The following is a 144,179-nucleotide window of genomic DNA, read 5'->3' on the forward strand; positions in this document are numbered from 1 at the left end:
AATGTCCCTTTAATTAAAACAAAGTTTCCTTGATTTAGAGTAAATATTAATTATTTTTTCCTTCATTGATCCTTTCTCATACTTTGTGTTTAACTAAAGCTGGATATAAAATAAACATCCATAAATCAAATGCATTCCTGTACATCAGTGACGAATCCATTAAAGAGAAATTAGCAAAACTACCCCATTCACAATAGCCGCAAAAAATATTTGGGAAACAATCTAACAAAAGAGGTGAAGGGCCTCTACAATGAAAACTACAGAACACTATAGAAAGAAATTGAAGAAGACCTTAGAAGATGGAAAGATCTCCCATGCTCTTGGATAGGCAGAATTAACATTGTCAAAATGGCCATACTACCAAAAGTGTCATATAGATTCATTGCAATTCTAATCCCAATAACATTCTTCATAGAGATAGAAAAAGAAATCATGAAATTCATTTGGAAAAATAAGAGACCCAGAATATAGTCAAAGCAAATCTTAGCAAGAAAAGTGAAGCAGGAGCCATCATAATACCAGACCTTAAATTATACTACAGAGCAATAGTAACAAAATGGCATGGTATTGACACCAAAACAGATATGTAGACCAGTGGTACAGAATAGAAGACACAGAGACAAACCCACATAAATACAGTTATCTCAGACTAGACAAAAGTGCCAAAAACATACAAATGGTGATACATACAAAAGGGAAAACTGGAAATCCATATGGAGCAAAATGAAATTAAACCCCTATCTCTCACCCTGCACAAAAATCAACCCAGAGTTTCAAAATGATTTCTTATGTTAGATCTCTGCATTTTCCATATAGAATAATTTAAATGCATTTTGAATAGAATCAAACTCTTTTCAAAAATTGTTTGAGTGATTTCCTTACACCCCATGTGGAGTATTTGTTTTTCCTTTCACCCTCCCTGTTACCTTTACCTTGGAAGTTACTACTGATCCTTACAGATTCTGGGTAGGTTGTAAAGCGTAAAGGTTAGGAGGTCAGATCTGTCAGATTCCCACATTTACTAGCTAAGTGACTTTGGCAGTTTAGCTTTCCTAAGTTTTTGTTTACTAATAGGCGAAATGGGAAAACAACAGTACTTACCTAATGGGAGTTATTATGTGGGTTGAGTGAGGTAGTTCTAAACCTATAAATACCATTTATTCTTTTGGGACCATCTGCTATGGGTAGACTCTCTAGTGCTTCCTTCCTTCTAAAACTGAGCTCATCAGCTTCTCTTGGTTCCTTTCCTGTGCTTTCTTTTAATGTTCTGCCCAAGTATCCTCCTCTCCCAGTAGATTTTGGATTAATTCAGGGAAAACTTGTCTTTTCATCTTTGGCTCCACAGTATTTTATCACATACTCAATGAATATCTGCTGAGCTAAACTTAAATGAACTTTTTCTTAAATTTTTAGAGTGTTTTCATTTCCCATTGCAGGGCCTATAGGAATGCTTTTTAAAATACAGATTCCTTGGTCTTTACAGAATCAGAATTTAGGAGGGTTGCTGAGAATCAGCTTCTTTAACAAGGTTCTTAGGGATTCTTAACTCATTAAGCCACTAACTCACACTTTCTCAGCCTGTCCATGTTTGGCAACTTCAATATATCCTTCCCTGTGTCTCAGACTCTGCCTATAGGTTCTGTAGTCATATGTGTCCTATCAGCCATTATTTAATTTCCATTGCTTTTGCCCAAGCCTTATTATCTCTTGGCTACAATCTTGTGGTAGCATTATATGATAGTCTGTACTCTTAAGGTGGTCCCCATGATTCCTCCTTCTTGGTATCTAAAAGTTATGTATTATCTTCACCCTGTGGACAGGACCTATTTCTTACTTTTAACTAAAGGAACACAGCAAAGGTGATCGGATGTGAGTGATTCCATACATTACATGGAAGATTCTCTTCCCTCTGCTGGCTTAAGAAAGCAAGTGACTGAGTTGGAAAGACCATTGTGTCAAGGAACCTTGGGCAGCCTCAGAAAATGGGACAGATGTTAGGTATCAAGAAATGGAAGCCCTCAATTCTACCTCTGCAAGAACCTGAGTTCTGCCAACAACCTGGGTGAGCTTGAAAGCAGATTGTTTACAAGATGTGCCTCAGATAAGACCATATTCCTAGTTGACACTTTGATTACAGGCTAGTGAGACCCCAAGCAGAGAGCATGTCTAAACCTGAATTCCTGACCCACAGAAACTGAGATAATAAATGTGTGTTATTTTAAGCTGTAGTTTTGTGATCATTTATGCCACAGCAATAGAAATGAATGTACATTCTAATTAGTATTCTTGATTTCTTTCTCACTTGTTTTCCTTGCTCTTCCCATTCATTCCAAATACTTCCAGGTATTTGCTCTTCCCATTCATTCCAAATACTTCCTAAAACATTGAGAGATTGAGTAACCAACTTCACATTATTCCCTATCTGCCAAACCTCCATTAGCTCCTCACTCCCTACAGAAGAAACTTCATACTTATCAGAAATTAAATGACCTTTCTAATTTTAAAATTCTCCCAGTCCTATGTTCTATTCACAGATACAATTTTTATGTGCCTTCCTCTTTGACTTCCAGACCTTTAATTATATTCACATCTCACCCTAGAATGCCTTTTCCTTTGTTCTCACCCCTCAGGGCTCTGATTATGCAGTGGTCTTACACCTTTCTTAGCTCTTCCCATGCAGAATCAGTTCTCCTTATGCAAGGCTTCCATAGATATTCTTGGTACCTCAGGCTAACAGTGTTTCATTCTACAGTGTTTTTAGGTTAGTCCTTTGTGAGATTCTCCCAACAAAATTATGAACTTCTTGAGAACATGGACAATGCTTCATTCTTCTTCTCTAACACAAGCACCGTGTCTTGGTGGTATCTGGTTTTCGGTGTCTGGTGGAACGATTGGATGTGCATGACACAGGAGAGTGCAGGAGATACAGTCCAAGCAGAGCTTGTTGTTCCCTCCATCTTTGCTGCCTGGGTGTTTATTGCTGGTGGCTCAGTGGTGGGGACCTGGAAGTTTTTGGGAATATCAACAATCTAAACTTTTGAAATTTTTGATGAATAGCCTTGTCTTTCTCATGTTAGGTTCACAACAGAACTTGTTAGATCTATTTCTGATGCTTTTTAGTCCTCAGTTTTAGGAAACCTTGGGTTTTTCAAAATATTTGAAAAGGAGTTTGTAGTACTATATAAATGTAAGCCAAATAGCACAAAAGAATTCTACATTAAGGTCAGAGAAGGCATGGAGTGCTTTTCTTTATCCATATATTACTGTGGCATGAGTCCAAGATATTTTGTAAATGAGATCTAGGATCAATATTAGTCAGTAGGTGGACTGAGGGACCATGTACCAAGACCTTCTAAAGGAAGTTACAAAATGCAATGGTGACAGTTATAGGCAGACCTTTCCCTGATCCTATTATGGTACTTATGATATTAATACATTTTTAATTTGGTGGCATTTCCTCAGAGTTTATTATTTAGAATGAATGCATTCAAAAACTTCATATTAGTACTTTTGAAATATTTTTGCAGGTGTGGTATGAAGCTGAGACACTAAGTTTTTTTTTTTTCTTCAAACACTTTGATTTCTTTGTGTGAGTGTTGCTTTATCTACCATATTTTTCACTTTTATGTTTGTATTTATTTCATACTATGCTTTTTCTTTATAGAACTTGTCATGGAATTATAAGATTTTTTTTTAATATTTGTCATCTTCCTAGGCCATAATTTCCAAAAGGACAGTGTATGTTTTGTTCATCTGATAATCAATATATATTTATCAATTCAACAAATGAATATTTATATATTTTTTGTGTTCCCTGATTTTCATCATTTTTCCCATGGAATTTTGAGAAGAAGAAAACTGGCCACTTGTCTATGTAAATTTTGCATTACTACTGTTTTGCTTTGCCTCTATAAAACAAAAGTATTTCAGTCAACTTCAGTCTGAGCGTAGAGTTGTTGTGGTGGAGAGGAAACTGTTCCATCAGAGTGACCTAGCACAGGTGAAGGGTTAAATTGAAATTATGGGGGATAAGAGCACTCAGTTACATGTTTCAGAATTGGGTGAGGAAATGAAGAAACATGAGTTCACACTCAACCCTCTCTCCATGTAAACATCAACTTTCTATCACTCTGTAAATCAGTTTCCTTTTCTCTCTCTACAACAGTGGTATACATGATATATATATATATCTATATATATCTATATATATAGATATATATATATATATCTATATATAAATTCTACAAGCTTTTGGCATTCCAAGTCAAATTCAATCCTGGGTTTGTTACCCTTCTCTCTTGTGCTTGAGAATAAAGCATTAAGCAAATAGGGATTGTGAGGGAAGGGGACAACATTTAGCATCATGATAGACAGACAAAATATCTACCTAGGTCTTTATCTGCATCACAAGGGAGTGTGAGGGTTAATTTACATGTTAACCAACTAGGCCATGGAGTGTCCAGACATTTGATTATAACAGTATTCTGGATGTGTCTATGCAAGTGTTTCTAGATGAGATTGACATTTGAATTGATGGACTGAGTAAAGATTGCCCTCTACAGTTGGGTCTCATCCAATCCATTGAAGACCTCAACAGAAAAAAGTCTGAATGTAACAAAAGGCTCTTTTTGCCAGTCTTAGAGTTGGGGACTTGTGTCTGGTTCTAGTTTTGAACTTGAGCTGGGACAGAAACTTGTACTGTCAGCTCTCTGGGTTCTCAAGGCTTTGGCCTCAGGCTGGAATTGTACCTTTGGCTGTCATGCATCTTCAGTTTTTAACTCCAGATTTTGGGACCTCAGTCCTCATAATCATCTGACTCAATTACTTTTGGAAATTCTATATATTTCTGTGTCTGGATCTACATTGGTATCTATATCTGGCCTATCAGTTCTGTTTCTCTGAAGAGCCCCAATTAATAGAGGGTACATAGTTTAGAAAGTTACAGAAACTATTACTTTGAAAATCAGTCTATTTCATCAGCTATTGGTTAAGTATCTGTTAAATTCAAAACAATAAAATGTGCTAAGTGCTATGAAGACAATAAAGATAAAGAGGTGTCCAGGTTTACAGCAGGTTCTTAAACTCACTCTTAAATTATCATAAGGCAAGGGGTTTGAAGAGCCTTGAGACAAGTGCAATACAAATGCTTTGATATTTCAGTGTAAGGGAAGGTGACTTTGTTCATGTGCTTTGGGGATGGCTTTATAAAGAGGTATCACTAAGTCAGGCTCAGTTCTCTATTATTACTCCATTTCCCAACTATTGATGTTGTTTAGTTTATATGCAAACAATCTTGAACTCCTCTGGTGGCATTGTAGGGTGTTAAAACCACAAAGTCACTATTCTTAATGAAGTATTCATCCTCATTAAGTCAAATAAGGGCATCAAAATAAATAGGGGAAATGCTACCAATAAGAAATAGACTGAAACACATTGGTACAAGTAGACTACAACATTTTTTCTGTCTGTTGACCAACTAGTGAGTAAAGATATAGAAGATCTAGAAAACATAATTAACAAAGTAATTCTAATTTACATAGTTAAATCAATCTATGGTGCACCATAGATACCAAGATAACACCTACCAGAGAAAACATCTTAAAAAGTGGAACATTTACAAAAATGGAATAACTTTAGGTCCCCCCAAAAATTCCAAACACTTTCAAGATCATTGACAGCATTCTTAGAATTTAACACAATAGCATTGAAAATTAATTATCAAAGTGGAAATAAAAGATTCCTGCCATCTGTAAAGGAAAACTTCTTAATCCATTCTTGAGTTAAAAGGGCAATCAAACTGTAACTGAAGAATATCTAGAAAATGTGAGTAATAAAGATATTGCCAATTATAATATGAGGATGTAAATAAAACTAAGCTTACCAAATAAAAAAGTATACTAGTGTGATCTTAAATGTAATTAACAAAGAAGAAATAAAGAACACAAAGACTAGCAAATGCTATGAAAGTAGAAAAAGAATGAAAACACTAAAAACTCCTAAGTAAAATAAAAGAAGTTCATAGAAATAAATTCAGATTGATAAAATCATAAACAGGAAACTGATGGAACTAAGAAATTCAAGAACCATATTATAAATAAATACATTCAAATAAACCATCAGCTAACCTGGAAAGATAATAATAAAGAAAATAACATTTGCAAGCATTTCTTTAAAATATAAAAGAAGGTTCTACAAAGAGTGATGCTGCAGGCTCAGTCTTCAGGATCTATTGGTCAGGATGACTATATTCCTTTTTTGACTTGCAGCACTTGGAAGCGACTTTCTTTCTTTCCAGAAGTTGGCACCTCTTCCCTCGTGAATGAAAACACTAGCTGCCCATTCACCACAGGGATTGGATTGTGGGTCTCAGTTCCTGGGGCATCAGGAGCCATTGTTTCATTCTCCTCCTTGCCTTTGGCTTTTCTCTGAAGACCCTTGTTTGGGGGATCAGGCTGCCTGAATTCTGCTACCTAAAATTTCTGCTACTGACTGGTGTTTTCATGCTAGAGTCTCAGAACTGTACTCTCCTTTTCTTCAAAACAATGAGGTTGGATTTGATCAGTTCTTCTCTCTTATTGAATTGAAGTTTTGATTTTTGGAGTCCTGTTCTTTATAACTTCAGCAGTGACCCATCTCTCAGCTGAAGTCTGCTCTCCTCCACCTTAAACTAGTATCAGGTCATCCATCAGTCACAGAACATGATGACCTCAGATTTCTTTGGAGACTTGGCTAAAATTAGTGCAAAAGATGTCAGCAATTTCTTTTCCTTGATCATTTCTATGAAAATATTTTTTGTTTTGTTTTGTAGTTCTGATTGACATCGAATCCAACAGAAACATGGTCAAAATTTCTTTCTCCAACCAGGAAATGTATGATCATTTTCCTTTATTAAATTCTGCTTTATTCTACCCATTTTTTTTTCCAAGTACAGAGCTACTAGGATTGATCAGGATGGTCATCAATTCCAGATGTATTTCTGCCATATTTAAAGAAAAACATTAGATATTTTTATATTTGAAGTTTTTTCAGAGTTAGCCCACAGACAATAGATCAGCTATCAAAAAGATAAAAGAACAACAACAACAAATACCTTATCTTTAATACCCATAAAAAGTTTGAGTAATTCTTGGTGGCAGCAAATTTTGCAGACATTGATCTATAAAGGAAGTGGTTCTTTATGAGAACAGAGTATGAGGTAACCATAATAGCCCCTTCGACCCAGATCAGGTCTACTTACTCAGGATACTTATCAGTGTGTCCAGGGTAAGCAGCCTGCATGTGCCCTATTATTATTACTGATGCTAATCGCCTTCTTCTGAGCACAGGTCAGAACCAGAAGAGAATGCCAGTTCCAATCTGCAAGCCATCACCTTTTGTGAGGCCTTAATGAGTGCTCCTGAAAAGAAAGCCGAGCAAAGAAAGGGAAACTCAATTTGCATGAGGAGACTTAGATAGTGATAGAGGAGAGAAGAGAATTCACTTACATAAGAAAGGAAATTACAAAATTCATTCAAACTTACACAGGAAACATTTCTTTCCTGTTCTTTCTGACTGGAACGGGTGTCAAGGAGTGAGTGATGGACCAGGCTGTGGCGAGGGTGTGACTTTCTAGGTGGTGGGATTGCATTTTCCCTTTTCTTTTACACTTCGTAAGTGCAGTAACATAGCTCCTTAGCGTGGGCAGGAGGGCTAGGGAGGCTCTTCAAATCAGTGAAATCTGTGAGATTGTTGGTATTGATTTTTCCTCCTGAGTGACACAATTTAAGTGACTCTTGACAGGAATTTTCTTCTTGATGACAATCGACTTCTGATTGCCTGGACATCTCACAGCACTGGCAGGAGAGACAAGACACCTGCAAAGGGGAACTCTGAGTGTCCCTAGCTCTCTTGCAGGCTTTCCCCACTATGATGCCCTCTGCTGCCTCTTAAGGGGCCAACTTGCAGCAAGCATGAGAAAGGAGAAGGGCTTGTCTGCTGTGGACCCCTGTTCTAATCAGCTTAGCAATTCTGGTAATTCCTGATATATCTATACCAACTTATCATCATCATCATCATCATCATCATCATCATCATCATCTTCCTTTAGGTTGAACCAGCACAGACCCAAAGACGTGTAGAGATAAAATGAAACTATTTTCAGTCACTAAAGAGTTTGCTTGCAGGTCACTACGCCTGAGAAGAATTGATGAATCTTGCTTCATTCTGCCCATTTTCATCCAAGTTTAGAGCTACATGTTTAATAAATATACATGAGAATAACTGATTCCAATGTCTGGGTGTTATGCAAAGTGGAGATTATATACAGATTTCTGGGCTGGTAACTACTTAGAAGACTGATTTCATGACAGTTCTTGGTTAGAATCAAAAAGCAGGAATTGAACTATCAGGAACATTGAACTCTCTTTTGCTTTCCTCTTTCTGGACAAGACAATGAAGACATTTGCTTTTACTGTTTACTTCCAAAGAGAAACTGAGGCAGTCCAAGTAGAAACATTCAAAATAGAAGGGTTAAATGTAGATCAACAATGAGAACCCAGAAATCTAGATGGACAGAAGGAATATTGCTTAAAGCAGTTGAACATGAAACTTAGTTCTATTTGAAAGTCAATAATAATATGATAGTTACAAGGATAATTGTAATGGTTTCAATGGCTTTGTTCCAAGTGGTTTTCATGTTATTTCTAAATATTTGCAACAACTTTGCAAACAACAATAAACAATCCAGAAGTTCAGAAAAGACAAATGATTTGACAAGACCCACCAACACAGTTAAGTGATGGAGTCAAGATTCTGATTCAGAACTGAATTCAAAGCTCACAGCTGATGGTCTGAATATGTCCTGCAGGACATGTTCCTAGACCACAGGGAAGTGACTCAGATATAAGGTGCCTGACAGAGCCAGTAAAGACCCAGCATAGAAAAATTTGCCTGGTTCTACAGCTGTTCACCAGGGAGTTGCCTTAGAATATTGATTGTGCACAAGGGAGAGGAGAATTCCTGGAATCCATACTGCTTCAATTTCTGGAAGGGTCCTTGGAAAACTGCCTCCCAGGGTCCTTAAAACCTTTATTGGGATTTCTAAAGCAAAACAACCAAAAATATAGTCTTTATTTTTCCAACTATAAATAAGGCCTCAGTTGCTCTTTACTAAGATGGGAGGAAAGACTCCCAGCTTGACTCTGACACAAAAGTCAGAGCAAAAGGAAGCTGACCTGGCCTTGGCCACCTGATGCCACTATCCAGATGGCACCACAGACTCAAGCTCTCCATGCCAGAAGTCAGGATTATGGTTTACTAGGTGTCAGGAGCTCTTGGCGGCAACATTTTTTTTTTTGGACAAAAATATATATAAATAGTAAGTATATTTGTAGCTATAAGAGTCTCTGCTCTGTAATAACCATGTTAATGTTCTCATAAAAAGATATGGGGCAAGAGCAAAGTGACAGAAAGGCTGATTAGCATTTTATGACAGAATTAAGCTGCATGACAAATAACTCACGGGTTTTATAGCCCAGCAAATTCTTCTTTCAAATGCTAGAGAGGCTGAGATGTTTTTGTTCATTTATTTGTTTTTTATATTTAACCATGAAGGTGTCCAGAACAATTTGTAGAAAAAATGGAATATAATTGTAAGAGTAAATGTAATAGTTAGTATTAATATTTATTAATACTGTGACTCATTTACTCCAAAATTTCTGAAAAATTTATTTGTATTTTTTTCTTGCTACTGGATTTTCAGGTATATATTGGTTTATAAGTAGAAGGAAAAGTTCAACTCACTACTCATCAATGCTCCAATTGTGTAATGGATTTTACACAATTTGATACTGCCGCTGGTTTCCCCCAACTTTAGGGAAAGCTCTTTGAGGGTTTTAATTCTGGGTGTTAAAGGAGAAATGACTTCCACTTTGTTCGAGGTACTGGATTCTCCATTAAGAATATCCTCTACACTTGTAGTTTTGTTACAGTTAAAGAATGGGAACAGGTGGAAAGAGACAAGAAAGACACCTTGCTTAATTTCACAAAGGATTAGTTATTGTTGCTGAGAAACGATTCAACAGCTGGTTTTCTCATCTACAGACATAGGAATCACCCCAGGTTTCCTTAATTGCTGGTGGTAGATGAGGATATTAGTTCTCGTTTACTCCAATTAGAGTGTAATATTAATATGTCAAAAATTCCAGCATAAAAAAGAATGAACAAAACTGCTCATGATTCTACCCTCTTAACGAACACTGATAATATGCTATGCCATATATTTAAATAAAATGCAAACAGTACAAAAATTCACCTCTTCTTTTTAATCAACCAATGCACTAGGCAACTGCTGAGAGCACCCCCTGTGTCTATCACCCTATACCAGGCAGCTGGAGATGCAAGAAGACAATCTAGTTCCTGATCTCCAAAAATTTAATCTGCTTGGGAAGCTAAAATGATTGAATGAAATAATTAATGAACAATGCAGGATGATATAATGAAAGGCTATAGGATGTGGATAAAAATGATGTCATCACTGTGATCTTCATTGCATCTGTAATTTAGATTGATAACACTTCATACATTCTAACAGCTGATACACACTGGATTCAGAGTCAGGAGATGCCAGTCTGGTTGCCACTTGGAAAAGGCCATTTAGCATATGTTTTTCTAGATAAAACAAGGCAGATGTGATACATGACCTTCAAAGAAACTTCCTGTTGTGGAACTTTCAGAAGTTAGACTCTGGCTACGATCACTGGGAGGATTTCAGTTCTTTCCATAAAGTCTGGGAGGTGGAAACACTTGGAAAGACACTTCAAAAGCACTTCTCCTATGAGGTAACTGTATCTATTACTCTTCATTGATAAATAGGATTCTGAGGCGCCAGTCCGAAGGAGATCCAGAGCCTGGGCTGAACAAGGGTGTAACTAGAGTGACACTTGGCTGCAGAGTATGAAACAAAAATGGATCTGAAGTCATCTTCCAAGGGGAACACTGGAGTGAAGTCTAAGAGTCTGGTCAACAAAGTGTCCATTTGCAGGGCTGAGGCAAAATTAGAAAATAAACGAGGGGCACAGGAATCAGAGACAGTGAAATTGAGCAGAAGGTCAGAAGCAGAGTCTGAAGAGATGATCTGATCTCAGGAGTCTAACCATAGGGTAAGGAGGAACGTTTGATTTTAAGGACAAGTGGCCGAGACTACTCTTAGGCTGGCAGAATGGCAACCATCATCATATGCTGCTTTATATGTACTTGGTTTTTGGCTTTTACTGCAAGGGTTGGATTTGAGGATTCCGTTATGTTCTCTTGCCTTTCCATGGGCAAAGTCAGGTCTTTGAAATGATAGTTGTTTAGAGCTGAGGATTATGGTTCACAGTTTAGACGTGAAGATTTCTCGGCTCCCTGCTTCAGGTCTCTTTCATACCCAATTCTCCCTTCTTCCTATTATGAACAGTGATTTTTCTTCAGTATATGGTCTACAGTATATGGAACAGTATATGGTTTTCCTATAGTGTATGGTCTACAGTATGTGGTTGCAACAGTATATGGTTGCCACTCTGTGTGAGAACCTTAGTAGTTCTCTTTGTCAATATTTACTATTTTAAGATCTACAATATGGCTTAAACTTACTTTGTCAACTATTATCAATCATTTCTACCATACTGGCATCTTACTTTCTAGCCAGATTATGCCTTCTGAGGTTTCTCAACATACACTGTCCTTTCTCACTACTGTGCCTTTATTTGTGCTGATCCTCTTTCCTAGAATGCCATTTTTTCATTTTAAAATCCTACCCAGGATACAGTTCAATCTCAGTTTCCTGCTGGACACCTCTTCAGAGCCCTTCAGAGCCTGAAGATATTACCTTTCTTTCTTTTGAATTTTTTCAGCCCATCTCTTACTTTATTATTTCTACCGTCTCTTTTATTTATGTCTATTCTCCTCTTTTCTGTACTACCACATTGTCTCTGCATTTGGAGAAGGAATCACGTGCCCCCAACACCTCACATAGGGTCTGACAGGTGGAGAACTCTTAGTTGTCCATTGAGATCCTGATACGGGCTGGGGAAAGTATGTAGACATTCAGAAAATAATAATAATAATAATAATAATAATAATAATAATAATAATTGTATGAAATCAAGAATTGTTTCCATCCCTTTTTTGGCTTTATTCCATTTCTCAACATATATTGGCCCCAGCCCCAAACGTGCTCTTGCCTATAAACAAAGCAGTATAGGAAATGAATTTTATTTTTCACAATCACTATACATATACAAACAGGTATAAGCCTATCTTGACTGTTAATCCTTTAATTGGAGCAACTCATTCAGACAGTCAAGTAATTTGTTAAAATCCCTGAACCCCTTTTGTTATGGTTTGGATGTCGTGTTACCTCAAAAACTCATATTTGAGACAATGTAAGAAGATTCAGAGAAAAAAAAAATATTGGGTTATGAAAGCCTTAACCCAATCAGTGAATTAATCACCTTATGGGGCCGAGTGGTAACTGAAGGCTGGTGGGGTGTGGCTGGAGGAGGTGGAGCATCGGGGGCGTGGCTTTGGCATATATATTTGTATCTGGCAAGTGGAGCCCTCTTTCTCACTCTACTTCCTGATCAGCATGTGAGCGCTTCTCTCCTCCACACTCTTCTGCTGTGATGTTCAGCATCACCTGGAGCCCCTGAGGCATGGTGCCAGGACTTGTACAGACTGAGACCTCTGAAACCTTGAGGTCTCAAACTTTTCCTCCTCTCCAGTTGCGCTGGTCCGGTCTTTAAGTCACATGGAAGAAAAAGCTGACTAAAACACCTTTCACAAAAATTTCTGCAGTGTAAGTGTTTCAAATGTAAAACAACTACATCCCATTCTTTCTTCCTTCTCTTACTTCTCCAGGGAGTACTCCTTTTTTTTTTTTCAGCATTAACAAGTTGACATTAGAAGTAAATGTTGTAGCCCCTATTTTGAGCACTTCTTTCATTCATCTTTGGGACTCTTCTTTGTGGCCCCGGTATTGTACCTAATTCCCCAAGAACTGTGGTGTAATTGTTCAGACTTCCTCTGGTAGACTGCTTGGGTTCTAGTCTTCTACCACAGTCTGAGTAATAGCTAACTCTCCACTAGTGTGTCAATCTGTCTTTGCTGCTTTTATTCATCTCTAAAATGGGGATAACAATAATCATTCTGTGGATGAATCATTAAATGAGTTAATGTCTGTAAGGCACTTAGCATAGTGCCTGGTGTATAATAAGTACTAGCTATATGAACTCTTATTTATTGTTAAACTTAGAAGTGAATTAGTCTCTTGGAACTGTTAAACTCTAGTACCATGTGGCTATTTCTTGGTCAAATTGTGATCCATGCTGATCTCTAGACTTTTCCCCAGATGTTCCTATGGAGAACCACTTCTTTTCCATCTTGAATCTGTGCAAGGTTTTGTTTTGTTTTTTTCCTTCCCTTATGTACCACTATCCCCTTGTTCATACAGAGACTTCATTAGACTGACGGGTAGCTCCCTTCATTGTCTTAGATTGAGAATAGTAATGGGTAATACCCCATTTTGTACTTTGGGTAGAGGCTGAGAGGAACATTTCCACTATAAATGGTACTGTGCTATTGGTTACAGGCATATTGAAACTTTTTACCTTTCCCAGTAGCATTCAGGGAGAAGAGGCAGGGCCTGGTGGAGGAACAGTTTGATTTGAAAGAGCAAATTCTAACAACAGCAGAGAGACTGGGGGAAGAGCTGTTAGGCAGCCTTCCAAACATACCATACTGTTGATTCTAACAGTAAAGGGGCTCTCTTTCTAATCACTCACTTTATATTTCTGAAACCTCTCAACAAAGGCAGGAGAGATGAAGGCTGCTGCTGCAGATGTGGCTTGTGTGCTAGAGTTAGCCAACTGGGAAACTCCTGGGAATAAAATAAATTAGGAATACATGTATGATTTGTGCTTCATGGGAAGCTTTCCACTCCCGTCCAGAGGTAAAATTAGTAAAGTTAATGTCCTTTCCTTTGATTTGACCCAAGAGTGAAGCTTTATACTGTTGACCTAGCACAGAGCTGGGCCCACGGTAGATGCTGAATAAATGTTAACTACCTCTGAGATGCCTTCAGATTGTCCTATGCAGAACAATTTTCATTCTGTTATATATTAATAGTTCCCAAGTTGCTTCAAACTTACTGTGCATTCTAGGTACTATTTAATCAGTTTTTAAAAGATAAATGATCATTTGCTTTTTCTGGGACACACTCCCTTTTCTTATGTAATCAAACAAACAAAAAAAAGCAATTGCCTTTTTGTTGGAAGATCACATTGAGATTTCACATCATATTCATATTTTTCACCAACATTCATTCTTATCTATCACTCACTAGTCTTTTTCAGCATGTTTTTCATTCCCAATGAATATCTGTGCTTTGGAATAATTTTTTCTAAGATAGTATATCTTGGTTTATATATAGTTTTCCTTTTTTCAAGTTCAATCTCTTCTTCTCTTTATATTTTTAAAGACTTAGGACTTTGTTTTCCATTTCTAAGTTTTCATCATGTATAATGTCTTCCCATTTAGTATCATCAGCTCCACTGGCTTTCCTTTTGTCTCAGATCCTGCAACTGCACTTGGCAAATACTTATTAATTTATTGTGTAATTAGTTGGAGGTATTATTAAATTATTTTCACAGTGAGGACAGTGCAGATTTTCAGATTTAGACTATAGGAAGGGGACATTCTGAGCATTTTCCCATCTGCCTTTGTCCACTAAACATGATGGTTTTCATTCTTTTTACAAAAGCTCTAACACCTGATTCTGATTTCTGGGATTAGGAAGAAAGAAGAATGAGTGAAACTAGGAGGAAAGAAAGGTTAGGAATGAACCAAGGTTTGCTCACAGAGGTGAGGGGAGAGGACTGGGGTCAGCCTATCCTACACTAGACAAGGTAATCAAATGGATAAAATCTGTTCATTGAAAGTGACCATAACAGATTGCAGAAGGGAAAAGCAATGGGTTTTGGAGTCGTTATTAGCCACACATGCTGTTTTTCTCCTACCTTTCTCTTCCTTCTCTTTTTCTTGCTCCCTTCTCTTGTCATCTTATTATTTTTTTTTTCTTATTAGGAGTTGTTAGAACATAGTTCATTCATAAGTGAACTGTATCTGAATTGTGTATATTTTTAAATATGAAATATTTCAACCGTAAAGAAGGTACAAAGATTTATATAGCAAAACCCAGGGATGTGTCACCAAATTCAACATTTTGTACTTTTGCTTCATATGGTTTGTTTTTTTAAAGACTGTGTACCCCTGCCTGATCTTATTTCCTCCCTCCTTTCTGAACTTTGCTTTTGTCACTTCTATGCATTTTTATACTTTATATCTGTGAATCTATAAATGTGGTATTGTTGTGTAAGCATTTAAGTTTTTTATAATTGATAATTTATATAATTGATATAATGTACACATCTCCTAGAACTTGACTTGGTTGCTTAACATTATTTCTAAAATGTGTCCTGATGCATGTAGTTGTCATTCATTCACATTCCTGATTGCATATTATTCTGTTGCACCTTAATATGTCACTGTACGTTCTTTGTGGCATGTGTTTGCCTCTTGTAGCCTTTTTTAATCAGTACAAATTTGGGATATAATAAGTATATCTGAAAATGAATCCATGCCTACTTATTTAACATTTTTTCCAGGATATACTTCTAGGTATAGTTGTTAGGCTAAGGTATGTATATTTTTAACTTTGCTAAGATTTGTCAAGTTATCTTTTCGAAAGCGATTATACTGATTGATAGTTCTACCATCTATGTAAAAAGGTTGCCATTGTTTCATAGTAGTTGATAATAGAATTTTAAGGTTTTCCCACTCTGAGAGCAATGGAGTGGGACACCGTTGTTGTATTGACTTTCCTTTGCCTAGGTAGTAGTAAGGTTGAGCATTTATTCTTCTTTTAGATGTCTTTTGGTCTGGCTTCTTATGAGTTATCTGGTCATATAAACAGCATGGTATTGGATACTTTTATTATAATCTCTTGGTTTTTTAACTGGCATGTATAACTCATATAGGTTTATTGTGATTAATAAAACTGATTTTACTTCCCTAATTTTTGTGCTTTTTCTCAATCTTGCTTTTTCTGCTTTTCTCCTCTTTTTTACTGCCTTATGTTGATTGTTATTTTTATTCATTTTCCCTTTTATACTATTTGAAATTCATGCCTTCTGTTTTCATCTTTTAAAGGTTACCCTTAACATTTTAACATGCATGTTTGGCTTAACAAAATCTCAATTGCATTCTTCTAAAGTTTTCCTGTGTTCTCCTCAATAACATAAGAAGTTCAGAATCTATTTTTCCTTTCTCATTTTACATTTTACTGTTTAAAATTTATCTGATGCTATACTCACTGATAATCATTGTTACAGCTGATTTTACAATTAATACATATCTAGATAAACCACATTATTAAACAGTTTTATTTGGTCATCATTCTTTCATGTATTTAAGTCTCTTCTTGTAGGTTGAGAATCCTTCTTCCTAAAGTACATTCTTTATTGGTTCTTCAGCAAGTATCTATTGGTGTAAAACTCTCTGACTTAATTTACCTGAAATAGTCCTTATTTCATTCTGACTCATGAATGGTGGTCTAGATGGTGTTATGTTTTCCATGTGAGAAGTCTCCCAAAAGCTCACATGTGAGACAACACAAGACAGCTCAGAGGGAAAATGATTGGGTCGTGAGAGTCTTAACCTAATCAGTGAATTGATTCCCTGATTGGATTAGCTGTGGTAACTGGAGGCAGGTGGGATGTGACTGGAGGAAGTGGCTCTTTGCGGGCATGATAGTGGGGTATATATTTTATATCTGGAGAGTGGCGTCTCTGCTTACTGATCACCATGTGAGCTTCTTCCCTCTGCCACACTCTTTGACCATGATGTTCTGCCTCACCTTGAATGCCAAGGAATGGAACTGGCCTTCTCTGAACTAAGACCTCTGAAACTGTGAGCCCCTAAAGAAACCTTTCTTTCTTTACAGTTGTTTTTAATTGGGTCCTTTAATCACAACAGTGAAAAATCTGACTAAAACAACTGGTAAAAAATTCAGCAGCTTTTGTTCCCCCAAGTACTTCAAAGATAAAATTTCTTTGTTTTGTTTCTGTTGTTGCTGATGAGAACTGGGCTCTAGATAGAGAGTTATGTTTATTTATTCTGTCTATAAAAATTGTGCATCCTGAATTACAGCTTTCTTCAATATTTTGAAATCTTCTGCTCCTATTTTTTTTCAGCTAATGGATTTCCCACTCTATGTTTTTCCTCTCTTTCATTTCGAAATTTTTTTTGCATTGCTGGGGATCAAATCCAGGGCCTGTGTGCTGGGTAAGTGCTCTACTACTAAGCTACATACTCAACCCCATCTTCTCTTTCTGGAATTCCCATTGGACATATGTTGGTCCTTCTTCTTAGTCTGTCTTCTGTATTCTCCAACATTGTTTTATATTTTTCATCTCTTTAGTTTTCTATGCTTAATTATGAGTGATTCTCTGATACTTTCATGTTCATCAATTCTCTCTTCAATTATATCTAATATATTTACCTATTTCACTATGTTTGTTGATTTCCTTTTTAGGCACACATATATAGCAAATACTATAATGAATGTCTCAGAATTCACCATCAAACTTCAGAAATAAAAACCATTATATTTTTTATTGATTTTGTTTTATTTAATTCACTGAGTATGTATTCAGATGCCATAATCCATTCTTCTTCAAATTTTCCGTTATGCATTTGTAATGTTTCTTTTTAGTTTTCTATAAAACCATTTAAAATAACCATTTAAACCATTAAATAACCATTTTAAATACTGATTTTATGGTTTTCCTAATAGTTCTATCATTGTAAGATTTTAGAAGTTTAATTTTGCTATATAGTTTACATGCCTACTCTTATTCATGGACATTTTCCTTCTTTGTTTTATAATTGGCATATAGGCCAATTCAGTGGCACATTTTTTATTTGAATCCTGGGCAGCCTGAGTTGAATCTATGTCACACTAGAAAGTTTTGTTTATTATTTTTTCCAGATGTCTCAGGTACATTAATAGGCCAAAAACTATTTTTATGGTTTCTAGAGATTGATAGTGGTACATTTACACTCTACATATTAACAGGAACACATTCTTGATTATAAGTTCTTAGGGTAAATTTTGTTTCTACCAATGCCCATACTATGGCAAAAACAAACAAACAAACAAATCTTTTCTATTATTTCCCTGAACTAGTAGATAGTTTTTTTTTAGTTTACCTTGCCACTGAATTTATAGCCACTAAGCTTCCTGGTTTCATGTGAGGTGTCTTAATTCTCACTGTCCCTTAATTCATTCCTGATCTTGTCTGGGTGGCATAAAATCCAAGGAACCTAGGTTACTTAAAACAGGAATCCTCCCCATTTCCCTGGCAACCATATCTTTGGCTCATATGCTTCTCCAGATACTTAGTCCTGTGGACTCAGATCCCTCTTTGTTTTTGGTCCTTAGAGTTGTTCTTCAGTTTGTTATATGCTCAGCTCTTTAATAGATGTTTTTATTATTTTAGCCCATATTTAGGTGTGATTTTTGGTGGGGAGGTTTATTTGATTTTCTGGTTCCCCAAACAGAACTCCCACTTAACTTTTCCATTTTAAAATGTCAGTAATAATACATACTTTTGAAGCTTCTTTTAAGAAATGGAAATAATATATGCAAAGTATTTCTCTATGTCTGGCAATGTCTAGCACATAGATATTTGACAAAATAGTTGTAACTAATTTTATTTTTTGTTAACACATGAATAAAACATGAAAAGTAAACCATGAAAATATGTTTTGGATTATTTATTATCATTAAGAAAACCCTTTGAGAAATATTTCTGTGGAGTAATAGCTTGGATTGGGACCCAAGTCTTGATCAGATTTCATAAAAAAAAATGTTAAAAAATGTTGAAGTCCTACTGTGGGCTTGGGATTCTACTATATTGTATAGTTTCTTAGTTCTCAGTATAAGGGATAGTGCCACCTCTAAATTAGGTGCTGCATTTCTTGAAATAGATGTCCTGAAGTTTGCATTAAGTCTCAAAGCCAATACTAAGGAAACCAAAGGGCGTAACTTCATCATCTCTCTATTCTTTAATCATTTGGCCATCTGGCAGCTGTGCTACCCCCTCCCCCTTGCACTTCCTTTTAGCCAATTCAATAAAAAGCATCGAGTATTTATAATGTGTGCTCTGTACACATTGTTCAGGGCATTGTGAGGAATACGGATGTAATATAAGAACATGTTCACATCCTCAGATATCTTAGAATCTATTTGGGAAGATTAGGTATCCAAAATTATAAATAAGAACAACAACAGCAAAAGCCTATGTAATTATGTACCAGGATTAGTCAAATAAATAATAATACTATGGGAGTTAAGAGTGAAGTGTGAACTTAGGTTTGTCAGTAGAGCATGAGTGGATTTACACAGGTAGGGAAGGAGAGATTGTGGAAGCTGAGAAGTTACATGAACAGAGGCACAAAGGAAGGCACCTTGACATCAGAGAAAGGAGCACAGACTTGACCATGGGGTACTTGAATTGAAGTTCTGGCCATTTGGCCTTTTATGCTCTATTCACCTATTGAGAAAAATCATCCTTTTTGTCTTGAAGAATATTTTGGAACAGGATATATCCTAGGCATTGGGAGATAAATTAGTTAAGACAAGTGAGAAAAAAAATCAAATCTCTGTAAGGAAAAAAAAAGGAAAAGGAAGAAATGTCTTTTACTAGACTGAGAAACAGAGGGTCACCCTTCATATGTAGTTTGACACTGGGACTCATAAATTGCCATCTGCACCTGGCTGTCCTCCATCTCTCAGCCCTTCTCTCATTTATAGATGCTTTCAATATCAGGTCCATAGGAGAGCAGTTAGGAGCACTGGGCCTCCATCTTGTGTGGTTCAATTCTGGTTGAAAAGAGATCACTTCTTTCTTTCAGCAGAGCCCATCAAATGGTTAGTCTCGATTAGGTCATTCACACATCCCAAGAGAGTGCGTTACTCAGTAGGCAGTCCTGCAACCCAAGATGGAGTTAACCAAACTTGGAGCACACAGATTTAAGAGTAGTAGGATAAAATATTGCATGGATAAAATGTTGGGCTTGATTGCTTTAAAAGATGTTGATGAATTCTGGCAACTAAAATAACAGAGTCCATTATGGGACAGGGGTGAGGATGACTATGTATGCAGACCTTTCTCACATTTTGAGCAAAATTCTCTGTTTTCGTGAGATGTAGTGTTCCTATCTAGTGTCCTGGTAGGATTTCTTGGAGAATCAGGAGACCTAATGAGTGGGAAAGCACTTTATGAGTCATAAAGATTCTATAGAACTGTAAGATGTCTTTATGTTACATGAGTGTGAATAAACATGAAGGCAATGAGGGAAGATGATGAACTTTGGGCATGCTAAATAAATGTCTTCGACTGTGGATCCTAGGTAGTCACTAAAGATTTACTATATTAGGGACAGTGTTGTTTGTGTTACGTGGCTGATCTTTCTAAGCCTTGACCTATTCTCTTTTCCAGAATCTTGATGCATGCTCCCCCTTTTACTTGTGCAGAAATTTTTGGTTCATGTGAGACCCTGAAAGGAAACATTAGGGTCTAAACAATATTTACTAATTTCACCCAGTTTTTCACAGCATCCTGAAATGGGTGAAGGACAAGAAGGGAATGGAAAGAGATTTATAGGCCCTCTCTTTCCAAATTCCTTTATAGGCAGTCCCCAGGTACAGGTGTTTGGTTTAAGATTTTATTGACTTTACAATGGTGTGAAAAGCCTGTGAGCCAGGAAGTTCAGACTTTGAACTCTTTATGTTGATACACATTTGGTAAAAACTATAGTTCAAATTTTGAATTTTGATCTTTTACTGAGTTAGTAATGCCTGCTGGACAGCAGCAGCAAACTGTGGCTCCCAGTCCAGTCCTCTGATCAGAAGGGAAACAACCGGTACTCAAAAGCATGCTGTGTTGCTAAGCTATGAGGTGAAGCTGGATGGGTGTATTAGTTGCATTTACAGAATTTTCAGCTTATGATGGGTTTATCAGGAATGTAACCCTATCGTAAGTTGTATTCTCTTTCTGTTTCCTTTCTCTGAAAATGCTGACAATGTCTCCGACATTGTTTTACAAAACAATGTTTCTACTGCCCTGATTTCCCAACCCTATCTCCCCTTTATATGCTCTGGATAATAAAGTATTACTAAATATTCAGGGACTGAAACTGGTTATCTGGTTGGCAACCTTTAATAAAAATATGAAATCAAGTTATTTCCTTGAATGCTTTTCATAGGAAGCAAGCCTGTGAATCGGGTACTTCAGACATTGAAGTCTTTATGTTGGAGATATTTCTATATCTATATCTGTATCTACCTATGTAATCTCTATCTATATGGAGATCTGTCTACACTGGAGATATATCTCTATCTATCTATCTATCTATCTATCTCTTCAAATATAAGATAAAAGTTGGGATGATTCCACTGGAATGGTATCTTTTCAGACAGTTAATATTTTGCATGAACATTCAGCTCTGCCTATGACCCTTAGGATCCTTTTTCCTCAACCCACAGGGGTGCCGCTTTTATTTTAGATCCAGTGTCCTCTGCTCTTTCCAACCATCCCTCCTTCTCCAATCTAGACTGGCAGATTATGCCACTCGGGGAAGAATTCCATCTTTTCACTTAAGGTTAAGGGACGGTAAGATGGGTGGCTGTGGGTTGGCTCTGAGTGTTAACAGGTTTAAATTGCTTCATGAGTTTGTAGACTGATTCTGGGTCTTTGGCTTGGAAAACAAGCACAACACAGCAAAATAATTGAGTTCTTCATAATTAAAGCAACATGTGGATTTTTAAAATTGAAACTTTTTGTTTTAAATTTTCTTTATAATGCTAAATATTTGCTCATAACAATATTATAAAATATTGCTGGTGTCCCCAAAGACCGATAGTCCTTGTTTCCATCAAGGACTGGCTTCTCACTCATGGCTGACATAGGCAAATGAAATATTAAGCACTTATCAAATGGGTCTTAACATTAAGGTGAAGGTCAGATGCAATCAAACTTGCCTGACTGCTGAGTCATATGGACTAATATATAGCTCATATGTCATATGGCAGTGGCTGAAGTCATATGGACTAACAACTTGAAGTAGTGATTATTATTTTTATTTGCAAAATCTTTATCCTAAGACCTTCCACTGTCTACTACCTAGAAGGCTTCCCTGTTTGCTGATGCCCACCAAGATTTTCCTCTGGGATTCTTATATCCCTCATTGGGCTTGGGGTTCTTAAAGAGAAGGAGGAAACTACTTATCTACAACTTAGATGGTAGACTAGAAAGCTTCATTTTCTGAGTTCAAATCCTGACTCCTCTTATTCCTCACTGGGTGACACTGAACTAGTTAGTTAACCTCAATCTTAGTGTCTTTGTTTATAAAATGGGATAACAATGGCATTTATATTACAGAGTTATTAGGAATAAACGAATATATGCAAATAATGTGCTTAGAAGCCAGCACCTAGGAAGAACTCAGATGTTAGTTCAGTATTAATTGGCATTATTTCTGATGATTATGACTGGTTTAGGATCAGGAGATTGCCTGTGCCTCCAAATAGTAGATGCATTTTCTTTTCAACTTCTTAGTTATTTTAGGTCAAATCTTTTTTCATCTTATCTTCTTACTAGAACATTTTCACCTGATTTGCTTCAATTCAGCATGTAGAAATGAACATACACACATTCCCACAGGCATAATGCACATGTAAGGGTGTGTGCTGATTTATACAGGGAAACTTTTAAAAGCTACTTTTATCACCAATTTTTTTTTGTGTGTGTGGCAAAATATACAAAACATAAAATTGGCCATCTTAGTCTTTTATTTTTATTTTCAAGAACCAATACATAAAAATATAAAAGTTGTAGCTATCAATGGGGAGTCATGTACCATTTTAACAATTTTCAAGTGTGCAATTCAGTGGTATTAAATGTGCTTATAATGTGCAATGATCACCACCATCCATCTCCAGAACTCTTTTCATCTTATAAAACTGAAATGCCTTACTTAATACATATTAACCCCCTCCTTTGCCTTCCGTTTGCCCCTTGAAGCCACCATTCTACTTTCTTTCTCTATGACTTTGACTACTTCAGGTACCAGATATAAGTGGAATCATATGACATGTGTCCTTCGATCACTGGCTTACTTCACTTAGTGTAACAGCTCCAAGTTTCATTCATGTAGTATATGTCAGAATTTCTTTCATTTTCATGGATGAATAATACTTGTTTGTAATAGATGAATTTTGATTGCAAGAGGCAGAAACTCCCTTGAGCCAGACTAAGAGAAGGGAAATCTACTTTGAGTTTAACACAATAGTCCTTCAAAGATAGGAAGCAAAGGTCATGAAAACACTGACTCTAGGACTGTTTATGGTATATGATGGAAGCTAGCCCCTCTTTCTTTCATCAAACTGGACTCTTACTGTCTTGTGGTTTCAATACTCCAAAGACAGGCTAAAAAAAAAATCTGTGCATCAGAGCCCACTCGGGGTTGCTTCCTCTTGTGTTTGGTACCTGCTGGTTCAGAAGGAAGGGTAAACAGGCTGTAGACAGGAAGTGGGACAGGTTGCCATGAAGTAAGTTTCCAGAAGAGTAAGAAACTACTGATACTACTGGTGTAACTGGTAATCAGACAAGCCCTGTTGTTAAGTATCTACAGAGTTAAGATTATATGGGTACATAGAAGTATGAAGCACATATTAAGAGCTCAGAACTGTTCCTCACTTTCCTTTTGCCTTGGACAATTTACTTCCTTCTTCTGGTTCTCAGTTTTCCATTATCTGTCAATGAGGATCTTAGACTAGGTCCTTTGGGTTCTGTCATACAGCATGATCCCACCTAAAGATCAATGGGTGAACTAAGTGTCCATGGATTTCCATGTTTCTTTCTCATTCAACTTTCTAGAGTAGGCTAGGTTGTTCATTAAGTTTCTTCCTTTTATGGGTGTGAATAATTAATTGCCACTATCATTAAGACTCCTAGCAACGAAGTTCTGTCCCACATCTCCTGTGGTGCAGCATGTACTTCCTGGGCAGATGAAGAAATAACAGTGTGTGAAAAATCTGTTAGCAATTAGCATGGCCAACTGGACTTTCTCAGGAGGATACACAGCATCCCCCTCCAAGAACAAGAACTCTGCTCCTTCACACCAAAGAGAACCATCTGATGTGTTCAATATTTAATAAATGAACTGAAGCTCTAATGAGGTGGAGACGTTATACATGGACAATTTTCTCCTGAGGGATTAGTGGGGCAAGCCTCCTCCTGTGATTGCATCAACTGTGCCATTATGATTTAACCAGAGGCCTTGCCTTCTCCAGCAGGGGCAGGTTCACAGCTCATTTTTCACCTGTCTGGCATTGCCTGAGATTTGCTCACTCCTCTAGTTTCAGTTCTAGAGTCTGAGCATGAAAGATGTAGCAGGAACCATTAGCCTTTCCTGTGGTTGTTAACCTCTCTGTGTGAACTTGGTAATTCCCTCTCAGTGGGGAGTTCTCCCTACATGGTGATAAATTCCATGTGGGTCACTGAGTACAGGGAACAATTAGCACAGGGAATTTAGGTTATTTAAAAAATTCAAAACTCTAGGGGTGGTCTGAGGATGGGAACAGCATAGGATCATGGATAACTGATGAGGTTTCAGTAATTAGAATTTGAAGGGCAGTGACCATTCAGATGGTGTGGTTCAACCTTACTACACCTTCTTGGTCACTTGACTCTTTTCCTCTAGGAAATGCTGTGAACTCCCAGGACACTTTACCTGTTACTTTCTCTCTGTCTGTAAATCCACTGGAAGGCAGGTAGACATGATGACTCTGGACCATTACATTTTAGAGGAAACTAAGAAGAGATTGTGTAGCTCCTTCCAGTTCTTTCTCTTGGTCCTTTTGCATGTCCTTTTCTACTCTCCTGCCTTGTTCATTTCTTTCCACTGCCTGTCCTCTTTTCTTGTACTTTTAACCTATGACCTGATCACCAAAATCTCAGGACATGTTTCACTATTGTGGTAGAGATTACTTATACAAGAAACCAGGAACTATTTTATTGAGTATTATATTAAAACATGGATTCTCCTGACATCAGAAATGGTGGGTGTTAAAAAGAGAATATTTTCTAAGGAAGTTTGAGAATCACCTTCCTATGACTGACAGCTTCTTTCCAACTCTCAATGATTTTCTATGAAACATTTCATGCCGGAATGGGAGTTGTAATGAGAAATATTTATGTGTGTGTTATTGGGGGCAGGAGCAGAATAGTTCATGGAGAGAATAGAGGTACAGGGGGTAGTGGAAAGTAAAGGTTGCTTTTAAGCCTGGGAATGACTTAAGATAATAAGTCTCTGTTATTGAAAGTTTGGGATTGAAAAGAGAATAATAAAGGAGTAATAAAAAATGTGCTAAAATGAATCTAATGCAAATGAGATGCAGAAAGTGCCCCGGATGTGTTGGAAGAGGATGTCAGATAATTGGAAAGCATACTTTCTGGCCTACGCATGGCCAATGCCAGTCTCTTCAAGAATTCTCTGGAGCCTCTTACTGCAAAACCATTTTAAGCTGAACAGGGATTTTTTTCTTTTGCTGTCAGTTAGAGAGTTGTGAAATTCTATCTATTTTGGTGTTTGTTCTATTGGGAAATGGACAAGTTCTGGAGATGAATCAAGAAAAAACCTTGGCAGACACTCCATGCTCACCCTGAATTTGGCCAAGTCCCCTTATTCCAGCAACTGCTTGGTCTGAGAGAAGATGTGGTGGTTTATGTAGAGAGGAGAAGGCAGCTATGTCTAACAAAGACCAAACTCAGGGCATCCAGTTCACCCTGACCTCTGACCTTTGCTCTGTGAGTATGAAGATGAAATTCTTCAATACAAGAGAACAGTGGGTGTACAGAAGGCAAAATGCTCATCCTCCTTCTCTACCAGAACTCTCTTTGCTCAGTTCTTTTCAGGTGTTGCACAGTGCTTTTAAGGAAGAATAGCTAATCTGACTGGTCAGATTTTCAAGGTGCTGTTAGCAATAGGCAGGGCTCAAGCTAAGCAATCTTGCAGTTTTCTCTTCTACTCTTTCCTGCCATGAAGCTGGTTGGTAAGTTCGGTTTGAGACTTGACTGTTACACTTCCATTACTTCCTGTATCTGCACATATGACTTTGACACAAGATCAGTCATGTGTCTGGGTGGAAGTAAGTATTTAACTTTAGATATGGGGACAAAATAAGAAACTCAGTGGGTCCCAGTGTTAAGCCACAAGGTGCAACTCTGTTATTTTCCAGAGAATTTGGCATTGCAGCACCATGGTCCATCCATTATTATGTTTCTCATCTCTCTGCTGCTCCTGAGACTCCTTTCAACCCTCCCAAGGGCTTGGTGGGTACAGGTGCTTGGCAAAGCAAGATTTAACAGCCCTCTTATTCTTCCTGGAGGCCTGGCAAAATTACAATGCTGCTCTTATCACTAAAGGACAGAAATGTTGCCAAATATTCCCTCCAAAAGGATTACCCTAATCTGAGACCAGGAAATTTGAAGTATGATTGGGTTTTAGATATGATAATAGGTTATGCTAATGTTTATCTGGGCAGAGATAAGCCAGAATGGTGAAGCTGTGGGAACAGATTTGTGAAGCAAACATAAAAGGGATTTGAAACTCAAAGAAAGGTTTGCTGTGCTTACTGGGGTGGTTGTAGACCCAGGGAAAGGAAGCCAAGCTTAGGGAGATTATATAGGCAAAATCTAGGGCAGTTGTAGACTTATGATCTATTTGTGCAGATAAATGGGAGCAAAGTTTTACTTTTTAGGAGATAATGTTCTTTTCTGATGACTAAAGGATTTGAGTCTAGAAGAAAGAAGAAACAAAGAAGGAAAACTGAAAAAGGAGAGCCACTTGGGTGTCTCAATCTTTCATAAACCAAGACCCTCTCCTGTTGAAAGTAAAGTGCTTTGGGTGCTTCAGTCTTCAGGGTGCAGTTTGTTAACATACACAGGATGGAGGGTACATGTTATTTGGAGTAGTAGAGCACCCAAGAACATGGTGTTTGGGAGGGAACAATTAGGCTTTTGGTGAGACTTTAGAAAATGATCGCAACCACTGCAAACACTGAATGGTAGAAAGAATATTTTAGTGGTTTACAGGTTCCAATATTGACTATGCCAATAATTAACAATACAACCTTAGGGAAGTTTCATCCCCTTTCTGGGCATTAGTTCCTCCTTGCAAATGAAGAGATGGTCACATGCCTCAGGTCTTGTATCTCTAGTTTTTTATGCTTAGGAGCTATTGTGGGCTGTGCTTTGTCATAGGGATCCTGTGTCTCTCCCTGTTTCCATACTGTCAACTCAGCAGTATCCATTGCCCCTTCTGAACACTTAGGTGAAATAAGCAGGAGGCCACTGGCTGAGGCTCTCCCTGTGCTCTGAGCTCCTATATAAGGAACTGTAAACTAACTTAGTGCATAAATAAACTGAAAATGTAATTTAGAAGTAACGAACAGCCAGTCCCAGCCAATCATAAGCAGTCAAACTTTAGCCAATCACAGATTGCCAGTTGTTCAGAACATGTCCAAATAAGGCAAACCTCAAGCTGCAGTCCTTTGAGCTATTTCTAGACTTTATTTCTGTGTAATGTCTACAAATACTAAGTTCCTACATTGCAAGGTGAAGTTCTGAATCTTTTCTGGTTCTAAGTGTTGTCTAATTCATGAATTGTTTTTTTCTCAAATAAACTTTGTTAAATTTAATTTGCCAAAATATTTTCTTCTAACAACAACAACTGCTCACTCCCCTATTCTCACTCCATGGTTTTGATTTTTTAGAACTACATTTCCTGGGTTGTCTTCTTAACAGGTTCTGTGTAGGATTGCGCTAAGGGGAGGTACTTTTATAAGATTTAAGAACCAAAAAAGGAAAGGGAAGACATGAATTGAGGCAGCCCTGGACAGGTATGTGGGTCTTAACAGATGGTAGGCATGGGTTGTGTCAGTGGTTAGTTCTGACAATCATTGTCTTTGGTACTTCAGGCAATTGAGATCATTAGCAGTGACTTCCCTGATTCTTGTACTTTTAGATTTTCTGAAAACTGGCATCTACTTTCCTGACCTCTGTACTGCTGCATACCCTTTATCCCACACCTACAGGTTTGTAGAATTAGATTAAAATCTTTTGACTAGAGAAAAAAAAAAAACATGGGTCCTCTCATTTATGGGCTATCTGCATGATGTTCTGGCATCAGACAGGAATGGATTGCTGTTGTATGGCAGGGATGAACCTAGAAGACCGTAAGGGAGGAGAAACTTGCCTGAGGGAACTGCCAGAGTTAGCCAGAGGTAAAGATCTACTCTGGATAGTAGCAAAAAAGGTTGACTGGATGGTCATGTAACTGATAAGACTCAGATTAGAGGCTTGGGGACAGGAAGAGCTCTGTGAAAGAGGTATATGAATGGACCTTTCTGAGTAGGCCTAGAGTTCATGGTAATTGTTACCTGTGGAATGGGTCACCAAAGGACATCTTCTACAGAGAAGACAGGGACTAGATGACCTAGTCTCTGAGTGGCTTTCAGCTTCTTCTCCCAGCCACTCCACAAGTTGCTCTTCAACAAAGGGGCCATGTTAACAGGAATAGATGTTACGCACAAGCTCAACAGCATGGACCCATCACCAAGGCTGATCTGGTTGCTATTGCTGAGTGCCCAACGTGTCAACATGTCAACGGCAGAGACCAAAGCTGAGTTCCCAATATGGCAACATTCCCCAGGAGGACCAGCCAGCCACCTGGTGGCAAGTTGATTACATTGGACTCTTTCCATCATTGAGGGGGCAGCATTTTTTTCTTCCTGGAATAGTTGCAAACTATGGATATGGGTCTGCCTTCCCTGTCAGCAACGCTTCTGCCAGCACCACCATCTGTGGACTTATTGAATGCATTATTCACTGTCTTGGTATCACACAAAATATTTTTATTCTGACCAAAGAATTTTATTTTGTAGCTTGAAAAATAAAAAAAAAAAAAATTAAAAAAAGAAAGTGAGGAAAGCTATCATACTTATGGGAGTCACTGGTCTTAAGGTGTTCTTTATTTACTTAGAAGCAAGATGCAGTAAATACTCAACCAGCAACCTATATGTGACACCATTTGTCCCATTGCTAGAATGTAGGGGTCTAGAAAACCAATTTTTGCTTCCCAACCCTATAATCTGGACTCAGAGTTTAGAGGTCTTAGTTCCCAAATGAGTAACCCTCATCTGGGGATACCACATGAGTTCCTACTGGAAGCTGAGGCAATAATTTGACCATTCAGGGATTTGACCGTGCTAGGACCACTGAACCAAGAGATGAAGAAAGAAGTTAAGGCATCACTGGTAATCGATTCAGATTATGAAGTAGAAATAGGGCTGCCATGACATAAGGGAAGAAAGGTGGAGCGTATAAAGCCTAGGGGATTTGCTGGTGTACCTTCCATATCTAGGGGCAGAAGTTAGCAAAAGTCTACAGCAACTCAATGGAAGCACCTTTGCGAATAAAGATTTGAATCACTTTAGCAGATAAATAGCTATGACTGCTTCTAAAGAGAACATAGAATGAGTGGTGCGAGAAGGAACTTTAAAGTCTAACTATAGCCCGTAGCCTTGTGACTGCTTGCAAAAATGAGGACCATGTTAGTCATGTGTTTTTTTTCTTTATTGCCTTATTGCAGATACTAATTTCTTCTTTTAATCTTCTCTACAGCTTTATATAAGATGCTAGCTGTGATTAACTTTGCAACTTAATCTTTAGTTTACTGGCTATCAAAGAAAGATTGTGTCTAAATTAAAAGAGGAATCAATACCACACAGAGATAGCTACAGTTTCTGAAGGGACTTTGACTCCACTTTTCTAAACATTGATGAGAGAGTAGATCTACATTTATATGACAGGTAGATGTCTCATATTAGGTAGATCCTTGATGTTTGTTAGAAGGTAAGTATGGATTTAAAGGATTTTATGGATTTAAACTGAGAAAAGGGGTGTATTGTACTGGATTATCTATTAACAAATCAGCATCAACCTGCCCTATTATACAATCACAGGAGAGAAGACTGAAACCTGCATTTCCCAGCATCTCCTGCCAGCATAATGACTGGTTTTATTCTGCCATGAGATTCATTAGAGGAAGCCATATTCCTTGGCTCCAGCTGTGGGCAGACACATGGACACCATAGTTGTGGGCATAAGGTTAACAATGCTACAGGGTATCCACCTGTGTGATGCTGCAGGCAGCTTTGGCTATTGGCAATGGCCTCCCTTTGCATCATGGACTTTCACTTTTCCAAAATATTGCAGTGACCTCCTTAACCTTCATTCTTTTACTCCCAATGAAAATGGTATATCTCTTTTTTTTTTTTTTTCAGCATTGGAGGTTGAACTCAGGGCATTGAGCTTGCTGGGCAAGCATTCTATAACTAAGCCACACCCCTAGACCCAAATTGTGTGTTTCTCATTCATTTACAAAATTCTTTCCTATTTATAAACCCTGGATGGCTTCTGTTTCCTGACCAAACTGTGGTATACTAAATCCAAGCTTCCCCTGTCTCCCTTCATGAAAATCCTGAAACCAAGGATGAGATAGGTATAGCAAAGCTATATCCAGATAGTTTTTACTTAATGAAACTATATTGAAGAGTTTAAAGTGAACTTTTTAGAGTCAGGCATCATGGCATATAACTGTAATCCCAGTGACTTGGGAGACTGAGGCAGAAGAATTGCAAGTTCAAATCCAACCTCAGCAAAAGCAAGGTGCTAAGCAACTCAGTGAGACCCTGTCTTTAAATAATATACAAAATAGGGCTGGGGATGTGGCTCAGTGGTTGAGCCCCCCCCCCCCCCCCCCCCCCGCACCGAGTTCAATTTATGGCGCCCCCCCCATGAAAAACAAATTAACCTTTTAGAAATGTCTAAAATTAGTTTTGATACCATCCAATTTATTGATTCTTGATTTTATTTCTTGTACTTTAGGAGTCTTGTTAAGGAAATTGTTTCCTAAGCTGACATGGAGATTTAGGCCTACTTTTTCCTCTATTACATGCAGGGTCTATCGTCTAATGCTTAGGTCCTTGTTCAACTTTGAGTTGAGTTTTGTGCAGAGTAAGAGATAGGGGTTTAGTTTCATTTTACTACATATGGATTTCCAGTTTCCCCAGCACCATTTATTGAAGAGGCTATCTTTTCTCCAATGTATGTTTTTGGCACCTTTGTCTAGTATGAGATAACCATATTTATGTGGATTTGTCTTTGTGTCTTCTATTCTGTACTATTCACCTACATATCTGTTTTGGTGCCAATATCATGCTGTTTTTATTACTATTGCTCTGTAGTATAATTTAAGGTCTAGTATTGTGATGCCTCCTGCTTCACTTTTCCTGTTAAGGATTGCTTTGGCTATTCTGGGTCTCTTATTTTTCTAAATGAATTTCATGATTCCTTTTTATAGAATCAAACTAAAAAACTTCTTTACATCAAGAACTTGAAGAGAGAGGATATAGAATGGGGAAAAAATTTTTGCCAACTGCACCTCAGAGTGTTAATCTCCAGGATATAAAAAGAACTCAAAAAAACTTAACACCAAAAAAATAAAACAAAACCAAAAACAAATAACCCAATTAATAAATGGGCAAAGAAACTGAATGGGCATGTCACAGAAGAAATACGATCAGTCAAGTACATGAAAAAATGTTCAACATCTCTAGTGGTTAGAAAAATGTAAATTAAAATTACACTGAGATTTCATCTCACTCCATTAGAATGGCAATTATCAAGAATACAAGTAACAATAAATGTTGGTGAGGATGTGGGGGAAAAGGTACACTCATACATTGCTGGTGGGACTGCAAATTGGTGCAACCACTATGGAAAGTAGTATGAAGATTTTCCAGAAAACTTGGAATGGAACCATCATTTGACTCAGTTATCCCCTTCTCAGTTTATCCCCAAGGAACTTAAAATTAGCATACTACAGTGATGCAGCCACATCAATGTATAGCAGCTCAACTCAAAGTAGCTAAACTATGGAACCAGCCTAGTTGGCCTTTAACTAGGGAAATGAATGGATAAAGAAATTGCGGTATACACATTGAATATTACTTAGCCATAAAGAAGAATGAAATTGTGGCATTTGCTGGTAAATGAATGGAACTGGAGAATATCATGCTAAGTGAAGTAAACCCATCTGAGAAAACCAAAGTTGGAATGTTCTCTCTGATATGCAGATGCTAACTCACAGTAAGGTGGGCAGGGTACTTTGGATTAGACAAAGGGGAATGGGAATAGAAAAGATAGTAGAATGAATCAGACATTACTTTCCTATATGCATATATGAATACACAACCAATGAACTCCATATCACATACAACCAGAAGAATGGGAATTATATTCCATATACATATATATATAATATGTCAAAATACATTCTACTGTCATGTATAACTAATAAGAGCAAATAAAAAGTTTTATTATTTAGCTAAGCCCCAAATGTTAAAAATTTAAGTTATCAATTTTGTCATCACAATAAAAATTTTAAAAAAAGTCTAAAATTAGAAGGAATTGTTTTCTTTGGAGTAGTTTCCATTTTGAGGGCCAAAGTTCCTTTGGAGGTCTTGGTTTATGCTTGGGATTCCAAATCCTTAAGTGTATCAACCACTATAATTAGAATAAATGAAAAATAAAGCAGTTTCTCTTGGTTTTTTTTCTCTGTTTCTTTTACTCTCTCCTTATAAACACACAAATTTTTCTATTTGCTGTACTGGTTAATAACATAAATATATTTTTAAAGATTATGACATTACTTAATTTTTCTCATGTTTTCTTAGTCCATGAACATAAAATGTATATCTATTCTGAAGTACAGATTTTTAATTTTTTTTAACTACAAAAGTTTCCTCTTTCTAAAATGGTAGAGATCCATTTCCTTCTAGTGCAAAATATCCACATGGTTCCCTTCCCACCCTTGAAGTTGAACTGGTGATAGCATGGCACCTAAAGACAGTAAGGCTCGTCATGCTTTAATCTTGCTTCTTGCTGACTATGACATTTTGGATAAGACATTTCTCTCTCTTAGGCTCAGTGACCTCTTCTGTATAGTAGTAATGGAAATAGTAATATGAAGTTAGAAGAAGTAATATGAAATAAAATAAAAAAAAAACTGGATAATATAAGTGAAAGTGTTATAGCATAGTCAGGGGCTCCTAGGAAATTCCTGAGCTGATATGTCTTCTATCATCGTCCTAAGCTTATTTTCAGCCCAACACATAAATTAAGAAATGGAGCACAGGAAAAGACTATTTTCCTCTTGCTGATTGTTTTATCTATTTATTTATTTTTTATTTAGCTTTTAATTTTTTACAGACTGCATTTTGATTCCTTGTACACAAATGGGGTACATAATTTTGTTTCTATGGTTGTACACAATGTAGATTCATACCATTCATGTAATCATACATGTACATAGGGTAATGATGTCTGTCTCATTCCACCATTTTTCATACCCCCCTCATTTTCTTCTACATATTCTAAAGTTTTAATGATTTCTTCTCCATTCTCTGTTGTACTAAGTTTACTGTGCTTATATCCCAAGTAATTATATTCCATGTGCTAATTTATCCTAAGGATATGGAGAACATTTCTTGAATCCCAAGGGCAGGGAGGCAGTTAGACTTGAAGGAGGACCTTGAGGTCGGAATGGAACATTTTCTCTTTCCGAAAGCTCATATGATTTCATGATGGCTCATACAGGTTATTGTATGGCAAGTAACCTGGAAAGAGCTAGACGCTCTTCTTAGTCCTAATTCTGAACTCTGAGTTGGGAAAATCTGATTGGATCTTCTTGGGTTAAATAACCATCTCTTGCCCCCTTTCTTTCTCAAAAAGGGTCAAGATGACAAACTCCTGGGGTACAAACAAGGCTGCTGGAGACCCCCTGCAGTGGTGAGCACTAGTAAATGTAGGCAGTGTGAGCTGGAACAAGACCCCCAAGGTTCTGTGTGAATACCTGAGGGACCAACCCAAGGGCTCCGGTACAGAGTTCCCTCCTGCAGTACAGAGTTCTGACACTTCACATGCTAGGCTCTGTATTATGTGCTTACATAACATTTTTTCACCTACTTATGGGTGCTTGATAGTTACAGGGCCCTGTGCTGGGCATGAAGTCCGAATGTGAGCTAGATGTTTATAAACCATGCCTCGTGGGGTTTGCAGTTTCCTCCTCTCTCTAAACATAAGACTCACAGTGAGCTCATGTTGTTGGCATTTTCAATTCCTTTTTATAGATAAAACTATGGGAAAGCCAACTTTTCTAGCACACCATAGGTGATGGGAATTAACCTGATATTTTACATATTAACATTTGATATACTAATTATAAATAGTTTTGGTCACTATCACATCACAGTTTCTCCCAGACAATTTTTTTCAGAATTATTTCAGTTACCGAATAGGCTTGAAAGTAATTAAAGTGTACTTTAAAAAAGTATCCCATAATTGGACCTTCTCCCAAGTTATTTTAAATTGGTGAGGTCACTATTAATACAACCAACTATATTAATAAATGCATGAACATTTCCTGTATATCCATCACATCCAACAGGCTCTAAGCTGAAATCAGATTTTAATATTTTATAGATGGGATAGGATTTTTGCTCCTAATTACTCATTTGCCAACTTTTTGTTCCAAGATAAAGAGGGTTTGTGCTGTACTGCTGAGTTGTCAAGAAAGGAGAGAAGCAACAGAAATGGCAGACTGTGATGCTATGTGTAAGCTGTGAGTCTCTATGTAGTGTTCCAGATACTGTGATCGATTTCATACATTATCTCATTTACTTCTCACCAAGACCAAAGATGGACTATTATTCCAATATTATGAATGAGAACACTGTGGTCCAGAAAGACTAAGGCACTTGGTCAAGGCCAAGGAGTCACACCTCATAGTCAGATCTTTTCTTTTACAGAGCTCACACTCTCTCCATCACCCAATCCTGATTTTAAGATCAGTGTAGCCCATACAAGGGATAAAATTCCTGCAGCCAAGCCAAGAATTTGTAAAACCTGACCTCGAATCCAGAATTGCTCCCACTCTGTATCTGATTATTCTCATAATGGACACCTCTTTATTTCAGGAGCTTTTGGACTTAGTTAAATTAGGGAACAGAATGTTAGGACTCTCTTAGAACCCACTTTGAACTGCCAAGAGCAATAACAAATCTCTGGAAAGACCAAGTGCATGAATGCTCAGAAACAAGACTGTGCTGAAGAACTACTGGTGGAGCTGGGGGCCACACTCAATTTCTTTTTGCCTTGCTCATCTTTGCAGTCTCATGGCCAAAGAAGAAAGGGGTTTGGGTATGGTATGGGCTTCTCTCCCCTTCAGGGTATTTTAAGCCTTTCAGAAGGCTTTTGGTGGACCCACTTTAAGGCTCAAGCCTTCTTTTTGTCTCAAGTACTGTATTAGGGCTTGGGAGTGGGATGTGGGTGCTGGGCATTGTCTAGATCTTATGTCCATACCTGTGGCTCTCAGAGGGGAGTCTACAATTGGGGAGTGGGAGGGAGTGCTGTGTAGAAAAAGTACACATTTGGTATGACAGTTGAAGAGAGAAAGCTGTGTGGATGTCTTCTAGCTTCCAAGGACACATCTTGAGCTCAAAGAGCATATAATTAACAAGAATTATCCACCAAGGCCTCCTTGTAGCCATAATGTCTACACATCCTGTGCCTAACCCCTACCAGGGTGAACATTTTGGAGTATTTTTTATATCCAGGCAAGGATCAGAACCTCAGTGTTCACTTGAATCACTACTTCCTTGATTTTAGCTCTCCCCCTTCCCCCACTTCATGTTTTCTCTCCAAAGACTTCCACATGTTCTTAAATTATTTTTTAAAAACTACAATTAAAACAAATCTGTTTATCTTCAAAGCTTGTTGGTTCATTATGGATTCAGAGAATAGTTTTCTGATTTATTTTCTCTGTTTGGGCTTCTTCTGCTCTGCTGGTAGAATTTGAATCTAATCTTTGTGATCAATTATAATTAATTAGGCCGTATTCTTTCGCAGTAATGGTGACTATAGAACGTTTATGGCGATCTGTGTGTTTCTCTCACTCTAAGCTGTAAGTAGAGATCTGTTTGCTAGATTGCTGTTAATTAATCGTTTAGTTTGTCAAAACAGCACAATGGGCTTAAAAATACATTTTGATAGTGCTGTTGCTGACTGCTACTTGTGAATCTCTGCTGGCACCAAGAAAAAAATTGATGAGAAAGATAAGGTTTCCTTACAAAGATGCAAATATTGGTGTGTAAATCTGTGTCACTTGCTGGGAATTTGTGCAGTTCTTGAACTCTACATTTTACTTTTAGGACATACATGAACATGAGTATCAACGATAACTCATGAGGACAAATATATCATCTGTAATTTATTTCAGGTGGATGCAAACTGGCAGGTTACAAAATGGCTGTTCTTCAAAGCCCTCAATAATATTCACAGATAATACCAAGACTTCATTTTAACCAATAGTGTCAGTCTTTTCCCTAATCAAATTTGTAACTATAGCACTAAAGAAGACCCCAATATACTCCTTTTTATGTATTTCTTCCCAGTCACACTTTGCTCTGGGAGTGGAGGTGCAATAAATAGCCCTTACCAGGCCAAGTGAGGAGAGGAGAGGAAGCATCTCTGGGCTGGTGTACATCTCAAGCTGTATCACTGGATCAGAGAGCAAAGGCTCTGTGTGAATTGCTTCCACAGCTCTGCACAAGAGGAAAGAGGGTTGCTCCTGATGTCAAGGGCCCCCTGTTGGCTTAAGCAGGTGTTTCCTCAGTGGCAGAGAAAAAGTTTTCACAGATGGTTTTCAAAGCAGCATGAGTTGGTGGAGGTACGAGACTGGGCAGCCTTGGAACATGCAGCTGGTTATGACACAACTCCTGTCATTTGACTTTGAGGACACGGGGTATGAAAGACTACCAGGCAGGGGAGGGAAATGGGCTCATTAGATGGTTTTTGACCCAATATGACCCAGCAGTTTTTAAAATGTAGAATGGACATGTTCTGCAGAGGATTTCAGGGTATAATCAAAGCTTGATGTTTGAAGAATCAAATATCCTTCCTACCCCATTTCAAGATCTTCTGACATTGTCCAATGAACCTAGACTCTTGCAGGGTAAAAGTTGTTTTTGCTTTTTACCTATTCGTATTATTTTTTTTTTCATTTTAATTTTTTGAGTATTTTAATCTTAGCTTTACCTCTAATGGAATATTGTAAACAATTTGTCTCTGGTGTCAGGAATGTCATTCACGACTGAAGGAGGATAGTGTAGTGGTTAAGACCCTGGTCTTCAGGTTAACTCACTTTGGTATAGATTGAATTACTTTGACTTCGAAACATGTTCATTGACAAAATTCGGGAAGAGTATAGTTAGTCCTCTGTACTTATTTTCTGCTACTCTCAAATACTTTTTCTAATAGTATACCTATTTGATTATCTATATCTATGTGTATATAAATTATATGTTTTGTATATAACATATATATCATGTGTATAATTTACATATATTGTATGTATAATATTTTCTATATATGTGTATATATGTGTGTGTGTGTATATATGTGTGTGTGCATATATATATATACACACATATATTTTATATACACATGTATTTTAGATTGGCTTATGTGACCAGAAGCTGGATAGTGCCACAATGTCCATCTGCAGGCTGGAGAGCTGGAGAAACCATTAGCTGCTCAGTCCAAGAAGCTGGAGCCTCAGAACAAGAACATGATACAGCCCCAATTCAGGACCAAAGGCCTGAGAGTCAATTCCCTGGAGAGTCACCAAAGTTCACTTCAGAAGCATGAAGGAGTGGAGTCTCATGTCCTCAGGTGATTGCAGCAGCAATAAAGGGCGCCCCTCAAAAGGGTTGAGGTTTCATCTACTACTGCTTCCTCATTCTCTAACCTTTTTGTTTCATCCAGGCCCCCAACCTTTGGAGGGTGCTGGCCACATGTTGGCTGAGTCTACCCTCAGTTTGCTGTCCCACATGCCAATCATTCCTAGAAATATCCTCCCTAATACACCCAGAAGCTTCTTAATCTTAGGCATCTCTTAATCCAATCAAGTTGACTGTGCTGTTCTTAAGTTTTAAAAGACAGTGGAATGAATCTGACATAACTTTCCTATGTACATATATGAATACACCACAGTAAATCTCTACATCAGTGTCAGTACCTCCACAAGACTGAGATCCTAATTAGAATAAGATATACTCCATGTTTGTATAAATATGTCAAAATAGAGTCTACTGTCATGTATAACTAAAAAGAACAAACAAAAATTAAATAAAAAACACTTAAAACAATACATGCAGGAAGCTGAGACCAGTTTTTGGTGTGTTGTCAGTACTGTATGTGTCAGCAAGAGAAGCAATACATCAGGGTGATTAAGAGGGAAAATTCCAGCTGGGTGCAGTGGGCATGCCTACAATCCCAAATACTTGGGAAGCTGAGAAAAAAGGATTGCAAGTTCAAAGCCATCTTGGGCAACTTAGTGAGGCACTGACTCAAAACAAAAAGAGTTGGGGATGTAGTTTGGTGATAGAATACTTGCCTGGTATACATCATGCTCTGGGTTCAATCCCTAGTACTGCAAAAAAAGAGGGAATATTCTAGTAGTAATACTACTTGGATTCAAATCACAGCTCTACCACCTACCTTCTGCTGTGTGGTTATGGGTATGTCACCTAACCTCTCTGTGTCTCATTTATGTCATGTGAAAAAGAGATAATGATGTTAGCTCCCTTTGAGTAGTGTTGTGAGGATTGAATACATTAATACATGTCAAACGCCTAAAGTGCTGCCTCAAGTACAATAAGCCTCATGTGTTTTGTGATGATTATTAAGTAAATATGGGAAGAATTTCTTGGTACCAAGAGTGTGTGGGAGGTGACATGGCAGTGATGAAGAGCATTCTGGAGATGACTCTTCTCTACCTTAGTTTCCTTATCGGTAACTTCACAAGAGACTGGAGAGGATTCAATGAGACAATATGTGGAGAGAGACTGGTACCTAGCTTGGAATGCATGCTAGGTAGTTTAATTTATTGCTTTCATAATTATGGTAGAGACAGACACCTGTTACTTGTGCCGTCAAGGCAGTACGTGGAGTTTGCAAATAGCTCTGGAGCTTGCATAGCGGCGAAGGGTCCTCCCAAATTCCAAATACCAAGGCATGGCTGTTTTCTTTGTTTTGCCTAGTGAATGTCTTTTCAGGCCTTTCTCTCTCACTCTCCATGTTATTTCTGGAATATGGCTGTTTGAAAACATATTTTTTTAAACTGGAAAAATATCTCGATTGTTCCAAATAATTTAGGCTTGCCAGAGAACACACAGGTTACTAAAAAGACTCAAAATAACAATAGCTAGTGAGCACCTAGTATGTGTCAAGTATTATGGATATGTTCTTTTTAAAATGACTGCTCATTAAGATACAATATATATAACATAAGTCATACTTTTAAAGTCTATAATTAAGTGGATTTTATATATTCACAGAATTGGGCAAACATCCCCACATCTAACTAAAACATTTCATTACCCCAAAATAAACTGTACTACTTGGCAGTTACTTTTCATTCTTCCTTTCCCCAAGCCCCTGACAACCACTAATCTATTTTCATTCATATGAATTTATCCATTCTGAACCTTTAGTATGAATGAAATCACATAACATCTGGCCTTTTGGGTCTGGTCTTTTTTACTCAGCATCATGTCTTCAAAAGTCATAGGGTAGCATGAAGCAGAACTACCTTTCTTTTTAATGCTGGTTAATATTCCATTATGTGGGTAGACAACAGTTTGTTTATCCATTCATTTGTTGGTGGGCATGTGGGTTCTTTGTACTTCTTGGCTATTGTGCACAATGCTGCTGTGAACATTCATGTGCAAGCTTTGTGTGGACATGTCTTCATTCCTCTTGGGTATCTACCTAGGAATGGACTCACCAAGTCATAATGTAACTCTATGTACACAAGCTTTTGAGGAACTCCCAAGATGTGTTCCTTTATGTACATCATCTTACCCAATTCCATATTTAAATTTTATCTGAACTCTCTGTAGGTCTGTTTGTGACAGAACCTTGCTTGCTTTTGTTGGTCTTTGGTCAAGGAGACTTTTTATCCCTTTGTGTTGTGTTTTATCCCTCTGTGTTTGTGTTTTTCTGAACTTTGAGCTTTTAATTTTCCTCCAAAATTTTGCAATAAGAATTTTTTAAGGCTTGTGTTGATATTGAATTCCCCCAGAGAGAATAGTAATTAATTCATCCAAGGACCTGAATGTCTACTGACTTGGGAAGACTTGACATAAAATTCTCTGTGTAAGGTTTCACAGATAATGTGCTATGGTTTGGGTATGGTTTTTCTTCCAAAGGTTCATGTGCTGGAGACTTATTCCTAAATGCTGTGGTATTAAGAGGGGGTCTGGTGGAAAGTGATTAGATCATGGGGGTGACAACCTCAGAGGTTTCAACGCCTTCTTGTAGACTTGAGTTAGTTCTCTAGGGTTGGAAGTAGTTTCCATTGACTGAAGCAGGCTGCCTTGACTTGTGTCTTCCTTTCTTGCCATGTAAATCTTTCTACATGGGACTGGCTCTTATTCCACTTTTCTGCCATGCTGTGGCTGGGAATCCTTATCAGGATGCTGGTGCCATGTTGTTTGGACCTTCCAGCCAACAGAATTGTGAGCCAAATAAACTTCTTTTTAATAATTACCCAGTATCAGTTATTGCTAGTGAAACAAAATGGACTAAGTCAACATGAATATGAACCAAAAACCCATGAGAGCTGGTTTGGTTTTACAGGTTATCAGGTCATATTTCTTCGCCTCTATTCAGTGTAGGAATTGAGTGGTATAATCCTTGTTTTCACTTTGGTGTGGCATTGTTGCTCTCTCATTCATTCTATCCCTGAAGGGTTGAGGGCTTAATCCTGTTTCCCACACCCAGAATTCATATAGCCAATGGCGTAGGTGGTTCTCTTAGGGTCCAAAGGAAACCCTTAGGAAAAATCTAGTTCTAGTCCTTGCTCATTTTCCAGGGATTCTTCATTTCACTTCAGTTTGGGGGTTCTAATTTTCCTTTGTGCCAGTTCAACCTTGGGCTTTAAAAATGCTTTTCTGCATATTTTTATCCAGTGTTTTGGTGGCTTCTATCAGGAGTATTATTCAGGTATTTAATTGGCAACACTGCCAGAAACATGTCTTTCATCCTTTCTTCTCTTTTCCTCTCTTCCCTGTTTTCTCCCCTTCTCTTCTCCTCCCCTCTCCTTCTCCTTCCCTTTCCCCCTTCCATCCCTTCTCTCTTGGGTTTGCTTATAATGAATCTGCAAAACCAGCCTTATCCTAGAAAGAGTAGGTATAAAGAATAAAGACCTTCTATGTAGGTGATAGGTTTTAGTTATCCTACCACCGATTGTTTTCAGATATTTCATTTATTGAATCATGTGTAAATAATGCTTTAATTCCTCTTAGGAAAGTACGGTGCTGTATTTATTATTATATCTACAGCAAACTGGAGAATGATCATAAGCTAATACACACAAACTTTCCTTCTGGGTGTTTATAGGATAAACCACATTTGCAGGCATATGAGCTGTGTAAGTTAACCCTGTTGCTATCGACAAGCCTTTTGACTGTGTTCAGTTGCCCTCCTATGGGCCTGGCTTTCATCTATCTAAGCTTTGGACATTCCAAAGTTTCTTAGGAAATTCTGAAGACTGTTTTCTTAGGATTATTATAAACCTGTTATATAAAAGTCTTAACCAGTTTTATTCTCAAATCTCTTAATTGACTCCTATTTGGGGACTTTTCTTCTCTCCTTTGAGGGTCAGAGATGGTCGCAATGGCTAATGTAGTCTGAACTGCAATTATTGAATGATAATTTTTGCAGCCCTGTGTTTAGGTTTCTCTCAGCAAGACTATCTTGATAGAGTTGAGATTTTGTCATCCAGAAAGAATGGACTCATCTGAATTTCAGAAACCATTTAGATAAATTTAGCCTTGAGCTAGTTCTAGACATTCACATGTCATTCATTCACCAAACACTTATGAAACATCCACTGTGTGTCAGAGATTGATTCTTTGTAATAGGGACTGGAAATGTAATCATGAATAATACAGATTCCTCGACCTCAAGGAGTTATTGCTTTAATAGGAGTGGCATGTAGCCCTCCCTAGTTCTCTGTGTTCCAAGACAGATACCATCTCACCATCTCCCTCTCCCTCCCCCATCACCACCAAACTCTGGAGGCATGTTTGGCTTAATGAATATGCAATATTTATAAAGTTATGATCTCCAGTAGTGCAGCTCTGGTCCCAGAGTAGTTTTGCATTTTTAAAAATCAAGACCTAGAGGTACATTGTGATATTTATTCAATATCTCTCTTAAACATTAAATACAGTTCTTGGCAACTTCTATTAGCATATTTTGTTCGATCTGATTTTCTACCTGTCCAAACAAGGATTCCTTGCTCTTTTATACTCCAAGCTCTTACGTACCCCAGGCTTACCATGCTACCTTGTTTATTCAGTCCTTCCTGTCCTCCTTTTGTATTTACGATGACCTGGTAATTATACTCATTCTCCTGATTGCTCTTCTTGTGAAAACCCTCTAAGCAGCTTTGACTCTTTTCATAGAGTGAGGATGGGAGAAAAAGCTAAGTAGCAAAGGGGAAATTTGTGAATATTAATATGTTAATTTCTATCCCATCATGTCTACTTGCATAGGAAGTCCTGTCCTTACACATTTATGTTCTGAATTCTTCTTCTTTTTCTGAGTGGTAATAGCATATTGTGCCCCATGTATGCAAATCTGAAGCCTCAAAAATGCCAGTTTCAAGGAGCCAGTGAGTATGCCATTACACCCTGGGACTACAGTCATTAGGTTGGCCAAGAGAGGAGATTTGCCCTGAGGAAGCATATTGGCATGACTTGAAGGGGATCTTGGAGAGTTAAAGAAGTCAAGGACTAGAAGGAACAATTTACAAACAGAGGGAGGACATGGAGGGACCAAAGAAAGGGGCAAGATGAATGAATTGTCTGCCTGTAGAAATCACAGGGTATGGACTCTTGGTTTCTTCTTATTTCCAGAGCACATCTGCTCTTTTCTAAGGTATGGCTTATGTCATCTAAAATGCATCTTAGTTCCCTGGCTGCTTGAGTCATATAGCAGATACATATGGTGGAGATCTAATGGGGTAGGTTCCAAATAGCAGTTTTATGATGTAGAATGTACTTTATAGCAATGGACCTAGCCTCTGATTACTCATGTTTTTGGTGTGGTGAGCAATAGACTTAAAGCCATCCTTTCTTACAGTTAATCACAAGTTTCTCTGTTTTACTATTTTATCCACATTAGACCTATATAGCTCAGACCAGGTGCATGGAATTCCTTCAGAATCTTTTGAGGGGTAACAGTTTCCCCAGAGTTCATAAGGAGGACATCCCACAAGTATGGTCATCAATGACATTGGTTGGACTCTGGAGGATTCACCTCAGCTTTGCCATTGTTGTTTCTACCCCATGAAAGTATGCAAAAATCACATAGTTTCTAGATTATATGGTCATCCGTCAATTGATGTCAACCTCTCTGTCAGCACCGAGATTGGAGAACATTGCTGGATGCGGTGGCACTTACCTATAATCCCAGTGGCTCAGCAGGATTTGAGATGAATGGAAGTTTTACCAAGTAAAGGGGGTGTTATAAATAAAACCATGTGTGCAAAAATCTTGCAAGTATATAAGTTTGTCATTTTTAAGTAAGAATATCTATGAAGCTGATATAAAAGTTCATGCAGCTGGATGTGGTGGTGCTCATCTGTAATCCCAGTGGCTCAGGAGGCTGAGGCAGGAGGATCATAAGTTTAAAGCCAACCTCAGCAACTTAGCAAGATCTTGTCTGTAAATAAAATATAAAAAAGGCTGAGGATATGGCTCAGAGGTTAAGCGCCCCTGAGTTCAATCCATGGTACAAAACAAACAAAAAAGATTGGTGGATATTGCTTGTCAGCCCCTATGATAAGCACTCAGCTAGAGTCACACAAGAATTTCTTCTGTGTTTGTTTTTTGTTTTTCGATTTTTTTTTTTGAGTCTTGTTATGTTGCCAAGGTTATCTTCCAAGTTATCATCCTCCTGCCTCAGCCTCCTGAATATATGAGATTATAGGTATGAACCACCACATCTCACACACATGGGAATTTATAAAAAGTTTTGAAGAAAAAGGAGTCAACAGTTGGAGAAAAATTAGTGATTCATTTGCAAAAAATATAGGAGCTATCATTGTATCTCATCTCATAGCTTGCACTAAAATAAATTTGAGATGGATAAATAATTTGTTTACGTAATAAAAAAGAAACTTGAAACAAGTTGAGGAAATATTTAGTGAATTTCTAGATTGGGAAGCATATTTAACTTTACAATTTTGAAAATAACAATGAAAGAAAATATCAATGGATTTAAATAGATACAAAGGTAAAATGTGTGTATATCAAAATGCATAATAAAGAACAATAAAAGGCTCACTATAAACTTTAATAAATATAATAAAAAATCACATTGAAATACATAAAACTAAAGAAAAGATAAAAGCAGTTTAACAAAGAATAAAAAACTATATATGAACAAAATATTATGAGAGAAACTAGAATTGGCTATTAAAATTTTGGGGGTTAAAGTTTACCAATAGTAATTACCAAAAACTGGAAGAATTATTAAATACTATATTTCACCTATTAAATTAGGAAGGAATTAAAAAACAGTAATAATGCTGTGATAGAACAAAGTATAAAAGAAAGTATACCATATTATGTATAAATTTAAAAATTGATAAAAATTCTGATAAACAATTTGGAAATATATACCAAGAACTCTTGAATATTTTTGTCCTTTGCTTCAATAATTGTATTTCATGTTTCTTTTCCCTGTAGAAATAGTAGTTTTTAAAAGAAAACAGTAAGCTTTTAGAAGATAGAGTTAGATGTATATTTACTGTTTTCCCACTAAGAACAACTAAAAGCCGTGGACCTTTTTTGATAGTAAATGCTAGAAAACCTTTGGACTAAAGAAAATGATATAGAAGTGAGTTCCCTGGATTTCATTTTGCTCTACATTTCTCACAGATAAATATGCCAATAACTAGAAATCCCAATAGGCATAGGAAAAAAAAAAGTCCTAATGCAAGCTTGCTCTCATTAGCCTAATGACAAAAAGGGTCAGCCTAGCAAGACAGAAATATTTTAGGCAATAGCCAATCTACTCCAAACACCACCCCACAAAATAACCCCAACTTTGGCCCCACCCTCATTTATGCCAACAAAGACTAAATGGGAAAAAATTTTCTGCTTTTTCCAGGAAGGTGCCCTCAGTTTTCTCTCTCATCTGCTAGTTGGTTTCAGAGAAGGTGGAATAGGGAACCAGTTTGGTACCAACCCTCACCTCCTTTTTATGATGTCAGTGGAGACCACATGTGGAGTCAAGAATTCCGATTCCACTTGATATTAACAAAGAAAGCACCCTCTTAGTCTCAACTAGGGTACAATAAGACATGTAATAGAGAGTTAGATCTGTTACCTCTACTGAGTGCTAGCAAGGTCTCCCCCTGTGATGTCAGTGAAGGTCTCATGGGGAGAAGTAACAGGTAACCTTACTCCTCCCAGACAAGGTCACAGCAGCAGTGGAGACCAAAACTCCTAACCCTAAACAGAGGTAGTGAGGAATCCATCTCCTTGTGTGTCAATGAAGGTTGAGTGGGTTACCTAAAATTCTAGCCCCACCTGGAAGCAGCAAAGTTGTACTTACCACCTTCTCTTGCCAGAGCAATGCCGGAGAAAGTGGGACAAAAGAGAAGTTTTAAATGTGATTCAGAATCTCAGAATATACAATCTCAAAATTCAGGTTTTAATAGAAAAAATCATTTATCATACCAAGAATTAGGAAAATCTAAACTTAATTAAAAGGTAGTGAACAGATACAATTGCTGAGATGACAGAGATGTTAGAATTATCTGACAAAGATTTTAAAGCAGCCATCATAAAAATTCTTCTACAGTTCTGAACATACTTGAAGCAAAAATATAGAAAGCCTCAGCAATAATATAGGAAGTCTAGCAAAGAAATAGAAAATATTAAGAAGAAAATGAAAATTTCAAAGTGAAAAATACACTAACTGAAATACAAATCTCAATGGATGGATTCAATAGAATAATGGTGGGAATAAAGGAAATAATCAGTGGATTTGAAGATATAGCAATAGAAACTACTTAGTCTAATTAACCATAAAAATAACCTGAAAATGAACAGAGTCATTAACAAAATTGAAGATAGAGTATTATAGTATGAATAAAAAATTCAGGAGCAACTTCACATATATAACTAAGTTTCAAATGTGATAAAAATGTACCTCAAATCACTGGGCAAAGGTAAACTTTTAAATGTATGGTCCTGGACTACTTTTAAACATTCTGAAGAAGATAAAATTAGGCTCATTATGTAAGGATAAACTCCAAAAGGATTAGGAATCTGCAATGGTTGATTTAGGGTGTCAGTTTGACTGGATTAAAAGATGCCCAGATAGGCGATAAAATATTATTCTCGGTGATTCACTAGGCACTGAGCTTATCCCTCTTCTACTGAAAGGGAAACCAGGCGGACTGGCATTTGATTAGATTTAGGTTGTCTCATGTGTCTCTGAGGGTGTTTATGAAGGAATTTGGCACTTTAGTCAGCAGACAGTGTAGGCAAGTTCTGTCTTTAATGAGTGAAAGTACCATCTAATTATCTGGAGACCTGGGTGGGAAAAATGGCAGAGGAAGAGCTAATTCTTGTTCTTTCTTTCAAAACCACAACACCATTTGTTCTAGTCAACCTTTTGCTGCTATGACCAAAGACCTGACAAGAATAATTTTAGAGAAGGACAATTTATTTGGGGCTCATGGTCTCAGGTTCTGTGCATAGATGACTGAATCCATTGCTTTGGGCCCAAGTTGAGGCAGAACATCATGCAGGAAAGATGTGAAGGAGGAAAACAGCTCATAACATGGTACCAGGAAGCAGAGAGAGAGAAAGCTCTCCTAGTACATAACCCAAAGGCACACTTCAATGACCCACTTCTTCCAGTCACACACCGCCTGCCTATAATTACCAACCAGGTAATCCCTACAGGGGATAATGCACTGATTACGTTAAAACTCACACAACCCAATCATTTCACCTCTTAATTTCCTTGCATTTTCTTACACAAAACAAAATAATTCTTCCCTTGGTCCCTAAAAGCTAATGCCCATCTCATAACACAAAATACGTGTAGTCCATTTTTCAAAAGTCCCCATAGTATTAACTGTTCCAGGATTACCCCAAAGTCCAAGTTCATGTCTGTGCTGAGAATTAAGGCAAACTCTCAGCATGAACCCCTATAAAAATTAAAAGCAAGTTACATATATTCAATATATAAAGACATAGCATTTAATCAACAAAACAGATGATGATAGTATTAGATTATAATTCATAAGATTGCAAATATCATGGGGTCATACTGACTTCTCTGACTGATTATGTAAATAAATGTAAGCGTGGTGCTATCCCTTCCTTATGGAAGAATTTTAACTAGGAAATGTAAAGAGAATGAAGAAAATAGAAAACCATTAGTCAAATACTACACTAATAATTATAGGTAACAAAAGTTACCTACCATCAATAGGTAAAAGTTTGGGAGTAGAGTCCCAATGTATCTCATCCAAGATATTTACCAATTACAAAGGGGGAAATAATAATTTTATGATGAAGGAACCCAACAGATACCACTTTAACCGAGGGATCAAGGGTGACATCACTGGCAATGTCACACCGGCCCCCTGGGAAATAATCTACGGAGCAGGATACAGTGTCGCAGCTGTAGCATTATCATGGAAAAATGCACATTGCAATCTAGTAATTAGCACCACAGAAGTCCAAAGCAAGAGACATTCTGATAAAAAATGCTAAGGCCATGAAAGATAAGATTGAGAAATTGTCCTGGAATGAAGTAAACTAAAGAAAAGCAAAAACCAAATGCAGTGTAGCATCCTGGAATTGCATCTGGAATATGAAGAAGGCAATAGAGAAAAGACTGGTAAAATTCAAGCAAGAGCTCTCATTGTGTTGATGGTATGGCGTCATGTTGATTTCCTGATTTATATACTTACACTTAGGTATATTAACTGATGACTAGAGGGGATCTGAGTAAAGGGTATATACGAAAACTCTATTAATTTTGCAGTTCATGTGTAAGCTTAATGTATTTCAAAACAGAATGTAAAAAAGTTCAGATTAAAACAAACTCCAATTTCATATATATATATATATATATATATATATATATATATATATTTAGTCATAGATGGACACAATAGCTTTAATTTTTTATGTGGTGCTGAGGATTGAACCCAGTGCCTCACACATTCGAGGAAAGTTCTCTACCACTGAGCTATAGCCCCAGTCCCAAACCCAAAATATTAAAAAATGCTCTTCTTTGAGTAATGATATTATTATAGATTTTTCTTACCTAATTTTTATGCTTTATTTTTTTGCTTCCAAATTTTATTTTGAGAAATGTTTTTAAACATACTGAAAAGTAGAAAGAATACAATAGACAGCCACATGCCATCAAATTCAATCATGTTAATATGTTTATTTCAGTGGCTTTTTAAAATATGAAATAGTACAGAGACATTAGGAGACCTCTTTTCTCATCTTGATCTTGTTCAACTTCCTCTCTCTCCTTTACAGAGGCAGACGTTTCTCTCATGTCAGATATATTTTCTGCCTACATTTTAACAGTGATTAATTTATCTGTAAGCAATGCTTAAGATAGCTTAGTGTGTTTTACAAATACATAAATAATATTATAATACAAATATCCTTCTATAACCTTTTAATGTTCAACATTTTGTTTTTAGGGTTCATCCATGTTCCATTCATTTAAAATACTACCTGGTATTCCTTTGCATAGTTATAAAACAATATGTTTCATTATTTTTCTGTTGAAAGAGTTTAACCTGTTTTATGTTTTTTTCTATCTTTTTGTTATTAAAATGTTGCAGTTACATCACAAGCAAAACTTTTGGTGAATGTGTTCGTATAATAAACCTCTTAGAAATGAAGATTTGGGGTTGTAGGGTGTATACATCGTCAACATTACTATGCATTGCCAAATTTCTCTTTAAAGTGGTTAAACCAATTTGTACTCCCACTAGCAGTGTACAAGTTCCTGTCTCTCCACATCTTGCTAGCACTTCTATCCCCAGACTTTTAAAATTTGCCAATCTGACGAGTGTGAAGTGATATTTCATTTTTTGTTTTAATTTGCATTTTCTTGCTTGGTAATGAGACTGAATGTCTTTTAATCTGATTCTTGGTCATTTGTTTATCTTATTCTGAAAATTGTTTTTCCATAATTAGATAAATTTCTCTGATGACTTTATAGGTACTAGTAATAAAGAAGTGGAATTAAATGTAGAAAACAGATTATATCACAAATAATGCTGTTTGATCACATGGACTGAGATATAATGTCCATTGACTTGGAGTACTGTATTTTGTTCCAGAAGTCTTTCTAGGGAATGATAATTGAGATGAGGAAGGGTCTGGAGATCATAAAGTACGAGAAATAATTGCAGCAACAGGGATAATCTCCAGCAATGTCTTAAGAGGGATAATACAGCTCTTTAACAACAAATTGACAGGCTCTCGGTAGCAAATGATGTTGTTTTAATATTGGTGCATATTTTGTTAATATATGTATTAATATTGATACAGAAGAGCCGAAGCCAGTGGTAGATTTTTTGAGGAACAATATTTGAACTCAAGATCAGAGATTTTTTTTTAAACAATTACATTTGTTCTGAGAGAGAATTGGGTGCTGGTCCATGAGCATATTTAAGCTAAGGTTTTTGGGTCCATGAGTTGGGAATGTGGTTAGTATCTTCTGAAAGAAAGAACCCAAAATAAAACAATCTCTAACCCAAATTAAAATTCTATGCCTCTCTTTATATAGAAAACAATTCATAGAATGAAGTTCCAGGAAATTCAGAAGTGAATCTTTTTTACTGTTCATAATTGTGGTTGCTTGGTTAAGAATATAGGAGGTAATCGTGGGTCAGTCTTTAATTTTTCTGAAATTCCTCAGCAAGACAAATAAGTAAAAACTGGCTAAACAAAAGAGGTCTATCAATTCCGACTCAAACTTGATTTTCATAATAGCATTTTAACCTCCCCTCACTCCCACTTGCTATTGCAGGTGGCACTCTGTCTTTTGGGGTCCTGTGATTCCTGTAACTAGATAACATATACACCCAGTCATGCCATTTTATCTCTTTTACCAAGGGATGTGAAAGCCCAGAAGACAAATGATAAATAAAAGAACTTTAGGAAAAAGAGAATGTTGTATCATTAGACTGTAGTAGAATTGTTTTTAAATAGCTAAGGGAACCTTATAAATGGATTTGGAGTGCAACATGAGGAATTTTAGTTAAAGGAAAATTTTTCTGATAGATTTTCAAAAGTCTTTCATGAGTGTTAATGGAAGTTGAGAATTATTTTCAGATCTTTAGAGAGACTGCATGAACAGGTGATGGCTTATATCACCTACTCCTTGAAACCCACTCCTTGGTTGATATGATCCCTGAGAGGCCCTACCAACACCTCTCTAACTCTTGCAGGTCTTGGGGGTTCTAAGGATTACCTAAAGGGTTCAAGTCAATGACTCCCTTTAAATCCATTGCTCACTTATTTTTCCTTTTTGGAAAGAATTCTGTAGAAGAAAATCAGAAGATGGTGCAAGGTGATTGCTACCTTTCTGCAATCGTGACGCTCATTCTCCTTTTGTTAGAAAAATTTTATCTATAAAAACCAAAGGGGAGGTGCCACCTTCTTAGCCTTCCATGTAGGCTCAGATGAATCAGATGCTGGTGTGAGCATGCTTTCAGCTCCCAAAGTGAGTGTCCGCTTCCTAGGGCTTCCTTAAATGAGTAGATGTTAAGAATTTTGTTATTATTTTGGCCTAGGATGCATAATAATTGAAGGGAGAAACCCAGAGAGGGGAAAGGAAATAGGAACCAGCTGGTTAGCAATATAGACGATCAGGAATGCCAACACCAGGAGGATTGGGAAATTAAAGGATTGAATGAGGGGAAAAAAAAAGTTGAAAATTTATGTAAATACAGGGAATCAAAAGGCGGCTTTTAGAAAAAGATTAACATAATTATGATTCTGAGAGTGTAAGATTTTGGCTAGATCATTAATTTGGATTCACTGGTGTCAGGGAGTGAAGAAGCTAGGAGGCAGTTTGCTGAATAAATGTGCCTGTAGTTGACTGCAATGTATGTACCTGCCCTGCATTGTACTATAGCACACTCCTTGTGCTGTAGTGTGCTTGGTGCACTTCGTGTGGCAGGAGAGCTCAGAGAGACCTACAATGTACAGGGCACCGAGATTTGAGTGAGTATCTGCCTGTTTTCTCCTAAAAAATTCAGAAGACTTTCTCACCATTTATAATGATTCCAAACATTTGAAGACAGCAATTTATAAATACAAAAGGATACACAGAAAGGAGACCAGGAAACTGGGGAATCAGAGAGGTAATTGCAGAGAAAAATGCTAATCTCTTATAAGCAGCAGCAGCAGCAGCAGCAACAGAGATTTGGAAAAGGATTGTCTTTTGCATTTCTGAGCTTGTTGTGTCCTGGGTATATAATGGACCAGGGTCTGATTTAACGTATTGTAAGATCCTGGTTTTAGACCATAATAGATAATAAAACAACTTGCCTTTTGGATACCAGCTGATAAGATTGGAGAAGAACCTGAGAAAGGCACTGCTATCAAATGTCCTTCTCCCAGTGGATCCACAGAATGTCAGAACCAAAAAGGAATTAAAGTGGACCCAGGCCAGTGATCCTCAACAGAGGTCTTGGCATTTGAGGCAGGATGGTTTTCCCCTAGTATTTGTGACAACCAAAAATGTCCCAGCCTTCATGTTTCTGTATGTCTGGGACAGCAAGTACACTTGGTTAAAACCCACCCAATTCTTGTTCAATCTTTTTATTTTATGACTGAGCAAATGGCAATCCCAAGAAGTTAGGTGACTTGCCCAAGGCCACACAGTACACTAGCAGCAGAGGCAAAGCTAGAATTATGTCTGCTGCTCCTTCCATCACAGGGACCTGCACCCCCACCACACTCACCATTTCACTAGCATCAAGCAGTCTTCTGGGATTAGGTTTTGCATTTCCAGCAATCTCCACCTGTGTCAAATAGTGCTAGGAAGTTTGATGTGATAGGGACTGCTTGAGTGAGTTTAGAGACATGAAAATGTCAGGACAAAGGAAAGTTGAAAGGAAAGTAGGGAATGAAAACAACAACAACAACAGCAATAATAATAATAATAAAGGTCAGTTGAATGCAAGGGGAGCTGCTCAGATAGCAGAGCTGAGAATGGAAGCCCTGGTGGTGTGCCTGGGTGGCTGTACTCAGATACCAGCTGTCTCCATAAGTGATATGACCACAGCTAGGTGGACATGTGGCTGTAAAACACTGAGACTGGCTCATCAGGTGGGGCTGGTGAAGTCGACCTCTTGACTTCAGTTTGTAGTCACACCTCATAGAATTTATATCATGACGTTTTCTGGGGGCCAGTTCTTTTCTAGTATGCTTGTTCAGTCTGAATTTATTTCTAGCTTTTCAGAGTCAGTCTATTTTCGGTCCAGGACTCCAACCTCACTCTTCAATAAATCCCTTCTTGACCTGAGACAGCTTGGAGCAGGTGCTTGGAAGAGCCCAGGCTTGGCATTTAGCTATATCAGTGACTGAGTCTCAGCCCTACCACTTCCCAAGTTTCTGTGACATTGGGCACATCTTAACTCCCCTAAGGCTCTTGTCCCTTCTCTATAAAATGAGATGGCCAGGAGGTTTATAAGATGAAGTGTATGGAAAGGAGATCGTGCCTGCTTGGTACTCAGTGTTGGCATCCATCCTCCCTGCCTCATCATGAGGGACCTTCTCAAATAAAATTCCTTTCCCATTCCAAAATTCCTATGGCTTTTCCAGTCTTCTCTGCCAGTTTTCCTGTTCTTTGAGTGTGTGTGTGAAGAGCCATTTTGTTTTGTATTACAGAATTTTCTGTAGCTAACATACATATTCAAGCGATTCGAAGGAGCTCAGTTTGTCACTCAGATCCCTGGTTTCCCCATTGCCACTAATTCTACAAGATGCATTTGCACAGGGTGCTCAGAGACCACTAAAGCTCCTTAAAGCCCCACAATCACATGTAATAACCATTCAGTGATACCTTCCCAAATTTATAGGACACGTAACCAAATTACTCAGCTTGTTCAGGATGAATTCCTTATGAGGCTCTGCTCTGCATAAAACAGAGCCCAAGCCCTCCCTTTATGCCTCTTCATCCTCACAGAAGTCATAGTCTATTATGGGATGGCCTAGAGGGATCCATTACTTTAAGTGAAAGGGAGCTCTTTCAGAAAGTTTTCCTTAAGGGCCTGGGTTGTAGATGTGCCCCTCTGCTTGTGAGACGGGCCACTGATTAGCGTCTGTGTTGTGACAGAGTGATTATGCATGTTGTGAATAAACACGCTTGTGTACGCATGTGTGCTGTCACAGCAATGAGTAGCATCCAATAAATACCGGGTTAAGAGCATGCCAGCATCTTCCCAACAGCTGGCACAGCTGAAAAGCTCGCCTGCCTTATTAACACTCCACTTATCTGGAATCTGCTCACTGAGCAGAAACAACTTCATAAATTTTTGCAATTTGCATTTTGCCTCACCATTGCTCATTACCGTTGACCTCATCCTTCCTGGACTGGAGAGTATGGGCCTCCCATGGTCCTGCCTGCTAAATGCCCCTTACCTCTGCCTGTCAATATCAGAGGCAGAGTCGGGATTAAAGATTGTTGCTGCTGCCAGGGCTGAGAAAGAATTATGGCACTCCCCCCTCCCCACCTTCATTCTGGAGAAAATGACATTTCTAAAGTCCTTTCTTCCTCTAGTCCATTCGTAACCTCTTCTTTCTGCAGAAGATTAAAATGGAGAGGTCCAAACCTTTTTCCAAATGGGAGGGAAAGAAAGAGGAAGGCAGCAATTTGGTTGTCCAAGAAAATATTCTAATCCCCTCTCGGTGTCATTCAGAGATTAGTCAATTGTGTTCACAAAGTATGTCAGTTTCTCACTTAATCATTCTAATCTAGTTCCCCAGCCTTTTAACCTTTCTCTCCTTTGCCCTGGTTTTTTTATTCCGTGCTGTGTTTTCAGCCGTTTCATTAGGCACAGTTCACATCTCGTGGCATCCAGCTAAGTGCATTTTCAGGCCAGGTGCCTTTTCTTATTGGCCTGTGTTGTAGAGGGGGCTGCTTCCTTCTCTCCCCCATTTATGCTCTCCTCTTCCCACTGATGCATTATCCTCATTATCCTTGATTGAAAATTGTATCCTCCCTGCTGTCTGAGGTCCCTCTCAAACTGCCCCCCCCCACCAGGGTCCCGGATGCTTGGATCCCTGTGGACCGGAGAGGCTGTTCCTAAATACGGGAGAACCTCCTAGCAGCAGCTTCATTAAAAATCCCATCACGGACTTGGTTTTATTTTTTTTCCCCTCCCTGACTTGATGAAAACAAAACAAGAAGAGGTGGGGAGAGAAGAGGGAGGAGAGGTAGAAGTGAATTGCTTAATGGAGACACTCAGTCTGAATATTTAATATGCTGATTTTATTGAATAAAAGGTGAAAAAGTGGTTCTTGTTTGTTGCTTGCCTGTCAAACCATGGCAAACAAGCATTCTTTTCCCTGACTGGAGCTTTTTATTACTGTATGGATTCTGGAGTGTAATTATGCCCTATATCTGAGCTGCATTATACACACAATTACAATTCCCCAGCTGAACTATTTATTTATTACCAGGGGAGATATTTGTTCAGTTTCCTTGGAGAATTTTTTTTTTTTTTTTTTTTTTTTTTTTTTTTTTGATGATGATGATGGCTCCCCTTGTCTTGCCCTTCATCAAGATGCAATGTCCAGGAGCAGCCCCTTGATCTGAGCCCCTCACTTGTCTTTTGACAGTTTGTATGAACTTCCTAGTCACATTTACTCATGCTGTTGGAGAAAGATGCTGGGCAAAAGAAATTTTAGGGCTATAAATGTTTAAGAATGTTTGTACTGTTTTCAGAGCTTTCATGGGAAGGACTTTATATTCTAACTATTATCATCTTATGAAATCTGATTTAGAATCATTTTAAGAAAACAGCTTTCTTGAGGTACATCCTGACTGCATAGCAGTTCATAAAGAAGATCCCACAACTGAATAGAGTTCATGTCAATAAACATTTGTTGAAGACCTTACCATGAGGACCATACCACTGTGGTTGGCATTAAGACACAGAGATGGGGAAGAATCACAAGAATTCCAAAAAGACCTTACCTTGGAAGTTCTCATAGTTCATCATGAGAAACAGTCTATAATTAATAATGAGAAATGTAGTAGTAAGTGCTGCGATCTCATTTCATTCATTTATTATTATTTTTCTTTGATTTTATACTGTGATCTGAACCTGGGCAGGGCATATAGATGTAATTGGGAAAATAGATATGGTCTTAACCCTCAGATATGGTCTTCATTCTCATAATAAACATGTCAAGGGGCAGTAGATAGATAATAATCAAGTAAGAGAATAAATAATTAAGATAATTTTAGGTATTGATTGCTACAAAGAAATAACAAAGTGTGATTGAAAATATATGGAGATGAAAAGGAGAAGGAGTAGTTAAGGTGAGTCTCTCTGAGCAGATGCCATGTGAGTTGAAACTTAGTTGATGGGAGCAGGTTGGTCATGGGATAAGCTAGGGAATGTCCTGGAGAAAGAGAATTCTTCACAGAGGGAACAGGAAGTTCTGAATCAGGGACCAAGAAGGATGTGTGGTGGGTTCCTAGGGAAGGAGACAGAGAGGAGGGAAATGAGGATGGAGAGGTAGCTGGGATTGGCTCTTTTATTCCATATAGGTAGTGGGAAGAGTTCTTTGCTTTATTCTAAATTCAATGTAAAGCTTTTGGAAACCAGCTAATGGGATTGCAGTCAGGAGCTGTACTCTTCCTTAGCTCAAATACAGGTAATAACTTCCAGATTAGGCCAAGCATATGGAAGATCCTAGAGAAGAAGGAGGAGAAAGTGAATGGAAATGCCTGGGATCCCTCACTTCCCTTCCACGAGGTTATCTTCTTTATTATGTGGCACTATCTTGGGTCCTGCCCATTTTCAAGTCTGATTTTCCAATCTTCCATTGATCCTGTGAACATCAAATTTCTTCTAACAGATTCCTTTCTGGATTAGTTGAATAAACTTTTATCACAAACAAGGGCCTCAACGTGAGACAAAGAGATGCTTTGTGCTTTCCTCCTTCTTAAGGAGACCAGTAAGGCAAGATGTGTAAATCCCTCTAAGTCTCTCTCCCATTAGCCTTACACGTAGGGAAAAAATATTCCAGATTCTGACTGTAGCATGTCCGATGGCATTGTTTTCTGGTGTTTTATGCTTCAGTCATTTCCTGTGTCTTTATTTATATTTGATGGAAATTTAAAAAAAAGCTAAATCAAGAATTCATTTTAAACTTTTTAAGTTTAAATTTTAGTTCATTTAGGGATCAAACTAGCCAGGATTTTATTAAGTTTTACTTTTATCTGCATTACATTGATCCAAGTTGTCCCATAAAACAAATTTGGTTTACCTTCCCAAGCTTGCCTTCCATCATACAGTTGGGTTGTTGCACTGGATATTTGAGGAATTTTAAAGATCTCCAACTAAAAGCAATTTTGAAAAGATTAGAGAAAATGGGAAACATCTTCAGAAATCTGGCTTTCTTTTTTCTATCTTGTCTCTAAACAACTTTTGTGTAGGCCTTATTCCTTCTCTTGATGTCAGGACATAAGCTTTGATGTCTGCTTCCTAATAATTTTCTAATTCTTTTATATCTTTTTTATTTTTGTTAAAATGTGTCCAGATGGTGCCAGAATAATTTTTTATTGCTATAGCCAAAATGCTCAATATTTAATTGTGAAGAATTTGTTATTGCAATCTTTCTAGATATCTAATCTTTTCTTTCTTGGAGTCTCTCAAATATTCCTTTATTCTTAGTTTCTATCTCTCAAACTGATGATAACCTTTTCAAAATATGATTACCTTAACAGAAATCAGCCCTTTTAATCAGAATTTAAATACCTTTTTTTTTTCCCATTTGACTATTTCTCCTCAACATATTGCTTTAATTAAGATGACACACATTTGCAAATGGGGTCTCATCATTTCTCTTATTAATTTCCATTTTTATTTTGGTTTGTCAATAAACACAGACCATGAAGTACAAAGACAAATGATCTGTGAATCTAGTTATTTCCAAATATCTTTTCTCTTAGAGATTATGATTTTAATCAAATTTAATAATAGACAAGACAGAGGAAATATGTCTAATGAGCATGGGTGTCTCCTACTGTGAAGGTCATGGCACATTAATGAGGATATTTGAAGTGTTGTAGGGACAAGCAAGGTTTTTGCTGCCACTCCTTTAGCACCTTCATTTGAGCACTGAATTTTTATTTATTTATTTTTTTAATCAAATCAAACTAAGTTCTTCAAACATTCTAAACCCTAAAGAAATAATAGAAAGTCATATAAAAGATGTCTAGACCAGCAATGAAACAGTATATCAGTGGCTAGGGATGGATAAGCAGATGGGAGTTGGAACACAGGATTATAAGTGATATTGTAATGAGTTAAGCAAAGATGCATTAGCACAGGAGGGTCTCTAGTCTTGGAGTGGGGAGTGATTTTCAAAAGAAGGAGTTTTAAATGAGAGCTGAAGAAGATAAACCAAGCAGAAGCAGAGTGGAAGTTTCTAGCAAAGGTAACTGTTTACCTATAAATGTATGCAGGTGAGAGTATGATACATTTTAGCACTTTCAGTTTGACTAGAGCATGGCCCAAAGTGGGATGATGTTAGAAAGGTAACTGTGTTGTTGTATTGTAATGAAACTGCCATCATGTGGAATTAAAATATTTTCTTCTTTCTTCCCTAGTGATCAGCCTGGTTAAAAGTCCTGATTTTCTCATTGTTCTAGAATAAAAAAAAAAAAAAACAAAAACTATATTCTTAATAAGACAAAGGTTGTGTTCAGGATGGAATAAAAGAACATATACATGGTACAGAGGAGAGTATGGGTATGGTGGAGAGAATGACCCATTTTCCTCCTTTGTCTGCCCCACAATTTTTGCCCTGTTCTTCTGAACTGTAAATATGATGAGATATCACACCCATAACTCTTTGACATTATACCACAAAGGGATTTTGCAGATGTAATTAAGGTTACTGTCAGTTAACTTTGAGTTTATCAAGAGGAAGATTTTTCTGAGTGGGGCTAGTATAATCACATGAATCATTTAAAAGCAAAGAGTTTTTGCCAGCTGGCAGCAGGAGAATTCAAAGATATTCAAAATTTGAAAGGATTCACTGCACCATATTGCAGGGTGGAAGATGGAGGTTCCCATGTGTCATGAAATGGAGGAAAGTCTCTAGAAGCTAACAGATCTGGCTGATAGCCAGCAAAGAAACCTTTGTTTTACAACCACTAGGAAATGAATTCTGCCAACAACCTGAGTCAGTGGCTTCTTCTTGAGTTTTCCTAACAGCCCAGAACAGCTAACATCTTGATTTTAGCTTGTGAGATACCAGGAGGAAAATCCAGATGAGCCCACCCAAGTTTCTGACTTAGAGAACTGTGAGATAATGAATTGGTGTGAGTTTGTGGTAATATGTTATGCTGTTTTAGAAAACTAATACAGAGCATATTAAATTTTGGTGCTTAGGCCTTAGACAGACCTGAATTCAAGTTCTGAGTTTTCTACTGACCATTTTTGTGATTATGGGAAAGTGTCTTAACTTCTCTGAATTTCAAACTTCTAAACCATAAAAGTAATAATGAAAATACCATTTGCCTTATAGAGGAGCAGGGGAATCAATGGAGGAAATTTATGGAACGCGCTTACCTCAGAGTAAGTGTGCAGTAAATATTAACTGTTTCTTTTATGACTTTTGATGCTGCCATTTCTATTGTGTAAAATATCCATCACACTGTGCAGTGCATAGTAGGAGCTTACCAATGCTAGGGCCTTTCAGGTTTCCTTCATCTTCCCTTGCATTCTTGGCAGCCCCCAGTTCTACTAACTGTGTTCTTCCCACCTATCTCCTACACTTTGCGAATATTGATTTTGAGACTGGAAGGGAAACATTTATCATTCTTAATTGCAATAAAATCATTACAATGGTGTTAAACATTCAAATAGAAATTAAGTTCCACTGCATAATGCAAAGACAACTATTAATCTGTGCCGGTAGCCAAACACTGGAAAAGTGATAGGGATAAAATGGATGTGATGTATTAATAACATCATGATGCTAGGCAAGGAACTTCGATCTGAACAAAATAGTTAGTCTTTCTCTTTCAAAATGGAGAATCAGCAGATAAATTCCTGCAGCAAAATGGCAAAGTAGAAAGAAAACTCTGAAAAAAAAAAAAAAAAGAAACTTAATTCCCAAGTAATTATCAACACTGCCTGTGGAAGATAAAGTCACAACACTGATATATAAGGATTCATGTTAATTCTCATACAAATTAGCATGAAATCTGATTAGTTGACATCTTCTCTGTTCCTTTGTTCCTGACCAAATATGATCTCACCCCTTGAGATTGGCAGGCAAGACTCATCACCAGAGTCAGATGAAGGTTTTATGGGCAAGTATCTGAGATAATTTTTGAGTCTTATTTAAAAAGAATATGAAATTATAAATTTGAAATTTAGGTAGATAAGAGAAGATATTTCACATGAGAAAGGAAATAACACTGATTACAAATTTATAAAATGATAATAAATATCCAAATCTTCATGGAATCTAGAAAAATGAATTATTATCATCATCATTATTATTAATTTCCTGCCTGATATACCTCTATAATACTCATTCTCTACATATTTGATTGCATGTTCTTTGATCATCTCTTTATGACAATTATTTGGTAATATAATTTCCTGTAGAGAAAATTTAGTTTTTTTCCAACTTGGTTGGTAGAAATCTGTTTCTAGGGGTTCAAAAAAGAATTATCTGACTCAGAACTTTGTTCTGGGAAAGTCACTTCTGTTGCTGGCTATGCAGGGTCTTGTTAGAAAGATATTTCCTTCCCTTGGGCAAACCTTGTAGAATCCCATTCTTCTGCTCTTTCTTGCTTGTCTGCTAAGGCTGGTCTCACTCCCCAGGTACTCAATGCCCCATCCTTCCACCAACACTTCCCTTCTAGGTTTCAAAGAGCAGTATCTCCTTTAGGTCTATCTTCTTGGATTCAGAGGTGGTGCCTAGTTGCTTATTAAGGCAATTCATAGATGATTTTTGCTGAGGGCTGGGTGAATTTGGATGTACTGCTGAAGTAATATTTCAGATGACCATAAAGGTTGACCTCCAGGCTGGAGCAGAGCTATAGGCTCTATGTGCTACTAGGACTGCTGCATCTTTCTTGCATCTCTGGAGCATGACATCACCAGCCTGAAAAGGGATCTGGCAAGTGAAGTGTCCTAAATCTTGAACATCATAACTTACTGCCATGCATCTCTTTTTTCAGTTCACCCTCAATCAATCTTTTGAACTTGCCAAACTTTTCTCACAGCTGTTCTCAAACGACTCCTACTTCTGGCTCTACTCCAGTACTTCTACTGGATTGCCTTTCCTCAACATTTACCCACGGAGATTCCTCAAACTCTGGCTAAAATCTACATTCCTATTAAACCTTTCCTGATTCCCCTTATCAGATGAGGGCTTGCTTAAATCAGAACACTTTTAGCATCTGTTGTCCTCAGTTTTCACAGGGACTTTTCCAAAACTTCTTTGCATAGGATTAATACTTGGCCTCATATATTTATGGAAATTGTGCAGAGAATTTCTCCAGTTACATAGAAAAAGAAACATGAAAGCATTTAATTTCCAAGTTTTGATATATTCACTTATTCGACATATCCTTGCTGGGTTAAAACTGGAGCAGCAATAGTGAACAAGCCAAAGTTATATCCTTATTGAACTTATAGCTTTGGGGGGGGGCATTAATTTCAGTTTTGTACGGATAAGGGCTTTGAAGGAAAAGGGTTGTGTTCATTATAAGCTGGTAGCAGGGCTCCTTTGTGTGTCCCTATGGAAATGAGATCAAAGCAGTTGAAGGATGAGTACTAGTTAGCCAGATAAAGGAAAGGACTCACTCCTGGCAGAGGAATAGCAAATAGAAAGGCCCTAAATAGGAAGGGTCAAGTTATATTTCCAAACTTTAGAGAATGCTTATTAGATTATTTCTATTGCAATTGTTTGTTTCTATGTCTCCTCTAATCTTGTAAATTCCTAGCAGACAGAGATGGTCCCTAAGCATTTCTGCATGCCCTGTGCCCATCCCAGTGCTCATCATATGCTCATTAAATGTTTGCTTAACTGACTCAAACCACATTTGTTTAATGAAGGATGGTAGAGAGCCTATGTCAGAGCATAGAAAATGATCAAACTAATTTTTTATATCTCATTGATTCTAAGATACACATATCTTCATAATTTAATGTCTCTGGAATTTTTACAGTTGATGACATAGTACAACTACATTTGTTATGTTTTTTCTTAGTACATAAAACAGTGGTGTGTTTTATAATCAATGGGATGCTATGTGCAATGAAATGTAGCAGATGTCTTCATATGGCTAAGTCCTTCATGGTAAATTTGAAGAAATGAATGATTTTCATAATTTTAAATGTTTCAGACTGATTTTTCACACTATTAATTTAGATCCATTGATAGATAAAGTCTTATTATTGATTAATAGAATTGTAAGAGTAAAATAAACTTAGAGGGAACTGGTTCTACTTTTCATCCATTCTGAAGTGACATGAAGACCAATTATTTTGTGTGACTGGAAGTACCCCAAGTCCTTCTTCCCACTCTGGGAACTTCTGCCTTCTGCTAGGGCACTCTTTCCCCTGCTGCTTCAGTGGATACTAAAGGTTGATATTCATACAGTGGAATCCTGCTCCTGGAATATTCCAGATTGCAGCTGATCCAATCATGTTCCTTCAAGAGGAATTTGGATTTATGACAACCTGAAAACCTTGTTCCAGCTATCATTTTGAGCACCTGGCTTGTCAGTGTTGGAATTTGTGACGTTTTGGTGTTTACATCCAGCCATGGAAACTGAGAAGTAAGCAAATTCCTCTGAGTGCCTCTTTGTGACTAAAGAGAAAAGAGAAGCAGACATGTAGGGATGGAAGGAACAAGTACACACGACGGTATCCGGGTCTTATCTGCAGTCTTTGTAGGTGTAGAAAAGAGAATGTTCCCTTTGCTGCATATTATGAATGTGCATGGCCAACACCCCTAAATAAAAGACAGGTTAATAAGTTTTGAGTGACTTGGTCACTTTCAGACTACAGACCCAAAGACTCAGGGTGAACTATTTCATGCTTAGATTTGATGAAACATGGACAGCCATGTAGACATAGTATTGGACAGAAAGGGTAATAGACTGAATAGGAAATTTAGCAAGGACTGTGTTCAGATTCTTCACAGCATCTCTGCACAGCTTTGTTTTTCTCCTTGGTATGGGGCATGATCTGTTTTGAATGGAGATCTTAAAGGATCTCCTATCAGACAAAGTAGGTCAGAGAATTTCTTTAAGTGCAGCTCAAGACATAAAAGCTTAGATTTAAAGGGGAAGATTAGAATAGTATTTTTAGACTTTATGGCTTGTTTTTTGGGAAAGGGGTTCTAGTTTCTATGACTACCTTCGGGAAGTAAAGTTCTAGTTTTTGTTGCCTGTCTTTGGGGCTGAAAGGGGAGCAGGAGACAGGAAGACAGGCGAGAGAACCCATGCTTCTGAGCTTCTTCTGAGGTCTTTACCATGAGGCATCATTTATGAGCTTCAGAAATTTCATAAGAAGACTGGAAACATTATGGCAAATTCATCTTGACTTAAGTTCCTTGTAAATGCAATCAAATTGTAACCAAATGAAACCCAGAGATGTTCAACCAATGTATACATACAGTAAAATGTCTCCAGTGATAGGGAATTTATCATCTCCTAGGGACTTCTTTCCCAGGTAGGGAAATGATGACTATTTGGCAATTCCGTTCATATTGAGATGAAATACCTTCATGTGAACTTCATAGGTTGTTACTAGTTCTATGTGCCAATCTAAATAAAAGGAGTCTATTCTATTATTGGATTACCACTCAGCATAAATAAAACCTACTACTCTAAGCCATGTGAGGTGTCCTAAATTTATCAGATAAGGTCTGTATTTATTTTGTCATTGTTCATTAGTAAGAACAGAAGAAAGAAACTGTTATAGTGAGAAGAAAAACAATAACAATACCAATGTCTCACTTTGGGAGTGCATTTATTTTATGACAGGCACTGTGCCACATGCTTTATGTATGTTCACCAAATCCTCATGACCACCTCATGAGATAAAGAATGGCTACTTTATCAAATTTGTTAATAAGGAAACTGAGCCTTAGGAAGATTAATTTACTCAATGTTACTCACCTAGTCAGTAGCACCGCATGCATCTGAACTTGGGAAATGGCATGCCATAGTTAAGGGATATACCTTTGCCCAGGCCTGCTATGGTGAAAGAAAAAAAAATTTTTTTCAAAAAAGTTAGTAGTTGTTTTCTGGAATTCTATGACATGAGACTGAAAAGTGGTCTCAGCGAAATGGCACAGTTTGAAATAAATTTACCCCTCAGAATCACCATTTCCCTGGGGAAAATATCCTCAAGATGTGATAGAATCTGCCAGTCCCAGAATAGACCCATCTGTTATCTTGGGTCCCCTGGACAAGATTTTCATGGAAGACATCCTTCTCATCCTTGTGAGACATTGCTGAGCAGCATTTTTAGATTTGTTAATCACTCTCAAGATGCTAAGTGTTGAGCAAACCAGCTCTAAAGAGGCAGCTACCCAGTTAAGAACATGAACACACATATGTTTTATCAAAAAAAAAAAAATGTTCTGCTGCTTCTTCTTTCCCCCTTGGATGAACATATTGAGGAGGTAAAGTGTAGTGAGGGCAAGACAGGAAAAGTAGAGGGTCATAACAGAGAGATAATTTTAGGGTAGCAATTAAAAAAAATTCTCTTTAGGTGTTTCTGGGTTATAACAAGAGTTACTATTTTGGAGGTGCTCATGTTCTAGGTCAGATTCCCAGAAAGAGAGTCACAGACAAGGATTCATGTCAATTATTTTATTGCCAGCAATCCTAGGCAACACAAAGAGAATAGAGAAAATGAGCTAGGCTGGGAGCTTTATTCAGTTTGTCTCACAAACAGATGGGCCAGGCTCCTACACTCATAACATTCAGTGACTAGAGACTCCTCCATGAGGGGCAGCTCTCCAGACCCTCTACTTAGGCCAAAGGAACCAAGGAGTTTGTCTGAGAGAGATTGTGGGCACCAGCCACTGGGACTAAAGCACCCAGAAACTGAAGGTCAGGGGGATGCACAGAATAAGGGGCTTCTGAGGGCATCTGGTGGGATAACTTCCATGTTCACAGCAACTCATCCTCTATCATGCACTGCACATGCTCCTTAACCTATGATATAGCCTAGTGAAACAGGGATGATTACCTTCATTTTGTAGGGAAAAACATAGTTTTTAAAAGATTAAGTAACATTGTCTAATGTTGGCACTAGTAAGTGCAGATTTGTTGACTAGGAATTTCTTTGATGGCAAAAGCTAGGCCCTTCCCTCTGGAGTCTACATAATCCCTCTGTAGTTAGTTTCTGCTATCTACAGTGCCAACTCTTAACTAAATTTTAATTCAACCAGCAACATTTCTTGAGTACCTACTATGTGGCCAATGCTCTGTTTGGCATCATAGATATAAAGATGAAGAAGATTTAATCCTGCCCTCAAGAGATTGTTCCTTTGTTGGAAATAGGACTACCTGATTCTGAACTCTCTCAAATTTAATGCCTTAACTCATCATCAGCAGACACTCAGGAAGTAGTTTTTTTGTTGTTGTTGTTTTATTTTCAATCTCTAATTTTAGGTTTACCTGTTTAGAGCCCACATCAGGATCAAGGTCAAGATAATTGTGTTACAGGAAGCCAAGTGTAAATGACAATGGAATTGACTGAAGAATAAATGGAGGAGATGGGTAATAAAGAGAGACAGATAATGAAGAACTCTTCGGATCCCTCTTTCGCCTACTTTGAGACCTGGATTTGACATGTCCATTGGGAGAATCCTCAGGCTACAGACACCAATTTATCTCTTCCAACAGATTGGTCAACCAGCCAAGTTTCTTACCCACCCTTTCTTTAGTCAATGCCTATGAAAGAGAAATATGAATTTTATCACAGATTCAGATTCATCAAAATTATATAGTGTTCAATGCTTATTTTTTTCTGGGATTTTGAGAATAAGGAGTTGGAATTTTTAGGAGTCCTTATAATAATAATTTCAGTGACTAAGGAGAAGAGGCTGCACTGGGTAGTAAAAAGATGAAAAAAAACAAAACAAAACTAGAAATACAAGGATGAAAAGAACAGTAAGAAAACTTTCATTTCTTTCTCTTGCCTCCAGGCAGTATCATGCTGAAATGACATGATAAATGTTGTTTTTGAGAACTTGAACTTGAAGTCATTTCCTGGAAATCCCTGTAAGAAATGTGGCTTCCTCGCAGTGGTAGGTAAGCAGGTCCACAATACACTCGTCCTTTGCAGTAGGAGGGTGGGGCACACACACATGAGTATTTCAATTAGATCTGTAGCTACTTCAGAGGCATATATTTCATTATCTTTACCAAGTCTAGTAAAGTTCACATCATGGAAAAATAATTAATACATTTCTTACCAATGCTTCAGTCATCAAATCTATGCTTTCTATTCTAAAATTAAGTATGTGGTGGGGTAAGGAGGCCTTTGTCTTTATTAAAGGCACTGTTTCAGAGTATGTTTGAGGATGTAGGTTTCTGGTGGGAAGTGGAGAATATATTAAAATTCACACATGCAGATTTCCAGCCCAACTTCATTCAAACCTTTACTTAAACATGCTGTTAGTTTTGGAATAGACATACAGGAAAAAACTCAACTTGATTATTGTTTCACCATGTTAAGGACCTTAGGCTTAAATATCATAAATATATCCAGATAGAGTTAAAATTTAAGATTTCCTTATAGAAGGAAAGCTGCTGATTATAAAACACCAAAGACTGGTTCTAACTATCCTATCCAGATCATTTTTCATAATAATGTCTGCAGATTTTTTTATTTATTCCAGAAGCAATTTGGCATTATATAGTAAGAATCATGCAATTTACTATATACAGTCATCTTGAGGGTACTGTGGTAGATTATATGACTCATATGCAGGGTTGTACATTCCCCCTTTGTGGAACACAGGTATGACCATATGACTTGCCTGAGCTGTCACAATGAGTGATGCATGTCACTTCTGTGCAGAAGCTGGCAGGTGGCTTGCCATGCTCTTTTCCCTTCTGACATGACTACCAGCAGTGTTGCAGATGGAGCCTGAGACTGGGAGCAGCAGTATGATCAACTTATGATGGAAAGATAGCACCAAAAAGAAACTCTTCTTGTGGGTCTTTGGGATAATTTTTTTATTACAGCATAACTTAGCCTATCTTTACTAATACAGAAGTAAAACAAAATATAAGTATATGTACCACATCATTGTATCTGAATTTTCCAAATCTTCCATACCAAACAAACAAAAAACAAAACAAAACAAAACAAAACCCCTTAACCTATTATGGCTAAGAAAAATGTTTCCATCATGAACTTTTTGTTCCTAATTTATTGATCCTCTTCTTTTATGTCCTCTGCTATTTTTTGCCAAGCAGTGGTTTGACCTCATAGGGATCACTTGAGAGACTTGTTTTTATTTGCATATAATTTCTCTGCAGCAGTTTTTTGTTTCCTTGGAAGACATTATAAACTGGTTGACTTACATCATGTAATTATTTGTCCCGAGATCTTTTAGTGTGTATCTATGTGGTGTTGTAGCTTTCTTCTTTACCTTCCTACATTTTGCCACAGAATTAGGTACAAGCCCTAGTATTAGGGTTGAAAAATCACCCTTATCTTTTAGAATAGAATAAAGATTTCTAAGTTGCATTTAACCCACAGAAGCATTTTGAACTTGTCAGAGGTATGGGTGCTATATTGTTTCTGATATAAACTCTTGTCCAGTTTTTAGCCTCTTGGTGCTCTTAACTATTTGACCTCCTCATATTTACTGATATAGCAAAACAACTTGTCTAATAGAAGTACTTCTTAAGTAATTCAAAGGGAGGAGAGTCACTTAGCAAATAGTACAGCAGCTGCTACTTCTCAAATTTTTCTATCTTCAACTTTGTTTTTTCTTTAAAGTTTAAAATTTTATTAAGATTTTGTAAAATTAATGTCCCCATTTCTCCAAAAGATCATCTCAAAGAGGTGTGATTTGTGAAAGAGAGACTTTCCAAGTTTTGAATTCAGTTCTTTGACTTTATTTCACAAGCATGTTTGGGACTAGCGTATGATGAGTGACTGCAAGAAAATCTTTACTAAAGTGACTTTTGATTAAGTGTTGAATGGTGTTGAGTTAAGAACATTATTATTCAACAAAAATTCACTGTAGAAAACATCAAAAGAAGGCATAAGCTTCAGGTTTTAATACTAATTAGAGGCTTCTGTTTCCCAGGTGTGAGATGTTTATCTGTGAATAGAGGGAGATGGTAAAGCAGAGAAGAAGCATGTCATATGGCATCAAGGATCCAATAAGTGATTGAGTGGATTTGGGATGGAGAACAAAATAAGGGAGATAAAATAGGACATTGTGGTGAATATGAGGAGCTTGGAGAATAGCTCTAGCTTGCTTCTATATGTGGGGCTGGCAATAATACAGATGTCTGCGCTGTGTTGCCTGAGTTGTTATTCAAAATTCTTCTGACTTTTCTTCTTCTCCTTCTCCTTCTCCTTCTCCTTCTCCTTCTCCTTCTCCTTCTCCTTCTTCTTCTTCTTCTTCTTCTTCTTCTTCTTCTTTTCTTCATCCAGGGTTGTATAATGATCTTTCCTTTGAAAAATGTACTTTTCTCTGCAGTTTATGAGCCCTGGAAGGGCTGATGAATCTCTATGCTTATCTGACCATTGCTAAGTCTATCTCTTCATTATTCATACTCAGCACTTACAAGGAACCTTGAAAACAGGAATCACGAATCTCATACTTTTCCTAAAAGTTGAAGCACATAGGAGTGGTTTTGTTTGACATATAGCAAAATAGCATCTGATTTGGGAGAGAGCACAAACATCTAAATATTTCCTCAGGTTTTCCTGAAGTGTTTGCCCTGTGGTCTGTGAACAGAATATGGTAGTGATTGAAGGTGATCTGGGATCTAGAGACCTGAGTTCCAGTCCTTATTCTACCTCTTTCCAGCTTCTTTGACATTAGGAAATTCAGTGAGTCTCGCTACTTGATTTCATTATCTGTAAAATAAAGATTCGCTAAGATTTTCTTTAAGGTGCCCACAATGTCGGTGGTATTATTACAAAACTCATGAGTCAGTTCAATTCTCTAAAGCTTGTTTAGTATTAACTGTGTTCAGCACTAGAGATAAGACAAATATATCATGTTCTCAAATAGCTCACAGTGGGAGAAGGGCAACAAGAAATGAATGTTCCAGATACTGTGTTACTGTAGAAGAGGGACTGATTAATCCTATCCAGGAGGGTTAGGGGAAGATCTGTGAGCAAAGGTGATGCTGGAGCACAATGTTGAAGGATAGCTAGGAGTCACTCTGCAGGCCAGGAAGAGGACATCTGGTATTAATAAGCAGTTCACTAGTCTTCTCCTGGACATTTCTTGTCATTCTTACTCTGGCATTCCCTTTCCTATGATACTGAGTTTCATTCTCTGCAGAGGTCTCTCAGGCCCTCCTTGTCCTTCCTCATGTGTGTGTGTGTACATGTGAGGTAGAGGGATTTATTCTCTTCCAAGGCATTTTACACTGAGGTATGCTTTAGTGTTCTTACCTGTAGTAACCGTAGCCTTAGCTCTCAATTTCTGAAGATATCACCTGTGCCTACCCAGTCCCATCATTCCTCTACTTTCATTTGCCCAAACATCACTAATACAAGGTTGATAAGCAAAGACAATGTGATTGACAGTTTGGAAACAGTGGAGGGCAATTATAGATTGAGAGGGAGGGTAAGTTTAGAGTCACTGTCCTCATAGACATATAGATCATAAGGAATTTTTCATAGGCCACTGCTTCTGACCACAAGAACTTCTCACTTCTCTTCATGTCTCTATCATTCTCTATCAGAATCTCTCTCATGAATTCCCCAAATTTCTAACCCTGAATTTGGCAGAACAATTAAACTTCTTTTCTCATTCTCACCTTCTGACTATTCCTGGGTAGCCTGACTTTCTTTACCAAAAATACCTATTAAGATTTGGTAAGTTTTTTCTTAACTAAGAAGTAGAAACAAGTGTATGTGTGTATGGGCACATTTACCTCTATAAATTATTAGTTAAAATTAAAATTTGAAGTAAGATTCACTTAAGCTAGTAAATATTTTCCCTCTCATGTTAAAATGTTACAAGGAGGTAGTTCATGGCTGCTCTATTGGCCCTATTCCACAAGTCTACAGAGACCTAGGCCCTTTCTACCTGAATGCTTCATTGACCATGACCTGTATGCCCGAGGTCATTCAATGGGCCAATAGGCCACCTGAACCCCACTGTTAACATCTGCATTCCAAGATGAAAGACTGAAAGATGAAGAATGCAGTGAGCAAGACATAGCTTTCTCTTAAGGAAGATTATGGGAAGCTGCAAGCTATTGGCTGGAATTAGGTCCTCAAATTTCATTAGCCAGAGTTTACCCTCATGGTCACGTGACCACACGTAGCTACAGTGGAGGCTACGGATTGGATCCCTTAGTCCTGACACATGTGCAACTAAAACATGAGTCTTCTCTTGATATAAAAGAAGGAAAGAATGAAATCAAGGGATATTCAAACATCTTAGTCACAGCACAGCTTCTTTTCTATGATGTGGAAGGGGAAAAGTAGAGCCTCTAAGTAGCTTTTAGCTTCCCTACAGTGACTCTTTAATCCTGTTAGTGTGATCCTTTGTAGATCCTTCAGAATTCCTCTGGTTTCGTCTCAAAAGATAGATACCAGAGTAAAACCAGAGTTGTACAGAGGCCTCACCAAATCCTTACTTTCTGTTTAATCAGTTGCCAGATATGATCCTTTTCTGCTACCATCTTTCAAATTAGAGTCCAGTTTTTCTAAGAGCATAGATGAATTATCTGTTTCTGTCATTTTGATAGTCTAATTTTTCCTTCTATTGTTACTTTTTTTCACTTTTAAAAATTTTTTGATTCATTGTACACAAATGGGGTACAACTTATTCATTTATCTGGTTTCACTTTTTGGAAGTTCTTTTTTTAAATTTAATTTTGCATTATTTCCCATCAAGCTGTTTTTAATGAGAACATTATATCTAACCAAGAGCTAGACTGTAAGGGGTTTAACTGATTAAGTATGATAACAGCATCAAAAAGGCCATTCTAACTGGGCATGTTGGCGCATGCCTGTAATCCCAGCAACTTGGGTGGCTAAGGCAGGAGGATCACAGGTTCAAAACCAGCTTCAGCAACTTAGCGAGGCCCTAAGCAACTCAGTGAGACCCTGTCTCTAAATAAAATAGAAAGATGGGCTGGGGATGTGGCTCAGTGGTTAAGTGCCCCTGAATTCAATCCCTGGTACCAAAAAGAAAAAAAAAAGTCCATTCTGTGAAATCCTGCTGGATATATTTGGTATTTGCCTAGACACAATCATTCATTCATTCTTTCATTCAATGTATTTTGAATGCCCGCCGGCATTTTGTGTTAGCACTGAGCACAAGAACTGTAAGGATCTGGAAATTAAGAAGTATAAGAAAGCCACACCTCCTGATTTTACAAAGTTTGTTTTCTAGTGAATAAATTACAAGAACCAGGAAAACAATCATTTACCTCTTTTAATTGAACCTATAAAAGGACAGGAGGAAAAATGAATTCTAAAATAGGGTAATAGGGTAAAGACTCCATTAGGGAGTGAGATCTCAAGATAGAACATTCTGATGGGATTGTGTATAAACAGCTCAATGGGTGAGACAAAGCCAATCCCAGGAAGAACTTGAGGAAGAGCAATCCAGGCAGGAGGAACAGCAGCATAGGCCTGGACCTGGGGAAGAACTTGTCATGATGGAGGTGATCAACACAGTACAAGGTGATTGTGTGTCAGAAAAGTCAGTCAGCTCTGCTCTATTGCTTTCTTTCAAAATGAAAACTTGTTCCAATAGGATTGATGGTGAACAATTTTAGCATAACATGGATTTGGCATTTGATTATGTTTGCTTCTGTCAGAGAGGAGCGCTATATAAATGTAGAAAACTGCACTGCCGAACCAAGCAGTATAGGAACATAGCAAACACACATAGACACCTACCCGCTACCTCAGTTTACCATGTATATGAATCACATACATTTGTCCATCTGGTGTTACAACTTTCCTTCTCATTTCAGATAACCTTCTTTCCACCACTCAATAATTCACAAACTACAGTTCTCCTGGCACCCCTTTGTAAAAGCAAACTTCAAGGTTTTATAAGATGAAGTACCATATTTATTGTAGTATCTTTATATTTTTTTAACCATTTAAAATGTGTAAAGCTGTGCACACATTTTTATTAGGTTCCTATTTTTTTAAACTATGCAACCGATGAAGCTTTTGAGTGCTTTTGCCCCACTTTCGTTCCTCCCATAAGCTTGTGGGTTTTATTGCCTGATACAGCACAATGTGATGATGTTTTTTGGAATACATATGTTGCATAATAGCTGAACTGACTGTGTCAGGGGAGGTTGAAGTGTGCGGGGGACAGATTCTTATGCATAGCCTCACATGCTATGTAAAGAATTTATATATACACACACACACACACACACACACATATATATATATATTTTGTTTGTTTGTTTGTTTGTTTTTTTCCTAACTGTAATGGGAAGTCCCCAAAAGAGTTTAAGCAGGGCAGTAACATGATCTGATTTGATGCTGGTGTGTTTTATACTAAGAGTTAAAGGCTAAAGCAGTGAGATAGGTGATTACTGTAATGGTCCAGGTGAAAGGCTATGTTGGTCTCGACTAGGGTGGGAGCCCTGAAGTTGAAAAGAGGCATTGAAATTAAGCTATACTTTGACTTGTCTGGATGCTTGTCAGAACTTGCTTATAGTCCTGCATGGATTTCTCACAACTGGACAGTTTCTGACTAAAACCCCTATATTTCCTGGTTAATGTGGCCCTACCTAAAAAGAGGCACTGTCCATTTATGAGGAAATCTAGGCCGTTCTGCTGTCTTTCTGCTCCAGTATTGCAGTGCCAGATCACTTTCAAGAAATGAGCATGCCCTTGAAGGTATCTTTTTGTAATCAAAAATGCTAATTTATTTTCACTAATTTCTATTCCTTTCTTTTAAGATACACTTAGGATTAATAAAATAAATTACAAGACACAATGACTTGAATCCTGGCATGCTTAAGGAATTAACTGAAACAAAACCCTCTGAAAACTCTGAGAGGCTTGCCAAGGGGCCCATGATACCAGATGCCATAAACCAGGCAGCATAATGTTCATATCTAGAAATACAGGAATAATAGGAGGATTAATTTTCAAAGTCTGAGAGGGATTACAGGGTAGTGGGGGGAAATCAAAATGACTCTTAAAAGGACTAATCTTGTCAAACTAATCTAACTTTTTTCTACAACAGCATGGAAGTTATAATGTGGCCTGGTGCTTATTGTGTTTTTGATTAGGCATTTGAATGGCATTTTCCTCAACAGTCTGGGCAAAGTGATTTTGAACATTTTCTCCCTCGGGGGGTACCTGGATCAGAGGGATGCCTAGCCTCACAGAGTTACTGATGAGTGCAATCACCAGGCAGGAGAGTTAACTCTGAATAAATGGAGAGTATAACATCCATATTGAGGATCATTTTGTGAGTAAGAGCAGGATAGGCCAATCTGAACTGAGAACATCTACAATTAATAACATTAAAGGTTAGGATGGAGGTCATGACTGGTTCTATAGCACACCAGTCAACCTTTATTGAGTGTTGAAGGCTGGGCTTGGAGTGTTAGATTGCCTGTAATAGGAAGGCAAAGGCTGATGACTCCCTACTTCTTGGTTTGGTCTGTTACCCTTTGTCCAAAGAAGCAGAAAACACTATCATGGACAATCAGATGCATAGAATGTAGGTTGGAACTTGGAATGATCTTGATAGATTGATGAGGTATCTTAGTCCATTTGGTCTGTTATAACACAATGCCTTAGGTTGGGCAATTTATAAGTAATAGAAATTTATTGCTTACAGTTCTGGAAGCTAGGAAGTTCAAGATCAAGGTACTGGTAGCTGGTGAGGGCTGGTTCCTCATGGATAGAGTCTTCTATGTGTCCTCACATAACAAAAGGGTGAGGAAGCTCTCTAGAGCCTCAGTTATAAGGGCACTCACTAAAGCCATTCACAAATGTGCACCTTATGACCTAGTCACCTCCCCAAAGTCTCACCTATTGCCGTCACCATGGCAAGTAAATTTTAATATATGAATTTTAGGGAGACAGAGATCAATCAGACCAGAATCTAAGATGAACAATTTTTTCCCCCAATGGAGTTCAAATTAGTCACTAACAAAGACAGGCAGACTAACAAACTATTTTAATGAATAAGTAAGAGCCACTTATAATTAAATTAACAACATCTAATTATAAACAAAGAATGAAAGAACAAATGATTTTTAACAATTTGTATTCCACAGCAGGGTAAAAGTAGAAAAAAATGCTACTTTATTTCTTAATCTTACCTCCATGCTTTAAGTTTACATGTGTATTTATAATTACAATACATGATGTAAATGATCCTTAGCAATAAAATATTATATGATCTGTAAGATAGTATATTGTTCATTAAAAAAGCCTTTTTTTGTGAAAACAGAATAAACAATATCTATAATTTATTGAACATTTATGTATCAGGCCCTATGTTACATGTTTTATTCTTCACCTAATTTATTCTTTATTCCTTAGATTTATAAACTTGGAAACTGAGGCTCAGAGAGGGTGTTTAACATACCTAAAGTCCTGGAGTTGGGAAATGGCTATTGCTGAATGAATGCTGCCATACATTTATCCAAGCATTAAAAGCAACACAGAGAAAGCTTCACTTCTGAACTGTGAACAGTTTTGTAAATGGTGCTTTTCTCCCCCATTCTTTAGAGTACAAGATACTTTCAATCTGGGTTTTGTTGTTGTTACTTCTTTGTTTTGATCTTTCTTGAGGACAGAGACAGTTTATGACAGATGAGATATTTTCATCTGTTTTAAAAATATGGTTTGGCCAGTCTGGTTCCAAATTTCCAGGGGGAACTAGAGATGTAGCTTATTAGTAGAGAGCTAATCTAGCATGCATGCGGCCCTGGGTTCGAATCCCAGCACTGCAAAAACAAACAAATAAACACAAGTTTTCAGGGGGAGTAAGAGGCTTACTGTTGTGTATCAGAACTGTGGAGTCCATCTGAATTGTGCAAATGTGTCCTGTGGGACAGTTCCCCAGGTGTTCTTGGAACAACTCAGTTCTTACTCCATTCTTGCTTGCAGTTCTTAAGAATAACTTGAATATGCTGGGAATGCAGCATACCTAGACAAGGAGGAGATGGCAGGAGTAGCCTGAGCTCTGTTCTAGAACCCATAGAAACAATGTCTTTCAAAGTTGTAGCTCAGTAAATCATATATCCCTGGATAGGACCCAAACCAGGGTTCCTTAACTGCAGTGCGAGTAGTCTGTGTGTAGGGAAGGCTCCATCTGTCCCATACAGCTCTCCTAAGCCTTGAGGGACTGGCTTCTTCTGAATCTTAGGCTTCTGTTTTCCTTTGATACCTCTCTGTGAGTAACATCCACCTCATGTAGCTTGCATGTGAGTGTTTTGTCTCACTACACTCAGGCAAGTTGGTAACCCTGCAGCCCAAGTCTTGATCAGGTTCAGATCAGTCATAGTAGATAACTCACTACTTCTCGATTATCTGCCACCGATTCCTGTTAATCCACTAGAGAAGACCAGTATTGGTTCATCTGCTGCAAGTCTGTTACAAGGAAGGATGAGTTGCTTACTGCTTTTTTTTTTTCCCTATCAAGATGCAGTAGAAAAAATAAGGACAATCATTCTTGTCTTTTCATCTGTTTTATCTTTTTACTAGACATTGAGTTGTTAGCTCTTAGGAATCCAAATATTCTTTCATGTAGTTTTTGCAAAATTATCTTTTATTTTTTAAGCAATCTTCTATGTTTTTAATCTTCAAAACTATTTTTCTTAAATTAACATTCTTAGTTTCAAATTTACCAGCTCCAAATATTAGCTGTAAATATGGTCACTGTGATTTTACTTTCTGCAGCACATGCCCACATACCCAATGCCCTCAAACCTGGGGAAATAAATGATTCTAACAAAATTTTCCAAACCCAAGAACCCCTCTGCTGTTATTTTTGTCATTCTTCCTTTATTAAGTGGTTATGGTTACAAAGAGAGCTTGAAGAATTCTCTTTCAAGTAGCAGAACCGTTTGAACTTGGATGTAGCTAATGTCAAAGCCCATGTTCTTAACCATTATTCTCCCAGTGTGATGCCTATTCTTTAGGCTCCTGAGATTTTAGAAAGAGGAATTATAGCTTTTACTCATTGAATATAAGTAAAAGCAAAATTTTAAGAAGTTGTATTAATGTCTATGCTTATAAAACCTTTATATAAATTCATAATCATATGTGCATGTATACACATGTATAAATAGCTAAATGCAGAGGTTCTCTTTCTCTTACTCTGCCTCCTGACAAAATAAATTGCGTGTGTGTGTGTGGACGTAATTAGTAAATAATAAAATATTTTTGTAAAAGCACTGTTAGAGTTATTTAGTGAACCAGAGATGTGTTCAAAATTGATAATATATTTCTTTTTTCCCCCATATTTTTTACTGGTGCATTATAGTTGTACATACTGATGGGATTTGCTGTTCCATATTCATACATGCACATAATGCAAAATATAACAATATAATTTGGCCTATATCACTCCTCAGCACTTCCCATCTCCCTCCCTCCCACCTCCTGGTCCTTTTCTTCTACTGATCTCCCTTTGATTTTGATGAGATCTTCTACAACCTTTTTTCCCTTTTTCCTCTGTAGCTTCCACATATGAGACAAAACATATGGCCTTTAGCCTTCTGAGTTTGACTTATTTTACTTAACATGATAGTCTCTAGTTCTATCCATTTTCCTGCAAGTGATACAACTTCATTTTTCTTTACAACTGAATAAAACTCCATGTTTATATCTACCACATTTTCTTTATCCATTCATTGATGGATACATAGGTTATTGTGAATTGTGCTGCTATAAACATGGGTATGCATGTATTACTATAGTATGATGACTTCAGTTCTTTAGGTTAAATATCAAGGAGTGATATAACTCAGTCATATGGTGGTTCCATGCCTAGTCTTTTGAGGAACCTCCATACTGATTTCCATAGTGGTTGTACTAACTTACAATGCCCAACAGTGTAAAAGTGTTCCTTTTTCTCCCATCTTCTTTAGCATTTATTATTATGTGTATTCTTTAAGAATTTTTTTTCATACATGTATATAGGGTAATAATGTCTGTCTCAATCTACTATCCTTCCCATCCTCACTCACCCCACTCCTCCCCTCACTCCCCTCTGTACAATCCAAAGTTCTTTCATTCTTCCCTAGCTACCCCCACTATGGATCAACATCCACTTACCAGAGAAAACATTTGGCCTTTGGTTTTTTGGGATTGGCTTATTTCATTTAGCATGATATTCTCCAGTTCCATCCATTTACCTGCAAATACCATAATGTCATTCTTCTTTAAGGCTGAGTAATATTCACTGTGCATATGTGCCACATTTTCTTTATCCATTCATCTGTTGAGGGGCATCTAGGTTGGTTCCATAATTTTTCTATTGTGAATTGAGCTGCTATAAACATTGATGTGGCTGCATCATTGTAGTGTTTGAAGTGTGATGCCTATTCTTTAGGCTTCTGAGATTTTAGAAAGAGGAATTATAGCTTTTCCTTATTGAATATAAGTAAAAACAAGGCTGATATAGGTTGATTTGAAGTCCTTTGGGTATAGACTAAGGAGTGGGATAGCTGGGTCAAATGGTGGTTCCATTCCAAGTTTTCTGAGGAATCTCTATACTGCTTTCCAAAGTGGTTGCACCAATCTGTAGTCCCAACAAACAATGTATGAGTGTGCCTTTTCCCTCACATCCTGGCCAACACTTATTATTGCTTGTATTTTTGATAATTGCCATTCTGACTGGGAGATGAAATCTTAGAGCAGTTTTGATTTGCATTTCTCTAATTGCTAGAGATGTTGAACATTTTTTCATATGTTTGTTGACTGATTGTATTTCTTCTTCTGTGAAGTGTCTGTTCAGTTCCTTAGTCCATTTATTGTTTGGGTTATTTGTTGTTTGGTGTTAAGGATTATGTGTATTCTTGGTGACTTCCATTCTGACTGGTGTGAGATGAAATCTCAGTGTAGTTTTGATTTGCATTTCCCTAATTGCTAATGATGTTGAACATTTTCTCATATATTTGTTGGCTATTTGTATTTCTTGAGAAGTTTAAAATCGGCAAAATATTTCTAACAGTTTTCTAAGTGTCCTTGATGTGAAAGTAAATGCATATATCTTTGTGTAATTTGGGTTTTCATCTGGCTATGCCACTAACTTGCTGGATGATTTTAGGTGAACCATTTTACTTGAGAGTACCATGGTAATGCTTTCAAGGTGACTTTGACCTTTAGAAATCAATAGATCTGTGAAAAATATTATCTCTACAATAAAACACATAAAGTCCTCTCTTTAAGCAAACCTGCCACAATAGAAGCACAATGAGACTTAATGTCACTACAACAAAGAATGACAACACACAGACATCTCTGAAATAATGACATTTTAGGGAAGTAATTTTTTTGTCGCTTGTGGGGTTGGACTCAGAAGGTAGGATATCAGGAGTGAGTCTTTGAATTTCTTGAATTCTGAAGACGATGGTCTGTGTCACTGTGGTAAAGTTCTGGACAGAGAGAAGAGCTAGGAAAATTGCAGGCTCTTCTGGGGTTGTAATTGTAAAACTCATGGCTGAAGTAGTTCCCTTTTTCACCAATCACACTGTATTCTGAGTTCCCCAGAGATATAGAGCCAATAGAAAACACACCCACACACACCCACCCCCCACAGAATTTTATACCATGATATGTAGAGATATATTCTAGTCCAAGTTGAAAGGCAGAAAGAGACTGATGTCCTTGCTTGAAGAAAGAGAATTCTTACGCTGCCTTTTTCTATGTGAACCTATCAATGGATTGGATGAGGCCCACCCACATTGGGGATTGCAATCTGCTTTATTCAGTCTGTAGATTCAAATCTTAATCTCACCCAAGAACACTCTGATGGACATACCCTGAATATTTAATCAATTATCTGGACACTCCACCTAGTCAAGTTGACACATAAAATTAACCATCACACATGGCATTTTGCAATTAACTGCACATTTACTTGTGAGTTCTTCAAGATAGGAATTGGAACTTACTAATAAGTGTGATTTTAAGACAGAGCAAAGGACCTGGCCTAATGTTGTGGACGCTTAATACATGTTTATTAAAGAGTAAATGAGCAAACACAAATGAGTGAAGGAAATGGAAATAAGTGGTCTAGTATAGATTAATAAGGGTGGGAGCTGGGTAGTAGTTGGTTTTCTGCTTCATGGCAAATTGATTTCATTATCTTTTAAGGGAAAGAAAACCTTTCACAACCACTCCATTTACTGCTGCTTATTTGAATAGATGTGACATTCCAAAGTTGATATTCCTTAATAGCTGTGATTAACATATCTAAATACTTCTCCAGTGACTTCTGAAGCATTTGTCTTTTGTTTGAAGTTTTATTACAATTTAGGCTGGTAGTTTTGAGGGGTCAGGCTGGTATTTTTATTCATTTTTATTCTTATTCATCTCTCACTGATTGAAACACCTTGTGTAAATGGATAGCCCAGGGATGGATGGGGATATCTGTTCCCCCAAGGGAAAGAATCAATTTTGAATTCCTATTCTTAAGAAAACACAATTTGAAATACAATTTACGATTTAAAAAATCTTGGTAGTCCCATTAGGAAACAAAGCTATTCAAGATTTCCTCTTAAGCATAATTTTAGTTTAATTTGCTTGGCTAAGATTTTCCTACTTCAGATCAGTCCAGACCTTTACACCACTGGCTCAATTAAAAGTCTGAATTAATAAAGCTGTAATTGGTTTGACAGAACTAGTAAGATGACCTCATTTCCAGCTATACCTCTCTTGGATTTAAATTCCCATAAATGACAACTAGTAACTAGCAAACTCCTGTTTTCTTAGTAACATACCACGTTCACAATTACAACATGCAATGCCCAGCTCACAACTTTATCCACCAATCTAGAGTATGTTCTGGAGCTAGTTAAATTAACTTAGCTATCAAAATGCTAAGCTTGATAGCTCATTTATCTTTCTGTCTCACAACTCGACATTACAATACGGTGGTGATTGATCTTGCATCTTCCAGGTACCATATAGTATAAAAACTAAGAGAAGATTAATTAAAAGCTGTCTTATCCAGACAGGTTTTTAAATAAGTTTTAGATTTACACTATATATCAGCTGAAGCAGAAAGAGATTCTAAAACCAGGAGCTCTGTAACACCAATTGGTTTTTCTTTTATGTAGAATATGTATGCAGTGGTCTTGATGACCATTATTATTCTTTCACAGGGGTTGAATACCAAAGGCAGAAGGACCCCAAGACAAATGTCCTCTAGTTGTCTCCATTCCAATGCAATGTAACACACAACACACACGGAGTATGCGTGGGTGAAGGTATATCCCTTGTGCACAGTAATCACTACTTAAAAGTGATCTGTTATTATTTTTTAATTTGGAATGTTGAGAGATTTCAGGTTAATATGGAGGAAAATGATGTTTAAATGCAGGACTGGCAAACAGGGAAAAACTCAAATATTGTATTTTATCTCACATTTAAGGGAGAGTTTTATAATTCAGTGAGAGGGGTCTGCAAAATATCATAATTGTAGCAACCATTTAGTGGATTACTGGGTCACATTATTTCTTTATATTTGTTCCAATCTTTACAACAATTTTCAAAGGCTAAATATTACCATGATCATTTTACCAACAGAGAAACCTAGATTGAGTTAGTAATCAGCAGTTGGGCTTTGCATTGCAGGCTGGATTCCTTGGTACCATGGCCGCTGCTCCTTGTTGTATCTTTCTGTTGAGTAGCAAGTGCAACATCATGCACACTGTAGAGAATTTTTGAATGCCGGTAAAACATTGGATTCATTGTAGGCTTTGTAAGCTTAAGTGCTCTGTTTATGAGAACTTATTTCTTCCATGGGACATGCCACCTCTATAAATGAGTGTCCCTCTCTAGGAATCAAGGGTGTGTGTATGTGTGTGCTTTAAACAGTCTTATGTAATTCTCTGGTTTCATCTAAATATTTAAGGTGAAAAGAAAAACACCAAATCCTATTTTTTCCTACTTTAAAACAAATACTTGAGTTGTCTTTGCAAAGCTGTTTTTGTAATTCCAAAAGATTGTTAAAGATGAAAGGAAACCATTATTTAGCCATCTCTATCCTTTCCAATCATAAAGCACCATATACCATGAATGATATACTTACAGTATCTATAAGGTTTGATTTTTTTTTTAGAAGAAAGGAAGTCTTCTTTAGATTTTATCCAGAAGGTAAGGTAAAAAATGAAATAATTGAATTCCTAATGAGTAATAAGCAATGTTGCCTATCATCTAATCCATGCTAAATAGCAAATTCTATTCATCAAACACCATTTTGGGTATCTTCCAGATATTGGCACTGTGCTAGGAACTTCTCCAAATACAAACATGCCTAAGATACAATTATTTTCCTAAAGAATCTGTTTTAGTAGTGTGAGAATAAAGTAATATCTACATATAAAACAAACACATAAAATGATCGCTCTTGGACATGATTTATGAGAAAATAAATTTCTTCAACAACATGGACATTTGCTTTAATTGGCTGAATCTCAGCTTAGAATCTGGGTAAATGTCCATGAGATGTAGTGAATCCTCACCTTTCCTCTAAGTAATATTTCTCCTCATAGACAATTCCATGATGTACCTAGGGAACAGGGAAAACCCCAGGGTGTTCTGTGAGTTAGAAAAAAAAAGCCTATGTTCCCTGTTCATACAGAGAAATATGACTATGTGTATGACTGTCCTTCCCTACAAGATTCCTGTTCCCTAGTTAGTCATTCATACACTAACCTAGGTACTGTGATGAAGGGAGTCTGCAGATGTGATTATAGTCTCAGGTCAGTTGACCTTAAGGTACAGAGATTATCTTGGTGAGTTAGTTAGTTTTGCATTGGTGTGATCAATATACCCAATGCAAACAACTTGGAGGAAAAGTTTGTTTTGGCTCACAGATTCAGAGATCTATTCCATGGTTGGTCAATTTTATTGCTCTGGGCCCAAGGTGAGTCAGAATGGCATGGCAGAGGGAAGCAGCTTAGGACATGGCAACTAGGAAGTAAAGAAAACTTGAATACAAGGAGTCAGGGATAATATAACTGCCAAGGGTCCAACCCCATGACCTACTTCCTCCAACCATGCCCTACCTGCCTATGGTTACCATACATTAGTAAAACTATTAACCCATTAAATAAATCAACCCACTGAATAGATTATATTGCTCATGATCTAATTATTTCATCTCTGAACATTCCTGCATTATCTCACACATGAGCTTGTGGAGGATACCTCATGTACAAACAATGACACTAGGTCAACTTGTCCCAATCAAGTGAGGTCTTTAAAAGCAGATAGTTTTCTGTGGTTAGCAGTAAAAGAGGAAGTCACAGAGATATCAGCACATGAAGGATTTGAGGAATTGTTGCTGGAGAGAAGATGGAGGGAGCCAGGTGACAGAAAATGAAGGTGACTCTAGAAGATCTAAGTGTCCCCCAGCGGATAACCACCATGGAAATATAGAACTCAGTCTTAAAACTCCAAGGAACTGGATTCTGCCAAGAGTGTGTATATTAGTCATCTTTCTGCTATATGACAAATGCTGAGTTATCAACTTATTTAAGAAAAAGATTCAGTTTAGTTCACAGTTTTAGAAGTTCCAGTCTGTGACCAAGAAGACCCATTGCTTCTAGGCTTCTGGTGGACAGAAAACACATCATCATGGTGGAGCAAACCACTCACTTCATGATTGAAGGTTGGGGGCAGGAAAGAAGAAAGAAAAAGGAACCATGGTCCTACAATCCCCTTTAAGGGCACACTCCTGATGACCTAAATAAAGTCTCCAACTAGACCCCCCCTTAAAGGCTTCACCACCTATCAATAGTGCTCTAGGCTGGGGACCAAGCCTTAGCACATTGACTTTGGTAAATACTTATCCAAACCAGAGCAACATGAATAAGTTTGGAAGTAGATTTTTTTTTTAAAGGTGTCCAAATAAAAGCCTAACCCACGTGATACTGTGATTTCAGTCTTGTGGTATCAGAGAACCAAGTGGAGCCCACCTGGATTTCTGGCATATAGAACTGTGAAATAATAAATACGTATTTCTTTAAGTTCCTGGTTTTGTGGCCATTTGTTATGCAGCAACAGAAAAATGAAACACCATCAATGTCCATGGAAGGGTGGTTAAAAAAGGAGACCTTTATGTCTCAGAATTCTGGGACTATTTATTCTGTGGTTAAAGAGAGAATTAAAGCTCTATTTTCTGTGCCAGTCAACATGGAATCAAAAAGAATTCCTGAACTTTGGGGTATCACAACCTGGATTCAAGTCTTGACTCTGCCATTTATCAACAGTGCTATCTGGGACAGCCATTTTTAGTCTTTTGGGTTGCATTTGCAAAACAGGCTTAAACTTACTTATGGAGCAAGGTTTCAAGCAGATGAAATGAGATAATATATATAATATAATAAGTACTCAATAAAAGTGATACTTATTTGGTTTAATAACTGATTTTTCATCATTTCTTTTAAAATTGGATAGCTTTCTGAGAAGTCGATAACTGAAGTAGTGACCTCAATTTCTTAACCTTCTTAGACTTAGTGGGAATAGGTATCTCAAGATAGTCTCTTAGAAATTTCCCCAAACAATAGGAAAGACCATTCATTTCCCTGTTATTGAGACACTTCTTGTAACTATTGTCTTGGAATTGACTGGGTGCTGGGTGGTCAGGATTTGCCTTTGTTTCTGAATTCTTGACTGTGTTAGAATCCTGGTGGGTTGTGATAAGTGTTTATAAAATGTGTAGTTGAGGAAAAAACTATTTTTTGATCATTGCAATCAGCAGCTGTCAGTAGAATATATCAGCACAGTTTGAAAACTGAGGAAGAATATTGCAGAAAAATTTTTGTTCATCTTTACCCTGGAAATTCCCTAAGCAGTAGTCTTCAAAGTGTGGTCCTTAGAATTTGTTTGAAATATCAAACCTTGGACTCCTGCCTATACATACTGAGTTAGAAATCTTTGGGGATAGGATACGGCAAGCTGTATTTTGACAAAATCTCCTTGAGATGCATCTCATGCTTGAGAACCACTGCCCTAGGAGATTGGGGTGACTCCTGGCATATCCTAGAATTTTGAAGTGGAATTTCCATTTTTGGAAAATGATGAAAACCACCACAGAGAATCACTGAGAAAGATTATGAATGATCCAGTTTTTTAAGAGACTAAACACAATTTCAGTTGATATGCCTTCTAAATTTTGCATGTATATTAAAACTTTGTAAAATGAATCACTGTGCAAAACTATCAGGAAACTGTTTTGTTTCTTTTTTTTTTAAATAAAAAATCGGGTGGCAAATTCTTTAGCAAAGTTAAAACTCTGATTTATCTGTTTTGTAAGCAGAATTTTATGTATTGAATTTTCTTAGGAGAAGGTAGATTGTATCTGGTCGTTTTATGCATTGGAAATGCTTCTGAAGAAATATTTGATTAGTTGATATGGGAATCAAAATATGCTAGGTTGTAGAAAACTGAGAAAATTGCCATTTTTACTATAAATGCTTTTAAAATGGAACATGATACTCCTTCTACAATTTAATTTTCAAAGCCTTTTCTTTTCTTGCCCTTTGAAGATGGTGCAAAGAAGAGAGAAGAAGCATTGAGTACTGGGAAGATTCACCAGCTGTGTGACCTCGGGCTAGTTCCTTACTTCTGGAGATGAAGCATCAAGACTGTGGTCTAGCTTCTTTAGGCTGCTGTTTCTCAAACTTCGTCATACATCAAAATCTTTACAGACCTGGGATGGGGCTTGAGAATGGATGCAGTGGCTCTTTGCAATAGTAATAGACTAGCTTTAGTTGGGCTGGGGAAAATGGGTGGTTGCTGTGATTCATGATCCCCTTATGGGAATATGGCAGGATGCTGAGTCACAAAACCCTCTAAGGGGTCACTTCCTAAGGATATCTCAGAGGTCAAAGAAGAATAGCAAGTTATACCAGAAAGAGGTCCTCTGGCATACTTTGTCCTTCCAGTTCCCATTGATTAAATGTATACACTGTAACTTGGTTGACATTATTGTAGGGCAAAAGGTTTGTGTCTCTAAAACAGATGTTATTGTTCAGCAAATTAACTGACAATGTGTAATATAATAATTTCTAAAAGATAATTTATAAATTATAATATAACATTTAAAAATTATTTTGAATCAAGAGGTATAATTTACTAAAATTAAATTACCAAGGAAAAAGTAGACAAGAAGAGTAAATAGAGTAGATAGAAAGCAAAAAGAGTTATTAAGCACTATAATATACAAATTTAGCTCCTGTGGCTAGGGTTCTACCTCTTTTCCTTTTCTCCCTTCTCACAATATCAAATGCACTAGTAATAAATTGTAATTGCCAACATTGATTGTTAACTATATAGTAGGCATTGTTCTAAGCACTTTATTATTTATTTAAACTTTTTGTTTTATTTATTTTTAATTCATAACTAAAAATTGTATCTACTTTCAGTGTACAGTGTGTTGTCTGAAATATGCATACATTGTGGAATGACTAAATCAGCATAATTGACATGCATTATCTAATACTTATCATTTATTTGTATAGTTCATTTAATCATCATGAGAGTCCATCTATGTAGGTGCAAGGCATATTTCGAAGGCAAGGAGAACTGTATTATCTGCTCAAGATCTCAGAGTTGATGGGTGTTGGAACCAGGGTTCAAATTCAGGAGTCTTCTTCAAGAGATTCCTTTCTAAACCCTGGCTACACTGACTCTCAGAGCATACAGGTTCCTCCTCTTGGTGTTCAGTGCTGAGTCACCCTGTGACTTGGCCAGGAGAAGATCCTCTCTCTCAGGGAACCAGGACATACACAGGGTTCTCTCCTACCTTCCTGTGCCCACATGTCAGACCTTGCCACTATACTGTACCCACTGACTAACATATTTGGTGGCTGTCCTGGACTTGTCACTTTAGTTAATTGACTTCTCCCTTTGTCTTAGAACATTCCCATTGGGAGATGCTTCACCTGAAATCTGTGTGTAAACCAGAACGCTGATCCAAGGGCTCCAGGGCACACAAATGCAAGCCATGATCTCCTGACTTTCTCGGAGACTCCTGGACCCTCTCACTCTACTCCGTACTTGCTCTTGCCTGCTCCATTGTTCCACAGTAGAGCAACTTCTCTTTTTGGATTTGAACATCCTGTTTCAACCCTCATTCAGGCCTTCAAAGATAAAAAATGAGCTCCTCTCCTTTCTTGGTTGGTGGTAAAGACTGTAGTTATCTACTGACTCTTCTCTTTCTGGGCCCCTTCAGGGAAATATCTGGCCGATTGTGGTCCCACGCAGGGCAGAGAATGAGATGGAAATTTAGAGCCTTATTCAAACAAAGTTGTTAATAACTTAACATCACCTCCTTCCTGCCCAAGTACATGAGCATTTTAATAGTGACTTTATCATGGTCCATTGGTTTATTTTAGTCAGAAAACACTCTTGGAAGGTCAAATTAGTGGCACATTTCCTGGTGCCCTTCAATTCACACCTATTCTAACATGCATGAGGCATCCAGAGGCCTCCCCTACACACCTCTCTCTCTCTCTCTCTCTCTCTCTCTCTCTCTCTCCACACACACACACACACACACACACACACACACACTTTTTTTTTAATTAGCAAAAAGTAGAAACGACCTAACATCATAATTTACATGGCGTTCTATTGAATTAATTTTTCCTGTAAGGATTCTCTGACAGATGGAACAAAACTGGTCTAGCAGGGACACCGCAGCCTTTTCTAAAATCCTTCAAGTCAGGTGCTCACAAAACTTGGAAGAGGAAATGATCCACAAATTACATCCAAAGTTCCAATCTCCTTTGTTTGTTCAGGTCATTCAGGATATCATTATCACGTTAATGGAATTTTCTTATTTCTATTTGCAGGTCCTTTTGTATGCACATTGTAATCTGATTTGAAAGGACGGGGAAAGAAACCCTCCCTCATTTTCATTTTTTCTGAGAGCTTAGCTTGTGTGCCAGATGTACTGAACCAGCGGATTTATTGGATCATGAAAGAGATGCCCTTCACCTTTTCCTCTCTCTGCCCCTAATTTTCTGACTTCTTTTGTTTTGATTCTTATTCTGTCCATTGACTGTAATTTGTCAGTGCTCTGGTGTGAATTTGGGTTATAAGACCTTTTAGGTTCCTGTCATCAAAGGGGGTAGGAAGTGAAAGCTGAACCCCAGTTGCTATTTGGGGATAACTCTAGCAAGAGATATCTTTAATTTTAACTGTATTTAAGTGTGTGCCTTCTCACTCCATCAAAGTAGTTAAATTGACTGTAAGGATAGTCCCAGGTTCATAGCAACAGAACTTAATTCCCGATTTGATTTTACCCAGCAAGAACATTTTTATAGCGCTGTGATTCAGGGATGATAATTTCATCCGCAAATGGTGTGTTTTAAGCAGTAAACAAATATTACTTTCCAGACCCCAAAGATAAGTTTAGGCGAGACTCAAATCATCTGGTGCTAAATCTGGAGCCCAATTTCAAACAAGTTGAGTGTGCTTCTTTATGGTGCTATATGGCTGTGTCAGGAGGTGGAAATTTTATCCCGTGCTAGCAATGATAAGAAGGAGCAACAATCTTAACAAGAGTTGATCAAAGGTCCCAATCAAATACCACGACTGTGATTATGGAGAATTACTGCTAATATAACAGATCTTATAGAAAATCTTTTCATTTCTATGAATTTCACTAAATCAGAGAATTTCCTTGCTACTTTATTTGGTTTCTTTCCTCCCTTAAGTAATTACTCTTTATTTTAGGTGACAGAATCACTTTAATTTTGCATTTTTTCATCTTTATATAGACCTTGGCAAAGATTAATCTGTCCAGAATATTCCGGGTAGTTGGCTCTTGTACTTTAGGACTGTAAATGGGATACAGCAGGCAGCTTGTCTTTCTCCTGCCTTCTAGGTTTATTTGAATGTAAATTTTATTTTTTAAGCAGGTGGGGATTCTTTCTTCTTTTTTAGTCCATATTGAAGACAATGAGAACTATGTTTAGAACTTCTGTGTATCCATCAATAAGCTCTCAACTGCCAGTTGCCATATTGGGGTTTAGGCAGTCTAATGCTGTCAGAAAAAAGTGCGATAGAAAATTCATTCGTCATTAATTCCTCTTGTCCATTTTTTCCCATCTCCTCATATCTCTCCCCTCATGCCTTGTAATTTCTTCCCATTTCCATTCCTTCCTTGTTTGTTGTCTTCCTTGCTTTTCTTTTTTTAAAAGACACTTATTTTTTCTTTCTGGGTACTTTTGTCATCCCTTTTAGGTTAGAACTTTTCTTTGCTCTCCAACTCCCATCCCCCATCCCATCCCCTCAGTTATTTCTCTCTTTCTCTGAAAAAAGAGCAGAGATGGTGTTACTTTTGTGGTTCAGAGTGAACTGATAATATTAAAATTTCACTTGAAATCAGCTCCCAAGTCCTGCCCCTCCCAAGAAGCAGATAAATCTACTGCCATTGAGAAGCTTGCTTTTCTTTCTGTGTGTACATGAGCTAAGGTGTGCATGTGCACATACGTGTGTGTGTATGTGTGTGTGTGTTTATTGGGGGAATAGAAAGTAGGGGGAAAAAGCAGCATGAGATTGGTCACATCCTCTCCTGTCTTCTCAGGAATACCAAGAAAATGATCAGAGTCCTTGGGGGCAGTTACTGATCCCAGTCTAACACATTTATTTTGCTCTTGGAGTAAGTGACAAAAGGAGGGTATTGAGCCTCTTTGGAGGTTCTGTGCTTTCCATTTCCCTGTCTTCTTACTAATCAAGCCTTGAGATGCTTCAATTTAAAGCAGAGGCTCAATCTTTTGGTAATGTCGTAGTGTATGTGCTTCTGAAGGTACTAGAGGCAGAGAGGGTTGACCAGCTGCCTTCCTTGGACTTCACACTTCCCAGCATCACCTACTGAGGGATTGCTTTTATTTTTATTTTTATATTTTTTTATTTAAAGTTTCTTTTTAAAGTTGCCCAACACTGCAGGAGCATCACTCTCCTTCACTTTCCTCTGTTCCCAGATCTCTCTCAGAAATACATACAATTGCATTCTTATGCCTTTATAGAATTTCAAGGCAAAAATATGGATGATTTACAACTTAATTTTTGTGATGAGGAAAACTGACTTATGTGAGGGTCAGGTAATGTATTCAAGATCATTCAAGAAATTGGTAATGATTACAGGGACTTTATACTCTAATCCAAAACTGAGACACATAATCCAACAAAAGTAATCATAATAATAGCAATAAAAATAGCAATAACAATAATCACCAATATTAATTGAACATCTATATGGCTCGGCATTGTGCAAGGTACATTATATCTTATTTGGTCCTCTTAGCACACTCTTATGTAGAAGGTTATTATTTTTTATTCTAACTTTATAGATAATGGAGGCTCAGACTGGTATCTACTTTTTATATAATAATGGGGCAAAAGAAGGTGTTAGCCAAATCTAAGTCCAAACCTTGTACCCTACACAGTGTACACTAGAGCCCCCTTGTATTGGCTCACAAGTGCTGATTGTTAGCATCTGTTCCCAACTCAGTGCTGAGTAATATCAGGTGAATAGCTTAAAATCATCTGTGGTAGAAGTATTTGCACCATAGAAATTGGCAGCGGATACTGGTCAAGGCATGATTTTCTTTGCCAGAGAGCTGATTCATTAAATATTTACCAATACACCACTATCTATATGCGTCTTTACACTACTAGCCTTTTAAAAATGGAATGAGTCTTTTGTTTTATTTTGATACCAGAGAATGAGCCCAGGGATGCTTAACCACTGAGCCACATCCCCAGCCTTTTTTTTAATTTTTAATTTTGAGACAGGATCTTGCTAAGTTGCTTAGGGCCTCACTAAGTTGCTAAGGTTGGCTTTGAATTTGTGATCCTCCCACCTCAGCCTCCTGAGCCACTGGGGGAATGAGTTTTTTTTAAACATCTAGATGTTCCTAGAAAATCTGGATTGTTTGATCTGAATTGTGGTGATAGTGGAAAAAGCTCAACTAAAATTAAGATTACTGCACTCTCCTGGTTCAGTGTTCTTTATGCCACCCCTTAGAGAAATTTATATTCAGTTGTAATCTTAAATCCACCAGCTATGTGGTAGATAAGGAAAATTTAACTAAGCTGTAGAAACCTACCAACCCCAATGTAAACCAGTAGGAGAAAATATATTGGGAAAATCCAGAGGTACTTGGGATGATAATCCCAAAGAGTCCCATACCAGGAAGGGTGGCCTGAGGACTGGAATGTGGGCTAGAAAGTTGTCTTGAACTCCTTTACATCATCACTCTTGAACTTCCAGGTTTTGTATATGGCATCTTTCTGTATGTTCCTATGTATAGACCAGACTTTTCTGCTTTGGGGTGACATAGAAAACATTCTGATTCATCTTGTATTTTCATTTCAAGCAAGCACCATTAGGCTCAGTGGTTTTGGCTCCCATTTTCTGTTTTCCAGAGAAGAAAAACTTTTCAGTCCAACACAGGTTATGTCTATTGGTCTGTGGTGAAGATAGAACATCTGATAAGCAAGACTGGGGAAATAGTTTTCTCTAAGGAGTGGATCACAATGATCCTCATCTTAGTACATTGACTTGGGAGGGGGAGGGTACAAAGTGAGAGGAAGGCAGGTTTGAGTGGAGGATAGAATCTAAGTTTGATTCATTTCTGAGTATCTGTTGCCTCATCCTCTGCCTGGCATTTAATGGGAGCAGAAAGGAAAGTGGAGTCTCTTGTGGCCAGGGAGACATTTTCCAAATTGTAAATAGCAGGTCTAGTAACAAGAGAAAATAGAAAGCTAAGAGATACGCTATAAACAAAATCATTCTGGTGGTTGATAGAGATGCTTATGAGTGAGATCTGCATGGATCCATGTCACTCGTTAAAAGGATGATGTCATTTCCAACATCCAGATGTGACCTTTGGTTGGAAGTTGGGTTCAACATAAAAATTTACCATTTTAAAATTACCTCCCACATTTCTTTACCCCTTTAGAAGGTTATGACTAAAAGTAGAACCATCTACAATAATCATTTATAAAATTATATGCAGATAGAAGAAATCATGTCCAAATTAAGGAAAATGACCATGTTTTTCATATTCAATCTTTAGAAAATAGCTTTTAAAATAAGTGCTATCCTATGCTCACTTTTTTACGGTTAATGAGGAGCAAAATATGTGCCCTCAAGATCAGGAGCCTTAGAGTTCACATGATCAATGCAATTGGAAAAAAAATTCTTACCCTGCATATTGAACTTAAAATCTCATAAGAAAAGATTTTATTTGTACTGTTAGAATGGCCTAAAGCCTTCACTTGTCCTAGAAAGTATTGTTAAGATAAAAAATAATTGCAATAAAAGCCAGTCTAAATTGTCCAAAATTTCAGGAAGAATACTCCTTTAGTCTGAAAGTTTAGATTTATTTTTACCCTTTTCAGTATCTGATTTAATCATTTATACTTCATCTTTGAAATGCCATTAATACATTAGAAATCAACTTAATTTTGCAAGAGCTAATTATCTACACTTAGATTTACTTACTGAACATCTTGCTTTTAACTTCCACGTAACATAACCTTTCTGCTTAAGCAGCTCCTCTAGTGACATTATCACCATTTCACTACGTTCATTCTTATGTGGAATCGTAGCCTGCAAGGAACTGGAGGAGGTAAGTCTGGTTGACTTGTTTTAAGGTAACATAAAACAATCAATTATTCTTGTCTTTCTAACTTCTTTTCCCCTTTCTTTCTCTTCCTCTGCTTTCCCACCTTTCCCTTTCCAGGTGTGAGACAGATGGTCATGCAGCAGAGAATAAATAAGAGCCTGTTTAATCCAGCTGGTGCTTTTCTTGTCTCACCTGTTGTGTTGCATTTTCTTGGCTACCAAATAGGATCAAGATGTGTGATCCGGATAGGTGGGGGCATATGCCAGACTGTTTCCTCCCCAATATTCACTGGAACATCCATGCAAGTTGTTAAAATATGGAAATACTTTTGCACAGGGTTATAGTTACTGGTCATAGTCTCTTTACATATAACTGCTCCCTTCGTCAACCACCCTGGATCTCCCTCACCACAACAGGTAGGATTGATAGCTGACTTAATACAGGGTCTTAGTTCTTATTTTGTGCTTTTCAAAACCACCTTTATTTTTTAATTTATTTTTCTCCTCTGTGAAACCCAATAGAACACTTATATGTATTTAGAAGAGTAACCAAAAGCAAACCTGCTAGTGTTATTAGTGTTTTAGTGTTATGCAATCTTTTTATACACACACACACACACACACACACACACACACATAGAAATTTCAGCTCAAGCATCTATTAGCTGTGGACTATGGGTACCTGCCTTAATATTCTTAAGCCTCAATGTCCTCAACTATAAGATGGGAAATATAATAGTACGTACCTTGCAGAGTTGTTGAGATAATTAACTTAAATCTTATATGTGATGTGATAAGAAATGTACCTGGTTACAAATAAACTCAATGTTAATTATGACCACATTTTTTTCTGTACTATTTTCTTTCATGCTTGGAGGTAAATCTGCAAAATGCGCTCTTTCCTATCTAGCTCCTAGATATCAGGGTTGAGACAGTGAACAATAAGCATTCTTCTGTCCTCCGAACTCTCATTCAAATCCCGTTAGAGCAGCCTGGTTGTTTTAGTTGGCTTTTCTGGTACTGGGACTAAATGATCTGACCACCACAATTATAGAGGAGAAAAGGTTTACTTGAGGGCTCACTGTTTCAGAGGTCTTGGTTCATAGAAGGACAACTCCATTCTTTGGGGCCCCAGGTGAGGCAGACCATCATGGAAAAGCATGGCAGAGGGAAGCAGCTTGCATCATCCAGGAGCAGAGAGATACTACACTGTCCAGATACAAATTATATATCTCATAGCCACTTCCCAATTCCCAACTCCTCCAGCCACACCCTGCCAGTTCAATTAATCCCATCTGGGATTAATCCATTGATTGGGTTAAGACTCTTACAACCCAATCATTTCTCCTCTGAACCTTCCTGCATTTTCTCACATGTGAACTTTTGGGAGACACCTCACATCCAAACCATATCACTAATCCAATATTTAATATAGTTTACTCATTCAAATTGTTTCCCTATTTTATGTAGGTTTCATCACAATTCCTAAAACTTCTCCTTTTCAGTACTTAGCTATACAATTCTCTTCACATACTGTCCTTCTTTATCCTTATTGTGATCCCTGCCCACTCCCACTTAATTCTTAATGTTAATTTATTTCCTTCCTTCTGGAATTTTCGCCTACTAGTTCTAATATCATACTTTAGGCCAATGTAGATTTCTGTCTCTTCTGTGAAACTTTCCCAGCTATCCAGTCCCAATAATATCTTTTCTTTTGGGCCCTAGTAGAATTTATAGTCTCTGATCTTCATTTTAGGACCAATTTCTCCATTGTTTTTTGTGAGTCTTTTCTGTACAACTAGATTGTACATGTCCTAAAGGCATGGACAGGATTTTAGATGGTTGTGGGAAGTGTCATAAAAGGCCTTTAATGGTCAAGCATTTTTCTGAGAGACCATCAGGAATGTGGGCTTTTCAAAATATGAAAACACTTTAGCTAGAGAAAGGAAAGATTTTTCTTGAAAATCAATAAGCGAAGCAGAGAGCATTAGACACATTGAGAATGGGTGCTTTTAGAAATCCGCTTTATTTTGTATCTTAGGCTTATGCGAAATATTTAGTGGGATTGTGGTTTTAATAATTTAATATAACACTTTAACAAAAATTTCAAAATTCACAACCAAAACAGATGGGTGGATTGTCTACTAACTTTTGGCATGGCTCCTAGAAATAGAGATAATATTTTATAAGGATCTGTTTTTGGGGTCTGTCTACTATGAACTTCAGAATTTGAATTGCACCTGACTGTAGGGACTACCAGTTTCAGTTAAATAGTAACTGAAGAGAATTTTTTTACTTTATGTTATAATGACAGTAAGAGCCATTGTTTGGGAGTAGTAAACTTTCACAGTATGGACTCAGAAAGTTTTCTAAAAAGTTAATTTAATTTTTTTGTACTTTTTTACATTGGGCAAAATACACATAAAATGTGTCATATGTGGCTACTTAATATATGGAATCCAAAATGGTAAGAATGGCAAAGTAGATATTGCGGTAGTTACCTCAACAAAAGATACTATTCCATCCTCAGTTTAGGGGATTGGAGGTTAATATCTAGAGAATAATTAGAAAAATATCATAAAAAAGTTAATTTCAGCCCATGAATATATTCTATAAACTCCAATAATATACCTGGTTGTTTTAGTATTAAGTCTAATCTCTTTTCTTTAGGAAAAAAAAAAAAAAAAAAAAAAAAAAAAACTAAAGAAATACTTAACCAAAACTGAGGGAACTACCTTGGCCTGGACCTTGTCCAGATCATCTTTTCCTTTCTGTGTTCTAATTATGAGTAGCCCTGTTTCAATTATGAAGGTGCCTTCCATTGCAAGTGTCAGAATACCTGGTTCAAATTCACCTGCTTCATGTAACTGAACACCTTAAAGCAACCGGTTTTCAGTGTGCCCAGGTCCAGGGCTTACATGGTGTCCCTGGGACTGGGATGCTCTTTCTGTTTTTGTCTCTATTTCTCAAGCCTAGCTTTGTTATGAGACCTGTTTCTGTTCTCAAGTTCAGGGCAACAGTTCCCTCTTAGTCATCTCCAGAGGGAATAAGCCAGAAATATTCCTTGAATGTTTCCATATATATGTCTTAGAATTAATCGAATCCTCTTGGCCTTGATGGATTTGATATGGGCCTAGGGAACATCCCTGAACCAATCCCTGTGGCCAGAGTGATGAAGTACTTTGACTGACTTACCTAGGCCACATGTTTCACTCTGATATCTGGGTCACACGCTCCACTCTGATAGTTGGAGTTGGACAGGATGGGGGAGAACAGATACTCAAATGAAGGGGATTCTCATTTATTATGATTCGAAGGGAATATATGCTGATAGGAATGTGTCTTATAGACATTGATTCACTTTTAAAATATATTTCTTTATATTTAATCTCAAAATGGACAATTCATTTTATGATAATTTTACTCTAGCAGTCAAGAACTTTTAGTCTCATGTGACCACTTAAAATTTAGACTTTCAACACAGTCTTCATAAATGATGTTTCTATGCTCTTAATTTGCTGCTATGGAGAAGTACAGTTTAAACCTGAGGGAGCTTGAATGCAGGATGCATAGGGCAGAGGTCTTGCCTAGCTGCCTTTCTGTTTGGTCCCAGTACTTATTAAGTGCTCAAATAGAGGTTTCCTCTTCCACAGAGCACTTTTTGCAAAAGGTGTGCCTTCTGTTACCCTGGATTTATGTTGTCATGTGACCTTTGTCTCTGGACTGTTTCTGGAGGTGATAGAAGGATGAGTTCCATCGGTAGCTTTGATCTTTGGAGGGAAGAACACATTTCTAGGGAGAGCTACTTGATAAGTGCCTACTTTAAGTGGAGGTCACTAACTGCATGTTACTTTCTGTGTCTCAGACATAACAGATATTTCTCTTTCTGTTAGCACCTCTGGGGATTCACTATTTAACTTGCTCATACCCATTAACTGTGAGCTACTCTCAGCTGGGTCCTAATATCCATTTGTAGAAAGAATAGCTTTGTAGTGCACTGATAGTTTTTCTAGACTTGAGGACAGGGAGTAAATGGGACTTTGCACTTCTGACCTATTATCCATAGATACCACTATTTATATAGTGTGTGTCCATTTTATTGTTTAATATAATTTTCTTCCATGTAACAATTATAGTTCAATAAAGGAATGCAGAAAGAGTCTGGTGCGTTTTATGCAAAGTTCCTAAGTTTCGATTGTGTAGAACTCCCAATTGGCAACTTCGGAATGAGCTACAAAGTGACAAACTCTGTGAAGATGAACAGTACCCTTAACCTGTACACAGCACATCATGGTTCACAGGATGCTCATACACCGGTGTAATTGTTTTTTTCCTTACTAACTGTGTAGTTATGTATTGTTATGTTCATTTCACTCAATCAGAAACTGAAATTCAGACAAGATCAGGTTCATTCAGGGTGCTATGACCATAGACAGAAAACTGAAATTCAGACAGAAGTTATATGATTTGCTCAAACTCCAGAGTTAAAAATATGCTGAACTGCAGATTGGTATAATGGCCCAGGCCTGTAATCCCAGTGACTCAGAAGGCTGAGGCAGGAGGATCGCAAGTTCAAGACCAACCTCAGCAACTTAATGAGGTCCCAATTAACTTAGGGAGACCCTGTCTCAAAAAAAAAAAAAAAAAAAAAAAAAAAACTTAAGAAGGGCTGGGGATATAACTCAGTGGTAAAGTGCCCCCGCATTCAACCTCCAGTAACCCGGGCCTCAATGCACACACACAAAGGGCAGAACTGTGAGCTTGGTGGTGGCACCTGTAAGTAACTCAAGAGGCTGAGGGAGGAGGATCACAAGTTTGAAGTTACCCAGGGTAACTTACAAAATCCTGCCTCAACATCAAAAATAAATCTGGGAATGTATGTTCATGGTTAGGACCCCTGCCATCACCACCACAGGGTTCAAATCCCAGTACAAAATTAAAACAAAAATAAAAGCAAAAAACAAAAAAGTGACATGTAGAACTGAATGTAGCTCAAGTGCCTAAACTCCTAGTCTGGGATCTTTTCCATAGCATCAGCCTTGGGTGTCTCATTTCTAGAGTTGATTCTAAAAAGGAAGGGCCCATTGACATTCATTCCACAGTGCTGACCACATTACCCCTGCTGGGCATCTGCACTGGGTCTCAGCCTCAAAACTTAGGTGGTAGCAGCTGGAAGGTCCACCAGAATTTCTAGTTGGTCCCAGAGAAGACCCACTCACTGTTTCTTCACTGTCTACCTGCAGTGCAAAACCTTTCTTTCCATTGTCCATCTTCTAGGCCTGTCCCTAAGTCCTATGTTCTCTTCCTTTTTCTCTTTGTGTGACTTTTAAGTCTCCTCAGTTTTATCATGAGACTGGATTGAGTGAGAGATGCATGGCAATACATTCTTGCGCCACATGGTTTAGGGATACCCAGCTTAGTGACATCCAGGGAGATGATGGGTTCATTTGCAAACACACACACACACACACACACACACACACACACACATACAAACACACATACAGAGTGTGAAAACATTACATTATTGAAAATTTAGAAAATTGACTTTCTTTTTTCTAATACATATTTTTCAGAGTCTTAATAAGCACACATGCATGTTTGTATTAGATATTTCCATTTAATTTATTTCATAGGGATTTTTATATATTTCTACATACTTGGCATTGAGCATCTACTATGTATTGAGTGCTGATCTAAACTGTTTTTAATGGTCTTTTCAGTTGATGGATTATGATTTAGTCAGCCATTCATCTGTAGGTGTATATTTCCCCCAACTTTTCCACTTTGATGAATAGAAGTGCAATGGATATATTAGGAGATACAGATTTGTAAATGTTTTTCTTAGAATAGATTTCAACAAGTGAAATTACTAGGTCAAAGAGCATGAATATTTTTATAGCCATTATTATTTATTGCTAAATTGCTTTCCAGAAAGTTTGTACAAATTTACAATGCTAGCCTCATGGGTAAAAATATTAATATCGTTGGGTCCTCATGTTCTTTAAAAAAAAAAAAAACTTGGATTTTATTGCTTAACTTGGGAAGGTTGAACATTTTTGCATATTATATTTTTCATTTTGTTTATGAATTATCTGCTTTTGTGTAGGACACTGGATTTATAAATCATGCCACTGCAGGTGAAACAGCTATAGCAGCCAAGTTCCTGGGAGTGACCAACACTCTCATGCTATGATTTTGGTTCAGTCCCCTGTCTTCACCCTTTGCAGGCTGATAGAACAGTGGTCTTGTTGCATCAATTTCTACAAAGATGTTAATGGTCTCCTTTCCTTCTGCTTTGACAAGGCAGCTGTGAAGGAGCCAGGATGCCAGCGTGCAGGAACTGCCGCAGGAAAAAACCCACAGTGGCAGGAAATTACCCTAATAGGGTGAAAATTAAGAAACAACCCATGGCACAGTCTGTTTCCAGGATACAGGAGGTAACTTCACTCCTTAGCAATTATTCTCTTAGAATCAATTTGGTGATTCTTTTCTTTCTTCTTCTTTTTTTTTTTTAATTTAGATTTGAATTTGATGGGGGTTCAGGAGAAAAGGATAAAACCTTGGAAAATATTTAATTTTGGTTAATAAAGAAATCATTCTCATCTTCCTCATTGAATAGAAAATGTAGTTCTTTTGAGGTTTTTCTTTATCTTTCCTGTTTTGTACAAAAACAACTAGTGTTATTTCAGGTTATACATTTTCATGCTTACATGCATGGTAGACACCTGCAGAAGAGAAGGATCATGGGCCATTTTTATTCTTCATTTGCAGACAAAATACAAGGTCTGTCAGACCACTGATATTTGGGGGCTCATTGAGTAGTTATATGAGAGCTAGGGCGGTGCAGTGGGGGACCATAAATGGCATCTGCTTCAGTGATTGAGAAGCAGGTGTGCGTGCAGCTACCTGTTTCTGCTTCTGTGTGGGGGGTGCGGAGCCCGAGTTCCTTGAAGTTTTCAATCCTTAATTTCCACCACTTTGTCACTTATCTACCCTAAAACTTTAGGGGAATGGGCCACTTCAGCTGTCTCTATTTTAATTATTCTTTTTTTGGGGGTCTTATAAGTCTTGGATTGAATCAGTGTTCTCTTTATTCTCTGAAGCTTTCCTCCAAGGACAAGTGGATGGCTGTTAGTGTATTCAATATTTCCAATTTAATAAATTTAATAAATCTTTTTAGAAATTCTCCCATTCATAACATACCAATTTCAGAGTCTGAAGAGATCTTGGAGTCTGTCTCCTCTAAACTTGCCTTCTATGCTCATCAGAAGTGAGCTATGAAAGGGTCTCAAAATCTAGAAACAATGGGGAAAATGAACAAGATAATATTTAATAAAGATTCTGTTAACATTCTGTAAACATAGGGAGAGCTAGTTGAGAATGAGGTTACAAAAATATATGAGATCCAGCTCTTGATCTCAGTTTCTTAATCAAAGATAATAGCAGTAGATTCAAAGTCTAACTTCAATATTATAGAAGAAAAAATATCAATTATATATATTTATCCATTTACTCAAGCACGCAATTATATTTTTTATTCACTCATTGATAATACCAGTGGGCATAGTAGATGTTGGAAAGATTTGCGGAAGGGAAAAGGTACCAGGGTCTTTTAGTCAGCCAATGAGACTTGAATGCTTCCTGTCATGGGTTGTTCTGTCCCTCTCAGAGTTGGCTATACATTTTAAAACAGTTCTTAAAATCTTCTTATTAAATGTTAACTTGAATACCCTGGTCTTAGTCTTGCCGTATGAAAAATTACAGGAAAAATTATAAATCTTTTCTACATTATAACCCAAGAATCACTGTTTGAAGTCCCAGCTTATCTTTAAAATCTTAGTTTAAATATCGTCTCCTCTCGAGGCTCCCCAGAATTGTTTCTTTTTCCGTATTAGTATGAGCTTGGAGTCCTAAATCTTACTGTATATTAGATCATCCTGGGGAACAATTAAAAACAAGATTCTGGAGCCACATTGCAGTATATTAATAAAGCTCCCTGGAAAATCGTGAGGCATTTGGTTCACACCTGGCATTTGTTAACTGCTATACAGAGCAGATGAACGTCCATCTATCAAGCACTGTGTGCTTCAATGTCTCCTTGCTCAGTTATTGCACTTGTGTATCTTTATCCTTGAGAATATCTCCATTACCACTTATTGAACTGGCATTTAATTATATAACTACCTATCTATATTCCCCACATTATTGAAAGGTTTAATTACTTTTGACATTTCACGCAATAGGATCCCTATAAGCCATTGTCCAAATACTGAGTGGATAAAATGAAATGAAAGTGCTTGAGTGTCAGGGAGAAGTTTAACACGTGCAGAACACTGAGGTAGGAAAGCCAAAACACAGAAACACTCCAGGGCATGGCTTAGGCCAGGAGACTAAGGGTAACAGAGCACTACACAAAGAGTTGGGAAACTAGGCCCATTGTCACAGCCTAGCCACCAAATGCCCACTGCTGAGTCTCGAGCCTCCTTATCTGGAAAGATAATGTATTGGCCTGTATATAACCCTATAATTTGTTGGCTTACTTTTAATACCAAAAATTATTTAAGGTCCTTGATATTAGCCTCTGGATACATACATACACACACACACACACACACACACACACACACACACAAAAAACCCTACCCGTATCTATTCATGGTGTTGGGAATGAACATTAATTCCTCTTGTCAGGGAATTAATGCATTAGAAAGATACTGGCCAATGTGTCTGAAGGTCTTATATTGTATCTGGAGAAGTGAAGGGTATTCAAAAACTCTTTTCTTCTTTTTCAAGTGGAGGATGTGAGGGCAGGTAGAAGGTGGATTGGTCAACTAAATTAAGCCCTTTTGAAATCTTTAGGTCCTCAGATAAATAAGGATTCACTGAAATAATTTTACTGAAGACAGTGCGGGCCTTCATTTCTGAGACTTCCTTTGCATGTTTGCAACAGTTCCTCCTCATGGCTCTGCTGTATTCCTGGAGACTTGAGTAACTGTTTAACATTCAGGTGGTGTAGAGCCAGTGAGAGCTCCCAACAGAAAAGGGAATTAACTGTTTGGTGTGTTTTAATAAGTGAGTGAGCAAAGATCATGTGAATCGATTATCAATTTGGCTAACTTTCTTGCAGGGCTTGTGTGGAAGAATTAAATGCAAACAGACTGCATGTTTACCAAAGAGGAATGCACCTTGAAGTGGATATTAGCATTCTCAAATGTGATTTTTGTAACACGCTGGAGTCTTTTCTCCTGCATTCCTTGCTTTTGTCAAGAACATGTGTAGGAAATGAAGGTGGAATCACTTAAAAAAAAAATATGATCAGATGCAGGACAGGCACACAGAAGACCTCTTCCTTTAATAAGGGCATTTGGGATCTTGAGACAGGCCCACTATCTTTGTTAGTCCAAAGGTCATGGCTAGAGCCTCAGGCTCCAAGGACGCTGGAGGATGACACTGAGTTTGTTCTGATGCTGGATGTGGCGACCGTGCCTAAGAGTGACTATATTTATTTCATCCTGCTTACTTGCCAAAGAGTAGAAAAGACAAAGCACCAAAAAACTGAACTGATCTTGTCTTACCTCCAGGATGTTCCTGATTAAAACAGGAAACAAGAACTAAGAGTCAGCTTTGATTCCAGTTCTTCCCTCCTTCTTCCTTCTTTGTCTTTCTTTTCCAATTCTTTGCTTTCTCACAGGGAGGCATAACTGTTTGTGTATTCCTGGTTGGTAAACATTGTTTCTCAAGAAGGTAGTATGGAGAGAAAGATACCTGGACCTGTGAGAAAGAGGAAGACCCAGACCCTGGCCACCCACATTTCCAACTAACACCTTCCCCTGCTGCTCTTCTTTACCTTGGGAACAGTTCTGTGAAGGCATCTAATGGAGGTATGTGTTACCATGTCCATCATTTACTGTTATTCTCTGAGCACAGGATCGGTATGTGGTGGCGAATCAATCATTGCTATTGAGTGATTGAATAAATAACCTCTCAAGAGCTATGAAGTGGTCAACATTCATTTAAAAATTTTTTTCAACTTTGGGACCTTTCCTGGCATTCATAAATTTCTGGGCTTTGTTGTCAAGCACTGGCTTTCACACAGTAGTCTGGTTGAATTTTAAAAGTCCAAAGAGCTAGTGGTCTATTTCATTATTAATGGGTCAAGTAAACTGGAAGGCCAGAAGTTTACTGGACCCAAGGAAGAAAAGCTGATTCTAATAAACCACGAGAATTGAAGTGACATAACATATCACATTCTTTCAATTCCAAGAAGTAAGTACAGATAACTAAAAGTAGCAAATTCATAGGAAAGTCATCAACGTTCAAGCAGGAGCCTGCAAAAAAGAATGAGGCAAAGGAGTTTGTATGTTTCCTGGTATTTTAGTCAACTTTTGTGTTGCTGTGACTAAAAGATCTGACCAGAACAAATTTATAGAAGGAAAAGTTTATTTGAGGGCTCAGGGTTTCAGAGGTCTTAGTCTTAGTCTATAGAAGGCTGGCTCCATTCCTTGGGGCTCAAGGTGAGACTGAACATTACGGCAGGAGAGGGTGACAGAGGCAAGCTGCTCACATCATGATGATCAGGAAACAGAGAGAGAGTCTCCACTCTCCAGATATGAAATATGTACCCCCAAGTCATGCTCTAATTCCTACCTCCTCCAGGCACACCATACCACTTCAGTTACCACTCAGTTAATCCCTATCAGGGGATTAAATCACTGATTGGGTTAAGACTCTTACAACCCAGTCATTTCTCCTCTGAACCTTCTTGTCTCACATGTGAGCTTTTGGGGGACACCTCACATCCAAACCTGGATAGGCAATAGTGGAGATCCTGGTTTGGGCTGGCTCTGGACAGTGGAAACACTTAGGCTTTGGCAATTTCTGTCCTTATTCAGCAACCTGTGTTCAGATGACCCTAACTCCAGGTTTCCCAGGTCACCTCTTTAATAACTAGATGATTGCAGATGTCATTTTCCAGATCTTTCCCTCCACAAATCAGAACCTGTACCAGTCTTCTTAGGGCTGGTTGAGTTGATCAACTGGTCATATTTGATTAATTAAAACGTAGTAATATTTGAAGATTTGGTATTTTGCTTTCCAGTATTATTTTTAGTTTTACTGTGAATGCATGAATTCTTGATTAGCTCAAATAAGTACATCACTAATGCTTAAATTTTCAACCAGGCAGGTAGAAAAGCAGATATTTTTCTCAGTTTCATGTTCCAATGTCATTCCTCAAATCATGTGATTGTCTCCTACCAAGACAGCACATTTTTTCCCCTCTTTTTTATCCTTCCACCTCCTCTTTGTCTGTCTCGGTTTCTTCCGTTTTTCTTTTCAAAGGTGTAAGTACACTCCACAGTCAGAAGTTGTACTTAGTATCTCTTCATGTTTACAGGAAAGCATCCACAGTATCTGTGAAGTTGGAATTATATGGGGGTGGGCAGGGGAGGAGGAAATAGGTGTGAGGTCATTAGTGGAAGGAAACCCTGAGATGGAACACTTGGTACAAAGATTGGGTCCTTCTAGACCACCACCAACTTTGCACCTGGGTAAACTGAGAGTTCTACTGGATTTCTCTGCTTCCTAGCATGGAGGGTTATTATGTAGAGGATTTGGGTCACTGTGTCTCTCCTTTGTGGAAATCAAAATAAGAAGAATAAGGTTCAGTGCAACAACACACCTAAGATTAATTCAAAAGAAGAACCTCTTGGTAGGCAAGATTTAAATAAATGATTGTGAGTGATAGGTATTTACAAATTGTTACCTTCATATTTTATGGTTTAAGTTATAATACGAAATTAGGTATCTTGGTTTTGTCTGAGAAATTTTAGAGGCTTAAAGCATGTGAATGGTATTATTATTTCTTCTTTTTAAATCAACAGTTCTTATCATTTCCTTTTTTCCTTTTTTCCTTTTTTTTTTTTTGGTGATGCTGAGGATTGAACCCAGGGCCTTGTACTTGCTAAGACATGTGCTTCACCACTGAGTTACAACCCAGCTTCCATGTTATTATTTCTAATAATCAATGACTGACATAATCTAGATCTGTATTGTCAATATGGTAGCCACTAGTCACCACGGTTGCTGAGCATCTATCTGAAATGTGGCTAGTCTATACTGAAACATATTGTAAGTATAAAGTACACACTGGGTTTTAAAGGCTTTGCACAATTAAAAAATGTAGAATATGTTGATATTTTTATGTGGATCATATTACTACATAATATTTATAGTATTTTCAATGTGTTGAGTTAAATAAAACATTTTGTTGAAATCTAGTTTTTTTTTTCTTTTTGAAATATAGTTAATAGAAAATTTAGAAAATTTAGAATCAATGGTTCACATTTGTGACTGGCCTTATATTGGACAGGGCTGGTGTACATTTTTAATGTACAAATTTCTTTTTAACACTGAAAAGACATTAAATCATAGCTTACATTCATCCATTTTGCTAGATGAGTTTCATCCTTCCCCCTGGTGTGCTTTATCATCACTGCAAGGGCAGCAGTGACAAGGCTGCTTGTCACTCTTGGGTGTGTCTCTTGGGTGTGTGCTCTCAAAGAGCTGGTGGAGCTCTCCTCCAGGGAGCAGCCTTTAAGGGACAGGTTTCGCCTGCAACTAAAATAAAATTTTTTGGAAGAAAACATCTTATTCCATATACTTTGAGAAAAAAAATATCTTTAATGAACATGACAAGAGTTCTTTCAACTACCAGTGAAGGATGGGTGAGTCTCATATTGGAACAATTAAGATCCTTAGGATTTCTTCTCTGGTGTAGGTCGTTTAAATTATCACTTGCCTAGATAGTCAATTAGGCTGTAAGAGCTATGATATTACTTAGGATTGGATTTGGCTGTAAGTAACAATAAAATCCAACAAATAAGAGCTTTAAAAAGATAGTATCCTGCTTCTCTCCTATATGAAGTGTGTTGGTATGGAGTCCTGAGTTGGGATACTATCCTCAGGGACCTAGGCTCCTTCCTTTGCCTTCTTTGCCTGCGGTTCTCTCTCTCATCATCAGAGATGATGTCCTCTCTATTGCAGTAGGGGAGGAAAGGAAGAAGTAAAAGAACAGGTGTGAAGTTTATGCAATGCCTGTTTTCTCAAGAGTTGGAAAAACTGCCACATGACAATTCTACTTACATCTTATTGGCCGATATTTAGTTTGAGCAGCTGTGTGGTTAGCTAAAATTTCTGGGGTTTTAAAAGATGAATATTGAGGTACAATAGTCTTTGACCATTGCATTGTTACACATTATAGGCATTATTTTACAAGAAATCTAATATTTTCTGTCTGTTAATATGCAACATAGTTACATCATATAACTCTGGGTAAAAATGCTGGAAAGCCTATTTCAAGTTCCCATTCAGGTTTGTGTTCTGTGTAGGGAGATATTTGGCCCTATTCCTTAAGCCAAGTTATTTCTGGAGAATAGTCATCCTATGTGATTATACAATAATAATAATAATACTTTACATTTTGGCAGGGATGTAGCTATTAACCTATTAACTTGCCTTTGCATTTTTTGGACACAAGGATCTTTTTGTCTTTTTTAAATATATGTTTTGTTTGTTGATGGACCTTTATTTTATTCATTAACTTATATGCAGTGCTGAGGATTGAACCCAGTGCTTCACACATGCTAGGCAAGCACTCTACCACTGAGCCACAACCCCAGCCCCATGGACACAGGATCTTGACACATAGTCAGATAGGGTCTGCCTGATCCTTATTAAAATGTATAGAGGGCCACATACCACAGGATTTAATGAATATGACAAAAAGATTTGCTCAGGATGCCTGAAATCACCCTTTAGAATGAGAAATAGACATATTGGGTAAGGTTCCTGGTATAAACCCAGGTCAGGCAAACATGGAACTGGTATGTCATACATGGAAGTCTCAGGATAGAACACTGAATACATGAGGACACATCCCTGTTGCAGGATGCCCTTTCATGGTTAGTGACCCATGGCTTCATGATGCCACTGGGAAGGAACCAATATTAGAAGTCACTAAGGTTTTGGAGAAATCTGATATTTTGCTTATATTTGCCTTGAGCAGTGACTTTTCTGTGCATAACTGTTGCTTCACACAGTTTCCTTTAATTCCATAAGCATTTCCCAAAATTTGAACTTTCTTTTCAATAGGAGTAACCCTGGAGTTTCTTTCTGTAACTCCTTCAAAAGGGCCATAAACTCTTTTTACTAAATACTTTGTAAGAGGATCAGCTTTTCCTTTCTCACTTGGCAAGATGATTGTCTTTTTATAAATTATTACATTAAAGCTTTGAATAAAAAGCCATTCCTTTAATGTTATATAAAGCATATTTATAGCTCCTTTAAAAGGTCCCCAATTTAACAAATTTGCATGATTTCACAAGCTTCACACATAGTTTCCCAGATATTTATCATAGTGCATGTCAAGAAAGCATGTGGAATTTTGAATCAGACTAATTTTGGTTTTAATACTACCTATTTTCACTGGCTTTGCTGGGCTTACTAACTGTGTGGCCTTGGTCATGTCACTTAACCATTCTAAGTCCTAGCTATAAAATCACTTTCCTAAGGTCTATCTTTCAGTGTTATTGTGCAAATGGAAATAATTTATGTAAAGCACTTAATGTAATGCCTGGTATTAAAAAGAAGCTTTATAAGCTCTAATGTTATTATTTTAGGCATCAGATTCTAGTCTACATAATGTTACAGATTTTTCCAGTTTACACACATTCCAAGGGGACATGATTTAGTGAGTTAAAGCCTCCCTTCTCTTTCTTGCTCTTCCTTCACACCTTTTCTCTCTTTCTCTTTAACTTCTCTCCTCTCCTTCCTTCTCTTCCTTCTTTAGGCTTCATCTTCTCTTGCCTCATTCTCAATGTAAAATTTTTGCCTTCTTTAATTAAGTCTCAGAGGTTCAATATTTTCCTTATCAGCACATCCCTTTGATTGAAATCCATAACTGGATTTCAAATACTAAGGATGTCAAATCATTTCATTCCCATTCAGCTGTAATTTTCTGTTTACATTTTATAAGTTCACAGCACAGGGGTTAAGCCAAGTGAAGCCAGGCTTGGGTTTTCTCCTCATGATGACAATAAGCTGTTGACAAGATCAGATCCTGAGCATCTTGCACTCTCCTGCTTCTTGTTTCTTTGCCTTGGGGGTGGGGAAACAACTAGCAAGTCAAGGCAATGGATGGAGCAGGGTAGGTGTGAAGAGTACAAGCCCAGGCTCTGCCGAGTCCTGTTGCTAGGCAACAGCATGCAGGGAGAAGACACATGCATATGCCTGCTAGCATCCTGTTGTCTTAGCAACAGAATATTTGGGTGGAGGGAGGAGGGAGGAGGAGAACTGGGTTCAAAATATTCAAATTTCCCAGGATCCTAGGGTACTCCTTGTCCTGAACCCCGTGTGTTCATTGTCCTAATCTTCCAGGATTCCCTGAACCTGAAGTTTCCATCATTTTCTGTTTCTTTAGTTTATCACTCAATGTTTGTATGCGGTCTTTCCTCAGAGCTCTCATTTGCCCCAGTCATATTGCAATTCATTACAGCCTCTCCACCTCCTAGTCCACTGGTGCCCCGCATGGCAGGGCCTGTTCTATGGAATTTAAAAATGATTCCTTGCTCTATGTGCAATCATGTGGGACAGAAATGAAGTGTTCACTTGTATGGAAATTTAAATTTCAGGTTTTTGGTATGTGAACATTATGGTAAGTCATTATTGTTAGGTCCAAGGCTGTCACCTGTGAGCTTTTCAGGCAGGTCCAAAGACTAAGGAAAAAGACAAGAGGATGGCCTCCTTTCTCCAGTTGGACTCTGTGGTATTCAGAAGTTATTACCTTTTGTTCTGTCTTTTTACTCATCCTTCACACTTAAACATTTGCCCATAAATGTTAGGTCCATGATGTCTTCGTCTCTGAGTTCATTTCTGCCATGCACAATTCCTGGCACATGGTAGATGAATTTGTTTGGACGGCTTGGGAACTCACACAATGTGAAAATACTTTGAAACTACACAATGTGATGTATAAACATTAGCTACTATTTCTGCATGCCTGGCAGTACTCTTGTGCCCTTTGGTCACCAGACTATCTTGTTTATGTGACCACTTCCTGCCTTTGGTCCCCTGTGTTGGTGACTATGTTCCTGCCTTATTTTCCAAAATCTTATGCCTTTCTTTTGAAGACCTTTAATGTTCAATTTCTTATGACTGAAGCTTCAGCTTTTACCTGTATCCCCCAGAGAACTTGTGTCTTAATTTGTTTTAGGCTACTATAAGACACTATCTGAAACCAAGTAACTTAAAAAGAACAGAAATGTATTCCCACAGTCCTGGAAGCTAGGGAGTCTAGGATTAAGGTACCAAAGACTGGTGAAGGCCTTCTTGCGGGTGTTCTTGCATGGAGGAAAGCAGGAAGGCAAGAGCAAACCCACTTCCATAAACCCTTTGTATAAGTGGCATTAACCTATTCATGAGTGTAGAACCCTTATTACATGAATACCTTCAGGAAGCGCCCATCTCCCAGTGCTGTTGCACTGAGGATTAAATTTCCAGCCCATGAATTTGGGGGAATATTCAGACCATAGTACCTTATAAACCAACCCTATGATTGAGCGTCTGCCTTCAGCCTTCAGATTTTCCTAATGCTGGCTATTTTACCCCAGGATATTTACCATTTTGTTCCACTGTCCCACTGTGGATCTGTAATCACAGGACCTTTTTGAGGCCATATGCTTTCTTGGCATCCACATTATTATAAATTCTATGGATTCATGTACCCACCTAAGGAAGTACTTAATTTTAGATCTTTTCCAGTGCAGCCAATTCTTCTATTTTGAGGAGTGTTGGTAGAACCAGAGTCATTTTTAGTCATCTTCTTTTATATTATGATAGTAAATTTGGCCCATTTACTCCCACTTTATTTATATTTCTTTACACAAGGGATCTTACTCTATGTATTTTTTCTACAATGTGATATAATTGAGAACTTAATTATTTAAGGCATAAGCTATTATTTAATTTTTTCATGGCAAATATATATGCTATTAGATATAGAAAGAAAACAGTTTTTAAAATCTTGCTCGATATCTAGTGCAAGGCTAAGCACATAGTATCAAATTAAGAAATCCTTTTTGAATTAAATTGAATCAAATTAATCTTCACCCATGAGATAGGACTTTCTTTTGCTAAGCTTTTGAATTTCTTTCAATGTAGAAGTTGCTAGCGTATGGCCCAGTATCTCAATGAAATAATTAGGATCTTACATAGCAGCCAGAGGCTGGTTCTCTTTAAGTGGTGCATTGTTTACTTTGTACCAGCTTTACATTTTGACTCTGTATGCCCTGAATTAGTGTGCATCTAATTGTGATTTTTGCAATGAAGCCTTACTGAAATTCTAGTTCACTGCCACAGATTTCTGCTGGAGGGATAAGATGGTGTGTCTGGCAGGGTATAAATACAGTGACCCAGTCAAGGGAAATTTTCATCTAGAAAATGTGAAAGTTGCATAAGTTGAATCAAATCAAGTTAAGTGACAAAGATCTTCTGAGTCTCTTCCTCTGTTTCTCTCTCTCTGTATCTCTGCCCCCACTACACGTAAGATATTTATTTATTTATTACTAGAATCAGTCAAGGAGAGATACATTTATTCCAGCATGCCACTAACCCACTAATAACTCAGGACCCTATAGCAGGAAACGAAGTATGCCACAGGCTTGACTAGATATTCCTTTCCCTATCTTTCACCTTTTCACCTTTCTCTCTCCTATCAGTCTTCTTATTCTGCTAGTTGAAATTTTTGCTGCAGATTCTCTTCATTCTTCTTAGAGGATCCAGCCATTACCCCACCTCTTGTTTGCACATACCCTTTAATTCAGAGGTAAGTGCAAAGTTTGCATATTGTACCTGATTAGATTCCTGAAAGGAGGTGCCAAGTGGGGCAATCAGATGGAGTAGGTGGAAGCATGGGGGCTGCCTTGGTGAGGGTTGTGGGGCTATTGGTCCAGGGAGGAGGCAGAGGAAGAACTTTCTCCATCCAAACAGTGTGTTAACCTTAAGGTTCTGTGTGGAGGACTCTGGTTTACAGAACAGTGTTTGGGAAAAGTAGGCAGAATATCTCTCTGACATTGCTGGTCATGAACCTCACTCAACTGAAACATAACAAGGCTCTTCTCCTCTGGATTCCCAGGTACATACAAAACTGTTTTCTTCAAAGAATTAGACCTGTTGCAAAGGTCTGTTCTGTCCATTCAAGGTAATGTATGTCTCAAGGCTACAGTTGATGACTGAAAATCACCTTCATATTTTCACTGAAGAAACTGCCCTGCTCCACCCTCAAGTTCTTGTCTTTCAAAGGATGAAGAGAATAGAAGCTGATGGACACGATCCATAAAATATCCTTCCCATATTTGAAATATGATTAAATATGAATTCCACAATTCAGCAACAGTTATAAAATAAACCAGGATGGTCTCTGGAACTCCTGAATTACATGGAGGGATCAGGGACCACTGCCAAGGTACCCTGGGGAGTCCTCCAGAATGTTGGAGAACCACATTCTATGTCCCTAACTTGGGAGCACATTGGAAGCTTTGCAGCATAGAAATAGGAGGCACCTTTCCAGAGCATGGCTTGGTGTTGCCAGAGTGGCAGTGGAGCCTCCCAAATTCCTTGCCTTGCTCACCTTTTCCAGTTACACAGAACTCTGGAGCTGTAGACAAGGATCTTCAATATTCACTTCCAAAACGTACCTTGAGAAAAAAATTGGTGGGGTTGTTCACTTGTAAATACTCCATGAATTGAAGATTCTGGAAAATGCCTGTGCCCTCAAAACTGAAATTTTATATTTGGCCTCATGTCATGCTCTTCCTATGCTGCATGTGCGATATGGAACAACTGCTGCCATGGGATCACACAGAATAAATAAATCACCTTCATGGAAATGCCTCCATGTATGTGTGGGTGAGTAATATGTTGTGACCTATTCTCTGTTCTCTGGGCAGAATGCAGGAAATGTGTCCATCTCGCTCCTTGTCACAATCTTACTGTGGCTGTAGTACGCGCTGGTGATCATTGTCCATTGTGCAGAAACTCTTTTCTGATTCTTATATGAAAAAATCACCGGTTCATTCATCACTCATCAATCATTTTCCTTAGTGACTCATCATCTGAAAGTTTCACTCCTTAGTCCTCCTTTCTGAGGCTGGTAAATAGCATGTCATTCTAGCAAAAGGCAGAGGGGGTGGCAGCCCATCTGGACCCTCAAGTTTGATTTCATATTTATGAAACAGCTTAAATGTCAGTTTGAGTGAAAAACGACACCTTCTCCAGCTTCTCACATTAATGCCTGTAGCTGCCACTGAGTATTTCTTTCTGTCTTTCTCTTTTTCTTTTCTTTTTCAAGGCAGCTTGTGGTTTCCTTACTAGGCTCTGCTAAAGCGGCAATGAAAAGAGATGGGAGGACCAATGGATGGATAGATGGATAGACAGATGGATATTATCACCAAAGAGAAGAAGGACATGAATTGAAGCAAATGAAACAAAGATGAAATAGAAGAAATATTCTGGTTTTGTTGGGAGTTAGCTCAATGGTGAAGATCTTGAGATATTCTGTTATTATTTTGGTTGAAAAAGGTAAACATAAACATTTGGAAAATAAAGCTTCAGAAAAACAAGTCATCTACAATTCTACCATTCTAACAATTGTTAAGATCATTTGAATGTATTTCTTCCAAATTATTTTTTAATGTACACGTGGTTTCTAAGATTCAAAATAAATTGTGCATATATGGAACTTGGGACTTTGAAACATCTTAGAACTTCAGGAAAATCTTAGCTCAGATCCAAAAAAGGCTGCCCTGGGGAAAAGGCAAACAAGGTCATGAGTAAATGCCTTCAAGGCAGTCTCTCCCTGTCCGCTGGAGGTTTAGGATAGTTTCATTAATGAGAATTTTTCCTCTTGCTAGAAGACTGGAGAATTTGTGCAGCACAGAAAAAATAACTTAATGAAGATGCACACGGGGTTGCCTATCCAGATGCCCACCACTTACACTGAGCTTTTGTGTCCCCAGAACACACTGACAGAATGGGGATGAGAGAGAACTCAGTTCACTGCTATGAGGACCCAGTAGGTCGAGTTCTACCAGGGTAAATGATCTGCCTTTCTTCAGTCATCCACTTGGGGGAAGCTCAACAGGGAAGAGAAGTACTCTCATCTTTCCTAGGTACCCAGCTTGAGAAATAGAAAAAGTGTTATCTGCCTTAATGAGAGGTTTGAAGACCTTTCTAATGCAAGGGGGAAAACAGTGAAGGTAAGGAGCAAGTGGAGAAGAGAGGAGGAAGTAGGTCTTGCAATAGAGATAAGGGTGACAGAAAGAATGAAGGGACCCCTCCAGCAGTGGAAAGAATACAATCTTGGTCAAAATGAGTTTAGCCTTCCTCAAACCTCTCCAGTGATGGCCTCTGTCAGTGCCAGATGAGCCATGCTAGGCAGGAGATGTGGCCACCCTATTGAAAGTCAGAGGTCCTTGCAGACTTGCTAACGTCACAGTACCAGACACAGCTATGGTGGGTAGAGTAGTTCCAGCAGTATAGGCAGAACAAGCGAGACACACCAGATCACAGACAGCTTTTGGGACAGTGTTTTATTTTGATCATCAGTTTGTTTTGTTCAAAGCAGAGGTATTTGTTGGGAGAGAAGGAGATACTTCATCAGGTTTGTACATGGAATTGTCTTTGTCCTCTCTGGAAGGAAGTCATTATTATCTTTTTAGGATAAAATAAGAGAAATGCCACTAGATGAACATCTGAGGAGGTCTCCAGAAGAGTAAAGGGGACCTCTACTAGGTCATTGCAAGTCCTTCACTTATACCACGGAAAAGAATTTCAGGATGTGTCAAAAGAGGCACAAGTAGTGAATTATTTAGGAAAGCAAGCAATGGAGCAGGTGTGCACTCAAAAGAAAAGGAAGTGTGGGTGCCCACAAATCAGATGTACTTCTGGGATCCTGGACTTTTTTAAAGGAAACTTTGCAAATGGTATGCTTGAGAGGTACACAGGGTGGTATCAACTTGGTGAGCTCAATTCTTTTGAGCATGGAGCACAGATCAATTCATGGTGGTCTGGTTCTTCTCAGAATCTTTAGGTGGATGTTATCTTGTAGTAAATAACACTAGGACCATCTTTGTCATGGATCTCACAGTATCTCTTTCTAGGTTTTATATAATTGGTAAAAAGTATACATTAAGCTAACAAGCTAATTGTATATATAAACACTACTTAAATGAGTTCAAAATACTCTAGAATTTGTATTCTTTTGAAGATTCAGGGCTGGGAGTGAAGGTAAAGGTAATTTTGGAGTCTATTTTTTGTTTTGTTTTGTTTTGTTTTTTTTTTGGTTACCAGGGACTGAACCCAGGGATGCTTAACTTAACCACTGAACCCTTAGCCCTTTTTAATTTTATTTTGAGACAGGGTCTTGCTAAGTTGCTTAGGGCCTTGCTGTGTTGCTGAGGCTGGCTTTGAACTTGAGATCCTCCTATCTCAGTCTCCCAGGTCACTGGGATTATAGGCCTGCACCATCATACCGGGCTCTCTGGAAGTCTTTAGATTCCAATCTACAGTCCTATTTCCTTCACTTTTGGTCTCCTTCCTACTTGTCCTGATTGCTTCTGTCTTGGAAGAAGAGAAACTTCGCCTCAGTCCAGAAGCTCCCTTAACAAGGTTGATCTCTCATCTGGGTGTGGTGATGCATGCCTGTCATTCCAGGGTCTTGGGAGTCTGAGGCAGGAGGATTGATTCCAAGTTCAAAGCCAGCCTCAGCAACTTAGGGAGGCCCTGTCTGAAAATAAAAAATAAAAAGGACTGGGCTTGTGGCACAGTGGTTAAGAACCCCTGGGTTCAATTCTTGGTACAAAAAGCAAAAAACCAAAAAAAAAAAAAAAAAAAAAAAAAGAAGAAGAAGAAAAAGAGGGAGAGAGAGAGATCTCAATTCCAGACTTTCTGAACTTTTAATATGCACCTTTAGACTGAAATTTGAACATATTCCAAGTCAAATACAGTAACTAACCCCAACTAGAGGAAAGAATGAAGTTTTTCTTTATGATCTCTCCTTGTCTTTTTAGTCTTTTTTCTTCTTTTTTAATTGATTTTCTTTAGTGATAAGCGATAGTAGAATACGTTTTGATGTAATTATAAAAGCATGGACTGTATCTTGTTCTAATTCAGTCTCCAGTATCTCTCCTTCCCCTTCCCTCCCCCACCTCCTGATCCCTTCCCTCTATTGCTCTTTTCAGTCTTTCTTATACCCCTTTTACTTACGATGGAAGTTACTTAAACATTGGTCTTATTTTCATTAAAATGATACTTTAAAATTTACCCATTGCTACCTAGTCTCAGTCATTAATTTTAATGGTTATAATTTTTAAAAATTTAATTTTATGGATATAACGTATTTAATTGCTTCTCAATTTTAGGTCACTTGAGTTGCTTCTATGTCTTGTTATTAAAATTTTGCTTTGTTGAATATGTCATAGCATATCCCCCATCCCTGCAAGTGTTAGATTTTCTTCTTTGGGCTCTATTCCCGGAAATGGAATATCTGGGTCAAAGAGTGTGAATGTTCTTGGCCTCTTGAATCATATGAGATAAAGGGACCAAAATAAGACTTGCCTCAGTTTTGCTAAGGATCTTTGCATAAAAGCACTGAAGAGGATCAACACAAAAAGTATAATCAGCATCAAGCTTTCAAGTTCTGGCAGCGTCTTTTCTTAATTAATTGTGGTGGCCCCCAAGTTTTAGAATGTGAACAAAGAAGAAAATTGGCTCTTAGATGTTTCATAGTGACAAGAAGAAAAGAACATTATTAAAGTTAGTATGTTTGCTGCAGTCAGTTCTGGACAAAGGGAGGGAAAGAGAAAGTGATCCTGGCTTATGAGGCCTAAGGAAAAGCAGGAAGTAGAGGGTGGCAGCACTGAGGGAAGACAGTGGCACTTGAATCTGCAACTGTGCATACTGCTGGAGAGGCAGTGCTGGCCAGGAGTGCTGGAGGAAAAACCAGAGGAAGCCGTGTCCTAACAAGGTGGTACCTCGCTTCCCCAATGGAAACTAGTAAATCTAGGGTCAATTATCTGAAATAATTCAAAGAATTGGATATTTTGATTGATTTACAAGGACTTAGATAACTTATTTATAATTGCATTCTATACTTTTTCTGATTCAGAGAATAAAAATTTGCAGAAAATTTAAAAAGTATAGAGAAATAAAAGAAAGTAGAAATATCACAATTCTTATACCAGACATAATGGTTATTGGAATTCTGTTTATTTCATTTCTAGTCTGAAGGCATGTGCACACATGCACACACACAAACACACACACACTCACACACAGGTACAAATGGGATGAGGCTACACATAGGGGTCTGTGGATTACTATATCAAATGGATATACTAAAATACATTTAAATGTCTTATATTGTTGCCATTCATACTATTAAAAGTTCTGCTACATCTAGCATTAAGATGTATATTCTTTATTTTTCTTTTACATTTTTAATGTGTTTGAAAAATTGTTCACACCACATTCCTTGACTGGAAATAATTGAGTCAAAAGATGAGAGCAGTTTTAAAGTTCTGTCACACTGAGACCAATAGTGCTAGAGAATACAGATCTTAGCCCAGCTTGTCAGCAAAGGGTTCTGTTTTGTTTTAAAATATTTGATAGGTGGGGAAGGGAAGGCAGGGAAAACCTGATCCCTCCCTTTTCCCATCTATCTCTCTGTCTTGATGCTAAAATTGGTTTTTCTTAAGGTAAAAGAAAAAAAAGAGCCTTCAAGGAAAGCCAGGGTTAGAAAGAAGATAACTACAGCAAGAACATGTGTTGAGAAGAACTGAAGAGAACTAGATTGTAAAACTCAGAGGAGGTTGGTTTTGTCCCTACCTTATATTATTCAAAAGCATATTCAAAAAGACAATAAAGGGGCTATTGATAACTCTTGATGTTGTTATATCATGAGAGAGACAGAGAGACAGATTGACCAACCGAGAGAGAACCAACTTTGGTCCAGAAAAGGAGTGCTGCCTAAAATCAAAACTGTTTTGAAAGTGTGTGAAATATAAACCACAAAAAAAGTCATTGTCCTTCTATTTTATATGAATTCAGGGTCTTTTGACTAATATGCATTTTTACTAGGAGGTCTAACTATTGGAAAATTTAACCATCATAATTTTTGGTATTAGAACAATTTTATTTTGGTTTTTAACATTATTAAGAGTTATGCCTTTTATTTTCACTTTATATACTTTTTTGTAAGTCTAATGTTAAGGGGAATTCTTTTTCTGGAATTGACTGACTTTTTTTGTCTATGGTCTTGTTTGGGAAGCACTCTTCCATGTCTTTGATGGAAAGCACACAGGTCCCTTCTCACATTCTTTAATTGTTCTCAATCAAATATGGGTCCCTTCTCACATTATTTAATTGTTCTCAACCATCCTGGTTTTTTCCCTAGACTTTTGATTGTAATTTTCACTTTGTATTTATACAATTTAATCTTGTAATTGCATATCTCTTTGGATTGCCCTATGGTTTTGTCTTTAGGCTAAATTTGCTTTCAAAAAGCCTCCGAGTCCTCTCGTCTGCCTCAAGGCCGGGTTGGAGCTGTGCAGAGGTAAGATGCCAATGCACTGACTGCTGTGGTGGAAGCATGGCAGCTGTTGAGAGCAGAAATGGTGCAAAGTGAAATTTCTCACCCTGTTAAAAAATATCCCCTCTTATGTTCCACTAATGACAGCTTCATTTAAGCTAGTGCTTCTCAATCTTGTTCAGTTGGCAAAACACCTGGAGGAAGTAGTGTTCTGAGAAGGACTCTATGAAATATTGATATACTTAATTCCATTTACAAACTAAGAACACTTAACCAGCAGAAAATATGCTGCAATGTGAAATCACTTCCATAATCACATAGGCCAAGGAACTCAGGATGATTCTAAGTTTTCCCTGTTAACATTAATGTAGTACTTAGTAATTTGTCTTGTCATTTGTTGAGACCAACAACCACAGCAGTCATGAAAGATTTAAGAACACTTTTGGTTCCTCATGGAATACAATTTTAAATTGAAAAGATTCTATTCACTGAAATGTCTTTTCATTGTGAATGCAGATATAAGCAAATATCATTATTTAATTTCAGCAACAAAATACCTTAGATTAGCATTTCTTGCAAACTACTGATTTGTCCTGTTAACCTTTTCTTTTAAAGTGCAAACACCCCCCTTAGAGGTTAAGCTGAGCTCCAGCGACATCCTAGTGTGAATTTCCTTAATCAGATCATCACCTGCTGCCTTATGAATATCAACTGCTCTGTTATCTATTTACTTTTCTACAGTCTATAATTGGGGTTTTCCAACTTGTAAATTTCAGCTGTAGATTCCTAGGCTTCAGATATATGACTGCTGTTCCAATCTTTCAATGTTGAGTTCATCTTGGAGTCTTCATCTTCTTTACTATCTTTCAAAAAATAATAATTATTTCATGTTTTATTACAAAGTTTTCCAACACTTGATAGCTATGACAACTCATAAACCTGGAATTTGGTCAGGACTTGGAGGGGAAGGTATACCTCTGCTCCATATGGAGTCCACTGGGGGTAGCTCAGTTGAGAGTGGGGCATCCATTTCTCACATGACTTGCTCATGGTTGGGGAGTCATGCAGGCTGATGGCTATAAGCAGTGGTGTGCTGGAGCCAGTTTGTGTTGATTTGCAAAGCCAATTGTGTGCATCTATTTTTCTAATCCATGTCCAATGACATCATGTTTGTAGTTTGAAATCAACCATAGAGTATTTATACCAGATAAAATGGCAAGTACTACAAATCAGAGCTTTCTCCCACCACCATACACCCTCAAGAGTTGGTAATTCAACATTTAACAGCATACCACTAGCTTAAGCCTTCTGGGGTTGAGGGCCAGGGTCTCAGGATCTTTTCTATGGGTCTTCCACATGGCTGGGATGGCTTCAGACCATGGTGACTGGGTTCTATAGATGAGCATCCCAAGAAAAGGAGGGAGTGTCAGGCAGAAGCTCTGTCAAGCAGCTTTTATAGCTTAGCCTCTGATGTCATACAGCACCATTTATGCTGTGCTGCATTAGTCCAGGTAATCACAGAAACCATCCTCAGGTCAAGGGAGGGAATGTAGCCTTGACCTCTTGCTGATAATGACAAATTATGGATAAGCACATGAAATCAAAATCATTATGGTGGCCATTTTTGGATAATACAGTATGCTGAATCCTTATATCCATGAATCCTTTTGTGCAACATGCTTTGAATATCTGTAAGAATAATTTGGATATGTAAAGAAAGGGCATGGAGTCATAAAACCTGTGATAATCCGTGTGAGCAGAGTGGAGGAGTTGGCAAGGGACAAATGTGCTCATCAAATGGAGGAGAGATTGCCCTGCTTCTATGCAAAAAATCTAGGTAACATTTGTATTCCTTTCTTCTTGCTGTGTGATAAATTACCACAAATTCAGTGCCTTAAAACAACAGAAATTTATTATTTCATAGTCCCTGTGGGTCAAGGTCCAGCACATTTTCACCAGATCTTCTGATCAGGTTCTCTGAAGGGTGAAGTCCAAGTTCTTTTCTGTGCATAATGACTTGTTCTCAAACTGTTGACATAATTCCTTTCCTTGTGGCCTTAAGACTGAGGTTCCTTTGTCTTGCTAGTTATTGGATGGGGGCTGCTGTTAGCTCTCCAGTCTGTTCTCAGTTCCTTGTCACTTATGTCTCCATCTCAGCATGGAGAATCTCTCTCAAATTGACTCTGACTTCTCAGACCTGCTGGAGAAACCTCTCAGTCTTTAAAGGCTCATATGATTAGGTCACATTCTCCAGCATAATCTCCCTCTTTTAAAATTCAACTAACATAACCTATTCATGGAGTAAAACCTATTAAGTCCATAGTCCTGGGGATTATTTTGGGAGAGTTGACTGGAAATCTTGGAAACCATTTTAAAATTCTGCCTACCCCATTTGAATGACAGATAATGCCTTCCTGGAGCAGTTAATAAAACTTGTCCAGCAATATGCTTTGGTGTATCATTTAAATTATCCAAGGCTCAGTTTCATCATTTGGGGGAAAAAAAAGTTAACAGTATTAGTAACCTCTATCCCACAGGACTATCCTGAAACTTGAGTGAGTGAGTGAACGTCATGGTGCTTGGTCCAGCTTCAGCTCTGCTGATTTTGCTTTGCAGAAGCTCTGCTCCCCACAATCCAGCTCTTTCATCAAGATTAAATTTAAATTCTCTGTGTTCAAATTTTTTTGATCTTAGCATCTATCTCATCATTCCCAGATCTCCCCTTACATTTTATGCTTGTTTTTATGCTATTTTGTAACTTTTCAATATAGTGTAGTCTAATTTCCCTTTTTAACCTGGAGCTCATTGAAAACCTTTGCATTGCTCACAGAACTTAAAAAAGCCTTAGCATAACGCCTCTCATACAAGAGGGGCTCCTTAAATATTTGATTGGAGAATGAATGAAGGTGAAGTTGCTGGGCTAGCAAATAGCATTAGAGTGATTATTAAATAAAAGAGCCAACTAAGCTACAGCTGGAATTTTTGTTCCTACATTTTTAACATAGAAGATACTTAGCTGAACTCTCCTGGAATAAATATCTTAGTTCAGTAGAAACACAAACTATGACCTAACACATTTTGTCAGATTGTCACCAGAGTATGGCTGAATTCCTTTTCTTCTGGTCTTAAGATTGAGGTCCCCCTTGCCTTGCTCGTTGTTGACGTGGGGCTATTCGCAGTTCCTTGAGGCTGCCCTCAGATCCTTGTCACTTACGTCCCTGTCTAGGAATGGAGAATCTCCCTCAGGTTGACACACATCTGGGAAAGCAACGAACATGCCTATCTCTAGTCTTGGGACTGTGTCCGTGTAGTACAGTATAATATGCATTGAATGGATGGATGAGTGGACAAGTTTTGGTGTGGAATGGCTTTAATGGAAAAAAAAAATTCTCAGATGCAATTCTGTAGCCTCGCCTTGTCTTATCCAGTTCACTGTCAGCCATATGAACAGGAACTGGAGCTCATATATGAAAGATCCTGAATGGGCTGTAGGGGCTGACCACATCTACACATATTTCAGTCTCTAAGGATCAAAAATCCTGAGTTCTGGAGACAATGCCATTAGTTCCATAATACCAAGTTCTTGAATCCCAAGAAGATCTTCCTTCACAGGAGCTCAGACTCCCAGCGGGCAATAACCTCAAACAGCTTTCCAGGCAGGCTCCCCTCCCACAGACCCAGGGGTAGCATCCCCCACCCCCAGGGCCAACCAGATAAAAATGCCACAAGGAGACCGTGTCAAAAAGGAAACTCAGAAATCACAGTCTGCATTGTCTGTAATAAAGTGTAAATCCAGCAAAGGTGGTGGTGAAGTGATTAAAAATAGCAGGGTTATTATGCTCAACTCTAATGCATTTAATGTAACAATAGATTATTTCATTGTCATTAAATGAAGGGAAGGTAGGAGGATCTAATTCTATCTCTAGATTCCTTAATAAGTACTTCATTGTCAGTGAAATCATTTACATTGTTCAATCTCCAAATACAGGGAAAGAAGGTACAGTGGCATGTGCACTGCGCAGAGAACTGAGAGCGGAGAAGGACTTCAGGCCCCAGCGCAGAGGTAAGCAGCACCTAAGGAAGGAGGCTGGCGATGAACTGCTGCTCGTTCTGAGATGAAGTGCTTCGCTGTGGTGGAATCAGGGAGGTAGTGTTTTGGTGAGATGGAATTGACAAATGCTTCACTTTATCTACCTCCTCACATTCCCATGAACGTGTGATTTTGTGGCAGGATTTGGAGATGAGGTTTTCTACTGTATAGGCTTCCTGTCAGGATGAATGAAGACCGTGTTAGCGGGACTGCATTACCTACCGTGGTCTGTAGGCGGAGCTTTTGCTCTAGATTGAATAACCTGCAGATTCCAGGCAGGAGCTGCTTTCCCTGCTGACATCTGCTCTGGCCATGGCAGAGTTCAGTCCTGCGAAATCTGCACTCAGGGACACCTAATCGAAGAGCCCGACACAGTCTCCTCATGCCAAATCAACAAATCCTCAGTATCTGCTAATCAGCCACTAATGTTCTATTGATAGGCAGGGCCAAAACAGACTCACAGGAATGGGTTCATGGATTTACTTGCTGCTCAAGTTTATAGCTAGAATTTTTTTCCCCTTATTTTTCTTGCTCCTTTCCCTCTGTTTATTCCTTGAAGTCCTTAGAGATTGTGAGCTTAAGGAGTTTAAAAAACTATCAGAGACCATGGGTTTGTCAAAGAGTTGAAAGGGAGAAATCATTTGAGATATACACACATTTAATTCCTCATTTTTGAGAGTTAAAAATCATATATATATATATGCATATGTATATGTAATGATTGAAACACTGTATTAATTCTGTGGAACAGAATTCTATACCATCCAATATGGTAACTGCTAGCCATATATGAATATTTAAAATTAAATTTAAATAAATTAAAATTCACTTCCTTGTTGTACATTTCAAAGGCTCAATGACTACATGTGACTAAGGGCTATTATGTTGGAAATGGCAGATCTCGAATATTATTATCATCACAGAAATTTTTATTGGATAGCACTGGAATAGAATTTTTTAAAGTAAATGGGAACTTTGAGGACAAGAAGGGAAAAGTGAATATGGAGAGGTAAAGAGGATACTATAGACCAAACAGAGAGAAAGAGAGACAGAGAGGTAGAAAGGAACAGATGGACACATGCATGAAGAGTGAAAATCACAGACAGACTAGAGGATCTAGGGATCGCTGTACACAGAGCAAAGGTCAGGCTTTCAGAAAGACATTCTAATTTCAATGAGTCCTTTAATTCCCTACACAAAGGTTTTTAAAGCTATGCAGCATTTTTGCAACTATAAGCAAAATTATGTCAGAGTGATATTGCCTCTCGGTACTTTTCATATCGTCAGGATGAGAATAAATTGAGACTTCCTCTTGGTTCATAGACCACAGTTTATCTGTACCTAATCAATCAATGCCAACTCAATTTGTTGGAAAGTTAAAAAGTCTTTCAGGTAGTTATTTTGTCTGTACAAGATGAAATGATTAGTTTGGCTTATTTCCACTGAGTTAACAAATGATTTCGGTGCCATCTAAGTCTGTTTTAAAAGTCATGGTGCTGGATGTGACTAAGGGCATAAATTTGAAAATAAATGATATTAGCCCAACATTGAAAAAGTTTAAGAATTTGGATTTTGTAATTACACTTCACAACAATTCTAATACCAATTGCCCTGTCAAAAGTTCTTCCTTTTACATAGCTGGAATTTCCTTGGCCATAATATGTACCTATTACCTTTGGATGTTTTGTTTGGTGTCTATGGAGAAGAAGGAAATTGTTTTTGCTCCTGTATTCCATAGAGTATTGTTTGAACTCTGAAGGACCTCAAGGAGAATCATGACATTGAGGGTCTGGGCTACCTCCCAGCCCTGAGCTTTTCCTTAGAATCTTTGCTGAATTCACTGAAGTAATATGACAGGTAAGGCCAGCAGACCTGTTAACTTTTACCTCTTTCTTTTTAACACTCAGCCGACAGTTTTATAGCACTGGCAATTTGATTTTATTGTTATTTTTCCTGGCATGATTAGGCACTGAATAATTGGTTCAAGACAACATTCCTCCCCCCATCCTATTCTGACCCACAAGGCAGAATGCAGGTTTATTAATTTACAGCTGGAGAAAAAGTTGGCCTGAGATTGTGAGTTCACTCAGAAAAACGCATGACAGTTCAGAAGGTTTCTTGGTGAATATAGAATCAGAGCTGGATGTCCTCAAGGGACAGTCCTGTCAAGCCAGGGTAGCTTGATGAATTGTCTCTCTTCTCCCGAGAGATGTTTCTGTCTGAGGAGCCAGAACATTTCCAGTCTGAGCACCCTCATGCCTGAGCAGAGCAGCAAAAGACAAACTCCTGCTCCTCCGTCTCCTCTCTGATGACCGTTGTCACTTCCCTTTGTTGTTCTTCAGTCCTTTCCTTTTTCATTTAGCATCCTTTTGTAACAGTTTACAGTTGACAAGTTTACAGATTACTTTTAATTAATTATAGTTTAGGTTGGCTACCTCCTGGTGACATTTAGGGAAGCATTATAAACTCATTTGGTAGCACATTTTCCAAATCAACTTGCAGGATAAATTTCTTCTGGGGAAGTTTTTGTTTTTGTGTTTGTTGACAGTTTTTCATTCGTTCATGCATTCACTCATTCATTCAGTATTTATTAAGTCCTGCTCTTGCTAGACATCAATGGAAGTTGTTAGATTGTGAAGATGAATAAAACTTTCTGATTTTGCAGAGCTTGCATTGTAGTTCAGAGAGAGATTCATAAGCAAATAATTTTGCTGATATAAGTTTTATATAGAGATAGACAAATGGTTTTGGGGGCATGAAGGAGGAATTGGTTGAGTGTTTTAAAACTTCTTTTGCTATGGAAGGTCTTCTGTGATCTCTAGTTTTCTAATTTTTGTTTCCTACTTTGAGAATCATAACAAGAATGACCTAGTATATAGCTAGTATACCTTGAGCAACCACCATGTGTGTGACATTATCTCTAGTACTCCATATATGTTATCTAACTTAATTTTTTAAAAACTTCTGAAAGAAGATATTTCTATTTTACAGAGGAGAAAACCAGGACTCAGAATGATGATACTTGCCTAAGAGCACCCAGCTAGAAATAGATAGAGCGGGGTTTGCATCCCATTCTGATATCTATGCCCATGTTCATTTCACCCTATCACATGCCACCCACCAGCCTTTAGTCCTCTGACTGTGAACTCTACCAAGTGCAATTGTAGGACAAGGGTTGTGTGGATCTGCTGGAGGATCCCCATGCATTCTGTTCAAATGAGTAGATCATCTACTGCCGAGCCCCTCCACTCTCTGATCCTGTGCAGGGAGGCGGGTATGATAGAACCAGACTATGAAAATCCAAGGAAGACAATTGAAGTCCATACACTGAAGCTAGGGGAAATGGCAATTTGGAGATATAGAAGAAACATAGAATGGCTTTCTTGGATTTTGTATGCATCTGTGACATCCTCAGAAGTTGAGTGAAAGCACCATTGGGAAAAAAGTCGCCTGCTTCTCCTGGCTGAGACCATCAGGGCCCCACTCCTCTCATCTCAATTGGAGAAGCTCTTTTCTTTCTCAGCTTCTCCTAATATACTTGTTGGCTAAGACAATGGGATTGGGATTCTTTGAAGCAACTGAGATACATAGTGTGAGGACCTTCTAGTTATGTTTTTAAGGACCCACCCTAGAAGAGCATTGTGGGTTTGTGGTGAACTTGCCAGACAATCACTTATTTTCTGAGCTTGTTTCTTTATCAGTAAACATTTGTTGCCTGCTTTATCTCTTTCAAAGTAATTCTTCATTGCTGCTTCCAAAAGCTAATGACTTTATGCTATTCTCCTCTTTGACCTTCTTTACTGCCCTCTGCTGTCCTCTTTAATCATTGACTTTCCTGTGGCCATCTGCCACCACCGGGAAGGAAAGCACAAGGATAAAGACTGCCTGACACTGCCTACAGATAAACAGTCCACCATTGACAGGGCAAGACTTACAGACACCAGAAGGTACCCAGAATTCCTTTCTCTTCCACCTTGTACTCAAGGTTTTCAGGACTGGGGAAAGGGAAGGAATCCCACTCACAGGTACACCTGTAGCATCAGCACAGAGCAGGAGATCCCAGTCCTAGGTGAGCACATATTCATGCCTCAATGCCCCCAACCTATACACACAGGCTCTGGAGGCACCACATCGATATTCTCTAGGAAAACCAGAGCTCTGAGCTTGACACAGAGGAGGAGAACCACAACATGACATACTTTGTGTCCTACCATGTCTCTGCTCTTCCACAAAGAAAAATGTAAATGTAGAGACCAAAAGATTCAATCATGCTATTCCCTTTCCATACTGCGTCTTAATGACAGTTTGAGGCAAACCTGAGTAGGTTTAGTGAGTGAGCCCAGGACTTAGATTCAGGAAAATGGGAGCTCTAGTCCTAACTCTGTGTTTTACTCAGACTTTTATATTTTCTTCCTACCTTGACTTCCTCCTTGGTGAAATGAAAATTGTGAACTTTTTCTTGCTCTTATGAAGTTAGAGGTAGATAATGAGCATGGAAGCATATCACAAATCCTCACACTGTAAAAGAAATGCAGCATTGCAAACTAGAGAATTATTAGGCCTCTATCCACTCTCATTTAGTAGGAGCCAGTCCTTTAGGAAGAAAACAAAGAAAGATATCTCTCCTTTTGAGGGCCTGAACAGATAAATCTCTGCAAACAAAATAGGGAAGTGTGTTTCAAAGAAGATTGGCTGTATTTGGGTCTCTGAGAGTATTAAATTAATAGTTCCTTACATTTGAGAGGCAGCTTAGTGGTTAAAGGCAAGGATTTGAACAAGCCCAGGTTCAAATCTGGCACTTCTGTGACCATCAGCAAGTCCCAAGACTTGTAAAATTTGAGGGTTATGATAATAATAGCTCCTCATATTGCCTGGTGCACAGTAACTTTTATTATTATTAGTGTTAATGTCACTTGACTCTGTTCCAAGAGTGTTTACCTGTTATATTTCTTTGTCATCACAGCAGTCTTGAGCTGTAGCAGCCCCATTTAATGGGTAAGGGAACTGCCTCGTCCTCAGTCTTACACAGCTGAGTGGCAGCATGGCAGCAAATGTTCAGGGCTCTTTCCAATATGTTTTCACAATTGTCCTCTCAGATGCTGAAATTGGGAAACAAAATTGAAGACTCAAGTGACTGTCAACCTCCTTAACAAGTAGTCATGACAAACTCATTGCTGAGCTGAGAATCAAGATTTTTGATTTGCAATCAGAACTTTTAAGTGGATTTAAGACATTGTTAAATCATTAAATATGTGAAATTAATTTTTATACTACATACCATTAGCATTTGATGGCAATAATCCCACTTTTTTTTAAAACAAAAAATACTTTTTTCTCTTTTAAATTTCTACCTCACCTTTTTCCATGATGCAGATTCCAGCTGAAACAAGCTCAACAAAACATTTAGAGACTAATAAGAGAGAAAAGTTCCTATCTCAGTGCTAAGCAACCTTCCTTTTTTCTTCTCCTGTGAAGTCTAATCCAGGACAAATATACATATTTACATGTAATTTTTATTTCATTCAGAGTGAAAATAGGTTTATTAGGTCCCTCAGGGGAAAAAGTAGGTTTTGTAACTTGGATTACCAACGTTATTGAATATGAAAATGTCAATGAAATAAATGGCATGGAGTTTTAGCCATTAAGATGTTAATTAGGGGGCATAAATAAATTCATTCTGAAATTGGCTAAAGGGTGGAAACTTGAACCTAGATGGACTGCATGTGGCTGAGGGATGGTGGTCACTCATTAGACTGAAATAAAATATGAGCTGTAGAATCTTCCAGGGCAGCAGAGACCAGCTGATGAATCTCAAGGGACAGTCAGGTCTGACTAAAAGAGGCCTTTCTTTCCTAATGGAAGAATAGAAGTTTGTGCATTATTTTCATTCAATTTTCTGACAAGAGAGACTATGCATTCACCCAAAGAGATCTTTTTAAAAAAAATTCTTGAATCAAACACAAGCAGACATTTATGGAATGAGAATTTTATAAAGAACTTTGAGTAACACAGTGGACAGTATCTTTAATGACAGCCCTTATGAAGGACACTAGCATCCTTAAATAGACATTTCTCATTACAATTTTCTATAGAGGCAGAAGGGATAACATTAAATTCTTAGTAAAGACTGTCTTGCTTTGCTTGCCTGCCCATCTCTCTCTCTCTCGGAAACTGGGAAATAGTTTCCCTTCTTTCCCTTTTCTTCCCTTGTCTCTCTCTCTCTCTCTCTCTCTCTCTCTCTCTCTCTCTCTCTCTCTCTCTCTCTCAGTTTCTCTCTCTCTCTTTCTCCCTTTCTCCCCCTCCCTTCCTACCATCCTTCCTTCTTTCTTTTCTTTCTTCTTTATTTGAGAAAGCTTTAAGAATGAAGCAATCTATTACATAGTTACCATTGTTTATGGTAATTTACCTTTAGGTAAGTGAAACTAGAGAATCTCAAGAAGGGTCAAAACCTCCTGGGTCTGTTGGGGTGTGATAGAGAAGCTTGCTGCCTCAGCAGGGCTTGGTGGTGTCAGTGGCAAGCAGGAGAGCATGTGGCCATCTGACGGGGCATTAAAACCTGGCTTTAGTGCCAGGAGAGAATGTGGACTGGTATCATCAGATCTCCTGATCTTTTAAGAGAAATACAACATCCAGGTTATATATGAAAACTCCCTACTGTTAAATACTGACAATCAATTCATATAAAAACTTGTGTTATATGTGCAAAATCACTTAAACATTAGGGCTAATTACTGCAGAGGTGTTTGTGCTGGTGATTTTGAAACTAACCTAAATGTTAAGAAGGTACAAACAAACAAATTATGCAATGAAATATTATGCTGGTGTTAAAAAAGTAAACATAAAGAATGAGAAGATCTTTATTCTTTGATGTGGAAATTTCATTTTGTTTTGTCTCTATTTTTGAATGATACACAGTTAAATGTATTTGTGGGGTATAGTGTAATATTTTGATTCATGTACACAATGTATAATGATCAAATTGGGGTAATTAACATATTGATCCCATACATCATCTTTGTGGTGAGAACATTCATTTTTCTTTTCTTCCAGCGATTTTGAAATATATGATGTGTCATTGTTAACCACAGATATACTACCTGAAGGAACACTAGAATGTATTCCTCCTGTCTACAAGTTGTCCTCTCTGACCCTTCTTCCTCCATTGTCTTCCCCTGACTCTCCCCAGGCCCTGGTGACCACTATTCTACTTTGAGCTTCTATGAGATCACACTTTATGTTCTACACACAAGTGATATCCTGTAGTATTCATCTATCTATGTCTGGCTTACCAACTGATTAAGGAGATAATCTTCAGAATGGGAGAAGATATTTGCAAACTATACACCTGACAAGGGGTTAATATCCAGAATTTATAAGGTACTCAAAACAATTCAATAGCAAACAAACACCAACCAATCAAACCAAAAACCCAAATAACACAATTGAAAAATAGTCTACAGTCCTGAATAGACATTTCTCAAAAGAAGACATACAAATAGCCAACAGATATATGAGAAAAATGCTCAGCATAACTAATGATCAGGGAAATATTTACCAAAACCACAAGGAGATACCATTTCACTTAGTTAGAATAGTTATTTTCAAAAAGTCAAAAAACAGATACTGGTGGGGATATGGATGATTCCGCCCTCTCACTACTGGATATATCCAAAAGAAATGAACTTAGTGTGTTTAAGAGACATCTGCACTTTCATGTTAATTACAAGTCTATTCACAATAGCTAAGATATTGAATCAATCTAAATGTTCATCAACAGTTAATGGATAAAGAAAAGACAGTGTGGATACATGACTGAATGTTATAGTCATAAAAAGGAAATCCTGTCATTTGTGACAACATATGGAGAACATTATGTCCAGTCAAAAACATTGTTAATTGGAAAACTCAATGTGCATAAATATATGTGTGTGTAAGAAAAAATTAAATACATATTTGAAAAAATATAGAGTTATATATGTAAATAGGAATTAAGTCTGTATATTTAATCTTGTACACTATGTGTGATTTAATTTTTCTCATTAAAATATTATTTATTATTGTTAAAAAAATCAATGTGCAGGGCTGTGTGTATTATGATTCATCATTGAAAAAATAAACAAAAGAGAATGTGTGTCCGTGTGTGTGTGTGTGTGTGTGTGTGTGTGTGTGTGTGTTTGCACGTGCATATCTTTCCATCTGCTCAGGCTGCCATGATACAATACCACAGGTACCAGCACATTCCATCTCTGGTTAGAGCTCTTTTCTTACCTTATAGTTGAATGTTTTCCCCCTCTGTCTTCACATAGCCTTTTTTCTGTACTCCTGTGTAGTGGGGAGAGTGCTCTGGTGTCTCTTCAAGTCTTATTGGATTAGGCCCCCACCTTATTACTGCTTTGGACTTTGGCTCCCCAAAGGCCCCATTTTAAAATACCATCATATTGTGGAGTAGGACATAAATATGTGAATTTGGGAGAAACCCATTTCAGTTCATAACTGTAAATTTTATTTTTATTTGTTTGTAAATGTGTAGAATATTTTAGAATGGCCAACTAAAATTAATAATGTTAGCCATCTAGGGATGGGGAACTGGAATATGCTATATGCTGATCAATGCATTTCTTTGTGTACTCCTCTCAAAGATGCCAGCATCATTCTTACAGTGTCTAAGTTTAAAAACTGGATTATTATCATAAGCAGAGAGAAGAAAAACTCTTTCCTTCACATGCAATTGCAGTTTCTATAGTCAATATTATTTTTCTGGGAAAAAAATAAAAAAAGCTTTGGATCTTTAAGTGCTTATGTAACTGGTTGCTTGAGATCCTGAAGTTCTACCTCATATAATATGGAACAGAAAAGAATACCAAACACTAAAAGCAAAGGAATTGTGACTTACAGAATTAATCATCCAGATTTGAGTTCCATTTGATTTATCAATGAATAAGCATGCATATTTGTACAGCATAATAAATGTTCAGTTTGAGTATCTCCATCTCTATAGACAGAAAGCTCATTCCTTGATTGTCAGGAATCCCATTTTCTCCTCGCCTATTCCTCCCACCCCTCTCCTGTCCACCAAAATATCCACATATTCAAGCAAATGTTAGATATGTTTACTACCATCTTCAGCATTTGGTTTTTCTGATTCATAGTTTGGAAAATCCAACTTGTTAGGTAACTTCCCCCACCCTCCGCCCCCACCTGGAAGAGAAGTGGGTGGGAAAGAGAGGATGGTGATAAGAGCCACTATTAATGTGCTTCCTGCAAACATTGTGATGTTCCTTTAGGTGCAACTGACCAGATTTGATGGAAGCCTGGGAAGTCGGTGACAGTTGCTCCTTTGTCCACAAATCTAGGTGAAAGTATGAAGAAAGATAGTTAACTTCTCAATGTCAATTAAGAAATCTGTTTTCTGATTAGCATCAGCCAAGGTAAATTGTTGCAAGTTTAGCTGCTTTCTTCTTTTCTTCATCTCACTTCTGCTTCAAAATGCTCCTTGTTGCCTGCCAAATGCTGTAAAGCATGGAAAATACCACACTGGTTCCAAGACGGGGTCCCACCCCCTGTAATTGTAGTGATTGGACGCTAGCAAACAAGACATGCCTTTTAAGATGACTCTCACGTAAACTGTACTGAGCATCACATAATACTCTCTGCAACCACAATTGCTACCATCTAGAGAAGCTACATTCAGATCCCCAGAGCTAGACAGGCCTAGTGAAAGTGAACAAGGGCATTGATTCTCAAATAAAAGTTAACACTGGCTGCTTCTTCCATTGTCTCTATCTTCTGGAAACTCAAGGCACCCTTTCACACTGGAGAACGTGAGTGGCTACCCTCCTCCTTCTCCACTTTACGTGGTCACATACAAGGTTACCTTCCTCTTCCACTCTCTATAGAAATTTACTTCTCTTGGGCTGTCCTTGTCCCCAGTTAGGTATCATCCACCCTTACTCCCATTGACTATGGCAGGGGGTGGGGGTTTATATTAAAACATTTTTAATTGGGAATCTGTGTGAGAATTGGAAATCAGAATAATACTTAAGAGTTTAGAGTATGTTAATTTCTTAGTTCTGATCATCCTACCATGTTTATGTGAGATCTTAGTTTAAAATAATCACGTTAGGCTTTAAGCAACATGAGTTAGGAATTAAGTCTTTCCTGTTCACTATTTATTCCCAGAAAGCCAGGCATGTGTTAGGTATTTAATAAATACCTATTGAATGTTAAATAAATTAGTGTGAGACAAGCAATGAGATTCAAAATTTCATTAAACTTCAGTTTCTTTATGTATAAATGAGGTCAGTAATACATACCTCAAAATGTTATTAAGAATATGAGTAAAATAACCTCAAAACAGAGGGTCATGTATTATAATATCTAGAGCACAGAGCCTTTATTGAATAGAGATTCATTGACTTTGGATCTATATGAAGAGTTAGGAACAGTCTCTTTGGTGTATACCATGATTCATGTGGATTCTAACCTTTCTGATTGTGCCTTTCTGGAAAGGATGGAAAATCCAAACCTACATTGCCAGCCTCATTAGCAGCTAGATTATATGATTCAGTTCCACCAATCTCATGCCCTTGTTAGAAACAAAATTTTTTTGGGGGTGTGTGTACTTGGGAATAAACTCAGGGCCTTGTACCAGGCTAAGCATGTACTCTTCCACCGAGAAAGACCATAGATTTAAATTAGGAACTGAATTAAGTAAGGAGAGAGCAGGATATGAGGTTGGAGGGTCCCTTCACCCCACTGGCCATAGTAGTAGATAGCATGATTCTAGATCTGGCAGCTATGGTGGCACCTTTTTGGTGGCCTCTTCTCTGAGTCAGTAGCAATAACTCCTTTGGCTATTTGCTTTCACAGTGTGGTTTTAGAATTATTCCCAGGAACTAAACCTATGACCATTTTTTTCAGGAGCTTCTCCACAAATTCTCTGAGCCCTTTAATACACATACACATGGTTTATAAGACTTCCATAACAAATTAGCACAGACTGTGTGGCTTAAAAACACAAAAATTTCTCCTTGCACAGTTTTGGAAGATAGATGTTAAAAATCAAGACATCATTAGGTCCTTGCTACCTTTGCAGTGTCCAGTATGAACCTTGCCATGCATCTTCCTAGTCTTGGGTGGTTGCCAGCAATGCCTCATATTCCTTGGCTTGTAGCTACCTTACTCCAAGCTTTACCTCTGTTGTGACAAGGAATTCTTCCCTATGTGTATCTGTGTCTTCACCTGGCCGTCTGACAAGGATGCCAGCCACTGGATTCAAAGCCCATTTACTCCAGGTTGACCTTTTTTAAGTTTTAATTACAGCTACAAAGACACTATTTCCAAATAGAGTCACATCGTTATGGTTTATATGTGAGGTGTCTCCCAAAAGCTCACATGTGAGACAATGCAGGAAGTTTTAGAGGAGAAATGGTTAGGTTGTAAGAGTCTTAACCCAATCAGTGAATTAATCCCTGATGGGATTAATTGAAGTGGCAGGTGTGGCTGGAGGAGATTGAAATTGGGGCATGGCTTTGGGGGTATGTATCTTGTATTTGGAGAGTGGAGTCTCTCTCTCTCTCTCCCTCTCTCTCTCTCTCTCTCTCTCTCTCTCTCTCTCTCTCTCTCTCTCTCTCCTCTCTCTCTCTTTCCTGATGATGTGAGCTGCTTCCTTCTACCACACCCTTCCACCATGATGTTCTGCCTCACCTCAAGCCCTAAGAAGTGGAGTTGGCCTTCTGTGGACCAGGACCTCTAAAACCGTGAGCCCTCAAGTAAACCCTTGGTCCTTTACAGTTGTTCTGGTTGGGTCATTGAGTCTCAGCAGCGAAAAAGCTGAATAAGACACACATCCTAAGGTTTCAGGTGGACACAGATTTTGGAGGGACTTTATTTAACCCAGGACACAGTGCAATAATTTTTTGTTACTCCAATTACCTAAAGTGCTTTCTGATTTCTAAACTGAACCCTGCTGATTCAGATGAACTCTGAGGTGCCTAGTCATCTCTGACACTATAGGATTTTCCTTTTAATGTGAAGTATTTTATCTCTGTTTTTATTCACAACTTCAGTCTTGGGTACCAGCAACCATGCAGAAAACTTCATGGAAGGACAGTGTGACTGACTTACAGTCATCTATGATCATTTACTTCCACTTGAGGGAAGCAGCACCCCCTTTACACTCTCTCTCTCTCTCTCTCTCTCTCTCTCTCTCTCTCTCTTTTTAACTACAGAGTCATTTATTCAGGTTAGTTTTCACTTCCTTTGTCCTTCCTTCTCAGCTCTCCTTGTGTACAATGGGGATAGTCTGCTCTGGTAGACCAAGTCTTCATATGCAACTTGTCCTTTATTGTTGGTTCTATCCTAAGCAAGAGAAACTTGCCTGAAGAATTAATTAAAAATTAGATCCATGGGGAGCATTTTATAGAATTAATGAGAGCTAAGAAGAGGTAACCAGGAAAGGGTGGAGGATACTATGGTTTGGGTATGTTTGAGTGTGTCCCCTAAAGGTTCATGTGCTGGAAACTCGGTTCTCAGTGTGGCAGTGTTGAAGTAGTGGAAACTTTAAGAGGTGTAACCTAATAAAAGGTGATAAGGTTATTGAGGGCATTGCCCTGGAAAGCAATTAATGCAGCTCCTGAAAGAACTGAGTTAGTTTCCATGAGAGTAAGTTTTAATAAAAAGAGTAAGCTTGACCCCTGAATTTCTCTGGCTTCCTGTCTTACCACTTGATTTCCTCTGCATGCCCTCCTTCCATTGTGATACCATTCTGATGTCTCACCAGTGGTCAAACCAATGGGACCAACCACCTGATCTTTTACTTTCAGTCTCCAAAAATATGAGCTAAATAAACCTCTTTTACTTATGCATTACCTAGCTTCAAGTATTTTTGTTATGACAGCAGAAAACAGATTAATACAAGGATGAGCCCAAAAATTCAGTAGTAAGCCAGAAATTGCCAGATTTAGTTAACATTTTTAATACTTAGAATTTGTCAGGTGATGTATATATGTATATGTATGTACAGAATACTCTATGATACAGATATATATGTGTATTTATATAATTTATAGTTATTTATGATAATTCATATCTGCATGAAGGAAGCAGCAACCCCTTCTCCTTTTTTAGAAGCATACAGAACCATTTATTCAGCTTACTTATATAAATATATGGACATACATATATGTATATACACATATGTACATGTCTATAAGTGTACACATGCATACATACATATATATATATGCACACACATACACAGGTATTTTTTTTTATTCTTCAACTGCTGCCATAGCAAATTAGCAAAAAGCTAATGGCTTAAAACACACCCATTTATTTTTCTACACTTCCATAGGTCAGTCTGTGCTTGGAGTAGTTCAACTAGATTCTCTGTGCAGAGACTCACAAGAGACAAATCAAGTTGTGGGTGAGATTCCACTTTCACGCTCATTCAAAGTTGCTAGCAAAATTTCATTCTCTGTGGTACTTGTAGGATTGAGGTCACTATTTCCTAGACATATGACCCTCTTCATCTTTGAACAAACAATGGCACAACAAATCCTTCTTGTACCTTGGAACTTTTGACTTCTTTTTCTGCTATGAACTGAAGAAAGATCTCGTATCATGATTGGATTAGGCTCACTCTGATAATCAAAAATAATCTCTCTGTCTTAAAGTCAGTGTATTAGTAACCTTACTACATCTGCAAAGTTCCTTATTGCCTCGTTATATAACATGTTCATGGGAGTAACACCTGGAGGTGAAGGCCGTTGGGGCCAAAATTCTACTAAAGAATGCATATTGGGAAGAAATAGAACCTAAAAAACTCTAAGCTAAATATTTTCTCTAAGCTTACATAGATGCCAAAAGGCAAAACTGGATTTCATTCACTCTTTCCACTAGACTGACAAGTCTAAGATCTCCAGGAAACAAGTTAGAGACCTAGGATAGATGATAATGTAGTTCCAGTCTGAGTTCAAAGTCCCAAGAACCAGGAAACCAAAGGTATAAGTTCCATTCTTCATCTGAGTCCAATGGCAAAGGACCAAAGCCCCTGCTTGAAGAAAGTCAGGCAGAGAAAGATAGCATTCTCTCTTACTCAGCCTTTTATTCTCTTCAGGGCTTTGGTGGTTTGGATGAAGCCCATCCTTGTTCGGGAGGGCAACCTGCTCTGCTTTACTCAGTCTACAATCCAAATGTTCATCTTATCCAGACACACCAAGAAATAATGTGTAACCAAGTATCTGGGCACTTCATGGTCCTGTCAAGTTGACACATAAAACAAACCATCACACCCTGAATGGACTGAGATCACACTAACCAACTGAAGCTAGGCAACTGCCTCAGTGTTGAGAGGGAACTCAAAACAGAAATTGAGTTAAAGTTTCAGAAAATTAAGCTCTATTTCTGGCAGATCTGTCAATGGCCTGAGTTCAATTCCCTGCTTTTCTATTCAGTCTTCAAAGGCCCACTTAAGAGCTGTGTCCTTCCCAAAGCCTTTCTAGATTCTCATAAAAGGAAATCCTCTCTGATTCCTCTTCTAGGATGCTGCTTCTCTCCACAGGTACTGTGGCCATTTCTGTGTCCCCAAAGGCAAACAACTAGAGCCACATGCAGGGCAGAAGCTCAGTAATGCTTTTGAATGAATGAATGTTCTGATGATCTCTTATTTTAGGGTATATCACAGAGGTCAAGAAAAAAAATAGAAGGTGTGTGGGTATGGGGAAAGCACAGGATGATAAATGTTTATTGGAGAGAGCACCAGAGACGCAGAGCTTACTCTGAGCACCTGTGTGGCTTTGGCAGGTTGCTCAGCCTTTCTGGGCATCAGTTTTCTCAGCTTTATGTTGCCAATACTAATAATACACATCCTGCCTACCTCAGAGCTGTGGGAGCTTTGAAGGAGGTAGAATAGCGTTTGAAAAGAAAGCACAAAGCAACATATGAAAAGATTATAAAGTGCCTGGAGAATTCCCCTGTCCCTCACCACTGGTTTCATAGGTGTTTATGCTGTGTCCACAGACCGTACAGTCCTAGGGGACAGGGGCCCTGGGTCTTTCATGTTCCTCTCAGTTCCAAGGACAGAGAAGATTGTGAGTAAGTAGGGACTTGACATCTCCCTGCCAACATGAATATGCGTATCTGTGAGAGCTTATTGAGTCCGAAAGGAACTAATGATCTCCAAACTTTAGGAACTGTGCATTGTCATTAGATAAGTAAGAAAATTGAAAAACTGACTTAGAAGAAGTAAAAGCAGAAATCATTCCCTAGATCCTCTGATAAGGTCAGGTGTAGGACGCTTCCTATGCATAAGGTTCTATTTGGATACAGGTGAGAAAAAAAGATACATTAAGTATCCCAACCTTGACATTTCCTGAGCAGTAGAGCACCTGCCATGTGCCAGGCAATGGACTTTTCTGGCACTGAGACAAGTAACTCTCACAACACCTCTGTGCTGTGAGGGTTGTGATCCCTGTCAGTAGGTGAGGGATAAAGTTGGTATAACTTATGCAGCAAATGCCTTATAGATGTGGGATTCAAAATGTTGTCTCAGTTCAAAGCCCTTGTTTTTTAAATTATTTTATATGGAGTACAAATCTGACTTATAATATAGAATGTTGCACAAGTTCCATTTTTTTTTAATAGAGAGGAATACAAAGTAAAAAAAAAAAAAAAAAAAAAGGAAGTCATTCTGATAGGTGAATTCTTTTAAACGGCACTCTCAAAAATGATCATCATGGAGTACCAGTCCATTGTCAGGCTCTAGTTTTAATTTTCTGTGAAGATTGCTTTCATTTATAACCAATTTAGTCTAACATACTTCCCTCCATCTTTAGTGAATATTGCCAAAATATTTGAAACATTCCCCCAGGTATTTTGTACTAACCAAGAACTTGGTTGTTCTTATTGTTTTAAATGATAAAATTAAAATTTACCTATGAAGGGTTAGGACTCTGCAAACATACCATTTTGTTAGTTTCATACATGGAAATAAACCTACATGGAAGGAAAGAGGTCAGATTAATATAATTATGGTGACCCCTACATCTCCATGGACGTAGGCATGGGGTTGTGGGCAGGCAGTCGTCTGTCTGAAATAGGTTCCCTGCCTTTGGGTAAGAAAAAAGGAGAAGGCCCTGGGGAAAGAAAGTGATACTAAAAGAAAAAGGAGGAAATTAGTCGTAGGATAGAAGGGAAGGTTCATTGGGAGCAACAGTGTTCAAGGAAGAGAACACTCACATAACATGTCACATGAATATGTCATTAAATTTATGAATAATTCATGAGCCTCTTGTCACATTACAAATTAGAAGTTTTTTTTAAAAAAGCTATCATTTACCTTCTTTTAATTTCAAGTTGGTTGGGCACCAGCTGGGTGGCTCTTCTGTAGGTTTCACCTGAGATCTTTCATGTGGCCGTAGTCAGATTGTGACTTGGGCGTCATGTCCAAATTGACTTCATTTACATATCTGATGCTTATCAGAGATGGCAGTGAGACTGTGAAATCTCTCTGTCTCTCAGCATGATCCCTTTCCAAGTGGTTAGCTTAGATGTTTCAAGTCGTGGTTGAACCCTAAGAACAAAAATTCCAATAGAATAAACCTCAGTGCTCAAATGTGTATCAAGTGTCAGCTTGCATCATGCTTGCTCATGTTCCATTGGCCAAACCTAGAACCAATGGAGGAGGAAACTAAACAAGGGCATGAAATACTAAAAGACGTAGTTCACTGGGGGTCCTCAGAGCAACCGTTTACTATTCCATACTATAAGATCAGATTTTTTTTTCAGCAAGTAATACTGAGTGATTGAAAATTTTGGAGAGAAAAGTGATAATTATATTGATAACTTAGGAAGAGTACCTTGCAATAATGCTATAAGATTGTGTGGAGAGACACACTAGTCAGGAGACCAATTAGGGAACTATTATAGATAATCAAATTAAAAGAAAATGAGGGATGTGTCTGGGGTAATGTCAGTCAACTGCTTATGTACTTTCAGATTCATTCCTTTCTTCCCCTGATAAAAGGGAGCTGGTTAGTGCAGTTTGTGTTTTCTAGGCTCCATCTCAGCCTCCAACTGGCTTCCTGCTAGTGTGGCCTAGGAGAGGCTTTGGTAGAAGAATGGAAGGAAGGTGGAAAGAGCTGGTAATTGTCACTTTCTCTGCCTCAGGTGACGCTTTTGACAGCATTGATAACTTTTCTGTGGCTCCAGCTTTGGTAACCTTATCTTCCATTTTTGTCTCTCTAATATAGGAATCTTTCAACTTGCTGTTTTACTAATTTCTGTGTTGCTTACTATCTCTTGTTTAGTTTCTTGATTCTTCTATCATCTTTATAGCTACATTTCTGTATTCATTCTCTCTATTTTGAATAATTCATTTCTATTTAGTTATAATCAGTTTGCTTCTGATTAATTTCTATCTCAAACCTGGCTGATACAGAGGACAGTAGGAATTAAGAAAAGGAAACAGAAAAATAAACACATAGAATTTGATGATTGGGAGGTGGATATTTTGTTTAAGAGAATATTAAGATGAGTTTTTCAGTCTTTGTGACTAAGAGAATGGTAGCATGAATCAAGAAATAGAACAATCAGGAGGGGAAGCAAACTTTGAGGAAAAGATGGGTTCAGTTTTGGACATACTGAGTTTTTTGGATGGGTAGTTTATTGGGTGATGATGACCACCAGGCAGTTGGGAGTGGTTAGAGGCAAGAGTATAGCCTACGTGTCATATTAGTACAAGTGATTGTTGAAGTCATGAAAGCTTATGAAATTGCCTGGAAACAAATAGGGGACATTCTGTTTCCTTGCTCTTTAGAAGTGTTGATGAAGTCACTTCCTTGTGGTTGTAAGATGAGATCCTGATTCTTTCTTTAAAAAAATTTTTTATTGTTTTTTTTAGTTATACATGACAGTAGAATCCATTTTGATATAATTATGCAAGTTTGAAATATATCTTATTCTAATTAGGACTTCTTTCTTGTGAATGTAGAAGATGGTGGGATTCACTGTGGTATATTCATATATGAACATAGGAAAATTATGTCGGATTCATTCCACTGACTTTCTTTCACCTATCCCTCCTCTGTTACCCCATTCCCCTTTGTCTAATTTACTGAATTTCGTTTGTTTGTTATTTCCACAATCCCACAGTGCTGGGGACTCGAACCTGGGCCTCCAGCATGCGAGTCAGGCACTCTACGTGATGGGCTATATCGCCAGCACTAATTTACTGAATTTCTATTCCCCTGACCAAATTCACACTTATTTTCTTTGCTGGCTATTGCCAAAAGGCCTCTTTCAGTTTGTGAAGTCTACCTGCATTCCTGGACTCCTGTTTTCTTTTCATCTTCAATGTCAACAATAGTGGGTTGAATTTGTCTCACTCTTCTAATCTTCTATTCCTGTCTCTGGTTGTTTTGTTAATGGTAGTGGGAAGTAAACCCAGGGCCTTTCACATGTGAGCTAAGGCTTATTTCTATCACATGTCTCTAGCTGACTCTTGGCTTTAAAGGGCCCATGTGATTAGATTGCAACCTGGATAGTCCATGAAACTCCCACAGTCATGGTCCATAACCTTGATTACATCTGTCCAGGCTCTCTTGTCATGAAATGTGACATATTCACACAACCCAGAAATTAAAACTTGGATATATCTGGGGGGAGGGTTATTATTTTTCCTGTCATAGAGAATAAATCATTATCTACCTATGATTTAAAGGCCAACTAAAATGAGAACTAAGAAAAGAGTTTAGGATTTGTGCTTTGGAGGATGTCCATAGGTGTGCTTTGGGGTAAATATTTCTGTGAAGTGGCGAGGGTAGTGGGTTAGTGCTGGGCTTAATGAAGCACGAAGGTGGACAAGCAGCAATGGTGGAGTAGGCAGAGGAGTGGGTTTGTTGTTGAGTGAGGCAATGAATGCATTTAAATGCTTAACCCACTGCTTGCAAATGGCCAGAGCGTAGTTCTTATTTATAAAGTGTGGATTTTTCTCTCTAGTAGTTTAGTGACTCTATTACTTCATTTTCTGTTTCTGTGATGAAATACTTGAGGCTGGGTTCTTATAAAGAACAGAAATTGATTTTGTTCAGAGTTTGGAGGTTTAAGACTGTGGCACTGTCTCTGGTAAGGACTTCGTGGTAGATGGCATCACAATGGTAGGAGTATATGCAGCAGAAATCATGTGGCCAGCCAGGTAGGAAGCTGGAGAGTGACTTAGTGGTCAGTGCAGGCGTTCATAACAACTTGATCTCATGATAACTAACTCAGGGGTCTCCTGAGAACTGCCACAATCCCTTCCAAGGGCACACCTATAATGACCTAAGAGTAGGCTCCACCTCTTATAAGTCCCTCTACCTCTACACTGCCACACTGAGGACCGAACCTTCAACACATGAACCTTGGGGGGCTTACTCAAATCATATCTAACCACAGCAATGACAAAGAGAAGGAAAACACTTGAAGACTAAAGGGAGTCCCTAGAAAAATGAGCAAAAATAAAAGTGTGGTGAGGGAGGGAGGTAGTTGAAGAATAGCTATTTGAAATATTCAGAGGTAAAGAAAACAGCCATTCAGGAGGTAAAAATGTATGGGACCAAGTCAAGTTGAATGATTAATCCTAAACAATAAGAAAGATCTTTGTATTTCATGCAAGAAGGAAGAAAGGGACATGTTGAAATCACCATTTTAAAGTAAAAACAACCTGGCATATTCAAGACTCTGGGTTCAAATCTTGGCACTGCAAACAAACACAACAAAACAAAACAAAAGGAGGCAAATACCATCACATCAGAGGTGTTTCAGTCTTCTTTCAAGGAGGGTTGTAGTTATTTACACATGTCCAGGAAAGGTGTGATTTTTGGGATGGGGGAGATAGCAGTTGTGTTGAAAAGGTAAAAAATGGCCAGAACTTCATTCTTTTATTTTTCTGTGCAAATTGTCTTCATTTTCTTTTTCTGCTCTTTGATCATGTGGCTGGCAGAAGGTAGTCAGCTCACACCTCCCAAGTTTTCAACTCTCATTCAAAAACCAGGTCAGACCAACTCAATTTGATTTCTAACTTTTTATAAGTAATTTGACTAGCTCATCTTGGTTTAGACATCCCTTTTTAATCCAATCAGCTATGCCAGAGAGGAGCCCAAAGCTACAAGCAATTCAGGGCAGTCATTTCCCAAAGGAGTTGGCAGGTACCTCAATAGGGTGAGGTGCTGCCAGAATAGCTCTAATCCATACAATGAAACCCAAAAGCATGGAAATGATTGTAGAAACAACACTGATCACGATTAGACTATTATTGAACTGGGATTTGAGGATTTGCACTGAGGACTACGTGAATTAGTGAGTGGAAGAAATGATAAGAGGCTGTTTGTAAACGGAATGCTTCTAGCTTGTGTCAAAAATTTTTTTAAAGAAAAGAAAGGAAAGGAGGAGTTTGAATGAAAAAAGTGGAATAGGAAAGATAGTCATTTGGAACCAGGTACCATGTGGCCTCTTGGTCAACCTTGATGATCAACCCAGACACACCCCAGGATACTCCTGTCAGACCTAGGATGCCACATTCTAGAAGTTGGGATGAAGCTTGCTAAATTCAAATTCTGAACAGATTAAGATAGTGTTGGCCCTTAGTGTGGCTTTGCTCAGTAAATTTCCTTCCTTTGATTAACATAATTATTATCATTATTATTAAATTTAATTACCTCATATATGAGAAAGCCAACTTTCAGAAATTAAATTGCCTTGTGAGTTTTCCAGGCCTAAATCATTAAAAGACGATAGTTCTGAAGAAGGCAACAAAAAGGCAACTGCAAATATATAAATCCTTAATCTAGGTAGGTAAACATGTATTTGGCAAAAGTAGTGCATTTCATTTCTATGGATAGAGTATCAGATCTACGTAAATATTGAGGGCCCAGCATTGTGGGTATACCTGTTACATTCCTCTTTGGAAATACTCACAGATGGGTTGAGGCCCTTTCATGAATGAAGGGCAGGGAAGAATCTCTCATTTTAGAAGTAATACCACTTAAATATTTATGATGAGTTTCAAATCACTGAGAATATTAGTTCTTAATGAGAACATCAATAGGCCCACAGCTAGAATGAGATGAAGCCACTGCTAGTCTTCTAATGCATCAGCTTAAATGGTCCCACTGATACAAGCCCACACTCGACTTTCTTTGTTATGCATTACCAGGAAGAAGAAATAAATCTCAGCATGAGGTCTGCTGAAGCAAAATAATTCACCTCAATGGTATCCTTGCTATCCTAAATTTCATTTTTTTCCCTGAGAGTCCTCTATATCAACCCATAGTGATTGTCTTTGACTACAAAGTCAGGAATTTAATGGATCTAACTTCCTTTCATAGAAAATTTCTCAAGTGGAAACTTTTGTGCCTAACACTTTACCCTCCATTGCAAAGGACATTGCCTTACAGTGTTGTAATCAGATGTGAATTCAAAGCCAATTTAAGATCAAATATCTATCTTGATGTAGGCATATTTTTAGATGCATGTAGTATATCTTCAGTTGGCAAGATTACTTAAATAGAAACTTGTCCATCATTTTTTTCTTTTCATGATTAAGATTTCATTTAAGGATGCTGATACAACTAATAGGTCTTCAAAATAAGGACATTACTTGTTTGGAAACCCTGTGTACAATATGTGATGTTTTTGTAAGTGTCAACATAGGAGACATTTGACTCTGTGCTTATATCTCTTTTCATGATTGCTATACCCACCCATGTATTTTTGGGAAGGAGCGAAAAGAGATTTGAAATAAAAATGTTCAGAAATTTTAAAAAATAAGGACATTATGCTTAATTTTAAAAAATAAGGACATTCTCCCCCTTTGGCACTTTCTAGAGCAGTAAAGTGCAATTGATCTTTCTATGATGAGGGAAACATTCTCTATCTGCACAGTCTACCATGGTAGCCATGAGCCACCAGTGGCTACTAAGAACTTGACATGTGGCTATATGCCTGAGGAATTCAATTTTGAATTTTGCTTCATTGTTTAACTTCATTTTAAATTTTGACTATTGAGCACTTGAAATGTGGCTAGTGTAACTGAAGAACTGAGTTTCTAATTGTATTTAATTTTAACTAGTTTAAATTTAAGTCACTACATGTGACTCTTGTCTGCCAAATTGGACAGGGCAGACATAGAACATTGCCATCATTGCAGAAAATTCTATTGGCCATTTAAATTCAAAAGATTGTAGGTTTCTTCAGTAGTAGGAAACTGGTATTCTTCTCTGTAACCTAAAGTGGTATGGAGAATGAAATCACATTTGAGAAACAGTTATTGCTTATCTTCTTCCTAGGAAATTCTACTTTTAGAAGGACCTATTTTTAAATTGCTGGTTTTCTAGTCATTATAAAATGTGCCACCAACTTTTGCAGTTACTTGCTGCTTTAGGATTGATGTATTTCTCTTTCTCCATTCTTAGTGAACAGTTATAGCTAGTTAAACCACATAGTAGGATGCCATTGCTGATTTGCTCTGTCACTCTCTTGGTAGACACAGGTAACAGCAACAATACCCCAAAAGATTTTACTTCTCTGGTGTATTGATCAAAACAAGTTGCTTTAGTCAGCTTTTAGCTGCTATGACTAAAAGACCTGATAAGAACAACATAGAAGAGGAAAAGATTGGGAATCGCAGTTTCAGAGGTCTCAGTCATAGTCAGCCAGTTCCATTGCTGTGGGACTGAGGTGAGGCAGATTATCATGGTGGAATGGTGTGGAGGAGGAAAGAAGCTCAGAACATGGCACAGGGAAGCGGAAAGACTCTAAGTTCTGCTCACCAGTGACAAAATAGATATGGCCCCAGAGACCCACCTTCTTCGGTCACGCCCTACCTGCCTGTAGTTGCCACCCAGTTAATCCATTCAAGTGGTTTAATGCCCTGATTAGTTTAAGACTCTCAGAACGCAATCATTTCACCTCTAAACTTTCTTGCATTTTCTCTCATATGAGATTTTGGGGGACATCTCATATCTAGACTAAACAGGTCTAGTATTTGAATTAGATATATAATTGAGAGTAAGATTTGAGGAAAATCTAATATTTAGATAAAGTAGAATACTTCTCCATAAACTTTATTTGCAATGGATTACTTTACAGTTTAATTTTTCCAGGGTTTCATGATTAGAATGAACTCCCCCTGAACTGGCATGCCTTTCTCAATGTCCGTGTGCTTCAGGTCTTCGAGAAAACTTGGTATTCAAAACCCCTGTAGACAGTCAGATAAGCCTGTCATTGCCCAATTCACATGCTTTTCTCTCTAAAGATGACTGGAATGTGGTTTTCTCCACAGGGTGAAGGAGAATTTGAATGAAATGAGAGGAAACCATGGTCCTCTGCTATGGCTAGGTAGATTCACAGACCTGATTCTGTCATTGTTCTCCTTTATAAGTGGCATGTGTTGTAAAGCTGTACTGAAAAATTTACATCCATGTTTCCTGCACACATTTTAAAGCATGTGGGTCTTTTGAAAAGCGACTACACTAGATTAGAGATCATGTTCAGAAACTGTAAATTTATCAAAGACAGATGGAAGTTAATGAGAGCAGCTCAATATATTGAGAACAGCAAGAGTTGTAAGGTAAGAAATTCTGAATTTCAACCCTGGGTTACTAGTACTGTGGCCATAGTTACTCATTGTGTCTCAGTTTAGCCATCAACAAAATGAGGATATTTATAATACCTAATAATAAAATCATGTGGCAATCAAAAGGCTTATAATAGGTATCCCTAAATTG

Source organism: Sciurus carolinensis, chromosome 9 (assembly GCF_902686445.1).
Source record: "Sciurus carolinensis chromosome 9, mSciCar1.2, whole genome shotgun sequence".
Taxonomy (NCBI): Eukaryota; Metazoa; Chordata; class Mammalia; order Rodentia; family Sciuridae; genus Sciurus; species Sciurus carolinensis.